A 123,900-nucleotide genomic window follows, 5' to 3' on the forward strand; every position below is an offset into this window, starting at 1 on the left:
AGCAGCTGTAAACAAACAGGCTGTCTTCCTGTTTGGAGTGGAGCTGAGTCAGCCTTTAGCATACAGTAGTGCTGCTAACAACACATTCATTGCATAATCAGTGTGTGTGTGACCAAGACATTAGTGCTTCTGACTGTGGTGAGTTCAGGGTGCATGTGATTCATGCAAAAAAGGAACATATCTTCCGCACTGAGGTCACAACCCTGGGAATTCTGTTTGTTGCATGGGTTATCTGGCAGGCTAATCCGAGTTTAGATCCAGGAGCGTCACTGGTGCACCCATGGCTTTGTTCTGACTCAGCTCAACACCGTCAGCAATAAATTCCACTTTATCCAGATCTGGATATGTCTTTGAAATGCAAAGCGAGTGTGTTGAAAGCTTCATTAAAAGTCATTTTAATGGCATTCATCAGGAATTTCCTGCAGCTAAACTCTAGAAATTATAATCCTGTATACTCGTGTTTCTCATACCTACAGTGCTTCCTTTATCTAGACAGATGTCTCAAATGTTTTAATGTTGTTAATTATAGTTTTCTACAAAATCAGCAAAAAAAAAAAAACTCACATCACTTTTCATCGAAATCTTTATGCCATACTTGGCTGGTTTAGAAGGGATGTGTTGCCTGAAGCTGCACCTGCTTCTGAAAGCTACCAACTGTTCATCCACAGAGAGATCAGTAGGAGGGAGAGAGAGGGGGAGTATTTTGGTAAACGGGCTCCAAACATTGTCTAAAAATCCCTGGAAACAGCAAGTTTGTCCATGGCCTGCCTGTGTGCTCCGGTTACTTGTGTGTTAAACCTGCATGTACTTCAGGATATCTCTAAATCTGCTCTGTCAGCCATGGCTCGCTGCAGAACATTGACAGCATACAGAGATTAGAAGTGGAAACTTACAATGTCCCCTATCCTCGTGGCACAAATAGGCTAATTCCTATAAAAAATGATGAAAAGCTGAAGAAGAATTAGACTGAAACATTCTTCTGAATATTAACACGACTGAAGGTTCGCAGTTAAAGGTTATTATTCTTTTACTACCACATAGTTACCCGAGCTGAACCCTTCACCTCACAGCAATGCTCATATTTAACATATTGACATAAACCTGCAGTAAAGTTTAAAGTCACAACAACAACTCAGCTGTGCAAGCTTTTGTTCCCCCAAGTCTGAGAGCTCTGCATAACATTAGCATCCTAAATGACACCAGAAACTCCGTCATCTCGACCCCTGACCCTCAGATCATTGTTTTCTGGATGCACCCCTCAGCTGCAGGGCATGTGACAGGGGGGCTGCTCAGCTGAGCAGCGGGGTTGGAGGTTGGTTAATCGGCTGGAAATGGCAGCTTGAGTGAGGAACGCTTTCCAACTCTTCCAGCAGCAGATTGCTGCACATGCCTTTGTTTTGGTGCAGGGGGTGGGTCTCCTGTCAGGTACATGCCCGGGCGAACACCCTCTGCCAGCTTTGACACGGGCAGACTTTGCATGACATGTGGTCAACAGTTAGCTTGTAGGGGCGAGATAATGAATGGTAATCTGAGTCAAGACCATCAGGCTGCGTCTGTTACTGGTTTGAATATGAATACGATGAATTATTTTAAATATAATCAACTTTCTAATATTTGTCAGAAGAGTCTGAAATAACTGGATTATCACTGAAGGAGAATTTCCTTCAGCTTTGTCTCCCTCTTTGTTCTTCTTCTGTCGTCTTCGACCTTTCTTCTCAGGAGCAGCACATTCGGATGCACTTCTGCTTTCACACATGCTAATTTTGTAGGAGTTTTACTGTTACACTCATAGCTTGATCACAAACAGGGTTATGAGTGGGGCTGAGGCCTGGATCACATTCAGGAAAACAGATGCTGTTTACAGACTTTCCATGTAGAAATTTATCCCGGTCATTGTTTTGGATTTTTATATTTAAACACTATGTTTGTTGTACACCTGTAGTGCATCTGAAAGCTGTGAACACACCTGTGTGGTTACTTCTCAAGGCAGTGTGATAAGCTGATTAGACTGAGTAAATCTAATCGAAATAAATGTATTTAAACATCCAGACGTTTGCACTTGTGTTTGTTCATGAATGCAAGTCCAATGTTTCCTCTTTTGTGGTCTCTACCAACTCTTGCGGATGATATCAGGCTCTGGCTGTTAAATGTTGTTGGTCTTTCTGTATAAGCAGGTCAACTATCAGAAAATAGTGCACTACTGTAGTTTTAATGGAATAACAGCCTCTCACTGCATAATATCCTTTGAGGTACTGCTGTTGTGTCCTTGACAGGGGGCTTGTGTCTTACATAAACTAGACTTGAGCCTCTGGTAAAGATTTTGTACCTTAACGCAGCATTTTATTTTTTATCCATTTATATATATGTGAAACCCATCTGCACATGTGCAGGAAGAAAAACAGCAGGTTTAAACTTAAATTCGTACTTGCCGTGAGGTGATATTGCTAACCTGTGCAGTTAAAAACCTTTCTGTTTTTTTTCCTCCTGATATCAAACCTTAAATTATAGAAGAAACGGTGCAAGCATGTTCCTTTAACAGCTCGAAAACAAAGACATACCTTTATGTTCCTTGGAAGGTTCACATAGTCACACTGAGGCCGAATAATTAGTCCCAGAAGGTTTGTGGAGATTATACCAGCTGGAAAATAGACTTTTACGACATTCCTGTTTCTAAAAGTGCACAGCCGCTTTTTAGACCTCTTTCTGCTTGAAGCTGCCTACTTTCTCCAAGCATGAGGATGTTAGAGCAGTTAGAATAAAGGAAGTTGGAGGCAAATTGAAGGATAATGCTCTTCTGAGTCTTTATTGCCAGACCTTTGACTGATACATAACCTTTCAGATTCATAAAAAACGACTGGTTATAATATTGAGATTCCTGCAGCAGGAGAACAAGTGCAAACTGCACGGTTCAGACCCAATGCAGGGCTCCCCAAACACCTGCTGATGCCACCTGTGATCGAGTCACCTGCCATGTTTTTGGTTCCAAACTGCATCACCAACCTTGTTTTCTGTCCTGCAAAGCATGTCTCTGTGTTGGAGGTGTTATTCGCTGTAACCCGAGGGCAGTGGTGCAACAGAGAGACGGTATGACGGCACCAGATCAGGTGTACGCACACACACTCTCTTCGCTCTCTCTGACAGGTAATCGATACCTCTGTAGCTGTGATAAGAATGTAAATGAGATCTATCACCTCGAGTCTCATCTCGTTCTTCAGTCCAACTGAAAACCTCAACCTCAACCTTCATAACGTTGCTGAATTTGGTAAGGTTTCATCTAAGGGTTATGCAGCTGATTGATCTGACCTGAAAGTTAAGAGTTTAGCTTAAATGTGTTTATTTTGTTATGTAAGTGCCAAATTTAAATGTGCTTTGTGTTTTAGATTTTAATCAAGAAAACCTTTTTGTTTACCTTTCACCTGGATGCTTTTCAAATTTCATGTAAAACGCTTTGTTTTGTTGAAGTGAGCTGAACAAACAAATCTGCTTCTTTTTCATTGGTTGTACGTTTGTTAGGAGACTGATGAGAGCCTTTAGACAGGTCAGAGGAATCCCCATTGTTGTGTGTGTGTGTGTGTGTGAGTGTGTGTGTGTGTGTGTGTGTGTGCATGCGTGTGTATGTGTGCATGCGTGTGTGTGCATGCGTGTGTGTGTGTGCATGCGTGTGTGTGTGTGTGTGTGTGTGTGGCTGCTGTTTGTCCTGCAGTAACCAAAGCAGAAAGCCTCAGCTTTTGTCCCCACAGCTGAAAGCTGAGCCACTGTTTGGGTTGTTACAATGACATCATCGTTTTAACCCTCACCCACTCCGCCCTTCATCCCACACCTCCTCCTCTTTCCTGCATCCAGGGCTGAGTTTGCACTCGGACACAACATTCAAAGAAAGGACGTGTTTGTAAAATGTAAAAAGACTCGATAGTGATCTTATAGTGAATTATCGGTGAATTATAAGTAAAAGGACTATTTAGATTTAACAGAGAAAGTCATGTGACTGACACTTATTATGACAGCTTACTGTTAATAAAGTTCATCCTGTAGGCAGCAGGAGGTCTGACTTAAATGTTTTGGCAATAATAATTGTTATGGTACGTTTCTAAAAAAATATGTCACCCTGTTATTGACATCATCCACAGAAAAGGTCAGGAAATCACCGCCAGCATCAGAAAAGCCAGTCTGGGTATACTCATATACACATTCATCACAAACATGCACAAAATTTGATGGAAATTCATCCAAAGAGTCAGAAACACATCCATATATACTCAGCCATACCAACACATGAAGCAGGGATTAAACTCTCTGAGGTCATCCTTTCTTTCCTGATCTGCACTTCTTTCAGCTTATTTACTTTACTTTTCCTTAGTCATCCTTCAGCCCTTCCTATGTTTTCATTACCTCTGAGTTTGGGTGACCAGTTGGCAACAAACTAATGTACTTGAACTTCAAGTGTTTCTTACACAGCATGAATGGAGAAACCCAAATGTAGGAGAAAAGCAGACAAGAAGAGTAAAAAAGTATTGAGTTTTTAATTTGAGACAGACATCCGTTAACACTCACATTCACACCTATGGGTAATTTAGAATCCCTGGTTAGCCAAAAAAAATAAAAATAAAATAAAAACATCCATCTACTTTCTGGCTTTACTTACGTAAGTTTTATTTACGTTTTTCAAAATAAATAAATAAAAAATAAAAATCACAATAATGATGCAAAGGGCTCCAAAACCCACAAAAACTCCTGTACCAAATTTGATACTCTTGGAATTTCAAGGTGAACGTTTTAGTTATGCATCGTTATTTTAACTTTTAATTAATCTCCAGCCCCAAAATTAAAGTGATGAACAGATTAAATGTGCATATATGATTTTGCACAGTGACTACTTAAGTAGGCTCATTTCAACTTGTGCCAGCATGTTCTGTCAAGTCTGTGTGCAGCAGGGGTTAATGGTGGACCCAAAGTGCAGACTCACGGAGATGAAAAAACACACTCAACACAGCTTTATTGCTAAACACGACAAATCACCTAAGCAGGATGGCGGACAGCCCACACAGTGTTGCATGAGGGCGATCGTGACACAGACCAAGGAAAACACACGGCTTAAACACACAGAGGAGCAATCAGGGAATGCGAGACAGAAGGGAAACACAGCTGGGAAAAATCAGACCTAACGAGACAAGGAAAGCAAAATTAGAAACACTGAAGTGAGACACGGACTTTCAAAGTAAAACTGGAAACATAACACAGAGACACGGACTAGAAAAGGGGATACAGCTCTAACATATAAACCAAAAGACTAGAAATTATAAATAATGACAAAATCAAAGTTTAATAAAAATGCAAAACTCAAAACACTGGGTTAACGACCCAGGCACCCTAACAGGTTTAAATAATGCTTGAAATCATGGTATATTGTACATGTTTACTTCCGTTTTAATACCACAATCACTGTTAAAACTGTTAACCAGAATTCCCGATGTTCTCCTGTCTGGCAATCACCCTTTCAAATGTTTATTTTGAGGCTCCCATTGCTAACTTTTGTAAATTTGACCAGTCAAATAATCTCAAAACAATCTCAAAATGTGGAATGATGCTGTGGTCCTGCTCACAGTACTTACAGAAGGTGCAGGTTTTGAATTTTCTGTTATTCAAAACCAGGTTCTTATCTCAGTCCCCCTTATACTGTCCTATATTATCTTCTACTCCCTTCATCTCTTTTCTTCATTTAACAAATTAGCCCTCATTGCTGTGGTGACTATCAGCTAAAGAGCCAGCAGCAGCGGGAGAAGCAGGGACCTCATCAGGTGAGCTGCAGAAAGCTACCTGTTAACAGGTAAATGTAAAGCTATCTGAACGCAGTGTGGCAGACCAGAGCTCGCTGTTATCAGATGTGCGTTGTAATGTTAGCAGAGTGTGGATGGCATGATAACGATGCTTTGTGCCGGGTGTTAGCAACTGTAGATAAAATGAAAAGAAGCTCTGCCGGACGGATCGACTCAGTGACTGCAAAGTGCCCAGGTCCTGTGGCTGCAAAACAACCCAAATCATCACTCCTCCACCACTGTGCTGACAGTTGGTATGAGATCTTTGTGCTGATGTGCTGTGTTTGTTTTTTCCAAACGGTGCATTATCTTCAAACATCTCCACTTTGGTCTCATCTGTTGCTGCCAGGCTGTCTCCTGGCAACCCTTCCTTGTTTGGAAGAGCATTGCATGAGCATTGCATAGTCCGACCTTGGGGTGGATTTACTGAAACGTCTCCCCTGAGAAGATCGTGACATTAACACACATCTGAATGCTCCAGAATGCAAACTGTCAAAACATCTGCTTTTACAGAGATGTTCACAGTTACTGATCATCAGTTAATCTTGATTATCAGCAGCCTAACTCCTATATATGGACCACATAAAGTTAATTCAGTTTCACATGACTTGTAAAACCTTAGAGAGGGATATGGTAAATGTCCTCTTCTGTCCCTGCAGCTACATTCTGCATAAATTGACCCATTATTGCAGATGACATGACATGATGACTGCTTAATGGCTCTGCCTCATGATGGAGCAAAACATTACCTGTTTGTCCAACGACTACCTTAACTCAGTCGACTCAGGTGCGACGTCACTCGTGGCTCCACCATCAGACTGCTCGACAGCAGTCAGTAAAATTAGGAAGACAACATTACATCATTACAAGTATAATTAAAACAGACTCAAACTGAAAAGATTAGCTCTTAGTTGAGATTTGAAAACTGTTTGTGAGGCACATGAACCAGAGGGTGAGGCTGCCTCAGAGCTGCGACAGACCAATCAGCAGGAAGAGCCTGTCTGGTGTCTTAAAGTACTAACAGCTGCCAGTCAACCGCCCCAAGCATTCAGCGTGGGGTATAAAACTATAACCCGTCTAATAGAGCCTTAGTGGCAAGCCAATACAAGAACTTATAAGTGAATAAACAAATCATGAACTGTACAGGTAGCCAGTGTAATGATGCCAGCATGGGTGAAATGTTTCCATCCACTCGTCAGGAGTCTGTTTACAAGCAGCATTTTGGAGCGAGTGCATAAAAGGGATAAAAGTGCCTCGCCCAGTCTGATGTATAAAGAACTGCAGTAATCTAATCTGGAGGTGATAAAAGCATGAATCACCTTCTCAAGGTTATTTAAAAAAGCTAAAAGTGAAAAGCTTTTCTTTTTCCAAGCTAAACTCTGCAAATCCAATTTCAGAGAGTAAACCTGAGGTTCTTCACAATATGAAACCAGAGATCTGACAAATATCTCCCTCGGGATGAGTACTGCACCTGATACACCTGTGTACACATACATGTTTCATATTTCATACATATTTTATCATTTTTGTACATTTTAGGATTAATATCAGGACCGAGTATAATATAAGTAAAATAGAAAAATGCATTTTGTAAAATTTAAATCTTACATTTTTAGGTTTATTGATTATAAAAGCCAAATAAACAGCATCTGATACATTTTGACAAGTTTCAGTCTGTATCTGTCTTTAGCGTGGTGGTGCACAGCATCTGACTTCAAACCTTCCTTTGTTCTCGAGGTCCACCTAGATTTAAACCACATCTGTGAAAACAAGGATCCCTATTAAAGGTCCTACAGCAGTGTGTTAGAACTGCCACCGTGACAAGCTGTGGTACCATAAAGGTAGAATAAAGCACCTTATTTTCTCAAAGTGTGCACAATCAAATACCTCAAACTAAATTTGTAACCTCTCTTAACATATTATTGTCTTCTTCTTCAGTTTGGTTTTGTTTGTTCAGATTAACAAAAAGCTCCATTAAGAACTTTTCCAGATTGCATCCATGCACAGTAAATCAGAAATATGTGTTTATGTGTCGAAACAACGGACACCCAGTGTTGTGCTTTAGGTTGTTTTTGTCCAGGGGCTGGTTTCACAAAGATACTTTAAACGGGTCTGCAGGCTTAAACCAGGCTTTGCTCATACATTCATCTAATGGAAGTTAGATTGTTTGCTACCAATGTTATGGAGAGAGTAATGAGGAGGGAAAGAGCTGTTAGAGACTGCAGTAACAGCAGGCAGGACATCGTCAGCCACTATCCAGAGGAATTCACAGAATTCATACAGGCTGAACAGGAAGTTTCCTGCACATTTTATTACCATCTTTGCGCCCTTGACTGACCTTTCCAAGTAAAATCTCTTTATAACTGATGAATTTCTGCAAAAGAGAACCATTTTTTTTCTTTTGGATCTAAATGGCGGGCTATTTTTTTTCTTTGAAAAATTAGTCTTCTGCGTTTAAGTAGATAATTGATGCAGGAGGACAGGCGGCTGCTCAGATCAGCTTTTGTCACGTCTATAAGTTTTTTCTGACGTCTGAATAACTGTGAAGTTGTAACTGGGCAAGAAGGAAACTGCTCCCGTGCACTGACATGTCAAACCACTGTTTGATTTTGACAAAGACACGCGTCGTTAGCAGTAGCGGTTTCTGCATTAACAGGTAGTGACACCTACCTGTTAATGTCGTTGGTTGCATTAACAGGTAGGTGTCACTGTGTCTGAAATGCTTGTTTAAAACAGGTGTTTTAAACATGGACATTTTTTACTTTGCATGTGTTGATAAGGGAGAGGATTCCTTGTAGATTGAGAGAAATACAACCCCTTTCAGCTGAGCAGCACGGTCTGATGCCAACATGGTGTAAGTTTACAGAGATTACAGAAGGAAACAAAGAAAACAATACAGAGAGAAAAAAAGTGCTGCTGCGTATCAGGAAGAAATCTGAGAAATCTGACAGGTTTATGAAACAAGAGAGCAGGAGGGGGGTGTCAGGCTTCTGAAGAGCAACAGCATTACATCATCCGTTTCACCTCAAACAGAGTCGGACAGATGGACCTGGTGTGTGTGCATAAGCACGTAAATGTGTGCCTGCGAGTGTCAGCCAACCAAATCCTTGTTATAATAAGTCGAACCAACACAGTGTGGAGGAATGTGCATCTGCAGCACATCATGTCTGTTCACTCATGGATTTATTTCTCCCGAAGCAACGAGGCAGAATATGAGGTTGGGGGAGATTTGAAATCATTTAAATAATGACAGACTTAAATTCAGCAAGGTCCAAAAAAGGCATCAAAAATCCGTCGTATTTTCACGTAAACCTGGAAATAATCAAAACATTTAGAAGCTGAGAATTAAAAAAACAAAACAGGGACAGTATGAATGACAAAGAAATGCTCCTGCATTGTTTTCAGGTCAGAAATCAAATGTAGGTTGATTATTGCCACTCGCTGAGTTAATGTGTTTATACAGGAGGTCAGATTTCCTTCATTTGTATCCCGTCCACTGAAGCAGGTGTTGATTGTCTGGCTCATGGCAGGTCGTGTCAAGTCGAGCTTATTAATAGAGCGCAAAACAACAAATGTCAGTTAATGTGCTGTACAACTGTTAGGGAAACACCGCGAGGTTAAAAGCAGAAAATAGACACATATGTACACACAGCAGACACATGTTAAATGTAATAATAAGAAACCCATTGTGGCGTAGTTTTGAATCGTATTAATTTTGTTTCTTGTTTTGTTTCCCTTTATTTAGACTCAGACTTTGTTTTTGGTTTCAGATTATATTGTATATCCTCAGTTTCTTTGTAGTCCCGCTTCTCTTTCTGTCTGGTTGTCTGGTTTTCCTATTTGGTTGCGTCAAGTTAGTCTTGTTTTCCCAGTCAGTCATGTCCCATTGTTTAACTTTTTGTCTGTGTCAGCTTCATGTGTCTAATTCCTGGTCTTGGTGTTTGTTACTCCCAGTCTTATTTTGATAGTATCTCGTCTCGTGTACACGTTTGCATTTGGTTCCCCTCTCTCATTAGATTCTGTTTCACCAGGTGTGTCTGCTAGTGTCCTTTGTCAAGTCCTCTCTCTCGGTTGTGTGTTTTCCTGTTCTGTGGTTTTGCCTCTAGAGTGATAGTTTCCCCCACTTATTTTTTATTTTTACTTTCACTTCCACCCACTGGTTAGAGTTACACACCTAAGACTACTATGGCTAAAAGAAGCACAGCTCTTTCACAAACTGAGTGACCAATCATCCTCAGTTAGACCCTAACCCGGTGCATCAGGGCACGCACGCCAATGGACACCTTGCTTGTAAATTAGCCACACTCAGCGACTTTGGCAAAGCGGTACTAACTCATGCACTGGGGTGAAAACAGGTTGACGAACTACATGCAGCACTTTGCCCTAAAAAGCATTTCAAAAGACATTTATTATGCACGTATGAAAATTCTGCAATGCGTGTGCAGAATTTCGCAACATTAGAGCGTCATTAACAGAATAATCCAAAGTGCTGACGTTACCTCACACATCTGACACGGTGGTTAACTTCTACTGTATGCGTGCATCAGAGCAACCTGGTTGGCTAATGTATGACATGTATTTTGTTGGACTTTACCACAGTCTTTAGGGAGTCTGTTAAGGACTCTTTAAGTGCTCATTACATAATGTCCATACTGAAAGTGAACACACTATCAGACTGCAAAGACTGCAATCTGTCACAAGACGGGCTGAGGTGTCTGTTGAACCAGGACTGACTTCCAAACTCACAGCTACAAGAGTTAATACTGACACACACGCGCACACACACACACACACACACACCTGGTCATCGACATCAGCAAGTTTCAAGGATACACCAGAGTTCATCAGATTAGCACGCGAGCTGCTTGAAGCCCTCACGTCTCATAAAACCATGTTATCCCATCTGATCTGATAATGTTCCACAGAGCTCCATCTGATATCAGGCTGTTTGTGTTTCTCTGCGTTTTGGTGCACTTCTAAACAATGGAGAAGTACACTTCATTGGCAAGATGGAGCCGTGGCGGTGCAGGTGTCCAACTCCATCACTGTGGGTTTGATACACCACAGTCTCTCTGTCTCTTTCCAGTTCTTCTCCTTACGTTCACCCATCTGTTACTGCCAGAAATCTCAGATCAGCTGATAAACGCTGGCCTTTTTTTTCCACCCTGAGAAGTCGTTTGGAGACACTGTTCTCGTTCTCTGACACCACATCCAGTAAGTAATCCATTCTTTCTCACACAAAGCTTTAACAGTTTTCTACATGGGGAACATTACGAAATAGATTTTTATTAAAAACTTGTTAAAAATTTTAACTTTAAACAAGATGTTCGAACTCTCAGTTCTTCTGACTTTAAAATCTGATGTTGAAATATAAATGAAACTATTATAAAATGGGTATATTAATGAGTATTTCGAGCCATCACCCCAGCTCACACCCAGCATAGAGTCCAGCATAGTAGTTGATAAACTGTTTGAGTCTAAGATCATTTTCATTTTCATCCCGTCTCAGGATGTCATGCAGTATCAGTAACTTCCTTCCAAGGACTTTTAAACACACATCCTTATCAGTTTGGTTTTTTTATGTTGTAGCATGTTTTATTGTCATTTTTTATTGTTTTTTAATAGTTTGTGCATCATTTTCAGTGTTCTTGTAATTTGTATTTTGCATTTTTGGGAAAAAAACACAACTTTAACTTTGTCTTGTTTTGTTTTCAGTGCCTGGCCTACTGTTTGCATTTAGGTCCCTGTTTTTGTTTCTTTGTCAAAACCTTTTCAAAACAGCTATATCAATTACATTTGTACTATTATCATCATTATGGTGAACCAGTGTCAGGCTAATTTGAGATAGTAAAGACCTCTTGTGTCATTTTGAGGTCTTTTTGACAGGGTGAGGTTTCAGTGCAAAGAGAACGAGACAAATATTATGTTTAGTGTTGCATTGCTCTGAGGACAACTGCAGGCATTTTCTAAATTTCCCAGAGGAAAGTTAACGACGTCTCCCCGAACAAACTTCAGCAGTAACCTCTGCTTGAGTCACTGACATTGCCGTGTAAACCCCCGAGTGCCGGGTGTTTATATCAACACTAGAAACCGTCGTCACTTTCCTCTGTCCGTGATCAGAGCCTCGAGGGAGCTCGTGTTATCCCCGGGGAGGCTGTTGTTTGGCTCTCACAACAATGAGCTCATCGCTGACATCCCCCCTCCCCTCACTTCATCCATGCTCAAAGTGAAAGGGGATCCACGTCTCTGCACCGGGCCACCAGTTCAAAGATGGAGCACTTTTTAAGCTTAGATGGGTTGACACTGACCTATATGACAGGGAAATATAGCATAATGATTCCAGTTAATCAGCCAGGAACAATCAAGACTGTGTAGCATGTGTGAGCATGTGAGGTCTGATCTCCCCGGGTTATTTGGTAACACTATGGTAACACTTTAAAATACAAACAGCTGATAAATGTTGATCTGAGCTATTAAAGTTTAAACTCATATTAGTTGCAATAATAAAATAATTATCCTGACATCAGCAGACATAACACTTTCTATATTGAGTTATAGCTTAGCTATTCTTGTTTTGTAATAACACCAGCAAGCCTGTCCTCGGTCTCGGGGCCTCAGTGTTGTGAAGCATACAACCCGACTTGTGTCAGGTGGGCAGGACCAGTAAAACCATTGCACAATAACCTATAATTCATAATTGCATAACAACCTGGAAAAAACACCTCCACCTTTTCCACTTCTGTTTAATGTAAGGAAGAAGTCTATTTTGAAAGTGTTCACATCTAATGAGCAATATATTCATTAAACAGATGCTAAACAACAAGTTGAAATGGCTTTAAAATTTAAATTTCTGCAATATTTCCCCGTTTTTTTAACATTTAGTCAGTTTGCTGAAGGTACAAGGAAGCATTAGTGCCATGAAGCAAAGACAAGCGTCAGTATGATGTTATAGCAGGCCATAGAAAAATTGCTGTCAGTCACCTGGACCAGACAAAATTAGAGATTTGGATTTAACTCCTCTGATGATCTGATGACTTGCAGCACAATGTTTCATGGAGCAAAACACAGCACAAACACCAGAAATGGTGCCCTCCTTCTCTGCATGCGTTCAGCCTTTAAATAGCCATCCAGTGTGCCAGCTTTGGACCTTTTAACAGCTTTGGCATGAAACAGTGCAGCACAATTTCCTTTACTGCTCAAGCTGTGACATATGCTTTGGAACACTTCTGACTTAAACTTCCAACTTTAACCACAGTCTTTTCCCAAACCTCAACCAAGTATTTCTGGTGACTAAAGCGAGCCAAAGAGCTGGTAAAATACAGTAAAAATCCAGAGCAAACAAAACTAAAGAGTTCCCGGTCTTATGATTCACGCCGCCACCACTCGACCTGCCTGTTTATACCTTTTTTAAAACAATCAGATACAATTTTACAGAAGCGATCCAAAATGTTTCCAGATCATCAGCTGTTTTCTGTTTCTGTCGCAACTTTCAGATAATCACAACGCTCATAAATGTTTTACCAAACAATTATTAACCAATTTGTAAACAGGTTTAATGATTTTATTGTAAAGGAGCCTCCAGATTAGATTATGTCACCTGTCAAACGACATATTTCCATACTGTATGTGCTGTCATGTGACATCATGTTACATAAAAATTTATTACACCACATCACATTGAGCTCTATCACAGGTTTGTCACAGCACATTATGTTCCATCATAACCATGATTATATAACCTGATGTTGTGTTACAGTCTCTGCTCCTCTGGGCACTTATTTATGTACCTAATGTGAAGTACTATCTAAATTAACTCCGTGGGCACTGGGTCATAAAAACTGTGCAGCGTCAGAAATTAGATATAATAAAAGCAGCTTAAAATCTTTTGTGACTTTAGTTTTGTTGGAAGGTTTTGTTGAGGCAGACTTCTTTGACTGCTCTCATAATATCTCATCTTACAGTCCACGAAGACCACTGATTCTTCTGGGGCTCTTATTGTGTAACTGATGCTGCTTGTCTGGTGTTTCCCTCCACCTGTCTCTTAGTTTGGCAGCAGGTCTCATCTGTATGTGTTCCAGGGATGGCTAGATACACTTGGTCTGGTTGCAAGATCTTATCAGGTGATTAACAAATCCTGTGTGGTCATTACTCACTCAGCCTTCTGCCTAACAACAGAGGAGCTGTTTGTTTTGACTTCATGCGCTGAAACTGGGCCACGGCAGGATACTCTGTCATATTTGTGCTCGCTAGACAGAGCGTGTGAGACGGCACATGCTTTAAACGTGTACTGCTCATATTAAATGATCTCTTTTCAAAATCCTTGAAAAATAAAGCACATAAACATGCCTGTGGTCTCCTGGGGAAACATTAAACGTAACCAACTCAGCCTTATCTCACCTGCGTTATTCTGCCCAGACTAACGAGACACAAAACAGTACGTCATCCGGGCTGGAGATCTCTGAATGTGCTTAGTCACTGTAAAGCTGGTTGATCCCATTACCTTGTGTATTATATCCAGTTGCATGTTACAGCAACTACATTGAAAATCCTGCTTTAAAAGCTCAACAAAATTTACAACATTAGAAAGGACAGTTAACCCCAAATTCAGATCCTCTGGATTTTTGCATCAGAAAATCCTAACCTTTGATAAACTGCAGGAGTGTCTCTTTAAGAAATTATGTAACTACAAAAAGTAAATAGATAAATAAATCCACAAAGCTTGTTTTGGGAAGCTTTATGGAGGAACTATTTTCTGTCTACTTTCTCCATCCACCAACCAAAACAAGGGTGCAGGTAGCCAACATCAGGGTCCTGACATCAGCTCATCAAAGGGTTAACTCTTTCATTCTCCTTCATATTCCCCACGGGTGAGAGGAAGAGCTTCTGTAGGGGTTGTCTACAGAAAAGAGTGTATTCCTGTTTAAACATTATTAATAGTTTTGGTAAATAGGTTCTTGTAGTTGGTGTCAACACATAAAATCATTAATGGGCAAAGTCAAAAAGTACTGTCCGGGTACATTCTGTAGAATTACAGGAAGTGAAAAAAACATTTCCCCGAGACTCCACATACACTTGCAGCTCCGCTGAGGGTGGATGGTATTAATGTTTACACCCTCATCACAGGTCCATGTGATGTTCTTTTGGTGGGTGTTGTTCATTATAAAGAAAACTGTTTTTACAAAAAGCTGTTTTTAAAGTAGCCTTGCAGTCACGGCTTCATGAATAAGAAGTGGCTGTTGAGTTATTTTTTCTTCAAGATATTTTTTTGGCACTTTGAGGACCACGAGATGATTTCATTCTATTATATTCAAGAGAAAAGCTGGGCCTTTTCTACAGCTGATATTTCCAAATGTGGGCAAAGCGGACCAAAATAAAACTATATGTTTAAATAGAGCTGTGGGAGAGAGGAAGAGGAGGTCAACTTGATTTTGGGGTGTACTGTCCCTTTAAGAGCTACACCTTTATCAGGACCTGTAAAGCAAATTTAAAAGGCAGATAAAGGGTGTCATTAATTTAATGTGCTTGCTGTCTGACATATTCTTGCTGATAACTGTTGTGAATGTGTGACACTGGGCTGAAACATATACCAGATGTTTAAAAAATAAATAAATAAAAATAAAAGTGTAAAATATAAATCTTGTATCCTTTTTGTTTCACGTGATGTAATTCTATTCTCTAAGTGGTATTTGGAGATGATTAGAGTGACCATAAACTTGTGTTTTTATATTTAAAACTGCGTCTAAAATGTGTTTATTGTAGTTCTTTTAGCTCACTTCTTTTACTTTTTTTTCATATTCAGTTAAGCTTTTAGTTTTCTATTTTTTTTACAACAGTAGTTTTGTTTGATATATCTATCTGATTTTTCTGTAACGCAGAAAAATAAAGGAGATCTTATCTATTTCATCTAATTATATTTAAGAGAAATCTGAATCTGTGAAAAATAATTAGTAAGTAGAAAAAGAGTAAATGTGTAATCTTTTCTGTACAGCTGTGAGGAAAGAGCAGTCACCTTTATGCTTGAAGTAGGCAGTGCACTTTGTTCTCGGTTATTTTCCATGGATAGATCTCCTCAGGTTCAAGGTTTAATGACAAATTTTTGTGTGTTCAGGTCAGCTTACCGCTGGTTTATCAGGTCATGTTAGCTGGCTGGCTGCTGGTGCCATCTCATGGCCGGTTTATGAATTACATTTGCCACAATTTAAGAAGGAATTACATATATATATTGTACTTTGGAGTATGGATCAACAACAGAGAATATATTTTAAGATTATTATTGGAAAAACTAAACTGATGGTCGAGTCAGGTTTGATATAACAGAAGATTAATTCATTATTGCCCACAGTAGTCATATGTGATGAGTAATTATAATGAGTAATTATTTACACATATTAGTAAGATTGATAGTTATGCTTAACAGACTATTCACTTTAATATATGGCTCAAAAATCTTTGATTGGTCCATTTATTTATTTATTTATTGTCTATAATATAATAGATTAGGGCTGGGCCATATTATACCGTTCACGGTAATACCGGTATAATGTTAGGCAACGATAGGAAAATTAAATATCGCGATAGAATATGAGTAAAACGCGCATGCGCAGTGCCTTTGTTTTCATACGCACATGGCCGATTGTTGAGTGAAACAGATGAACCAGAATTGGTTTGTAAAAATGGTGCAACTTCAGTGATGTGGAACTGGTTTGGTGTTTGTCCGTCAGATACACGACAAAGCACATTTTTTTGCAGAACATGCAAGCGGCCGTCGTTATTGTCGTATTTGTCGGACTAAGATGCTCTTAAATCTGGGAGTAATCTGGGTCCTAAACTCCGTATGCTTCAGGTCAAACGAACACTGCAGCATCACTGAGCGTTAAAAACTGTCTAAATTCTTTCATCTTTAATAAAACGATCAGCATTGCTGCTTTACCAGGTGTAACTATGAAGTTTAACTTCCAGGCATCCATGAAAACAAAATTTATTACATTTAACGGAGTTAGAAGTTAGCAGGAAGCTAGCGGAAGTTAGCTCGCTAGTTTCGCTAGTTACCTAAGCATGATATTGCATGTTCTGACTGAGAGATTTCTGAAAAAAATCAAACGTACAGCTCTGCTATCACTTCCAACATAAATGAAGACAGGAAACTAAACAGCAGTGACGTTTGTAGGGTTACTGAAGTTGGGCTAGCTGGTATATAATGATGTGCTACGTGATCGCTAGCGACACAGCTATGTTAGCATAACATAAACAGTGAAGCTGGAGGACGAACACTAACACTTTTCCACTTATAAAAGTTAACGTGAAGGTTCTTCATGGTTAGAGACAAATGCAATCGCATGGCAGGATGCTGTAAACGGACCAAACTTCAGTCAGGAGAACAACTGAGATAATCCATCCACAATACGAGGTTAGTCATTAATATACTGCAACAACATGGGAATAGAGCAGCTGCCAGAGAATTCAACATTAATGAATCAATGGTACAGAAGTGGAGGAAGCAAGAAGAATGAGTTTAATAAAGTTTGATTTATCTGACTGCTTTGTTTCGCTTAATGTGCCTTATAATCCCGTGCACCTTATGGTCCGAAAAATACGTACTGCACACTGCAGTTTAATGTTGCAAAGCACCTCTTTTTAACTTCAGTGGATATTATACATGGTTATGCTCAGGATATGTCAGCCCATTTCTACTGGAAATGCCTTTTGGTTAAACTTTCAGCAAGGAATTTGCATTTGCACTGTTACATTTTTATAAAGCTTTAATGTACATAAAAACCAGCTTCTTGTTTAAGTGAAAATAAATGGAAGGTTGTCTTTTTGCGCTAGTAATGTTGTGGAGTTGTATTTTGTCTCGCATCAATTATATCGTCAGTTATATCGTTATCGCAAATTTTCAAATATATATCGTGATAAATATTTTTGGCCATATCGCCCTGCTCTATAAATAGATTCCAGAGATGGGCAGTAACGCGTTACTGTAATCTGATTACTTTTTTCAAGTAACGAGTAAAGTAAGGGATTACTATTGCAAAAACGGTAATTAGATTACCGTTACTTTCCCGTAGGAACGCTGCGTTACTGCGTTACTAAAACCGTGATTTTTTGCGAGAATGTCTCATGACAGTGACAAGCGAGTGCGCCGTTAGTGACAACAGCTGTGTGCAGATCAACAATGGATCACATATCGATTGTGGGAGAGAGTATGAGCGTGCAGCGTTTAAAGCGTGGAAGTACTGACCTTACTTTGAGTTTGATTCCATAAAAAGTGACAAAAACATTAGCGTCCATCGTGCGTGGGAAGAAAACTTCTTTTTACAGCGAAAAAAACCCCTAAACTTCCAAGCAAGCACCGAGTGCGCAACGACGTAATGGGAAATTCACAGAGAAACTCGCGGATTCTTCAACTGACCGCGGCACACCTGCACCAGGGTAAACCTCCGCCTACCTAGTCCTGCTTTACAGGTGAAAATAGAGCAACAGGACCGCTGAGTCTTTGACTTTATTTATTTTCTGCTGTGTTTTACTTGCATCTATTTGAAAGAGTGAGTGTAAACACAAAAAATATTTTATTTTATGTGCTGGAATGTGCAGAAAATAGGTTTAAATGTTAAACTAATTTATTCAACTCAGAGAATGTTGCATATAATTAAATTTTTGCTTGATGCATAAAGTTAAAAGATTAAAACTGATAAAACAAGTTAAAAAAAGAGACTTTTCCATTTGATTACATTTTGTATGATGGATTATGCAGAAAAAGTAGAATTGGGCTGAAAGATCTATCGCTTTATCACCTACTTCAGGTTGTAAATCGTGTTTTTAAAAAGTAACTAAGTAACTAAGTAATTAATTACTTTTGAAAATAAGTAATCAGTAAAGTAACGGGATTACTTTTTGGGGGAAGTAATCAGTAATTAGTTACTGATTACTTTTTTTCAAGTAACTTGACCAACACTGATAGATACTAAAGGTTGCAGATTCCTGATATGCCTGGTTCAGAACGAACAATTAGATTATGGATCTAATTGTTCGTTCTGAACCAATACAACATAAGTATTGCACTTTTGGTTCTGAAGACCACCACCACAGTGGATTATGCGGGACTTACAGTCATTTTTAAATATAATTCTTCATTTTCGGAAGCTCAATAATAATAACTGGACTGTGACATAATTTTATTTTATGAAAAGCCTTTGCAGTGACCGCCTGATTGCAGTCTGGAATCTATGGACAAAATACCGTTTCCTCCATTTAGATGCTCTGCCAGGCGTTTTGTATCTAATAGCTGAAAAGCTGTTCTGTTGCGGTGACATCAGTGCCATGGAATCTATTTGCCTTAAAAAAGCCCTCTTGTGTTGCTTTTTGTCCACTTCAGAAATCATCACACAACCATTAAACACTGGTGACCTGGCAGCTATGTGTGCCCATGCTGTTCAATTGGCTCCATGTTTGACATATAATGTGGCCTGCTTCGGACCATGTTTCTCTCCTTCTCCATACTTTTGTCTTCTGCCTCCCTGAGAGTGTTCTCATCTTGGTTAGATGTTGTCAAATTGTTTTCCTTAGCCATGAAAATAAATCTGTGATCATGCACTTTTTCAGTCTTCTGTAGTCTTTTAGACCTTTTATTCATTTTTTAAATGTCTGATTGCTGATTTGGCCACTCCTACAGTTTTTGCTCCCTCTCTCTATGCTGAGAGTTTTTATTTATGTTATTGCTTTGTTGTTGTTGGTTTTTTTGTTTGTTTGTTTTTTAGCTTAATGGCAGCCTTCCTCACTTACACTGCCATCTCTTCTTCTCTCACATTTAAAAATGCAGCGAAAAGCCATAAAATACAAGTTGAACTTCAGAATATTAGGTGTGCTTAATTTCTCATGAAATAATAAATGGACAGGTGTCACAAATTAATTTTCAGTCAATTGTCCAATTATCTTTAAGCCTCTAAGTTTGAGGGCTCTGTATAAAACATGTCTAGTTCCCAGACATTTTTTTTGTAAAGCCCGCTAAGCTATAACTGGAAGTCTGTACTTCAGTCACATCCTGATGGTTTGGTTTAAAATCCACTGTGGTGGTGCGCAGAGGCAGACTTTTCCAGCGAAAATCTGCTGGGATCGTTTTGAGCCGTCAGAAAGTGTACTGTCTCTTTAAGAACCGGGAGGCGGGATTTATTTGGCAGGAAGTTAGCCGCTGCTAACAGGAAGTGGAATAATGAGGACGGATTGAGGCGCAGGAATTGGCGAACAGCAGCGAGTTCAAACATTGACCCTTATTGCCGTTGCAACAGTTCCCTCTGAAACAGGTAACGTGAACGGACTGTAACTTTAGTGCGTGTGAACGTTCATCCAGGTGTTCTTCTGCACGTCGTCTCTGTTTGCGGTGGTCTGTTTCCACGTCTCGTGGGCTCCTCGCGGCTTTGTATCGCCTCAGACAGCTCAGACATGGCTCAGTGTGCTTACGTTACTGAACAGCATACCAGGGACAGACAAAAACACCAAAGCAGTACTTTATTGCAGCTCAGGTGAGGCTGGATGTGCTAAAATAGCCTCAGGTATGTGTGCTGTGGTACTGTTCCTCGGGTGTCATATATACGTCTTGTCTGCAGCTCTGAGACTTTTACAGAAGCTTTTGAAATGGGTTTCATCACACACCTGGCTGTAAACTCACCTGCGTTTACCTTCAATAGTGTAATCAATAGTGAGGAAGGGTGAAACAGCAGAAGGGAAAAGAGGGCGGTACCCAGTCACCGCTCTATTTCTGTTACTGTGTAATCTAGGGTTTCTATTCATCCTTCTTGTTCCTGTGCTCACGGGTTAACGCAAAGAAACTCTCCTTACTGAAGGTGTAGTATCTGTATAGTGGAGGTAAAGAAACAGTAGGATGCTCCTCATCCTCCTAATCTTCTTTACAGGTGGAACAAGCAGCCAGCCACCAGTGTATGAAGAAGAGCCGAAGGCAGCTATGGTGAGTAAAAACACTGCAGACAGTGTCTTGATCTTCTGTGTAGGTTACCCAAAACTTTCAGGAGGACCAAAGTCTGTCTAGAAGGAAGTCTAATCATCTCACAGCCACCCTGGTAACGGTTTCAGGCTCGTATTTTGGAGAGTCATATCAATTGCTGTTATTTTTAAGGCTGTTCTTGGTTCCTAACATCCTATATTTAAATTAAATTCATCCGAAAAGTACGCAAAGTTGTTGCCTTCTGTCTGTTGTTAAACTTGGACAGAGGGCGTTCATATTTGCATCTCCCGCCTCCCGGAGAAGTCACTAAATGTTTCCCTTACCTTTAAACTATCGTTTATCGTTACGACAGAAACAATTCATGAGCATTTAAAAACATAAAGTTGAATAATAAAGTGGTAACATGAGACAGAAGTACAAAGACGAGACAAGTGTATAAAAGTATGTTCTGCTACTTCTACTGCCATCTTTATTCTCGTTGATTTCAGTTTTGCATTCTTTGAGCGCAATCTCTCGCTCTTTCTCTCTCATAGAATATTTGTATATGGGTGTCTTATTTCTTTCTCCTCTTTAATAAAAGCAAAACAATTATTTCATTAAGCTGGGACAGCTGATGTATCTTCATTGTGCTTAGTTTAGCGCTGCACATTAAAGTATTACAGGCCAAACCGGTCTTGTCACTTCCGCTTTCCTCCTCTTTGCTTCAGTCTTCAACGGTGGATCTCAAGACAAAGGAGGAGAAGGATGCAGAGCTGGACAAGCGAATTGAAGCTCTGAGGAAGAAGAATGAAGCTCTGATGAAGAGGTACCAGGTATGGAAATATTTTACACGCTAAATGTATCTTTAATACTACCATCTTGATGTTGATAACTGTCCTCACCGAAGAATGATGACATCCCCAGAATGTCTCAAAACACAACGATTCACTTCTACATAAAAGCAGCTTGTTTTACCACATTAGTCAAAGATTATACTGCATACTTGAGACAAAAGCCAAGACAAATTAGGACTGTGGTTAAAAGATATTTCAACAACTTCTTTTTTTTTTTTTAAGTTTGCTTTAATGAATTCAAGTTTGAAATACCTTAAAATCTTAAGTGGCCTTTATAAACATTCAGTGGAGCCAATCATGCTGTGTGCGCCCCCAAAAGACCTGTTTTGAATCAGGAAACCCCAAATAACAGTTTTTGTTTGTTTGTTTCAAACCATTTGTCTCTTCTGAATTTATTCACGGCAAGCAGCCAACACTTTCAAGTTGAATTTGAGCTCACTGCGTTTTGATCTTATTTGTTGGGATGTTGAGGCGATTTTTTTCAGGATTTACTGCTACTCGTTTCTATTTTTTAAGGAATTCTTCACTTCATGAAGCTGAATGAGCAACATGGTCTCATCAAAAGATTTGGGAGCTGTTTAATAAGTTAAATAGTTGTCGTCATCTTATTTCATTAGATTTGTAGCCACTGAAATATGATGAGAAACCTTTAGAAAACCAAATTTTTCTTTTCAGGTCTCAGATAAGATACAACCGCAGCTTCTCTTGAGCTTCACATGTACAGACTGAGAAATTAAAAAAAAAAAAGTGTCTGAAGGATGAAACACAATATCATCAGTTCAGAGCGATTAAAATAATTTTCTTTTTAATTGGGAAATAGACACTCTTTTCCCATAAACAAACAGTTTTTGGTTTTCCCGATATTAGTGGCTGTCCTATTCCCTTTGCGCATTGCATTGTGGGAGAAAAGTGTCCATCAGCTGCACACGGATGACTACTTGACTTAATCTTCTTACTTTTGTCGTATGAACACAGAACACACCCCAGACCTGTTTGTCTTTGGTGCGTTTCTTATTAAGCATTAGTCTCACTGGGCTCCTGCATTTATTTATTTTTTAACAGGAAATAGAGGAAGATAAGAAGAAAGCAGAGCAAGAGGGCATTGCGGTGACTACACCTCGTAAGCCCCGCCCCCATGAGCCGAAGACGGAGAAAGAAAACTTCACTGTCACAGTCGACCTTTCTAAAGCAACAGGGGTGAGAAATCAAGTCGAACTGAACATCCTTTGTGTGGTGGTGCCGGTTCAGATTATGTTGTACTTCCATCACTGTCATTTATTCACTTAATTTATGAAGCATTTTTAACCTACAACAACAGGGCCGACCAAAGTGCTGTACAGTCAAACCGAGTAAGAGATAAAAGCATCTGAAACAGGATATGTGCGTGAAGCATTTCAGACAGATAAAATGGAAAATAAAGGATTTTAAAATTAATCCGTAAACTGGAAGCCAGCAAAGAGAAGCGAGCTGCTTTCGCCCGCTCGCACTAGATAAAAATCAAAACAAAGTGTACTGGTGCAGATCTGGCGTCAGAACAGAAGTGTTGTGGGCAGGTGCCAGACTCTAACTGGGCCACATATGTGGAAACTTCAGTCACCATTGCACACAGCTATTTTTCTTTTTTATTGGATTTTCTGGGATTAAAAATGATTAAATATATATTTCACTTCTTTGACACAAAGTAGTGATGGGAGACGTTTATCTGTTTTTACAAATCGTGGCAGGGATTCCTACTGATTACAAATCTGTAAAGGTAATTGTCCTCTAACACTCTTCTGCTGGCACTTTGCTTTCAAAGGCCTGAAGTACTAAGCCTAGGATGGCTGGAGGGAACAGTGAAGCAGCGGGCATAAAATTAGAGCACAGCACACACTACAAATACCCAAAGTTACCCTGTGAGAGTTCATGAGATGAGTTTTCTCTTTAACGTGTTTATCCATTCATGCAGCTCTGCTGGGCAAAAATGGGATTTTAAAAAGGCATGTTGGGTAATTGTCTTGAAACAGAGCTGAGATGATTGTACCTGCTGTACTAACATAATGTTGTTAACTGCAGATGTTTGTGCAGAATGCACTTTAGCCAGCTCATTAAAGTACCCGACCATGCTGGAGAACTATCTGTGTAATCGGTTTATCCAGCTCTTTCTGCTCGGTATGCAGATCATCTGTTTGTTAGATCTATCCTTTTCTCCTGCAGACAAACAGGATTTAAGCGTGCCTTGTGAACACAAATTGGACAAATGCCGTGGACACATTTGTCTGAAAAGGAGAAAAAACATGGATTGCATATAATGGATGGATGTAGCCATAGCGACATTGACTCTGATTTTTCTGAAGCCTGCATTTTGGCTGCCAGGATGTTGGGGGGGTTGTTGTTTGTTTGTTTTTTGCTTGTTTTTGCACCAAAGGTGTCCTCCTTTGGGGTGAAAACAGTGCAGTTCTAAATGATCGGCTAAGCCTGCCAAGCTGATCATGCACCAGAAAAATGCCCAATAATTAGTAACAGAGTAATAATACTTGAATTGGCCTCATGGACACATGGGCGGTGAACTATCCAGAGACTAGATTTCATACCGGTCTGCAAACATGTTTGCTTTTCCTGTAAAGGCTCATTTTAACACAGGGACTCACTTTAGGGTGCAGCCTCAAGTGGTCAGTAGAGGAACTGCAGGGAACTGGCAAACCACAACAACATCATGATTCCTTTAGAGCTGCATTCATGGCCCATTGGTGAAAATCAGGGTTTTTAACGCTCTGTTTTTTGGCACAACCAGTCCCCCCCCCCATTAGTCGTTTAGTTTGCCACGTTTCTAATTAGTCTCCTGTGGGCTGAAGAAGCTGCTGGTAAGCAGATCCAGGGGGGATACAGGTGTAAGAGTGGAGTGAGCGCCTGCTGAGATCCAGATTGCCTCAGAAAAGACTACCGATCACTGCCGGCACCTAGATTTCAAACTGAAAAGGTCATAAGACAAAAGAAAGGCCTGGAGAACAGCAGGGGGCTGCCTGCTCCACACGAGCGCCTGTCTGACTGGTTAAAGGGTTGATCTGGGCCCATTAGTCTGTTGGACCTTTTCTGAAGAGGCCTTTGAAAACCTGATGAACGACGATGGCCTCTTTCTGTCTCATAACTCAGCCTCTCAGAGTTCATCATGTTGTAGCTCTTTGCATAATCCATAGCGCAGATTAGTCTTTAGTTCATGTGACATTCATTAGATTGACGAGTTTGTAACTGTAAGAGTTGAGCTGTTCCATTTCCTGGGTTGAAGATGATGTGTTGTTATAATCTTCACCCTGTTAGTCCCTTTATATCCTAAAAGTTACGGCGTGCTATTGCTTGCAATTTTTTGAAACTGTCTTGAAATATTAACATTCCTGACAATACTGAAAAAAGTAATTGCATAATAATAATATAATGTATTATGAATTACCATTATTACATAATATTAATAATGTAATAATGGTGTTTGAAGGCAATGAAGGTCATTCTCCTTCTTTTCCAATGAGCTGCTGTCAAGCTATCTAATTTAAAGTGTGAATAAAATACGGCTTTATCTGACTTCTTATGAGCTCTACTGCTGATAAGTACCTTTTTAACTCAGATTTTTTTGACAAAAATCTAAATGAAAAACTTCAATTTTACACCATAAATCAACCAAACCTTTATTTTCTTTTGCCATGCGCTGTAACTCTTCTAGCACCACAAAAAAATCCAAAATGTATCCAAAACAGATTTTTCCCTCACTTATAATTTATTGGTAGCCAAATATAACTAATATGATCTATAAGTTGTTATTGATCCACATTATAACAGGCTAAAATGGACACTTAGGTGTTTTGATTAGTCAAAGAATCAGGAATAAGGATGGTGTTTTTAAACTACCACATATGTCATGTTGAGCCTCCTCCAGCAGCTGACTGAAATAGTAACTAAGGTGCTGTTAAAAACACTCCGTCCACAGTGAAAGTCTGTGTGTGTGCTGCTTACAGGAGAAGAGAGTTGTGAACGAATGGAGACCGGGAACTCCTCGCGGCCGGAAGACATCAGAGGAGAGCGACAGCCACAGAGGGCAGAGTGATGGCCGCAGCCCCCCCAGGAGGACCGGGTCTGGGCGAATGGGTCGGGGAGGTCAGAGAGGAGGAGGTGGTGGAGGAGGTGGTGGTGGAGGAGGAGGAGGAGGAGGTGGTGGTGGTGGAGGAGGACAAGTAGGACAAGGAGTAGGAGGTGGGGGCGGAGGTCGCCAAGACAGGAGAGACTGGGAACCGAGAACACCCAGAGATGGAGAGCCTGGTGAGGCAGGAGGCCATGGACGCAGAGGAGGAAGGAGAGGAGGAGGAGGAGGAAGAGGAGGGGGAGGAGGAGGAGGAGGAGAAGGGACACCAGGAGGAATAGACAGGAAATCCAAGGTGGGTGAGGATGAGCTGTTTGAGGGAGGTTTTCACACAGGATGCAGCTGCATGATGCAAGACACTGAAGATAATACATTTAGAGTGTGACTGTGTGGTATACATGGTAGTGCGATTACTTGAAGTCATGTATCAATGAAGTCTCATGGGGCTTAGCTTAATTTATTAACTGTTAAAGTCCATTCAGAGGTATGAGAATATGTCACATTTGTTGTCATATATTAAAAAATTCATATTAAAGTGAAATAATAAACGAAAGATGACTATCTATAATCTATAAATGATCTATAAACCGAGCTAATCCATATCCAGTTGTGTGTCTTGTTTAAATTCGAGTGCACGACCTGTGAATGTTCAAAGCTGCTTCTGTTCTTGTGCTTTTAAGCACCGAATGTTGAGTTTGTTTAAAACAGGAGCTGGGATGATTTCAGTGTGTAGAAAAAACATGATACAAAGAATTTACATGTGTATGTAACATTTACAAAAGTATTGCTGTAGCCACGGCACGTGTTCTAACTTTGGTCCCAGCCATTTTAATCTTTTAACACAGAAGTACTAAAACTGGGATTTTTGGGAAAATACTGCAGAATTTTTTTTTTATTTTGGCTCAAAAATCTGCTGCAGTTACCTCCTGGTGGAGGACTTTGTAACATGGACGATGCAGTCATTTTCCAGTATTGTTAAAACGGTTGTAACACTAACATCCTGTTCAATAATAACTCAAATGTCACAAACTTCCTGACAGGAATGGGAGGAGAAGAGACGACAGAACATTGAGAAGATGAATGAAGAAATGGAGAGGATAGCAGAGTATGAGAGAGGACAGCGGGTATGGAAGTCATTGGTTTTTTTCAGCTGCCATGTGTCGTAGCAGGTTTGATTTCCAGATATGGATTTTACAGACAAGGCTCTGAAAGACAAACATTATAATAAAACTTTTCTAACCACTTATTTTTATTTTTATTTGCTTAATATAGCAGAGATGTGTGTAAATGCATAAATTGTTGTCCGGTGAGACGGCACAGATGGATTGTTATGACTGTACACACACCAGATGTGTTTTTTTTATCCTCTTAAATTACTATAACATAAATTTCCCATAAGATCAAGTGTTATGAAGCTAACCGTCTCTGCTTCGGTCTCGCATTTAAACAGTGTGGTTCTTCTGCGCAGTATTTTTGTTTGTTTTGCTTTTTTAAAATCATTTAAAATCAGCGAGGAACTAGCCTGAGCTGAACAGAGTCGTTCCGTTTCACAGCAGGATGGAGACAAACCGACCCGTAACTTCCTGGATGACCCGAGACGTTCAGGTCCAGCCCCGGACACGGACCGCAAGGAGGGCAGCCGGAGACATGTACGAAACTGGGGGGGACTGGACTTTGACAATGTGAAGACAGGGTCTGAGCTGGAAAAAGAGTGGACCGTGAGTACTTCTTTAAAAATGGGTTTCGGGTGGTTCTGTTTATGAGCATTACCTTTGTCTTTATTTAAACTCCTGTGGCTGAATTATTTACTCTGACTTCTCTGCAGAGCCGGAGACCTGGTCCCAAAGGCTCTATGGATATGACGATGTCTATGACCGGCCGGGAAAGAGCAGAGTACCTGCGCTGGAAGAAGGAGCGTGAGCAGATAGATGAGGAGAGATTAGCACGCCATCGTAACGCCACAGGCCAGTGGAGACGAGAGTGGGACGCACAGAAGACGGACAACATGTAAGAGTCTTTCTTTTAAAAGTAAACTAAGATCCCGTAATTCAAACTGCAGAACAAAAAGATGCCAGGAAGTCTTAAGGCAGCCTCTGCACATCAATTCATCCATCGAGTCACTTTGATAGAGCATTGAGGGGGCCTCCTTCTCCCCAGCCACCTCCTCGAGCTTATCGGAGGCCTCTGCAGAGCTCTTAGATGAAACTGTGGCAAAGAAATGGATCAAAAACCGTTCAGAGTCTGAGAGTCGGCACAGTATTGAAGTGGAAGATGCTAACAATCTCAAGGAGAGGTGACCACAAACCTGACAGTGACTTTGATGGAGCTTCAGAAGTCATCTGCAGAGTTTAGAGACTGAGCCGGAGGGACGATCATCTCAGCAGGACTCCAGCAGAGCAGCTGGACAACCTGCTTGGACTTTATCAGATGGAATTGAAAGGAGATGCTTCTCAGTGGCAGGGGCGCAGTTCAAGGGAGAATAAATGCAGCAAAGTAGGATAGAGTGTAGTGAGCCACAGCATTCATGAGGCTTCAGGACCGGTCTGTGACTGTCTTTGGTTGGTCCCGCAAAAGTCCAGACTTAGAAACCCTCATTGAATATCTGTGTTGTGTAGTAGTAGTCTGTAGTGTCTGAAATAGTGCCGCTTATGTTGGGTTTACTAAAGCTGTGCTACAGAACTTTAGTGACTTTACAAAGATGGAGGGGGAGGCGATAGAAGGCGTCTGCTGGGATAAAGATGGCGACAGACTGACGTGGCAGAGAGGACGCTAACGTTTGATGTGTGTGTAACCCTGTGGCTGTTTTCACAGGTTCAAAGAGGACCCATATGCGGCCACTGAGGGTATCCCATCGGAGGGCGGCAGGAGAGGCAAGTACACACAGACGCACGCACACCCATCGCATGCTGTTGCACAACACAGCAGCTGACCCTCGATCCACCTCCATGCCACGCCTTCGCTCGTCTGACACGATGTCTCTCTGCTGTGTTGATGTATACACGTCAAACACCCCACTCTGTATGAGAGGCAACACAGTCGCCCTCCTGAGTAATTAAGCTCGTTATGTAAATGCTCGCCGTGTTTCCCCAGAGTCCAGATTAAGCTTGGAGTTAAGCCGCGGTCGTTCTGTTCGGAGGAGTCCGGATTTCCTTTATTGTGCTAACTGACTTTGACCAACCCGACCGAAGCTCCTGCATGTTTATTTTATTTTTCAAAGGACTGAAGACTTTATTTGACTAGGCAGAGATTTTAATGGTCTTTACTTAGTAGCAAGATAAACGATGTTTACAGAGTTGCAGTGAGTGTTTATGTCAAAACCTTATTTCACAGATAATGTTTTTGGTGTGTGTGTGGCAGACGTAGTGTAACGTGTTTGTGTGTCCTCTCTGCAGCGCGGGGGCATAACTCTCGTACAGAGCCTCGGGGCAGGGCCTCAGGTTAGACCACAGCATGGGCCTGAGTCTGAGTGTGTCTGTGTGAAGCAGCTGCACCCAAAACCAGCCTCACCCCTAACTCACATGCCCGACTCACCCTCATGATGGCGCAGCCCTTAATGGTGTTATTATGACAATCAGCTTAGTCCACTATTGATACCAGCGTTTAATTCCACTTCTTTTTAGCTCATGTTAAGACCCGGGGCCTGTAGCATTCATCTTTTCTTATCAGGCTTCACTCCTTAAGACAAGGGAAGAGCTGACTGTAGTTACAGCTGCAGTATGCAGGGTCCAGTTATGTGAACAGGTCGTTGAATACAGGCATTCCTGCAGAAAGGTCGAGGCTTAGGTGCCTTGTTTAAAGATTATAGGACTGTTATAGTTGTATGTCATCGTTCAATGAACGTTAAGAAGCATTACAGTTGGATCTTAAGGATCTCTCTGTTATTGATTCACCAAGGAAAGATTATTATTGTTATTATTATTATTATTTTAAACTAAAGTCTCTCATACTGCCTGAAATGGAAAAGCACAGGATCCCCTTTGGGAATGTTATTTTTCCAGAGAACTGATTGGTCAGTACAGTAGTTTCCGTGTCCCACCTCCTTAACCTGGAGTTAAACCTGAAGTAAACATGCTTCATGTTACAGGCCCCAGAAAGTCCAAACCAAAGGCAAACTGTCTTCATTCAAGGCACTGAAATTAGGAAACTTGTGTCTAACTGTGAGAATTAAGCAACAGTAGCAAATCATGTTTTTAATTTTAAATGCAGGTTAATCTTGAGTCTTTGGAAATATCCAAATACTCTGAATCTGTCTCAATTAAACCTTCAGAGACCCTGATGTAAATTCTGACTGCTCTCATCTCTAAAATCACAGACGTTGTGACAGCTCGGAGAGGTTTGCCTTTGTGTGAGCAGCTCTAATCTCTCTGTGGCTGGAAACGCTTCAGATGCTGCCGCCTGCACACACAGCGACCTCAGGATGTCCACCAGTGTTTGTGGATGGTCCTCAGTTTTTGAGCCTTGGCTTTGGCTGCGTTCATGTCTTCACCGTTGTTTATCCTTCAGTCCTCTTCAGTCTTTCATCCTTTGTCTCCTCACTGATCCCTTCTTTTCGTTTGTACTTGTATCTGTCTCTTTCTGACCTTTTAATGACATCCTCTCCTCTCTCCCTGTTGAGCTCTTATCCTCCTCCCTCGTCTGAGCTTTTGGTCTCTGACCTTCTCCTCGTGTCCTCTGCTCTTCTTCCCTCTCTGACTCTTTTTTTCAAATTTCCACATTTCTTTTTTCTATTGAGGTCATTCCATAAAAAAATCAGCCACATCTTAAAAATAGGGAACATGTGACCACCCCAAAAATCAGCCTTTTTTCTTTTTTTCTTCTTTCCTTTGTCTTTTAATATGCAACACATTAAAAAATTTGCCTTTAAATTGACTTTGAACATCAGTATGTGTTAATGTGCCGCTGGCCAAAACAAGTTAAAGCATGTGGAAAGTCTCCTTGATACTTGGTTGATCTTCTAACTGTGAGTCTTTGTGTCAAACCCGAGTCATCAGATTGGTCCCATGATGCTGAAAGTTGGTCATAAAAAATGTTATAAAACAAACATTTTGGCTTCAGTTTGTGACACTGAAAACTCGATGTGGATTTCTCCTGAGACAAAATACTGGAAAAAATATTTTTTTCCTCCTTCGTCTCCATTAGCTGCTCACCTAATCAACACCTTTCTTTCACCCTCTGTACAACATCTCTTTTTTCTTTCGCTCAAATTTCCAGTTGTAACTCTAAAGGAGTCCAAACGAGGTGGCTTTAAAATTTGGAGGTTCTCAGTTTTACTCGTAGTATTTCCTCATGCCTCTTCTCGTCTTTATCTTAAAAACCTTTTCTTTCTCTCTTGATATGATTGATGGCTTTCTCAGAGCCATCAATAATAATCATAATACACATCTGCCGTCGTCCCAGAGCTCAGACGCACTCTGCAGCTGACCCAGCGGGACGGCTGCTGTCACGCAAGTTATGACGTTAACTCGCAGACCGCAGCGGAGGCGGAAGAATCGGTGGAGGCAGTTTTTATTGAAATGTTTTATTTTTAACATTATTAGATGGACTTTCACATGCCTGGATACTTTCCAACAGACAGCCAGTGGCATAAAGACATGTTAATGACACAACGTGTGCCCCCTCTCCGTTTTGAATTTTTATTTCTTACTTTAAAAAAACACTCCTGTGCCTCACTTTTGAGCAGTGACGATGAAACATCCATCACCTGCTTTCTGCTTTTTTAGATTAAACATCACAGCAGTTCATAGTTTGATGTATACTCACCATCGATGTCTCCTTAGATGACAGTAAGCGACCTCCGAAAGCGCCGACATTCGGCGACTTCCTGTCCCAGGGCAGGACCCAGGGGCCGAGGGGCGACCGGAGCAGAGGGAGGGGCCGAGGACAGAAGCAGAGCTACAGGTAAAACTTTTCTCACCATCAGCTGACAGATCCATTTACTTTACTTTTTAATGTAATTCTTCATCACAAAGCTGTTCTGCAGTGAAGAAACTGAAGTCTGAAACACTAAAATGACTTTTAAACTAGTTGTAATGTTCCTCATTTTCCTTTATAATAAACATTTTAACAGCTCTTGTTGAGAATTGCGATGGTTTTCGGTGTATTTCTCACGCTAATGCGATGTCCACTGAACCTTTTATTCTGAAACTTTTCACAGCATGCATGACAACCGCTGGGAGGGAGAGAAGGAAGAGGAGGAGAAGGAAAAGGAGGAGAAGGAAAAGGAGGAGAAGGAAAAGGAGGACAAGACGAAGAAGGAAGAGAAGAGTAAAAAGAAAGATAAGGAAGAAGAGAAATCTAAACCTCCCACAGTACAGAAGGTAACGGGTGCATCTGGACTTCTATGAATAATAAAGTATCTGTCATGCTGAGCTTTACTTCAGAGAAATGGATCCTTTTTCTTTTTGTGAGGTGTGAATTTTTTTTTAGTTTCTGAAATGGGACACGAGAGCCGGTGCCTTAAATGCTCCTGCCACTTCAATCAAACATCCAAAATAAAGCATTTGTTGCAGGATTTTAAATAAATAAATCGCTAACTCTTTGTTTCTTTGTTTCCATCTTTCCTTAGGTGCAGGAGAAGAGTGGAGGAGGAGAGGATGATGATGAATGGGAGGATGCCAGTGACGATGGGGAATATGAGGAGTTGAGCGACTCGGAGCAAGACTCCAAAGGCGACGAGAAGAAGGACATCGGAAAGGAGAAGCAAGCAAAGAGCAAAGAGTCCTCCCCAAAAACTCCCAAACCTCGTTCTCGTCAGGCATCAGCAGGAAGCCCCAAAGATCAGCGGACTCCCAGGCCAAAGGTCCACATCCCGCCCCCAGCGGCCGCTCAGGAGTCCCCCGAGGGAGGCAAACCCCTCAGCCCCTTCTCCCCGCTGGACGGCCACAAGCCTGTGTCAGACTGGGGGGAGGAAATGGAGTTGCTGTCACCCAGGAGCAGCATGGGAGGCGAGAGCCCGCCGAAACCCTCCAGCGTTGATTCCAGCCCCCCACAGAAGAAGGAGGAGGAGGAGCAGCAGCAGCAGGAGGAAGAGATCAAGAGCCAAGCTGCCAGCTCCAGTGAACCTGCCGAGTCACAGAGCGAGGAGCATGCAGGTAGAATAGTTACCCCACACTGAGACCATAACAGGGAATTATTGTAGCAATTTTCTGAAGCTGCTGCACATGTGCTATACCAGTGTTAACATCAAATAATATCCCAGGTGGCTTAAACTCAATAAATCTGATAAATAACGTGGATTTATCAGCTAATGATGCAATAACATTTTTTTGAAAACCATTTGTTAAAGTTAGCATTTGTGCAGGGCTATAAAGGGAAGAATCATTGATGCAATTTTACGTGTGTTAATGAGAAATCGCAGAGGAGCAATGTAGGATGAAGAGCTGTGTTAGACCCTTAGCGGAGGAGAGAAACAGCACTCCAACAATCCTGAATGTAAAGCTTACGGAGCGTTTTGCATGTCCAGAAGGAGGCCCGGGACATGCTGGAGAGATCACATTTCACGGCTGGTTTAGGAACGCCTCTGGTCGACTATATAAGCGGCAGAAAATGAAGCATTTTTACTGTGTTCACAGAAGAGCCGTTGAGACACTTCAGTTAATGCAAATATTAACTTAGCGCGCTTAAACTGGGGGCTTGTAAAGCTTCAAATGCTGCAGAAGCGATTGACATTGTGTCTTTATTTCTTTGCTTCGGGCACCTTTAATGTTGTTCTGAAGGCTGAACTTTTACTTTTGTGTCAAGTTGGTGAACATTTCTCCCAGTAAGTCGGCAGAAGTGTCTCAACATAGGACTTTGTGCCCATTTAAGCTCTCTGTTCTCCTACAGGAAGCCCTGCAGCATGTCTCCCTCCTGCACAGGGAGGATGCTGCTGCACCTGTGACCTGTAGTGATCAGCGTTTCTCAGAGACCTTTAGGGATGGTTACATAACTTTATGTTATTCATGGAAAAAAACGGCTCGTTAGAAATAATTTTGACATTAAGGAAGGTCACTTTCTGGTTTTAATCTGTTAAATGGACAGCCTTCATATTTTCCCTTTGTTTCTGTCAAAGATTCAGTCAGTGAGGGGAAAATATTCACACCTCGCTCTTATTTTCTTACCTTGTCTCTTCTGATTTCTCTTTTTCTACCTCCGCCCCAACACCTCTCTGTTCTCTCCTTTTTGTTTCCTCCCCTCATCTTCACCTCTTCTCTCCATCCTCGGTGCTCAGCCGTTGATGTTTCGTCTCCTCCGGAAAAAGCTGAAATCCAGGAGATCCAGGTGATGGTGTCAGAACCTGACTCGGCTCCTAAAGACTCACCTACTGCACTGCCATCTGACCCCGCCCCCTGTGAGGTGAAGGTGGATGAGGATACGCCTCCAGCCCCGTCACAAGGTAATAAAAAAAGATTAACCCCTCAACATAAAACGCACCAGGCTGTTTTCATCCACTGCACCCTGAACTTCTCTAGGACTCGCCCAACAGGCGTGTGTGAGAGTGTAATATCTGGACGCTGTATTAGGGCGTTAGCTGGACTTTTAGGACCTCCTACATGTTCTGTCCACGCAGCCACTTCACCAAAACTACACAGAGCTTTTCCGATGGTGTAAACACGTGTGAGAAATGACGGCTATGGAAAGTTGAGTCCTCTGTTGCAGATGAGCCCAGACTGATTCAGAAGAGTTTGCAAACCTTCACCAGTCTGTATGAGAGTGACTGCAGCTGTCTGCAGACGGGTTTCCTCCTGTCAGCCGACCCGTGCAGTCACCTTTTGATTGAAGCTGGTCACCCAGAGGTTGAGGATGCAACATCAGTGCATCAACCAGGCTACAGTTTTTCCCTGGCACATAAAAGTTGCAGTCTTATGTCTTAAGTTTCTAGGATAATATAGAGCGACTAGAAAGACGAAGTCAATTATTAATAGTTCAGTCTTAATAAATGTCAAAGAAATGTCCTTCACATGCTGGGTGTATTGGTTTATTTAGTTAATACAACATATAATTTCAGTCATTTTACATGTTTTCTCTAAAGCTTAGTTTCTACTATATTTAACTAAAAAGTACTTTCTTTAGAGAGTAGAAACATTACACGCTGACAGTCCTGTGGTATAGTGAGGATCAGCAAACCAGCAGCAGCTCTAATCCAGCTGCATCAGGAGGATTAATCCAGGTGCTTCTAATCTCCCGCTTGAACTAACCCAGCATCTGAAATCCTCCCGCGCCGCTTTGCAGTTCAGCTCATTTTGAGCTAAATTTTAACTGATGTTAATCTCGATTCAAGTAACGCCTCCAAAACCTGCAGAATTTTTGGGTTCTCACCCAACAACAGCTGATTAGATGCAAGCTGGGTCCTGCAGTTTATTTATCTCTAATTGACGAGACTCCACATGCTGTAAGGATTTAAAGGCTGAGTCGAGAGCACTACAGGGCAGGATTTTTACTTCATCATAGCTGCAGTTATTTTCTTTCTTGTGACAATAAAATGGAGGAATTAATGTTGTGGATGCAATGATAGTATAGGAAACAGGAAACCGTGCACACATCAAAGGAGAACGTAGCACCACGCTGAATGACACTGTGTTGCTTTTTTCTCAAGTTGCTCTGCACTTGAACATCTTTATTTCCCTCCAGGTTGCCTTTGAGCATAAGCTTTTATTTCATTCTGAATCGAGCCTTGTTGCCTTTTTCTCTCCGACAGCAGACAAACCCGACTCCCCGCCCGCCCCCTCCGTCCTGGAAGCTGAACCGAGCTCGCCTGAACCTTCAGTAGAAAAAGAAGATGACGCGCCGCCTGCCGAGAGCGACGCTGCTCCGACAGCAGAAACGCAGCCGTCCTCAGGTGCGGTCCTTATCACTGACTTTGAGACGGTGGCTTACTGTAAATCCCCTGCGCACCTCTAACGCCTCCTCACGCTGTGCTCCTGCTTCTTCTTTTTTTTTGTGCTTTTTTTTTGTGATTGTGCTGGTTTTCATTTCCCTCGTGGTGTGGCTCTCTCACTCTTTTTGTCTTCATTCCCTTATAAATAAATCATGACCGAGCTGTTTGGTGGCCTGACAAACCCAAAGATAGCTTTAGACGCTGCTTTTTAAAAAATCTGACCTGCAATGCTACCGCCTCCTTCCACCGATCAGGACCCACTTCCTGTTTTGAAACTCCTCCCGGCTGTCTTCCTGCTCCTCCTCTGATGGACTGAAACTTTTAACTCCACCTCCTTTGTTGGATGCACTCCCCGTGTGCTGTTCCTCCTCCTCTTCCTGTTCTTCTCCAGCATGTAAAACCTTTTGTTTTCGTTGTTTTTATGGCTGTAATGAAATTCCTGCTGCTTGATGCTCTGCCTGCATTACCAAACCTTTTACTCTGTCTCCTCCTCTTATTTTTTTGTATTGATGTGAGCTGTTAATCATGTGATATGATCAGAGTGCATTTGCCGTCTTGCCTGTTTTGCAGTTACACTCATGGCATCTGTGGAACCAGATCATTTCAGTTAAAAACACATTTTATAAGCAATCGAATTCAAAACATTCAGACTCATAAGTATCCGTTAACGTGCTGCTCTACCCATCAGCAATCTCAGGAGGGAAATCTGAATAATTCAGGCCTCAGGCGCTGAGTTGTTGGTGAACGCTGGGAACAAATCTGGACTATAGATGGTGCACAAACTAAGAGGACATCTTGTATGTGAGCAGAGCCAAATGAGCTCCATTAAACTCTTTGAGGGTCTTCTTTGGGTAGTTTTTAGTGTAATGGCTTCGTCTGATCAGGTTTGCTCCGCGGTTTTATTTTAGACTAAAATATTGTGATAATTATTAGATTATTAGAAGAATTATGTGCAAACATGCAGCTAAATCGTGCCTCTGAGAAAGATCCACGTTTAATGAATTAGTTAAATAGCTTCCACCTGTCATACACCATCAGGTCAGGGTTTTATCTTGATTCTTGCAGTACTGTAGGCTCTGTGCTGATGCTCATTTGTCTGCAGCTCCATATTTGTTTCTTAAGCGATCTCCAAGGGTCTGTTTAATCTCTGTAAATAGGCAAGGGGCAAGAGTTTTGTACCTTTCTTGTTTCCGTATACAATCCATTTGCAGTATGTTGGACAATAATATTTTGCAGCCTTTGGTCACGTGCAGGCAAACGTTCAGATATATTTTTATGTATTTGCATTTGTAAACGATGCTGAAATCTTGATATTTGCTTCAAAACTCGTGGAAATTGGTGTTTTTAAAATGCTTGAAGGATGAAGAAAACAGTGGGTGTATTGACAACTGAGCAGTAATATTATAAACCACAGACATATTTAAATCTGAGATGTCAGCAAAGGCAAAGATGATGATGTAAGAGGGGGAAAGTGGGGTAACAAGTTTTTTTTAAATCTTATTTTAGGGCAAAGTCATCGAACGTTTTAACCAGTTTTCATCTGATTGGTCAGGTGATTCTATACATATGTTTTTGTTTTATTTTTTTAAGTCCAAGTGTTCCCTGGAGTTAAAGTTAGGTTAGATATTGCTCTGAAATGAAAGTCCCTGGAGGCGTTTTAATTTTGAAATGAATAAACAGCCACATTTGTATTCATTTACTTTTTAAAACATCTGCATAAGCCCAGAATTACACAATCCGTGCATCCATACAACAAAGTTCCCATCAGCCTTACTTATAATTTGTTGGTCCTAATTAATCTCCATGAATATACATGAGACAAACTCAAGTATTCTGCTGATGGGTCATGTTTGAGATGGCACAGAGTAAATACTCCCAGTCTGGGATCCAATCAGCTATTTTCTGATGCCAATAAAACCTGATTAAAAAGCTGTTGTTATTAGTTTTTCTTTTTAATAATCTGCATCCATAAACCTGCCCCGAGGACAGAAATGGAAATCTTTCCCCAGATATCAGCCGGCTGCACTGGAAGCCCAGAAAAATTGGCCACTAACTCCAGAGGCCCGATCATCAGACTATCTGGGTTCTCAGATTATATCCTAATTACCACATGCTTAGCAAGTCTAATCTGCCCAACACAGATTGGAAACTGCAGAGTCGGTGTGACTCTGGGGTGCAAATGTGGCTTTGAGCTCTGATGGTTCCTTTTTGCCATGAGTGTAGCTGAGTGCCTGCTTCAGAACTGGTTTCTGTTTATGTTGCTCATCTCTGTTTAAACCAGCAGTTCTCAGACTGTGAGGCCGACCTTTTAATTTACTAAAACTGAATCGTGGATCTCTTTTTTTCTGGTGTTGGACGTTGAAGAAAAAAGAGAACAACTGGTTTAAACTTGTTTTTCTTTTGTATGTGTCTCTGAACAACACTGTGCTCCTTTATGCCCCTTTCCTTCATTCGTTGTGACACCCCTCATTACTGCTGGGGTTGATGGGAGCACTGAATTATAAGGCCAACCAGCCCTTATATAGGTGATAGCCCATAATATTACCACTTCATGGTGCCGTGAGTCATGCACCGCTGGGAAGAGGAGTCACTCACCGTGGTCTGAATCAATGTTTTTCACATTTCCGTCCGTTCGTCTGTTTTTCTGCACGCTGTGGTTTAAAAGTGAGCTAAGTGGATAAACCACAGGCTGGAGGAAGTCCAGTCATTAGCACTCTCCCTGTACCCATTTATCATGTGACTGGGGTGTTATCACTTTGGCAAATGGCAAAGCTTTAAATAATAAATATTTCCTTTTCTCTGGAACTGTCATAATATGGAAACAGAGTTGGAAGTCAGCGTGAGTCGGGCTTAAATTCAGATGGCGTGATAAAAGCTAGAAAGGCGATCTGTGGGCAGTTAATTGATTAATCTCATAAAGTAAAACCAGAGGAGAACCGAATAAAATGGTTCAAACTGAAGGAGGCCTGTTATGCTTTTCCTGCCGCATGTATCCTGATACGATCCGTTAATCTTAAAAATGGTCAAAGTTTCAAAAATTGAGTTGATTTTTCAGGTGTCATGTGACACCATAGAAAGTATATGATCATGCTAGTCACAGAAGCTCCACCCATTTTTCTTATGCAGGTCGGCCAATCAGAAGAAAATTTCTTTAAAGGTGGTAGAAGCTAAACAGGTAAAATTAAAGCGCGAGTCATACTAAGCTTCTTTATTAAAGTCCAGAAATAAACACGGAGCTGCAAATGAGAATAGTTCCACTTGATGGAACCAAGATACCAAGGCTTTAAAATAATAATATGTGAACACACATATTCAACAACTTTTAATTAATCTACTCTTAATGTATAAATTAGGTTGTTGCCGCAAAGGATGATAAAAACGGCGGCCATAAAAAAAACAAAGGTGAACTGAGGTTGTTTGGACTTTTGCTGGAGCAAATTTTGACTTTTATTCTTTTATTTTCATAATTTTCTTTTTTCAAGTGAAGATTTGTTGCTTTTCTCTGTCATTTAATACGAATAAACCATACGTTTTTGGCATTTGCAACAATTTTGACATTTTAATTTGAATTCCTCGATTCTTTTAAAATTAAATCGAAATGATTAACACAGAATATTAGTTGATAACAGCTGCTTGTGTGTTATCTTTATCCAATTAGATCTGGGCCGTTTAAAAACAGACTCCAGTAAAATTTTTACCATTTGGACTGAGTACAGCAGTTTTAAAGGATCGCTGCTTTCCTTTTGTTCTGATATAAAAATCCACAGTAGCTGCATTTACACCTCTGATGACTCATTCGTGATAAACGGCACAAGTCAGATGAGCTCGTGTGTGTGTGTGTGTGTGTGTGTGTGTTGGCGTTAGGGTGGAGATCAGGAAACCAGGGAAATTAGAGGCACAATTAAGCTTTTAAAGGCTTTTCAGAGGAAATGAGCTACAGCCTGCTGGACAGATGATAGGGCTGATACAGTGGAGTCCGTTTAAAGTCTGATTGAATTAAATCGTGTGATGTTTCTGAGGCTCCAGTGTGGAGAGGCTGAATTGCGTGAATCACTCAAGTATTGGCAAACGCCAACATTAAAACACAAAGATATTGTTATAGCAATGTTTGCAGAACAAGTCACGGACACAACATTAAGAGGCTGTTTTGCACTCTTGGTAATGTTTATGGGTTGTTGGAAAGAGTCACGTGGCCGAGTGAAACCTCCTGTCTTCTAAAATTCTCCATCCTTTAAAACCTTTTTATCTATTAATGTTATTAAAAGGTAAAACAGTCTAATGTCAGGAGGTTTTAAAGTTCTGAACCAAATGTGAAGAAACATCTGTGTGTATTGTGTTGAAGAGATATCAACTGAAGTCGAGCTGTGTTTGAGCTGTACTTTTGTGCAGTGCCATCGTGCACCACAAGGTGACGCAGTAGGTCAGTGTAGCCTTTTTATTAAATTAAAATTTTAATATTTAAAGTTTAATAAAACCTCGTTAGGGAATGAAAAGATATACCAGAAGTTCAACCTGCAGCCTTCAAACCTCGCTGCTCATGAGAGGAAACTATAGCAAAAATAAATATTGGCTCTTTAGCTTGCAGATACTTTAGCTGCCTTTACATTAGTACCAACTTGGATCGACTCGACTTGGATCGACTGGTTTTCCATTGCAATTGAGTACCTCCTAATATGCTTGGCCATTGTCATAGCAACGCGTCAAAGCGTCCCACAATGTAATTAATATGTGACGCGAATGCTACAGCAACGCTGGACGTCCAGGCAAGTATATACCTGCTGCTCAGTCTGGCTGTTCGTTTGACTCGGGGACCACGGCGTTGTTTTTTTTGTAGCCGTTTCCCTCGTTGCCCGGTTTTAAAAATGGCGGTTTTGATTTTCGTGAACGAGACGCTTTCATGACTCATCGAGCGACGCTGCTGACCAGACAATCAGTAGCATGCAGTCTGATGACGTCACATTTTAGCACCTGCTCGGATTGTTTGGTACCCGGGAGTAGGTACTAAATTGTACCAGGTGCTATGACCTAATGGAAAACCCTGAAAAGCGTGAACCATGGCGAGTCGTGCTGAGTAGGTACTAATGGAAAAGGGGCTTTTGTGTGGTTCAAAATTTGTGTTAGATGATATATGTTGATATCTTTAAAGCTAGTTTCCATTGTGACCACAACTTTATTGGCATCTGCAGCATGGGAGGGTGGTGCAGGACAGGGGCGAGGTGTGTGGTGGGAGTGACAGGTGGGCAATCATTCTCTCCGAGCCCCTCTTTGTTTGCAGTGGCAATGGATAGGCTGACAGGTGGGAGTCTCTGCAGAGTATGATGTTTGCAGATGACTTTATGACAGTAGGGAGCAGGTGGCGGTATGCACAGGAGAGAAGAGGAATCAAAGTCAGAGGCAGGACAGAATAAATGTGTGCAGATGACAGTGAGACAGGTGCAACGAGGAGAACACGTAGTGAAGGTAGGTTAGTTTAAATACCTGTGGTCAATCATCCACATCACAGGAGAAGTGAAAAAGAGTGCTGGCCAGGTGGAGTGGGTGGAGATGCTTTGGATATGTGCAGAGGAGGGATGGGAGCTGCCAGGCTGGAGGAAGAGCTCAGAGAAGACTAATGGCTGTAGTGAAGGAGGTCATGCAGAGGGTTGGTGTGACAGGAGGATGGTAGAGAGCGATGATCTGCTGTGGTGACCCTGAAAGAAGATGAGGAGCATGTACTCATGACAGGAATGAGAAACGAGGAGGAAAAAGAGGTTTTACCGACTGTGTGTCTGTGCGGTGACATCATTTCCCGAGTGGTCGTTCCTCCATGGCATCAGCTGGAAGCAACATGAAAAATGAACTCGCTCGATATTAAAATGTATTAAACTGCCTCTCAGATTTAATTACACATTAACTGAAAGCACCGGGACGCCGTTCCGGATCTTTCCAGGCTACTTTAACCCCTTCCCTTATCTTTCCATCTTAGTGGGAAAGTGCCACGCCGGGGACGTGAAATACAACTGCTGTTTGTGACTCAGGGATCAGGATGCGTTCTGTTCTGCTCTGAGAGGCTTTCTGCAGCTGCGAGAGTTCATATTGATCACCAGCTTCTGTGCATGTGATACTTCTCTCATTGAGCTGCAGAGTGGCTGAATGCGCTCAGTGATGGCTGCAAATGTTCAGCCTTTATGGTAGTCTGAAGTGCGCTGGGTGAAAGGCACATTCTCTAGGCCACACACTTTTAAACATCCTCCTTTTGTTTGTATCAACAGACTGAAGCTGCAGCACGTCTGAGGATGGATGGATGGAGGAGGAGTTGGATGCATCACACTACTCATCCGTGACCACTGCATATCTAAATTTGTTTTAAAAAACAGGGAAAAAATGACTTCATCCATGATGAGGAGGTGGAGGAGGAGGAAGTGTGCATTGCCTCCACGGACCAACCTCTCCTTAGCGCTCTGAGCTGTGATCAAACACCCCCTCCCTTTGCTTCACCTCCTCTCTCTGTAGTACTGAGACATCAAAAGTAAAATGTCCATCAGTGTCTTGGTTTAAAAATGGCGATTTCTCTCTACAGACTCGTTGTCTCTGCTCCGAGAGAACATCTGTGTTTGTGTGCAAAAGTCATTCTAACACTGCCCTGAGAGCCTCACAGAGGTCGTTTCTGCCTCAGAGATGCTGCTGAAGTTACAGACAGTAACCTGGATTACTTCACTGCCTGGATTACTTCACTGCATCCTTTTTGTCCAGCAGGCTCTCATCCCCATTGATCGCCCAGCCTGTATAAGGTCGATGTGGTCTCTCCTTTCAGGACCAGGAACCGGAATTTCTCCACGGGAAAAAGACAATCATTAACTTCCAACTTCCCCAGTGATTGATTGGATTCATCTTATTAGCCGATCGTCTGCAAAATGAGGCGATCGCCGTCCTGTTCTAACATAGTTACAGGAAACAAGAAAATGATGATTGACACAGATATTGACCACGCTTAAACTGATATCCTGTAAGAGGATCTCAAGCACATTAATCAATGAAAAACAAATCTGCCTTTTCCTCAATTTTATTTTCTTGATGCTGTTGAAATTAAAAAGGCAGGATTACAGCTGCCAGACCCAGTTAATGTTGAGCTTTAAGCAGAGGTGACAGCTGTTTGCTAAGCTCGCTTCTTTCCGATCAGTTTCCGTCTTTTCCATCAGGTCACGCTGTAGTTTCACCGCTTCATTTTTTTTAAGGTGGCGGCACAGATGACGCAGATTTAATTAAATTTTAATTGATCATGTGATTCTAATTCAGCTCAGATTCAAACTCTGCTGTTCATCGGCTCATTTTGTGTCGAACAATATCGAACGTAATAATATCATGTAATGAGTTATTGTTTGTAGTAGATGGTGGCAGTAAAACGGCGCCCTTTTTACTCCGAGGACAGCAACTGTTTAGGTGTCAGGCACACCGGCTCGATCTGAATGGTGACGGCTTTTTAACTCGACTGCACACATAGTTACACCGTTTGGGCGAAATGTTGGCGTTTTCCATCCATCCGTCCGTTTTCTGCCACTTATCTGGGTTCGGGTCACAGGGGCAGCAGTCTGAGTAGACTTCCCTCATCCCGACCATCTTCTCCAACTCATCCATGTTGACACAGTCATTCCCAAGCCAGCCAGTAGATTTTATCAAGTTTTTATCACTAAATATAACTTTTAATCAACACTTAAGCAAAGATTTGTTCTTTGAACTGCACAGACTCGCTGTGCAACAACATAAACTGTGTCTTTGAATTATTTGGGAAGTGCAGCATGAAATTCAGACACTTTTCATAAAGATTAATTTATTATGTGGATTCATTTTTGATCAAATCTGAAAACACAAAAATATTGCTTCAGAATTCTGTGAAAATCACATTTTTGTGATATTTTTATCCTAAAGCTGAAGTTTGCTTGTCCTCAGAGGCAGCAGCCATCAGCAGTCTCTCTTCAGTCGTGTCACTATGTTGAGCCTAACACAGTGCATTTGATCTGATCTGAGTTACAAAGAGATTCACATATTTGCAACACAGGAATCCACCGACTGCATAGTTGCGGTGTTGGTGCAGGCGTAAAGCAGAGGGGTGTTTCAAAAGGCACGGCATCGAGCCGCCACGTCTTCATCTGCATTAAGCAGGAGTTTAGGGTTCTTTGTGCAAATCAGGAGCGTTCGCTCCAACAGGAAGTCTCTGGGAAGTCGTGGAAAATTGTGAAATTAACCCCTGTGAGTCTGTAATGAAGACCGATTCAGCAGGCATCGTCCTCCCAGACGACTCGCTGTGCTGATTTTGGTTTTAATCCATTGAAAGGCCGTCGGTGAGTTTAAATATCAGGAGGTAAGGCGTGCAGTAGAGGGTTAAAGAAGAAACTCCCAACAAGTCCTCAAACCTCAGTTTCACCCATTTCTGAACTCGTCAGCGAGCTGCAGCACGTTTGACGTGTCCAGATTAAAATCAGTGAAACTGAGGTTTGTCCGCGTGTTCCTGACGTTTTCTTCCTTTTTAATCAGCTGCTGCTCACCTGCTTTACCTGAAAGAATCATGTGACCTACTCGAGTCTTCTCTTTATTTCAAATCTATCAAAATCAATTATGTACACAGGAAAAAGTCACTCCAGTTGATGATTTGATTATGTAATTCTCTCTGATGTTGCTTTACATTTAGGCGACTACACTTTCCCGGCCCTCTTAGGACTCGCTGCCTCCATCATATGAAGTTTGTTTTGTTTTTTGGGATTAAATGCAAATGTTTTAAACTGTCGTTTGTGAATGAAACTCTCTTTTTTTTCTTTTTTTTTTTTTGTTCTGATGGTTTATTTTGGAGTGAAACCGCTCTCTCATACCTCAGCGGGCCAAGAGCTTCAGAGTGAGTCTGTTTTCTCAGCTCGCATCAGCCGGAGCGTTGAACCGGTGGCGTTTAAACACACGTGGATGAGTGGGGATGCTTTGGTTTTTGTATTCTGTATCCAAGGAATAAAAGTGATGCCTCTGGGCTGAAAGAAAACTGCAGTATGTACAGTTTTATAAAAGGAATTGAAGTTTTTGTTCCAGAATTGAATGTCTGTGCGAAATGCAGCCTGTGATCTCTGAAGTTTCCTCATCTTCCTCTTCTCTCCGGTTTGAGCAGGGCGTGGTTGTGTGTGTTAGTCCGGTCTCCATCACAGTCCAGTCCTTTTATCGGTTGTTCAGATTCAGCTTGCTGCATCCTAGCACGCATGTTTAGGTGAAGCCACTCTGATTGGTTCACCTCCTGAGCCCAGCAGGCAGCTGATATCTAATCAAGTTTTACTGTCCAGCGTTCTCGGTCTTCGCCCACCTGCTGATTCTCCTCCAGCAGCCTGTGCAGCAGGGGCGTCTCCGGGCAGGTTTTCTCCTTCTCCAGGACGACCGACAGGAAATCAGAATGATCAGAGACGCTGTAGGGAACTAATGGAGAGTAAGCTGCATGTTCCTCGGCTCAGGATCTGCTTTGGCAGAGGAGGTGATTGCCTCTTCCATCCAAAATCTGAGTGTGACTCTGAGGGCAAGTTTCACCTCATTTCTCTGACCCCAAGTTCATCAAGTTTCTCTGAAAACACAAATGTAGAAGGCATACAAAGAGATGTAGCTTCTGTTTTTTTTATGTTATGAAAGACCTCGATGAGAAATGTCCACGTCAGAGAGGGAAGGAGCATCCAGACGCTTGTACAGCTTTTAAAAAATATATTAAATGAAATGAAAAGCAAACTTTTGCTTTATCTGTTTGTGTTTTATTCATTCAGCCAATAAATGTTTTCTCTCTCTCTCTCTGAAGTCTAACGTGTTTGTTCTCCACGTGAGGAAATGATTTAAAATGCTGGTAATATTTCCTACATAACAGAATCTGGATCACCGACACCGTCTCTGCTCCTTTTGTCCGCCACCAAGACGCGTGAATTCAGGTCCTGCTCGCAGACACAGTCCCGGACTGAGAAGCCGATCTGCGTCTGCACACACGAGCTCCTGTTTGAACATTGTGACCTTGCTCGCTGCAGGACAGGAAGACAAACGGTTCCTCCTCATCCTCAGTTAACACTACATAACGGGAGCTAGTAATCCCCCCTCCTTCCGCTGCCTGTGACTCATCTGTGCAGAGAGGGTTTATTTATTTATTTTTATTTTATTTTGAGGTTTCTGATGTCTCGGTGGGGTTTTTTTTTACAGTCTCTGTACAGATTTGTTTAGGCTGGAGGAGAAAATCTGAGGCGGTGATGATTTGTGGATGGAGATGGCTCTGCGCCTTCTGCTGCGGGACGTTTCTCCCAAACTATGACCCAATCGTCAGGTGTTGCGTACTTTGAGCTCCTCCTCGTCCACAGTTTCGTAAAGACTGTCAGGAAAAACTCGGAAGGCCGCCGGAAACGTGGCAAAAATTCCTTCACAATAAGAGGATTTCTGTTTTCTTTTGGCCTTGAGAGTAACTGACGACAAAGGAGCATCTCAACATCTCGGCTTCGAGATGATTGTGATGGGTCAACACTGAAGGACGCAGAGATAAGACACCAGAGTTAGGTTAGGGTACCAAAGCTTACAAATAACTCAGCAGGGACTCCAGTACAGCCAGTAGTTTGGCTGTACTGGAGCAGTCCGTGCGCAAGTGTGCCATGAATGAAGGAAGAAGTAAGTCCCGTGTTAACTGGTGTGTTAGCTTCAGGTTGTTTATCTATTTACTTACAGTTTTTCAGACTTTGTTTCCATTTTAGAGCCGCTTCCTTTAATCCGTTACATTTATCATTTTGCTCTTCAAATCCGAGAGGAATTATTCCCACTTTTCCAAACTCAACATTTTTACTTCCCCAAAAGTTGATTTTGTAGATCTGGAAACGCTACGTCCAGATTCAGATGAACAGAATCAACTTTTGGGGATTTACTTACCTGGATGATTGAGCATGCATCAAGACTTTGTTTGGATATTTAATGTTCATTATTTTCTTCTCTGTTTTTGCCTGGGAGAAAAATATATTTTAGTCGTTCTAAATTCATCATGTAACTTTCTTCTAATTATTTTAGTTAGCAAAAATGTTTTTTCACATCTAGTTTTATTTTTATTTTTAGTTCACTATAATAACCTTGATTCTCGAGCTATGTACGTTTATCACTCGTTTTACTTTGAAAAGACACGCCGGAAATGACTTCTTTAATTCAGAGCAGATTACTAGCGGTCCCATCCAGCTGATAGCGGAGCAAATCTTCCTGAGTTCAGTTTGCCCTGTGCGCACGGAGGGCTCAGGGAGCTCCAGCATCCCGCGGAGACGCACCAGAGAACCTGAAGCGTCTGCGTCCTGATCCGGGCCCGGAGGAGCGCAGCGGGGCGGCAGCGTCTGCAGACTCCGATGAACGCACAACAGTCAGCAGGGGAGCAATCTTTGAGTAAGACTTCAGCGCTGATACCGAGATGAAGGCGGCCAGCAGACAGGGCAACATGACCGTGGAGAAGCTGAACGGGGACATGAACCGGAGGCCGAGCTACCCCGGAGAGCTGCGGGCCAAACACGCCAACATGTCAACTAAGATCTGGGTGAAAGTGGCGATGGCGATCGCCTATTTCCTCTGCGTGTCCGTGGCCGCGTTCATCCTGGTCATTTACTACGTGTTCTTCTGGACGCCGGGCAAAGCGGACAACATCACCGCGACACCGAACCAGAACCCGAACCAGAACGTGTGCCTGGCGAAGCCTTGATGACTTTTACAGCACGCACGCACGCACGCACGCATTAAATAAGTGACTGCACACACCTGACACAAGGATGCGGCGGCGGCGGATGGATGGATGAGAGATGACGGCACACAGACAGACATGACTGCATCCAGAGTTTGGGATGCTGACTGAGGACCTGAGGGAGGACAGAGGGGGGCAGGTGCTGCCGGGATGCATCAGTGTTCCGCATGCAGGATGCAGGTGGAGAGGAGGAGGAGGGGATTTTTCTTTCCAGCTTCACCCCAACACCCAGTCCTGAGGGGGTTTATGGTTTTTTGTTTTTCATTTCACTGAACTCGTCTGTCCAATGAGAGCAAGCCTTAGGAACACACACCTGGCATCTTTTAGGGCTGCTTCCCTCTGATTTGTGGCTGTGTGCCTGTAAATGTTGGTTATTCTGAGAGTCACGCTTACATCCTTTAAATCATGGATGGATTAGGTGAAGCAGGACTCCTGGGTGCAGACATGCAAAAGGTCCCGCACTCCTCTGGGACTCCCCGTGAGGTGTCGCAGGTAAATGAGTGCTGCAGTTAAATTTCAGTAATCACTTCTCAGGCTGAGTCCTGACCACTGAGAGCAGATATCGCACTACAAAATGACAGATTGAAGAAGGTCCTGCATCTGAATGCCACATCCTCAGCAGAGGTCACATTATTTCTTTATCGAACGCTGTCTGCTGAAGCTTTTAATGTTCCAGGACCTGGTGATTTTTCTCTCTTATGTGACTCTTCATTGAATGTGTTTGAGTTTTAGGTGGATGACAGGAAAAACCCTCTGGGTTCTGAGAGCATACAGTATGTTGCATGCTTTCATTTCTTCCATCATATTCTAAGCAAAACAAATAACAGAAAAATTAAGTCTCTAGATCACTCGTTATGATGTGCAGCTAACCAGAAACAGGGATTATTTTTCTGCTGCTCCTTCTATAAGTGAGATCACAGATGCTACTTCTTTAAATTACCCACCATACATTCAGACCATTCAGTCTGAGATTTCGGTGTCTTTTTCACACTTGTCCTAGCCTCTTAGTGTAAATCTAACCAATGTCTGTGCCCAGTTGGTCGCCCATGAGTCCATCCGTGCTTTAACTCTTTCACGTTCCTGTGAAAATTGGACCTCTCCTGTTCACTTCCAGCTCTGTATTTTACACTCTGGCAACCTGCTAGAGTAGCTTTGCATGATCAGCAGTTCAAAATAATCTTTATTTTTCCCACATGGCCTTGTTGAAGCCCCTCAGCTCATCAATTCTCTTCTAATTGGCTGCCCAATGCAAACAGCAGGTGGATGGGACCTGTACCTGAGAGCTCTCTCTCACTCTCTATGACATCACAGAGAGCTGAGGGGGAAAAAACCGCCTGAACATGCACTGACCTCCTTATTTGAAACTTTGTCCGTGTTGAATATGAGCATCCAGCACTGGGACAGGAGATATATGCCAAAAAAACCAGGAAAACCATAAGAGGTCCCCTTTGAAAATTCACTTTATACACCAATGCTCCACCTTATGGAAGCTTAGAAATCATGAGTGTGCCCTGATCCTTTAAACATCCTGGAGAACATCCCAGCAGACCCCTCAACCCCCGAAGCTGATCCCAGAGAAACCTCATTAGAAAACCCCACCAAAGAACTCTCAAACCCCCCACAAGAGTGCTTGAGCCCTAAACCCCAGCCTACAAACCCCTTCAGGAACCCCTGCAACTCCTCAAGGACCCTGCTCTGCACTAATGGAGACTTCTTTTTTTCATGCCTATAGAGGACTTTCTGGTTTTTCTCTTTTTTCACAGCAGAATGCTGTTTTTATTCAGGTATCTAGAGGAACTTAAAGCGATACTGTACTGTAGCAGAAGTAGCCTAAATTGTGATCTTCGGTAGCTTGTAGCCGTATGAAATGCAAGGTGATCACTCTCAGTAGTTGCAGCAGTTTTACCTTTTTAGAGCCATCTTTGTTGTCTTGCACAGAATGACCGTTAATTCTCAATGCAGTGTCACATTTGTACCTCTTCTTCTCGATGACACGCTTTGTTCACCTCACTTCCTTCTTCAGAATTTAGGCTAAATCTACTAGACTGTTTTATTAACAATGTAGCCTTGAGAATTTATTGTTATGATATGATAAACTATGCATTTATTCCAGTGTGGGTGTGTTGTCTTTCTGTCAGCAGTTGAGCAAAAACAGGCGACGGGGCGGGCAGCTTGGTGTCGTCCTGTGCTGAAATAACGCAGGGACATTTTACTGAAAAGGCCAAGCTGACGTCAGGGGAGTGCTGGCCTGCATCTGAAACAACACAGCCTCCACTTTCACTATAAATCAGAGCCGTTAGATACTCCAGATTACCTGGAAATAACACTTGTGTGAGGACATCTGGCCTCTTCAGTGTGAAAGCTGCTTGGCCCTCTCCTCACTGACCTTTCTCATGTTTATCTAAGTAGAGTGCTTTGGTAACCGAAGACTGTCGGTGGATGCTTCTCTGATGATTAAAAAGGTTGTCAGAGAACAGGAGCAGGATGCAGTGACACGTCCTGTTTAATGTGCATCGTTTTTTTCTTTTTGGATAAACAGCATGTAGAGATCAGTAGGAGTAGGCCGTGCCGACATCAACCTGTGCTTTAACCTGTCAGACTTATAGACTGTATGTAAAAGTTGGATATAAACCACCGTGAGGTCATCCACCGATTTAGGATTCCATGTTTGGAAGCCTAAAAATGTTATATTTTCCTAACCATGTGCAGAAACAGATACCTGCTGATTATTTCTAAGCAACAGACTAAAATAAACTATTGACGTTCACTCACTTAAAGTGCAGCCCAAACTTGCCTGGGCTGATTTACACAGTCGACCATATACTTAGTCATATATTTGCATTAAAAATGCTCCATTAGGCATCAGCAGCACAAACACGGTGACGAAGTCCAGTTCAGTGACTGAGTGATTTAGCGAAAGTGAGGCCCAACAGGACAGAGCAACTACAGCGCCCTGTTAATCAAAGTGGCCACACCCCTAATTTTAACCCTTAACAGTTTCCAGATAGAGGAGTTATAGAGTAATTCACCCACTGTACAGATGTTATGAGAGGCCAAAACTCTTTGAACCAGACTATATGTATAATTGTTACCACTTTAAAGCCCGCCTCGAGTGGCCGTTAGAGGAACTGCATTTTTTTTGCACCTCCGCGTTTTGCATTTTTATTATTTTTATTATATTCCCAGAGTTTGCAGAGTTGAAATGATTGCGTACCTTTCAGTTGGATGCTTTGCGGCGCAGGTGGCTCTTATTAATGCTGGAAATGTTCCCTCAGCGTTCTCTCCCACTATAACAGCTAGTAGAGTAGTAACAGCCAAAAAGATCACAGGTTGGATTTTCTATGGAAAACGAACTGTCCAGGAGTTAATGTGGACAGATTTTTCTGCCTAATAATGCCAAAATAATATTATTTATCACAGCTTTTCAAATAAAAATGGTTCAAATCGATATGGAGGAAAGCAGGAAGAGCACAGAGGAGATTTGTGGAAGCAGAGGATTGGCGTGACAGATGCTAAGAATAGATGTGGTGACCTCTAGAGCGAGCAGCCAGAAGGACAAGAAGAACTACCGAGCTATTATGCTGTGCTGTTTGAGATCACAGTGACTTCCAGCCATGATGCACCATTATGCACGCACATTAAAGAGAGATGGTTGCCATTCTAAAACATTAACATCTTTCTGCAGCTATTACCGTAAAATGTTAGTTATGACAGTTGTAAATCACATTTTACTGCAAAGCTGTAGAGAAACGGTGGCAAAGTTTTTAATGCTGAGGCAGCAGGATCAGTCAGGGTCGCAGCTCCTTTCCCTCCTCCTGTCACGTGCCCCTGAGAAACGGGACTGAACTGCAGGCTGCTGCTGCAGTGTGACTGCACAATGGGCTGCGCTTAAACACTAAAACTTTACTGAGCACCTAGCAGAGCCATCCTCTGAAACCATCAACCCCCTAAATAAAAGTAAAACTGCAATTAATGGGAGTCGCAGAGCTAGACTTGTTTCTTTCTTTCGGGAAAATAATAAGCTCTGCTGTGTGGTGCAGACCGTTAGAGTTAGTTCTGGAGTGTTTTTCCAGTGTGATGAGCATCAGCAAACCTCTTTCTAACAAAAGCCTTTATTGGCTGATCAATAGTCCAAATAAACAAAATCACACGGTAGCACAAAGTAGAATCCGATGGAAACGCATATAATTCAGACAGGGATAAAGGCCAGTTGAAGGCAATCAGGGAACAGAAGAAGCACAAAGACAGGAATTAAAAACAAAAACACAACACAGCAGAAAACCAACCTAAAATAACCTCAAGACAAATAACTGACAGCATGATAACAGAGACAGGAGAGGCACTGAAACGCTGACAGACTGGGACACAGTGGGCAAACTGGGGACTGCAGGACAAACCGAAAATATCAACAAAGTCAAAGCAGGAAATAAAAATCAATTAAGCGTGAAACCTGCACAGCTGTCATGGTGGTCAGAGGACGTTTTTTTTTCTTTTTTCCTGCAACTGTGTGTCAATAAAAGCTAAAGTGTGACATTTTTCTGATGCTACAAAGCATCTTTTTATATTTACGGTCTCACGCTGAATTATAATCAGCTGAAACACAGGATGGGCTCTCAGAACTAAAAAATGTCAGCGTGCGCTTCATCCCACCCATACAGCTCTTGTTAACCCGCGTTTTCCCCTGGATTAGGAATAAAAGAGAAACACATGAGGCCAATAAGCAGCTGTGCTCGAGCCAGCTCGCTCTCATCACCGTTTACGCACACACAAAATCTCATCAGAGTGGGCTCCAGGGAGTTTCCTCTATCTATTATTTGTAGCGGCTCAGGGCAGAGCGTGTGACAGTGCGCGGGTCGCCGTGCCTCCCTCGATCAATAATTAAATTAACAGCTGAGGTTGTCAGCGCTTGTTCCTTCTCACAAGCTGCAGACGAGCCTCGCATGACTCAGCAGAGCTCGCCATCCTGTCCGAACCGCAGCAGCAACAAGCAGCAAAGGCCGTGCTGCATGCAGCCTGAGCCAGCTGTTCGCACATCTGCATCAGCCTCTGGGTTCAGTGATTCCTCCCTTTCTCTTGTCATCTTTGCTCTCCATGCTCCCGAAACAGCAGCCCACATGGAAAAATGTAAGAGTCGACATTCATCATTCATTTATGGCAGTTTTAATCCGCAGGAACTGTGCACTTCATAATATTCTCCAAAATAGACTCAAAGCAGTTGGCTGATCAGTTTCTGTCATCGTTCTTAAACTTTCTAAGTGCAGAAAAGGCCGTTTGAGGAAGTGAAACATGAGATAACAGAATAGTTTTCATCATTACACTGATAAACACATAGGTCAGCTACTTCACTTCAACAGTATTTCACAGGATACAGCAAACATCACACTCTTTTCGTGTTATTTCTAAATCCGGAGCTTCTAACTACACTTTATTACCAAAAGTATTCACTCATCCATCCAAACCACTGACTTCAGGTGTTCCAACCACTCCCAGGGCCACAAGTGTATAAAATCAAGCACCGAGGCATGCAGACTGCTTCTACAAACATTTGAATGAGTTGCTCTCAGGAGCTCGGCGAATTCCACCGTGTGACTGTGAGAAGATCCCACTTGTGGAACAAGTTCAGTCGTGAACTTTCCTCGCTACTAAATATTCCACAGTCAGCTGTTAGTGGTATGAATGCCGACGCTTCACTGGCTGATGAGCTGAACACGTTTTATGCTCGCTGCGCACATGGAGTGCACCAGTGAAGACAATGCCTTCATCATCACAGAGCATGCAGTGAGGAACACCTTCAGGAGGGTGAACACCAGGAGGGCAGCAGGACCAGATGCAATACCTGGCCAGGTTCTGAGAGCCTGCGCTGACCAGCTAGCACCGGTGTTCACAGAGATCTTCAACCTCTCCCTGGCCCAAGCTGTGGTTCCTATGTGCTTCAAAGAGTCCATCATTGTCCCTGTCCCAATGCCACAATGACTACCGTCCAGTAGCACTGACTTCAATTGTGATGAAGTGTTTTGAAAGACTGATGAGAGATCACATCACTTCTTCACTTCCTGCCACCATCGACTCACTTCAGTTTGCTTACCGGACTAATCGTTCCACAGACGACGCCATAGCTCACCTGCTCCACACATCCCTGAGTCACCTGGACACTGGCAGAGGGAATTATGTTAGGATTATGTTTGTGGACGTTCAGCACAATAATTCAATCTAAACTTTTCACGAAGTTGACGGATCTAGGACTCAGCTCATCACTGTGTCAGTGGATCCTCAACTTCCTCACAGACAGACCCCAATCAGTGAGGGTGGGAAAACAAGTCTCCCCCTCCATCTCACTCAGCACTGGAGCGCCTCAGGGCTGTGTTTTAAGCCCCCTGCTGTACTCACTGTACACTTATGACTGTATAGCCACATCAGACACCACCTCCATTGTCAAGTTTGCTGACGACACTGCTGTTGTGGGCCTGATCTCCGACAACATCGAGACGGCCTACCTGGAGGAGATTAGGAACCTGGAGACCTGGTGCCAGGAGAATAACCTCCTCCTAAACATCAGCAAGACTAAGGAGCTGATCGTGGACTTCACTACAAAGCAGGCGAGGAATTACAAACCCCTCATCATCAGTGGCACGCCAGTGGAGAGAGTGGACAGTTTCCGATACCTGGGTGTCCACATCACTCAGGACCTGTCATGGTCCTGTCACATCAACACCCTGGTTAAGAAAGCCCGTCAGCGTCTCTTCTTCCTCAGAAGACTTAGAGACTTCCATCTGCCACTGAGGGTGCTAAAGAACTTGGTGCAAGTCCAAAGCTAGGAAGATTATGATGGACCTCTCCCATCCCAACAATGGACTCTTCTCACTGTTGAGGTCTGGGAAGCGCTTCTGCTCCCTTAAGGCCGAAACAGAGAATGAAGAGGAGCTTCTTCCCCCAGGCTATTCGGGCCCTGAACCAGGTGTAGGACTGGACTCTCCCACACACATCACATCACCACACGCACTCTGGTTTTTCTTCTTGCACACTTCCTATAATATATAATTTCTTTTGACTAATAACATCTTGCGTAAACTGTTATTTGCACATTTTTATTGTAAATTTCTAAGTTGAAGCTGTAAATTTTTGTAGTAACCTGTAAATTTTTTCTGTAAATCTTACTGTAAACCTACTGTCATTTAATGGTCGGGCACTGCACAGCTACAAGCGTTTCACCTCATGTCATACTGTGTATGGTTGTGTGTGTGACAAATACAATTTGAGTTATTATAATACATTGGAAGCAACTGGGAATGACAGCAGCTCAGCCATGAAGTGGGAGGCCACAGAAAATTACAGAGTGGGGTCAGTGGATGCTGGGAGCGCATGGTCCGCAGAGGTCGCCGACTTTCTACAGAGTCAGTCGCTAACGAACTCCAAACTTCATGTGGCTTCAGATCAGCTCAAGAACAGTGCATAGTCATGTGATGAGCAGCTGCATCCAAGCCTTACATCATATGCTGACTGCCACTGGACTCTAGAGCAGTAGAGACGGATTATGGTGTGGAGTCGTTTTGGTTCCATACAACTTCATGCTCCCAGCTTTGTGGCAACAGACTGTGCACCAGTGCACCAAGCAAGGTCCATAAAGACATAGACAAGCGAGTTTGGTGTGGAAGAACTTGCCTGCAAAGTCCTGATCTCAACCTGATAGAAGGCTTTTGGATGAATTAGGGTGAATACTGACAGCCAGGCCTTCTCCTCCAGCATCATTGTCATAAATACGCTTCTGGAAGAATGGTCAGAATTCCCATAAACACTTCTCAACCTTGTGGAAAGACTTCCCAGAAGTGTTAAAGTTGTTATAGCTGTAAATGGTATGCTGATATCATATGAAACCCTGTGGATTAATAATGGGATGTCACTGAAGCTCATGCGCGTGTGTAGGCAAAACATTTAACAAATGCATCCTTCACAGTTTCAGTTGTGTTTTTAATTGTGCTTCATTGGGGCATGCTTTCTATTTATTTAAATATTTAGCAATATCACCTCAAAATATTTCATTAGTGTCAGAAATACAATTTTCTGCTCTTTGTTTTGATATATATGCTGTGGGTACAGTATTGTGTTCATTCATCATTCCTTTATATTTTGCCTCCAAGTAGCCAGACTTTCTTGAGGAACAGATCTCCAGGCCAACAACAACAACAACAACAAAAAACAACAACATTTGAAAAGGTCTCAAGATGCTTTTTGAACTCAATACAAGGTTTGGAGTTTAAAGAAATATTTCAGGAGCATTCTGAATGTTTTATCTTTTGCAGAATTTATTTTGGATGTATGTGGATTAGCATTTTTTTGCCGAGTTTTTGTTCCTTGTTTGCTTTTAGTGCGTGTTTCATGCTATATTTTTCTTTTGATTGTTTCTTTTCTTACCTTGAAAAATCTTTTGAGCTTTTACACCATGACTATTTCTGTTTTACTGCACAGGCATTTTTCACAGTACAAATGACAACAATAAATGTCTGATTTTATGGTTTTGCATTTACAGTCTACAGGCAGCAAAACCTGGAATTTGTGACGTCTTATGAAACAGGCCAGACTACATTTTACATTTCACCTTTGTCCAATATACATTTGACCCCCTGTTAAAGTAATTAGATGCCCAGTGAACACTGGAAGGATTGATGATGAAGTCCTGCTTTGTACCATCCATTCAGGGCTTTCATTACCTCATAAGAGGATGTAAACCAGCGAGGCGGCTCGACAAACTGCTGACCTGTGGATTCATTTAAGAAAGCTGTTTGAGCAGCTTCACATTTTAATCACAGAGTCCAACCTGTAGTCCCTCAGATGTTGGTGCCTTTACTTTCCTCCACACTTCTTTAATGCAGTGAAACATGAGAAAACCATCTGTTCTCAGTTTATAAAACACAGCTGAGATCTGGTTAACTATATCTTTTCCCTAAGAGTTAGAAACCACAATGAGAGGAAAAGCAGGAATTGTAAAGGACAAATGTGATTTCGCTGTATAAAGGAAATTAGTAAATATAGATTTATCTATACATGCAGAAGCAAAGCTGGAAAAGAGGAGCATGCTCAGCAAACACACACGTCTCCCAGGACAAACAAAGCCTGTAAATAAGCTGGAGAGACACCAGAAAATGAGCAAAGTATTGATCCAAATCTGCAATGGGACACAAAAAAGCTGCTACTTAAAATGTAACAAATTTGCTTCCACTGCAGAAATAAATGATCAAACTCTCGCTGAAAGAAACCTCTAGTTATATAAATTTCTGCTAAGGCTGCAAGTGAAGTTATAATCAGCTGATTGTCATTAGAGGTTAGCAGGTTAAGAGATTAATGTAGGTTTTTCCTCAACATATTAATACAGTAAGCAAGACTATCTAAATGGGAAGATGTTTCCACCGAGAGAAACTCTCAAAGGTGACCTTTCCTGCTCATTTCCAGCTCCGTGTGTTTAGGTTTCAGGGACATTTAATATGATCACCGACTACTGTAACAGTAAATATATGACAGAAAATAAGGGTGACGTGATAGTTTCATCTCCAGACAATGAAACCGGGAACAGAAGAGGTGTATGCACTTAGTATTGGCAGAAGAAATCTGGTAAATGCATCATATGAAAATTTGCTGTTCAATAATAAAACATTCACAGAAACGTACGTCTTTGAGAGTAAAATAAAACTTCACATTTTAGTTCACAAATTTCATTATTATTTTTAGCATTTCTGAAACTAATAATGACATGACTCTATTAGCAAAGCTTGACTGCTTGACAGAGCAGTGTGTGCATTTGATCACTAGGGGTCAGTGTTGTGCAGATGAAACTGCAAAGAGACTGAGGTAATATCCTGGCTTTTACAGTGACGAGGGGAATGTGGTTAATGACGTAATGGTGCCGTTTACTTGTTTTTAAACAAGATTACAAATGTTTTTAAAAGTTGCAATTAATTCTCAATGTTAAGTAAAAATTTACATAATTATAGATTTACATTTTTCTTTAGTAGCTAAAGTTGAAAAGTGATACTGCAGAAAAATATGTTCATCCATCCATCCATCCATTCATTCATTCATTCTAATCCAGATCAGCCTGATGCTGCTGGAGCCTGTCACAGGGTGAGAGGCGGAGTACACCCTGGACAGCTGGCCAGTCTATCACAGGATTATTATACATTATTTAATCATTTTTATTGAGTTCTGCTTCACTGATGTTGCTGGTTGAGGTCAAGCTATCATAATGCAATTTACCCTGTTGTGTAGTTTAATCTGTAGCAGCACAGGAAATTCTGATGAGATCATCATATACATGGAAACTAATAACTTGCTGCTGAACCATGAGTTTACATGGTTCATGGAATATTTCACTCTTATCATTTCAACTAAATAGACATGATTTTACGTGGAATCAAATATGATCAATCAGTATATACTAGAAAAGATCTGTAATTGACAGTATGTTGCATTTACATTTTCTGAAGTAAAACCATTAACTTTATGTTTGTATAGTCAAAAATGTTAGATTTTTTTTTATATATAAACCCAGTTACTAGTTTAACAAACTGGTTTATTTGCATAGTAAAAAAAATTTTCACATTATGAATGGACTGAAAATACAAAATATTGCATAAATTACAAAGTAAAATTCAACAGTACTTTTCTCTTATTTTAACTGGATTAATTACTTGGACAGTATTTGAACTTATTATTGGGTGACATTGTTGTTTATACAGATTTAAACATCTTTATTAAATATAAAAAGAAATCTGTAAAAACAGACATTTTTCATGTAACTTAAAAATATCTGTATTTTAATTTACATGATTTTATTTTTTTTAAATACAACAAAAAATTGATTATTATTGTACATTTCGGGGGATTAATTATTCTTTGAGCTTTTTTTGTACCACAGATGTGATATAAAAGCTTAATTTGTTTTTTAAAAGTCTCTGTCTTCAGATGGCAACATAGCAAAATCAGGGCTTTCAGTGGCAGATTAATGAATATGGTTGTTTATACAGTCCTAATTCATCTTAATGCCAAACAGAGACACCTTCTCTGGGTCGTTCTCGCTGCACTGCGGTGCTGCTCGGCATCACTGGGGTGTTTTTTTCTGGACGGTAAGCATACTGTTGCAGTCCCCTTTAACAAACTCGTGAGCAGCTCTGAACCAGCTGTGATGGAAATGGTGAATTCACAGATCCCCAGAGTATGCAGATATGTTATTCTGGGATAAGGTGAGGATGTTCTGTTTCAGACACAGCTTGTCTGGGCTGTTCTCACTGCAATGCGGTGCTGAAGCTCAGCAGAGAAAAACAGTTCTTCTTTGTGAATGTTTAGCAAACATTTGCTTTAGCTGCTCTAAATTACCCTGAACTATCCCTCTGTTGCCCTGAAGCTTCTTATGGATGATCACCTCCACCTGCAGACTGTCACATATCTGCACTCCTCACTGTGCAGCTAGCTCTCTCCTATCTCTCCGCCCACCTTCCTCGCTTTCCTCATCTCCTACAGCAGCAACAGCAGCAACAGCTGCAACGCGATGACTTGTCCCTGAACTTATACTGAGGAATGATGTCGCTCCAACTTTGCCTGGCACAGAAAGTCAAATTGCATCCAAGTATCTGTTCTCAAGGCTGTAGTCCCACCTATCCATCACCACCTCTGCATCACACAGGGCCCAATAGGAGCCTGGCGCTGTATCAGCAAGTTTTGTTCCCGTCTCTCCTGGTGAATCATCAACCAACCCCATTTGCCACAGTTTTATTTACTAAAGTTAAGATAAAACCTACCATATGACCTCATAGTGAGGTTGTTTGTCCCTGTTATTGATTGAATTGTCTCTGTTTTATCAGAATTTACTGCATATTCTACATATTAATGCATGTACGTATGTGTGCCTGCATTGCTTGGACATGGTAGATTAAAAAAACAAAACAAAACTAGCCACCCCCCAAAAATATATTTGACAACAGCATGGTAAAACTGGAATTTCTGTTTTTGGTGTGGGACCCCAGTATTTTTAGTGGCCCTCTATGAAAAAATTCTGGAGGTGCCTCTGCATGAGACTCCATCAGTCCCGCAAATATGACGATTGGCTACATTTGTAAAACAGACTGTTTTATACCACTGTGTTTAGTCACTGTAACATTAAAACACACTCTACTGCCATGAGATCAATACATTTCTTCTAAAAATTGTATTTTTTTGTTCGTTTCTCTTGTTGTAACCTTACATTAACTCTCAAGATATAAACTTAGACAATTCTCTTATGGAAAGCATCTTGAAGTGGTTAGCAAAGGGGTTTACTGAAAGGTTCAAATTCCCAGGTTGGCTGAGACCTTTCTGGAGGTTTGGAGTTTAGATGTTCTCCCTGTGCCCTCGTGGGATCTCTTCTGTTACTCCAGCTTCCTCAAACAGTCCAAAGGCATGCATGTTAGGTTAGCTGGTGATTTTAAAGCAGCTGGATGTAAGGTATATGGAGAGTGCAGAGCAAATCTTTGTCATGCCAAGAAGAAGCCGTATGTGAACATATCATTGTGTTACAGCAGCGGGATAAAGAATAAAAATAGTGCAGTCTACCGGTGGGAGGTAATGTTTACCAACCACAAAGAAGAAGAAAAAAAGCCGAAGAAGAGTCGTCTCCCGGTAGCCCGTCGCTAACTCGGTTTCCATGGAGATTGGTTTCAGTTTCCCGGATGTTCCAGTTTCCTCTGTTCAACATGGCGTCGGGAAAGTAAGACTTCGGCTAATATCACACAGTTTGCCCTGAAGTTAGTCCGCTCCCGCCCTTCTGATTTTTGGAGAGTTTCCAAGTACGTCGCGGGGTCGGCAGAAAAAGTTTTCCTGGGACATCCCTGGTAAGTATCCCCGCGTGGCTCTGACTTCGGTTACCGGACCGTGCTGTGGGTTAGCTTGTGGCGCGTCTCCGCTCCCCGCTGAGCCGCTAACGGAGGCTAGCGTTAGCTGCGCTCTGGTCGGTCCGGCCAGTCCGGGTGTGAGGATACCGGAGCAGCCTCCTTGAGTCTGCTCTCCTTGTGTTTGTGTGTTAGCTGATGAATCACTCAAAGCGTAGACTAAAGCGAATCGTGTCTGAGCTGTGGAAAAAAAAATCTGAGGGCCACTTGTGAAAGTTGTTAAACAATTAAAATGTGAAGCTAACTTTAGGTTCAAACTGTCTTCCTTTGCTAAGATCTCATAAGCTCACAGGATGGTTCATTTTTGCACACCCAGGAGACAAACGGGTTCTGGTAACTCTGAGTCTGCTAGTCTGCTTTCCGATAAGTTCAGCTGGTTCCTGATAATCAGGATCACGGTGAACTTCCGTTTTCACCTGTGAAGGAGGACTGAGTTGTTTGTGTGGGCAGGCTAAAGCAGGAAAATAGGATATTAAGCTGCTCCCTCTCTCTCTCTCTCTCTCTCGTGCATGAATGAATTCTCCTTTTTAGTCTCTTTTCCCCCTCCCGCTTCTTTTCCTCTTGGCTGGCGGATGTCATGTTATGGATTGCATTTGTGTTGTGCTTCATGAGTGTGCAGTAAGAGGAAAGGGGGTTTGTGTTTGTAAGGTCGTGCGGTTGGTGCTGGGCACACCATACATTCCTGGGATGCCAGAGAAGCTGTACGAAAGGGTCATTCCTCTCTCTCACATATGCACCATTCCCAAACAGCAGCGGGAGCATCTACATCATATATGGCAAAATATTCATCAGGAATATTCACGTGTTAAGTTGCGAGATGGGATGCAGCTGCAAGACAGCTGATATCCATCTACTAGTAAGTAAGATAAACAGTTAAGTTTATCTGCTGGAGAGTTCAAAGGCAGTGTAATGAAAAGGTGAAAGTCTTTTAAAAAGATGTTAGTGTTTATAACACAGAAGTGGGAACAGATAACAAGAAAAGTACATTTAAATAAACTGTGGGTACATGAGGATAGGATTTAGGCCAAAGTCTTTTAACAGTATCAGCTCAGAATTTCACAATCAGTACAGCCATATTGAAAAGTTATATTTTTGTTAGATAGTAGCTAACTGACTAATATCTGTAATTACGACAACTACTACAACTATTGTAATTACAACTAATATCTAAATTACAGCATCAACTGAATCTGAAAGAAACAAATGGCAAGTTTACTGGAAAAATTGGACATGTGTGTGTTTTCTTTGAGTGAACAAAAACACAGCATATGTGCTGAATATGAATCTAACAGTGTTGAGATAACATGGTTTTAAAATACCTTGTTAGGTCCCTGATAATTTTAAAATTATACAAACCAAAGCCCAAAGGGACAGGTGAAAGGAAGTAATTAGCTTTTCTAGCAGAAAATGTTTGAGTTGTGTTTACTTTTTCGGGTTTCCAGAACGGCTTTAATAAAAAGCATCTTCTTCTGTCTGCTGCTAGTTGTAGAAACATTGGAATTGTCTGCTCTGTGGTGAAAAACGAGGAGCCAACTGAGGTAATCAAACAGGAAAAACAGGCTGGCAGGTTAAACAGTCATCCTCACTGACATGATATGTGGACCAGATAAACCAAATCCACGCAGGTCATAGAAGCAGCAGACAACCAACAAGTGGAAAAATAAACGACTTTGTGTGGCAGACAAGGGGCATATAGAGAGTCTGTTGGGAAAGGAGCATAAAGTGTATGCTGCTGTTTGGTTTTTGTTTGTTTTTCCTTAAAGTAGGATATCAGTATTATACTTTATTATCATCCTGAAAGGAGGCTCTAGTTGGCTCTCCCTGCAGAGTAAAAGAGGGGGTTTTGTGGTACCCTGGAGGTTTCTCAAAAAGCCTTTATCCCAGTATAAATAATCAAAACTGGTCCCAAAAGATGCCGCTTAGTGTTTATTCTGCTTGCTGGCAGGAAACTTATAATACTACCTGGCAGGATAAATACATTTAACAACACTTTTTTACTTTAATTTTACTACTTCATAATAATTTCCTTTGGCTAACACAACAATAAACTACAATGTCTGCGGGTAGAAGTCTGTTGGGAACCATTGCTACATCCATCTCTCCTTCATTTCCTGCCTTCAGTGCCTGCTGGCACTATGTAACAGGGCCAAACCTAAGAGAGCCCTGCCAGTTTCAGTCACTGACTAGCAGTTTCACTGGCTGAAATGAAACCTGTTCCTGAATTTATTCCCAAGACCATATGATTTATCGAAGTGCTGTGACTCATTACTGATGATGATTGAAATGATGACACAGATCTTTGGGGGGACAAAACAAAACTAGAACTTTTGGCCTATGGGTTAGAAATGTGTCTGGAGAAGGAAGAATAAACCGACGTATAGTAAAGCATGATCATGGCTCAATGATGTCAGAGACTTCTTTGATTCCTCAGGTAATGCAAAAGCCTACAAAGTATAACAGGCAACATGTAGTAAGTAAAATATCAGAAATCCTGGAAGAAAATGTAATGCTGTCAGTGAGGAATCATTGATGGACCTTTCAGTAGTAGTACAGTGACCCAAGCATACCTCAGAATATTAGCTTTGGGTTTCAGAAGAAGATAGATAGTGTCTGTCTGAACCATTAATATGGAGAAGCTGTGGTGGGACTTGACTAAGGTAGTTAGAAAGAAGAGTACTTATAGTTACACACTTTGAGGTGCTGTTTTATGCAAAGTTTACTGGACAAAGCTAGACAAACTTCTTCCATAATAAAGGCCCATTTGGCAGCTATTTCAGTGTGCAATGTAGGCTTTGGTGATAAACCTGCTGGACATTGAATTTATGCCAACAAACCTAATACACAATGGGGCTAAAGAGTTTTTGCTTCTAACTGTATTTAGCAGTAAAGAAGAGGCATTCAAAAATATGTCTGATCACTCACTATATGCTACTTTTTTCAAATTCCTCTGTAGTTTCTGTATTTCCTTTGCTCATATTTATAATGCAAGCTGCAGTACCTAAAATCTACTGAGTTTGAAGGATTCACTCCAAGCAGATTTAAGAGTTTTTCTTGATTCCTGGCCAGTTTTTAGGTGAATCACAGCAGAGGAGTCGAGCCATAAAGGTGGAAATGATCAGAAATCACAGATGACTGTTGACAGATGTGTCCAGCAGGAGACAGAGCTGCTGGCAGGAGGGATGTTGTCATTGCTTTGATGCGAACTGACCAGAAGGGCCCGAATGCAGCTGCTGTTCAGGCTTCTTCTGTGAAGTCCAAACAGCTTTCACAGCGATGTACAAGGTGATGGCTGGAGGCAAAAGGGCAATAACAGGCAGGAGCATGAGGTGTGTGGGGGATTTGTTATTGAGTAAGAAAATGATGGTATTGGGGGGCAAAAAAAATAAAGAAACAATTTTCTGGTGTGGTCTGAGTAAAGGGCAACAGGGTGTCTATTTCAAAAAAGAGATCAGAAAGTTGCAGCCACTATGTTTCCAGGTATGAAACTTTGAAGACATGACGGCTGTCTGGCACATTTGATTACATTTGACTAGTCTGCGATGCCACCACCTATGGCCACGAGCTGTGGGTAGTGACCGAAAGAACGAGATCGCGGATATAAGCGGCAGAAATGAGCTTCCTCCGAAGGGTGGCTGGCCTCTCCCTTAGAGATAGGGTGAGAAGTTCGGCCATCCGGGAGGGGCTCAGAGTAGAGCAGCTGCTGCTCCACATCGAAAGGAGCCAGCTGAGGTGGTTCGGGCATCTGACAAGGATGCCCCCTGGGCGCCTCCTGGGTGAGGTGTTCCAGGCATGTCCCACCGGGAGGAGGCCCCGGGGCAGACCCAGGACACGCTGGAGAGATTATATCTCTCGGCTGGCCTGGGAACGCCTTGGTATTCCCCCGGACAAGCTGGAGGAGGTGGCTGGGGAGAGGGAGGTCTGGGCCTCTTTGCTTAGGCTGCTGCCCCCGCGACCCGACCCCGGACAAAGCGGATGACGATGGATGGATGGATGGATGGATGGATAGTCTGCAATGCACGGTTTTCCTTTTTCACTTAGTTGTGATGACTTGAGGTGGAAAAATGAACTTCTGAGCCTTTGAATAGTTGAATTGTAATCAATTCAAATTTTTAAAATGTAGGAAATTAATTTCCTTCATTTATAAATAACCGTGAAGTTCATTAGTCACCACCACCAACAGCAATTAAAGCCTCTACAACCCCACATTTTAGTTTGTAATATATAAAATAATGTGTTAATAAAAAACAACAGTTTTGACCTTTAGTCAACAGAGATAAAAAATAGGATACACTCCTCTTATCTTATAACTAATACTATGGCTCAAGCTCAAATTAGCAGAAGAAATGGTTGCCTAAATGTTTAATTGGGTTAAAATCTTTACCCGATGAAATGTACCATTATAGGCTGAGCTTTATAAGGCCATTGCGGAATATAGTAAGTGGAGTAAGTTCCCCCTGTGAAACCAGAAGCCTATGAGAGTGGGAGGTCTTGACTATTTAGAAGTTCTTTGTTTGTATCCACATGTGAAGTTCCAATTACCTCCATTTTCTTTCTGTCCTGTTTGTGTCGTTGCTTGTTGAGTTGATGCTGTAGTGGAAACATTAAAATCTGACTTTTCTCATGGGGCCTGATCGCACAGATAAAACTGTGTGTGAGAGAGGAATCAGAGTTTAGTGAGTAAAAAGAGGGAGAAAAGGGGGGGGGGGTGTTTGTGGAGAGGTGAGCTGCAGAGGTTACGGTAAAACAGATTTAGCTGCAGGCTAACAGCCAAAGATCTGCCCATACTGAGAAAAAAAACCCAAGACTTTAAAACAAGATCGTTTTAATTCATTAATTTCTCCTTTATAAGCTCTGTTTTTTTGCAAGTATATTTTATAGATCAGTGTTTAACAACCACATGTAAAATTTCTGAAACCAAGCTTGAAATCGTGACATCAAGCTGCCAAAAAAAAGCTTTGGAACAAAAACCTACTTGTCTTACTTTTTCTCCCTAAACATAAGTTAATTTTTTATTAAAAATCTGCTCTGTGTATAGGGCTGCCACGATTAGTCGACTAGTCACGATTATGTCAACTATCAAAATCGTCGACGATTAATTTAATAGTCGACGCGTCGTTTGAAGCTTTGTAAGATCACAAAAGACGCAGGAATAAGTAGCAGGATTTAAGAGTGTAATAACGGACTGAAACAGAAGATGGCAGCACATATTTTTAAAAGCGCTCCGACGTTTTCAGAGACGTCTGTTACCCACTAGCTCGATAGCTAGCCGGGGGCAAGGCTCACTAGAGCCGTGAGAACACCGGACTCCCGGCAAATCGTTTTCAAACCCACCGCCGTCTTTCGCTACTCAGGTTAAACATATATAAGTCACTTAGATAACTTAAAAATGTTATTGTTTGGCTTTTTTTTAGTATTTTATTTGTTCCTGAGTAAATCGGTTTGGCTGAGATTAAAGTTACAGTTTTTACACAGCTGAATAAACGTCAAGCAGACAGCTGATTATCAGAAGTGTGAGATGCTCGAGAATATACTCCGGTGTCCTGTTATATTTTAGATAGCAAGGAGTTTATTAAACTTCACCGAAACAATCTGCAAATTTCATTAAAATGTAATAAACTATCATCTTGTCTTTATTTTTAGTTAGCACTTACCTTAAACACTTAAAGCTGTAAGCTAATGATAGTTATATAAGAGCAGATGCTGCTGGTGCAATAAGCTGTACGTTTTACGTCCAATGGATGATGATCTGATTAGTTGACTAATCGCAAAATTAATCGGTGACTAGTCGACTATCAAAATAATCGTGTGTGGCAGCCCTATCTGTGTAGGACTCGATCAGCTGTTTGTGGTGTGCTCCACATCCAACTCCAACCACCAAATGCAAATTATCATCTTTAAAAGTGGAAGATGTGGACATTATCAGTACATATGACAAGATTTAGGTGAAAAATCATGTTCGGGGGTGGAAAAAAAGGAAGGGAAGATGAGGGATAGGGGAAAAACAGAAATGATACACTTACATCAGATATTGTGATTCTCGCTGTAACAGGGAAAGAGGTCCAGGCTTATTGCATTAGAGGGGGGAAAATCCTCTGTGGAATGACTGAAGGAGCCAAGATCAACAGAGCCCTGTAAGTGCTCAGGAACAGAGGCAAGAACACACGAATAACATGAATAATAACAATTGTCATCATCATAATAATAACGCAAAAAAATCAGTATTTAAAAAAAAAGGGGCTCATTTTTGACAGTTTTTGGTGTTCTGTGTCTGGAAAAATTGAAATACTTTACAGTGAGTTTATTTTGCAATTGATATCATCATTTTTTATCTTTTACACTGAGTGAAGCTTGAAATCTGCATTCTTAGCCACAGTTGAAGACAAAACAGGACTTTAGAGCTTCTTATATCGAGTCTTTTAACGATGGTCAAGCAAAGCAAGTCAGTTTCAGCACCATCTGGCATCATTTTCTGACATTTTGTTGATTAAATTGAATTGAATCCCAGCATGCACTTATGTTTGCTCGCACAGTTGTCCTACTTTAAGCTGATAAGGCAAGCTTGCTCATATAGAGATTTTACAAACGATACCGATATTTGTGGATTTTGGCTGTTTTTTTGTTGTTGTTTTTTTACCTGAGTTGTGCTGGTGTATGGCAGAAGTGCGAGGGCAGACACAAGGGAAAAGCAGATTTTTTTTGTTTTTTGTTTTTTCACTTGCATAACTTTAGATACTTGGGTGTGTAACATGTTACCTTTGCCATATATGTGATGAAAAATAAGGATAAGCCTGTTAAATCCCATCAAGATGAGAAAACTACATTAGAAATTTAAAATTTGATCTTTTTTAATACAAAGTTTTGAGTTTTTCATAATCCCTTCAGTGGGATTTCTGAGGAAACCACTGAATGTAACTGGAATGCTTTTTTGGCATGGAAATGTCCAAGCTGTCCAAACGTATTAATGTGAGCCTTTGCTTGATTACGGACTACACAGTGGTAACTGCCTGTATTTTCACAGCTAGCGTTAGAAGGATATTTGCCAGCTTCTGATTGCAGTTTCTTACCTCTGCTGAGTTTGGCGGGCGGCTCTCTCCGGTAGACCGTAATTCTTGGATCAGATGAAAGCCGGCCTCGCTAAAGAAAGAGCAGACTGGCATGAAGTTTGGCTTCTTCAGCACACCATCATCTCATTGCCTCTGTTTTCCACAACATGTCGTCATTATGTAATGATGGTGCTGTTCTGAGTCACATGCTTTACACTATACCTCAATGTTTAACACAGCTCTAACACTGAAACAACGCTTTTGTTGATAGGACTGTAGCAAATTATGATGAGAGTAGTTGAAGCAGAACTATCGTGCTTGCTGAGTCTCAAAGAAAAACACAGCGTTCTTAAAAAACTTAAGAAGCCACTCCAGGTTGTCAGACTAGTTGTTAGTAAGCAGTGTTTTTGTGTGGCGATCTCTTATCTCTCAGCTAGTCCTGCAGCTTAAGTCAACAAACATCAGTGCTGTCTGTACTGCAGGTGCTCGATAGTTTGGGCTCTCAGGAGTTTGCAGCGTGGTTCAACCCTGCAGGCTCTTTGTCACGTCCTGCTGCAATTGGGGAGAAGAGTTAGTGTAAGGCCCTCTGCAACAAAGTTTTAGGCAGCTGGTACATAATCAGGATTGACCTGTTGGGGGACGACTACAAACATGAGCATGATTGGTGCAGTAAAGGCAATAAGTCTTTAACTTAATTTACATCATTCATTTAATTTTTCTGTTATTTCTGATAATTCGATAAGGATCCTGGATTCATTTTTTCTTTTCTTTTTTTTTATCTGGTGGTCTTAATGAAAAATTTTCATGACGTTGGAACGAGGTAAAATTTTCCTAAACTAAGCTTTCATAAACCTCAGTACTTCTGCATTTGTCAGTATGTGCTTAATGAGCAAAGGTCCTTCAGGTGAGTTCACAGCCAAACTAGCTCGTGTTCACAGTGTGTGTGCTGGGAGCTAGCTGGTGTGCTCCATGTAGCGCTCTCTATCTCTTTATCATTGACCTTTCCACATTCCACAACCTGCCTCTGGAAGTCAGCCCTCATTGGCTGCCACACTGCATGCTTTGTTTGAAGTTGCCGTCGGGATTGGCAGGTTTGTATGTTCCTGGATCTGATACGTTGAGTGGACTAGTTCCTGCTGTATTTTTACTCTCTGAGGAATGTGCCTTATCCTTATGGAGGCTGACACTTTGTAGTCTGTTGGAAAGCTGATAAAGCGTTGGCTTCACAGCACTCTGAGAAACTCCTGATATAAACTGATCTTGTCTTCTGATGGATAAATGGGTCATGTTATTATGAACCAGCCAACGGACTATTGTCTTGATGCATGCTAAATCATCCAGGTAAGTAAATCCCAAAAGGTTGATTGTGTTGATCTGGACATAGTGTGTTCAGTGGGAGAAACGCTTCGTCACTCATCCAAGTGACTTCTTCAGTCTCAGCTGACTGCAGGTTTCCCTGTGATCAGTGGTTGTTGATCAATGGTCATGACAATTTGCATGTTAATGATCAAGGAACTGACCTCACAGCCCGTTGTTCCTTCAGTGGGCTAGTTTCAGTTACTGTGCAAATGTACTGTTTATAAGACTGGGGAAACCTGCAGTCAGCTGAGACTGAAGAAGTCACTTGGATGAGTGACGAAGCGTTTCTCCCACTGAACACGCTGCGTCCAGATCAATGGAATCAACCTTTTGGCAATCGAGTATTTATTAAACTACACACCTTATAATTTCATGATTTAATTGTTCTTAGCTCTGCACTGATACTACAGAATGCACAAAATAATCTACTTCCAAACTATCTAAATTAGAGTTACATTGTGAAGTCATGGAGGAAAAAACTGTTTAAAAAAGTAAACTGTGTACCTGTCAAGGGCATAAACCTGTAGAGTAGTTGTGACTAGAAACTCCAAAAACATATACATAAAAGAAATAACATGATAAACAATGAGGTGTGCCTCTCAGTGTTCATGACAAACTTGTCTTTATCTTTTTACTCTTTCAATGTCAAAGATTTGCCCATTTATGTTCTCGCCCTGAAATCTGTTTATTTCCCTCTTTTGAAACTAAGCAACCATATCACAATTTTTCTATGAGCAGCTTTTAAACGTGTTTTTAAGCAGCGATGTTAACACAATACATTGGCAAGATTTTTGAGTCTAAGATAATGTGTTTCATCATGTAGTCTTGACATACTCGGCCTCCGCGAGTCCTCCATGTGTTGATGGTTCTGTTGACATTAGCAGGCAGGCGTGGTATTTCATAGCAGGCTGGACAGCACTAATTTGAGCCGTACTGGCAGGTCCTGCCATGCCAGAGTGACTCATATTGTCATGTGACAACAAACAACAACAGAAAGACCTAAAAATGTTTCAACCAGGAAATAGCTCATCATTCATCCTTTGTTTTAACTTTACTTGGTATTTCAGAGTAAATGAATCCATTTTAGGGCTCAAACATCATTCAAACTATAGATTTACAATAAACACAACTAATACCTTATTGATTAGTTGAGTAAATAAACAGATTAGTTGTGACTGTATGTGACTGTATGTTGTGTTGACACCAAACACAAGGCCAAGTTTTCACACAGCACATCTGCACACAGTAGCTTTGCAATGAGGCAGACTGAGGTGGACTTCAGCTTCATGTGATGTGATGCCTGAGTTAAAAATATAATGCTAAAAAACAGTTAGAGGAACACTTGAACAATTTTAACCCTGAGGGCTGGACTCAAAATCCCACCAAAAGGATTGATGATTTTGGTTTCTTGGTGGCTGTTTTTTTTTTTAATTGAATAGTTCATTCATCAAATCCAATCTGAGATTTAAACGTTTCCTTTTTTTCCACAAGTATAGTTCAGCTTTGAATATTTTACTTCATTTTGATTCTTTTTGAACCACTTTTGTGGGCAGATGGAGCTGTGTAGTTCAACCTCACTTTTAAATAGAGAGGATGAGAAAGGAGAGGGCCTGGAGAAAAGTAAGTGAAATTGTAGAACTTCATGATAAGGTCTTCAAATTATGTTACTGTAACTTGATTCCAGCTCTTCTTCGTCCCATTAACTGTTAGGGGGTTTTATGATTTGATTTTATGGAGCCAAACAGTAGTTCATTTTAATCCATTATACTCAGAAAGGCTGGCAAAAGCAGGTAATACTCACTGACCAATGATTTGTGATTTTACAGGTCCTTAGCATAAAGATATGGCACACAAAGTATCCTCAATAGAAATCCTGTCATCCTTTCTGTCACACTTCAGGAATCTCCCGCCACAGGCATATCGTTACCTGTGCTGTCACATGATGTCACTCTGATTATGACAGCACTTGCCCAGTTTCAGCTCTAACCGGTATGACTGCAGTTAAAGGAATCCAGTAATAAAGGCAAACCAATTACCAACATTTAATCTATGGTTTCACTAATAAATACCACATAGTTTACTATTTGAAACTGTTGGTATTTTAAGTGATGAACAATAAAGGTGGACAAAAGAAGATATTTGTTACAGATTAAACTTTGAAGTGTTTATGGGTAAAAAACAAAATACTTAAAGTTGAGAAAAAAACCCTCGATGTTTGAGTTCAGGGTTCCTTGAGTGACAGGGCTTCTGCATCACGTGACAACTCAGGTAACAACACCTGTGACAGCAGATTCCGTGTGTGTGACAGGAAGGAAAGCGTGGGAGTGGAAGAAAAAAAGGGGGCATTAACGGCTTTTATTTAAAAGCAGGCAGGACATAAAGTTGTGAATAGATTCGAGCTTACCCGTGCTAATCTCGCTCTCCCTCTCTCCGTCTCTCTCCCCGTGACGTCATGATACTGGGCCGGGTTTGCTGAAACCATAGGAATGCGACGCATTTTGAGTTTTTACGGCCGGGAGCTACAGCGTTCCTGTGTTTGTCTGTGTTTTCACGCTGGCGCTGAGTGTCTTCACTCGTGTCCACTTCGCTGTGTCTTTAAGTAAAGACACAGAGGCGCTTCCTCCGCGGAGCTGAGCTGGATTTCTCCGCGGAAGTAACTTTGCGGCTGCTGCAGGGATCCTCTCCGTGTGCTTTCCCTTCGTCCTCCGCTGCGTTTCCGACATGAGATCAGGTGGATAGTGTGTCCTGCTGGATAAACGGAGTACCTGTGCTTTAAAGTGAGTATCCTCTGCTCTGAACGGCGTGTGAAATTTTACGTTTATCGCGTGGAAAGCCACTGAATAAGCGCGCAGCTCCTCGCTGGGTTGTTTGCGCTGGAAAGTTAATCCGAACAACGAAACTCTGTTGTTGAAATCTCCCCGCGTGGATTAACTGTGAGTCAGGAAAAAAGCATAATAACTTTATTGTTTGCCTAGTGAGGAGGGGAGGGGGGCAGTGAGAAAGCAAGCAGCAAGGGATGATTCCCCCCACACACACACCACCCGCTGCTCCCATTCAAACCTGTTGCTCACCGCTCATGTTTGCGGCTGTCAGGACAGCTGCTGGACCCCGCTGTCCCGCTCATGTGTCTTTCTCTGCACAAGTGTTGGTGACACATGGAGATAAGAGGGGGAGGATGGCGATTCATTGTGAACCTGTGTTTGTGGTAAGAGTTGTGAGGAAGCTTGGTTTAGCGGGACCTGAACACAAAACGTGAGGTGCAAGTATAATTTTAGCACTGTTTTATTTTTATTAAAAAAAATATTAGGCTCCTTCACAAGGGGTAAAATAATGAGTAATAAAACTGTAACTGTAATAAAATTTAGGTTGAAGGTTCAGGATAAGCAGTTTTTCCCACATCTAAACCATTTAGGCCTTCCACTGCAGGAAGCTCAGTGGGGCTGTGATTTTTAAGGCTTTTTTTCAAGTGGGGTTTATATTTAAGATTAAAATGCTTCTTTCTCTATCACATAGCCAAAAATATCAGGGAAGTGCGGGATTTCTGGTGAGAAAGGTAACCCAGCTGCCTATGCATTTTTCAACTGGAATTATAATTTATTTATTTTCTTTCTTTCTTTTTAAAATTTGTCCAGGACTCAGAGCCTGATCTTACTTCTCTGAAAGAGAAGCATGAAAAGCCTTAATAATAGTTGTATTAACCTGTTTCAGTCATGGTCTCAGGGTTGTATGGAGTTTTGTGCATTTCAGCCACTTTTGTGCATTTCAGCCACTTATTCTGCTTTCTGGAGGGCAAAAAGTGCTACAATAATAGGTGCATGTTCAACACCTCTGTTGGCCCTGCGGTGATGCTGAAGTTTAGACTGTCGTATATAAACTCCGTGTTATGAACAGACTGACGCTGTGAGAGCAGTCAGGAGCTCCAAGGTCACAGAGTGTGCTGTGTCTCTGCACTGCATTTGTAAATCTGAGAAACTTTGGCAGAGAAGTACTGTCCTCTCTCTATCTGTGTGCGTGTGTGTGTGCCGTAGTGAGAGTACAGGCTATTAGTTATCAGCCCTGATTCTGCAGAAGAAAGCTAATGAAAGCACACAACAACAGTGACAACTACCAGCAAACAGCAGAGGTAATCAGAACCCTGCAGTTCGCTTTCTGGTGCTTCACTCTTTAAACCCCCCTCTGTTTTCCATCTCACTCCAGAGTTGTTACCTGTGTATTCAGCTTTGGTGATACAAGGCGTGAGAAATTACCGCCTGACAAACATTCGGGTGAGTTTTTTGTTCTTGCCTGGCAACTCTGTACTCCACCATTTGCATTGGCAGGTTACCAGGTATCATTTAGAGATCATTTAATACCTCAGCCCTAGAAAATGTGCCTGGCTGTTAAATTTAAAGCGTTTATCAGTCATTGTGGCTTCATGTAAACATGAGAGTTCCTGTGCTTTAATTAAACATATTCCCACGGTCCAACAGCTTTAAGATAGGTCAGCAATATTTGAAGGGGCCTTCAAACTTGTGAAAACCAAATAAAAATGTACAGAACTGATCTGATATCTAATTATTTGTAAGGTTTTTTTTGTTTGAGGGTTGTTGTTTTTTTATAGATTGAGAGACTTTTTTTACTCCACATTAGCAAAACTGGATGGTCTTACTTGCAAATGTAACTTTCATATTTTCAGAATTTATTAACTGCGGCACTTTTTCCTTCTTTGGTAAAGCCAGCGAGATTGTGACATTGTTATACATCATTATATCTGCATTTCTGCTTATTTTTAAGTGTTTTATTAATGAAAATAGATATTAGTCTTTAGTTGGTGAAAATGACAATACTGGTTTCTTTGCAGGAAGGTCACTGACTAACAAGTTACTACATGGGGTGATGAACATCTGTGCTACTTGGCATAATAGTCTAATTTATAACGCTGCCTTAAAGATATAGTTTGACTTTCTGAAGTTTATCAACACCTGAGTGCCGTAAGTGCATCCTTAGAAAGTTAGCTATGTGAGGTATGTCTGAATGGAGAAAAACAATTAGCTTGGAGGGGGGAAAAAACTGTAATGCATGCAGAGCAGGTGTCCTTAACTAATTATGCCAATAAAATATAACATTCACTGGCGGGTGGCAGTGTTTTACCTGTAGTTCTGGTGATGTTTCCAGATATGTGTTGCTGGGTTGTTGTTGTTGTTTTTTTATATACTTCTGTTTTCATCTCAGGGAGGCTTTGCATTTTCTTAAATAGAATGAGGTGTTAATGATTTGACTGCTTAAATAATGATGGCATTACCTTGTTTCACTATCTTGTGGTGCAAATCGGTATTGCAGCAAAGTGCTAGTGCGTGGTTGTACTTGATATCTGTTCTTGATATCTCCTCAAGTCATAGTGGCTGTTTCTTCACACCCTGTTGATAGCTTTAGTTAAATTTAGAGAGGAAAAGAATAATACTAATAAAAATTAACTTTATAGTATCTTTCCAACTGAAAATGGTACGAATGTTTCACATATAGGCAAAGCAAAGAGTCGCTGCTACCTGATTTAAAAGGAAAATAGACATTTTTGTGTTATTTATGATGAAAAGAAATGCATTTTATACTCAGTAACTTCTTAAAAATCAAAGTCCTGGTGATTTTCCTTTGATCAGGAAGACTTGAACCTAAAATCTGTTTCAGGTGCTATTTAAGATTTTGCTTTATCTTAAATAGCCACTGAAAAATCAGGCTTTTCATACTGCTCCATCATAAATGGACTGTGACTGCCATTTAGCCAACTGATGCTGTTTATAGAAAGAGAGAAGAAGAGAGACATTTGTAAGTTAAATAGAGCCACATCAAACGTATGTCTGCAGTACAATCAGAGGGATCATTCCTAACAAATCCCTCTGTGTACTGTATATTTGGATCTGGTGCCAGTTCAGAAGCAGCCTTTCATAGTGCGGTCCCTGTCATTACACCGCCTCTCGATGCCTCTCAGAGTGCAGACCACCCATAATGTACAATACGTGAAACAGGCCGGAGGACAGCAGCTTCGTCCAGAGCTCATCAGCCCGGCTCTGCCCCACTGACCAGACAGGCTTTCTCACGGTTCAGCCAGGCATACAGCAGAGGAGGTTAAATTAAGGAGGGGGAGGAGATGGAAAACGCTTAAAGGGAAAAGGAGAACAGGAAGATGGAGATATTGAAGGGAATTTTGGGAGCAGATTGAGAGCTAAATGGCGGGTGGTGGGGCGAGAGGATGGTGAGAGATGGATTTTTTTTTTTTTGTTTGCAGTAGGAGGGAGGGGAAAATACAGGGGAGCTGTAACTACACTGATTGTTGTGTTTAGGGAGGGATGTGCTTGTTTTGCTCAGAGAGGACAAATTATAGATGTTTGAGGGGGTGATGCAGTGCAGTCCTGTCCCATTTTGCCTATTTGTGACAACCAAACAATCAAGAGCTCAACCAAGCAGGACACTTCCTGTCCAGCCCAGCTGTGCCAGCCACAGTCAGGTCCAGAAATACTGGGCCTGTGTAATTCCTAAACAGTTGATGCAGAAAGTCTGGACTTTGTTTTAAAGTCAACTGTGGTGGTGGACAAATATTTATGACCACACCATGTGCTGCCTAGATGTTAGTTGTCCAGTTTATTTAATCCATTTGCACATGTGAGATTGTTTTGGAGTGATTCAGATCTCTGATCCAATAGGGCTGTGCGATTTGACCAAAATCTCATATCCCGATATAAGACATCGATAACGATATAAATCACAAAAATTTAACATTTTCTGTAAATTCTGTGAATCTCGGGCAGCTCCACTTGCGTGAAGTGTTTCCAGCTGGGCGTCGTGTACCTGGAGTCGAATGTTTTAACCGATGCATGAAACGATACATGCCGTTTTCTTTGTGAGTATTTATTACACGGCGTGCTGCGGGGAAAAGCCTGTTCCAACGTTTGAGTGTATGGTTTATTTTTTTAGCACCTGGCGGCTCTTTTTGGCTTCTCATCTGTAAACACCCTTCATACTCTTTCACGTGATTCAGTTTATTTTGAAAAGTCTCAAAAGGATCTTGAACTTTATTGTGAAAGGTTTATGTGTAAACTAAACCAGCGGACACGCGATGGTTTTACCGTCGTTGTTGCTAATGACAATGCATAAAAACAGGCGCTTGTCTGTCAGTAGTGTGGTTATATTAAATATAAGAGAAAGAGAGAACTTTAAGAAATTAATATAGCCACTACAGTGACCATCAAAACAATGAAAAAATATTGCCGTAAACGTTTATTTTGCGACACCACGAAACAAGCGATAGCGTAAAATGAAACGATAGATGTTTTTATATCATCATCCGATATATATCGTTATATCGAACAGCTTGTTAGGCAGATTTTACTTGCATACAATGAAATTGCTTTTCAAACAAAGCTCAGTTAAAACTTTTACTCACTTCTGCAAAAAAAACCCCGCTTGGCTGCTAAATTATGCAGAGCATTCAGGCACTTAGTTACGTTAACCTCTGGTTGAAGTTCATATCTGTTATATATTTTCTGTATTCTCTATTTCAACTTTTTTTTAAACAGTAAAAGCTAGAAGAGTGGTGTCTGGTTTGGTCTCCAAACACATTAATTTATGTGTTTGTTTTGAGATCAGTGGGCTTTTCTAGGCCAAGATGTTAAAGAAATATGCAACTTCAGCAAAATGTTTTTTTTTACTAACAAGCATATTTATTTTTGTGCCAATAGTTTGAGACCTTTTATGAATAGTATAACGAAAAATTTTAATTGTCACTTATGACTTTGTCTTCCAGCATTCATGAAAAAAGGATAAACAGTCTTTTTTTTCATTAATTATATTTATGTTCGTGTTGTTGTTGTTGTTGTTGTTGTTATTTTGACCCCTTTCTTAAAGCTGAAACTTGCAGTTTAATTCAGATCGTGTCTCTGTGTCAGGAGGAGATCCTTCCATCAACAAAATCTGTCAAGAGGAAGTTAAAGATTTCAAAAGGTGAACATGAGGAACAATCTTTCATGGTTTCACCTTTGTCTTTGGAGTTTTCTCCTTTGGTCTGATTTTGGCAGCGCGTAGCTAAGGTGTTGGCAGGCTGTCAGCTGTCTGTCTTGTAATTTAGTTTAAGTTCAGATCCAGTCAAATCAGCTGTTCACTGATCATATATAACAGAAAGTGTGGGTTAAGGCAGTGAGCCTGTATCCCCTTACATAACAGTAGTAGTATTTTTCCATCAATTTTGGCTGTTTGATAAACAAAAATGTACCTGGTTATTCTTCAGGTTAGTGCACTTGAATGGACCGTTTTTAACACGCTCATTCTGTGTTGTGTGCTGGGATGAATGAGTTACTGACTCATCTCTGTTGTTATTTTGTCCTGACAGGCTTGTGCAGTTATCATCTCCTGATTGAACTGCATGCCTGGACTCACTTGTCCTTTCATGTAAACTTTGTCTTTGCGCCCACACACTTAGGTTTGTTCATGCAACAGTGAAGCAACCTGTGAGAGAAGAAGGTTTGCTCTCAAATCAAACGGGATCTCTGAGGTCAGAGCTCCATAATCTGTTTACTGTTTGCCACTCGGCCTTTGTTACTTATGAATCTTATCATTTCTTGGCTCTTGAAGGCCGCAGTAAAATCTTGTTTTTTACCCACAGCCATTTGGCTCAGAGCTCCGCATATTTCCAAATGCAAGAGAAAGAAAAAGCAGAGGATTTGAAAGCCGCAGGGCTCTTTGATTCAAGGCCAGACCGCCACAAATATGAGATGCTCAATGTCATTATCAGCCCTCACATGTGTTTTTTGTACTGATTTCCTGTATGTAACAGGCCCCTGTGTTTTGTTGTATATTACAACTTAATCCGTCAGATAACTGTTTGTATTTAAATGTAGGAGTATAAGGTTTGTGTTACTGTAGTGTAGTAATCCTCCTCAGTCTTTTGTCATAACTTTTTATCCTTCCTTTAGGCAGTGCTTTCTTTCAGTTCCTTTCAGTTCAGATGCATTGACTGACTGTTTTGGTGTCTCAGCCCAAACACTAATGATAGGCCTCTGTGGTGATTTATTCTCCTCTCCCTGTTGTCACCAGACTCATTATAACTGGAAAGAGGCATTTATCATCCATGTTGTAACTGTGCTGTTGCAAGTCAGCTGCGAGTCAGTTCTGCTAATGGGAATTAAATCCAGAGTTGGGAGCTGGGTGGGGATTCCAGGGAAAAAACTGAATATGTGTTCAAGTGTGAAGCTAAATTTTTGATCTGGTCAAAAAAAGTCTGCATGCTTCAGCTTTGCTCACTAAACCTAAAGCAATAAGAGTGGCTGTTGTCACACATGACTTCCAGATGCTGTTGTTTGTTTTTTAGCATTATTAGCATTAGCACCAGTGTTAGCTTTCCCTGTCTGCTTGTGAAATGCCGACTTGTTGACTCTGTTTCTCGTATTTTAAGGTTCTGCAGTTCTTCATGTCGTGTTATTTGAACAGAGGCGAGCTCCCAAAAACTGTTTACTCGGCCCCTCAAAAGTTTTGTGATCAATATTCATGCGTAGTAGGTCTCACAGTTTTCAGTGTGGACAATAAGCTTCCGAGTAAAACAAACCACACAGCAACATATTAATGACAGCATTTGTCCATCAGGGACCCTCAACAGGAACTTTTATTGAGAACAGTTTAACCCTCATCCCACTTTCCTGTTCTGATGTGTTGATATTAGCCTAACCACAGCTCTGTAGTTAGCTAGTCCAACATCACTAACTCCTGAAGTGATCATTTTATTGGAGCTGAAGAAATTTGGACCATTTTGTATTTGTTTACTTTTAGGAACTGAATCAGCGTTTGGAAATGGTGATAGCGACAGACTTCTAATCTAATTCCTCCTGACCTTCTCCAGTCATTCATACAGAGACATAAACATAACAAGCGCTTCTTGTACAGATGTCACTAAAATTCGTAGAAGAGAATAAAAAAAATAGGTTAATGACCTTTGAAAATGGATCTCTCTTTACAGTTTACATTTTTATAGTTGTCCTGTAACTTCAATGGTTGTTGATATAAGAGATGATGAAGGAAAAATACTTGAATTTAAAGCAAGGAAATATTGACTAAATATAGAAAAACTTAAATTATTTGATTATTTGTGAGATTTCACTGAGCACTGAAAATTATTTCATAGAAATACAGAACAGAGTTTAATTTAAAAAAAATTTTTTTTTACTTTTCTCTAAGGCTTGGTTCTTATTTACAGTATGAACTGGTAATGAGTCTGTATCTCTTTCTGTTTTCATCTTAGTTCATCTCTTTTCCAATGGAATCTGTCTTTGATAATCCTGTTGAGAAAACTGAGAGAACAGCTTTGCATATATAAATCACAGCTGATCTGTCTACCATTCATTTCATTAGATTTTTTATCCTATCAAGAGGAAATAGCCTTTTTCAGACACGTTCATATTACTGGAAATACTTGGTTTGTTTTAAGGGGAAGCTTCCTGGATAGAGTGCAAGGGAGGCAAAACACATGACGCTCGTTTACTAACCGTTCTCATATGCACCACATGTCAGGAGCTGTCGGCTTTAAGATCTGCTGCATCCCATCTGACTGTGTTGGGAATTCACCTACCTCAACCTCTCTTAAATAACTGCATACTTGTCATAGACTTGTGACTTAATAATAATGATAGTAATGGATTGCATTTATATAGCACTTTTCGGGGCCCTCAAAGCGCTTTACAATTCCACTATTCATTCACTCTCACATTCACACACTGGTGGAGGCAAGCTTGCTCGGAGTTCCCACTCAAATTCATTGAAGTTTATATTTGTCATGAGTTGCATACATGGCTTTTTGATGGTTGTAATCATCTCTTGTCTTTCATGTTTCTCTTGTTTCCTGCTTCACTTGTCTGACCTCTGGTAGCTAGTATCATGCTGTTCTTGACAGATATCCTAGAGGTTATTCTGCAGGTGTCGAAGGGAGGGGGAAACGGACAATAGTTTCCAGTTCCTTTATAGCTGTGCTTCTAGTCCAGATGATATATAATCTCTTCAGCAAGTTTGGGATTTACCTCAGGGTCTCTCCTAGTTAGACCTCCCCGGGACCTCGTTAGCTTGTTTCTTCTGACACAAAGGAGCAGTGTCTCTACTGCGAGCTCCTCACTCGATCTCTGAGGATTAACCCAGCAGACTCGTTTTTGGGTAACTAAATGGAGCTCATGACTTTTTCCAGTTGAAATGTGATACCAATACCTTGGTTTTGATTATCTGCTGGTACTGACTTCTGATCCAGTGTTAATGTTGAATTAATAAACTTTCTTCCTCACTAGGAGGAAGAGACTGTGAGTCTTTCCCTAGGGTGTAAGGAAGCATCAAGCTAAGGTTAAAATTTATTTTCGTAAGTAGGTAAAATAAAAAGTATTTATTAATAAAATATTGTAGTAACAACAGGACCAAGAGGAAGCTGCACCGGTTTCTCACACTCCATCTTCCCATCAGTTGTGAATATGATGCTGAGATACCTGAACCTCCTGTGTTTACAGCACCCGCTCATCCCCGGCACACAGGGAACCGTCAACAAGAAATAAATGTTCAATCAACTAATGATTGAACATTTGAAGATCATGAGCATTTCTACTTTGATCCATCATTTAACATTTGCCTGCGCCATTCATCGGCTGCTTTCGCACATCTGGCAAATCGAGTGAGGTTTTAAGATTTGACTGGAATACTTTTTTTTTAGTCCTTGGGTTTTCCTTTAGTTCTTGATTATTTCTATTTTCATTTTGTGTGCTCATTAAACTGCTTAGAGTACTTTGTAGGTACAGTTAGTTTTTTCTTTGCCGACGTTGATCCTGATTTATTTTTCTGTACTGATGTCCTCTGTCTGTGCTGCGTCGTTGGCTCTGAACCTCTCATTTCTCAGTGTGTTTCTAGGCGGGTCTCACTTCACTTCAAACGCTCCTGCTGTGAAAGACTTTATTACCACAGCAGCCTGTGAGCTCAGCAACATGACTCATGCTCTGTTAACTTGTGACCCGCCCAGATCGCCCTCTGAATTGCCTCATCACGCCCTCTATCCCAGCATCTTTTTCATCACTTTGTTTTCGACTTTCTCCTGTTTTTTGTTCTTTTCATGAGCAAATGGAGCGAATGAGCACAGTATTTTGTAGAAAGCAGCTGTTTTTAATAAGCCAGCTCAGAATCCTTCTTGTGCAATGAAGCCGTGTAAGATTTTACTGTCCTACTATAAATATACTACAACTGAATTTTTTCTTAGTCATAGACTCTCGGAGTGGTGATGGTACACAAACCAGCCACACAATGATGATGTTGGATTCAGACTTTTCCCTATCACTTAAACTGTTCAACTAAACTAATAATGAACACGACTAATAATGAATAACCAGAACTGCAAAAGACAGTGAGGAGTAATGCCAGTGCTGAGAGGGACCCATCAGGCTCTACCTTTTGTCTTTATATGCAAGCAGAGGATCGTTTGCAGCAAATCACAACGACTGATGCTGAATGTTGTTCGCAGAAACAAAAATCACACAGAAGAAAATAAGATTTAGCCTTTTAGATTGTGATATTTGGAGTGGGTATAAAATTGATTTGGTTCAGCACATCTGTGTAGTTCAGAAAACATTTACTGTGATTTTAACATTTTTTGCACCGCTTCATTAAGTACATCAAAAAAAATCATCAGGTGATTTCGCTGAGGTGGGAACTTTTCAGATTTGACTTTTTTAAATATGTAATGAGCACGCCCCTCCACCTCACCTGTCAGTCACCTGCTTTACCTGATTCCCCTGCTTGACTACAGGGAGTGGCTCTTTTCATACTGGATCCAGACTGCTGTTTTCTAACATATGCTGGTTTTTGTTTCAGTCAACCACAACAGCAGGTGATTTTATTAAGGTCACTAGCTAAGTGTGGACATCTGTCAAACATGAGAAAACATCATTGGCGGGACAGACTGCCAGTTTATTACATGGCTTTTTTTCCACTTGCACGATCTGTTGAGCCTCACGTGGGCCTGTGCTCATGTTGTCAAGTATCAGGGACACGTGGAGGCTTTTTCTGGGAGCAGGATGGCAGAACCCTCAGCTGAAGTAAAAAGCGAGTGTCAATCCTGAGTCGTGCCTCACAGTCCTTCCAACAAGTTAAATATCGAAAATATTAAAACCACTTCTTTATTTCGTCGTCTTATGGCCATCTAATATGAGTCCTCAAAGGAAAATGTTGCAGGATGAGATAAAGGGCGTTCTGAGACATCCTCCCACTTGCACACGGTGATAAGTTGAAATCACAATTATTTTTAAGTGATAAGTGCAGAATCGTGTATTTGTCTGTTTTATCTGGCAAAATGTGAGCTGTTAATGACTCACTACAGAGTATGTACGTGACACGCCGCGAGTGCTGCCAAAACTGGCCAAAACTCACATTTGATTAATGGTTAAAAAGAAACAGGATTTTGAATCATTTGACTCTCGATTAACGTCTGCAAGAGGCCAAAGCAGTACAACAAAAGATGACTCGATTAGTATGTTTGTTTCAGCCTAATCATGTTTTTAAAAACGAATTGAGTCTGTCTCTCCAAAAACACACAAATTTACACTGACACGCAAAGCAAAGATTTAAATACTTTTTTACGAATAAAAATATCTGCTAAGAAAAAAGCTCTCAGAGTTGACTGAAAGTACTTTTGCTTTGTCTTAATAGTAACGTTTGGTAGGAAACACCCGGTTATCACCTGCAGATTTCTTGAAACTGTTTGATATTTGAGTTTACTTCTGCCGAGCTTGAAGCTCCAGCAATTCTTACTGTGTAGAACACCTTTATTTGACTGACCGGTTTCAGTTTGTGGACTTCATCAGGTTCATCATAAAACAGAGAGCCACATGGGGGAGAGAGAGAAGCGCTTTAAATATGATAAATGAAAAAAGAAAACTTAAAATAAACAAATGGTATAACTGAGTGTTTAAAGAACAGGTAAAACAGAACACATGATAAAAGGAGCTTAATCAAACATACGATGCAAATTAAACCCGAGGCATTTTAAAACCATGACAAGAAAATGGAGACTTTTAGAAAGTGATTCATTGAGAAGACTTCATCCACAGCCTCTAAAACCCTTAAATGAGATGTGACTTTCAAAGCTTGACAGCAGTTGTTTTCGAGCGTCGCTGCCTGTGAGCATGCATGTGTGTTTTACATATTTTACTTGGGAGTTTTACATTTGCATTTTCTCCTTACTGTTACTTTCTGTTAGCCTTCATCCCTTTCCACCTTCCTCCACACAGGTCTGATGCTCGGCCACAGCTGCCATCATGTTTGCCAAAAAGAAGAAGTCTCGTATCCAGATCTCAGCTCCGTCCAACTTTGAGCACCGTGTGCACACGGACTTTGACGAGCAGGAGCAGAAGTTTGTCGGGCTGCCGCGGCAATGGCAGTCACTCATCGAAGACACGGCGCAGAGGCCCAAACCCTTTATCGACGCGACTATCATCACTACCGTAGAACCGCGAAAGGTGAGCGAAAATCAGAGATTGAGTTTATCATACTGATTCTTTAGTGATAGACGATCTAAAATATTCTCGTGATTGTAGTTTTCAGTCATTTTTATACAAAAACAACACACGCTGCCAGCCCTGTAACCTGCTAACTTTGCATCCTCCTTTTTTTTTCTTTCTTTTTTTAAATCTCCAGACCATCGTACGCGGCAGCAGGATGGGAACAGAGTCTCTAACATGGCTGCTGGATGAGTTCGATACCATGTCCGTTACTCGCTCCAACTCCCTGCGGCGCGGGAGTCCTCCAACACACCCTCGCAGGGACTCGAGCTCTTCAGGAGGAGGTGGAGGGCAGGAGAACGGAGATCCTCAACACAGACACTACTCAGACAGACAAGACAGGTGAGACGATGAACTACAGCTCCCCGTGGAGTGATAATCGTGCACATTTGCCTCGTTCCAGCTTCCTCGGAAGTTGGATGCCGGAACTGTTGAGTGCGTTCTCGTAAAGTCGAAAAAACGGAAAAGCAGGGTTTGTTTTGCTTCTTAGCAAGGTAGAGCAATTCATCCATTACTACCAATACAGCATAAAACAAAACACCACTGCAGCACGTTCATGGATGCATCCTAATCTCTGGACTATCCATAGCTTATTTAGTGAGTCACAAATGCACAACAGTGGCAGTACAGATTACAAGTTTTACATATTTTAATACTGTTTACGTTCACTGCCACCATTTTGGATTGTTAACTCGGGTTGATGAGGCTGAGATAAGGGCGTGTTCCAATTCTGACTTCCTCTGGAAGGCACCATTACCCCCTACACACCAAATGTTTTCAGGACCAGCTAAAGAAAGCTTACTCATGAGTATTGGATTACTTAAGTAGGAGTGAAGAAACTTAGTAAATTGTCATGAAATCTAAACTATACTGAAATGATATTGTGTACTTACTAGAGATGGACCGATCCGATATTACGTATCGGTATCGGTCCGATACTGACCTAAATTACTGGATCGGATATCGGAGAAAAATAAAAAATGTAATCCGATCCATTAAATATCACGAAAGCACCTCACAAAACTTGCAACACGCCGTAACTCACCTCAGAACGTTAGCACGTCGGAGCAGTATGCATCACGTGATAGAGCGGCTGTGGCATGCGGGACCTGTCGGTGGTCTGGATAGCATGTGGAGCTTCGCTAGCAACCCGGCATTTCATCTCCGACAAAGTTATCCCCGAGAGAAGTAAAGCAAGTGTGTAAGTCCATCTCTGAATGTTTGTAAAGCATTCCTGCGTTAAGCTTAACGAGCGACTGCCTCTCGCTCTCCGGCTGCTACTTCAATCATGAAACTGCTTAACGATCAGCTGATCGGCTTTTCTGTCGCGAGTCTCTCTGGTTTGTTTTTGGCCCACTTTGCACCAGAAAGAGGAAACCAGCGGATAAACAACAGCAGCACGTTTAAGCTTGATCAGCTGTTGTTAGAATTTATTTAATATTACTTTCTACTCGAGGATCTTTTTCTACGTAGCTGACGGCTGGTAACTGTGCAGGGGCGGATCTAGCAAAGTTTAGCCAGGGGGGCCGATAGGGCATTAACAGAGAAAAGGGGGCACAAAGACATACTTTTCTTTCTTATTCTCATTTAAAATGTCGAGCTTTTAATAAATAATTATCTGACACCCAAAGTTTTAATTTGCTGTAAAATGAATAGAAGTCAATTACTGTATATAGTGACTATTAAGTCTAATATATATACCCTAGTAAGCTATAGTACTTTTTCCTTTGGGAAAGTACCATCTGTGCAGTCTGCAATTTTGTTGAAGAAAGATGTTGAATCTATTTAATATTTCTTGAAAAATAATTGATTTCTGTGCATTTTTTTTCACACTGCATCAAATTAAGGTTGATTACGTCGATTAAGCATCATGAGGTGGAGCGTGAGGGGTGGTTCCCTATTTTTTATTTATTTATTTTTGTTGTTGCTGGGAGTTGGAACCCTATTAGTTAGGTTGCTTAATATTTACGCTAAGTACTCTTTAAAATACCAGAATAGGGAGGATGGTGTAGGTCTAAGTTTATTAGATTGATCAGTATTGCTGAACTATGAAATTTTTTTTTTTGCATACAGGTATAGAATAGCTTTAGTGTAGTTGTTTTAAACTTGAGTATGAACTTATACAAAATGCAGCAAGATATTTAAAAAAAACAGTTTTGTTGATTAAAAAACACTATATCGGATTCATATCGGTATCGGCAGATATCCAAATTTATGATATCGGCATCGGACATAAAAAAGTGGTATCGTGCCATCTCTAGTACTTACCATAAATGTTCTTTTATATTTTAAGTAGTTTTTGTGTTAAGTTTCAGTTTTTGATTACTCTGTTTGTTTATCTTTTGTTTTGTTTTATTACGTGGCATTTTTTCAGGTTGTCAGCACAGTCATGTGGACATCCCAGTCTCAATAAACATCTGCAGCAAAGGAAAAAAATAAAGATATTGTCTGTGTTTTTTTATTTTGTGTTATTTTATTTTTGTATTTTATTTAAGTGCAAGATCTTCTTTCGGATAATTGCTTTTCCATCTTTGTTGGTGGGATGACTAAAATGTATACCACACCCCTTTATAGTTTTTTCACTTAACTGAAATGACCTCCGTTTACAAAAAATAATTAAACAGAAAGAAAACTGTACAGGAAATGTCTTTGCTTTCGTTCTTCTTGACACAACCTGCCTAATGAGGCTTCAGTCCTTTTGTTCATTCAGATTTGGCATGTCAACATGACTGTGAGTCTTCTGTCTTCACTGCAAGCTATGTTTATATCATAAAGTCTATTTTGAACTGACAAACACCCTCTGTAATAAACTGTAGTAAGTAAAAATACTAAAACTCAACATTTTCAAACAGTAAAAACTCAACTGGAAACAACTTGAAAATAAATAAAATGCAAAATAAAGGAGAAATGCAAATTAATGAAATAATATTATAAATCTGTTCTGTATTTACATTTGTGTCGATGTGATTTTCAGAGACCGACTCAGACAAGACCAGCAGAGCGGGGGTGACCCCCGCCACCAAGGTCAGCGCGGAGTCCGTCCTCCTCAGACAGATGAGGTGATCCAGGGCCGCCCCCAACAGCAGCCCCGGGGTCAAGAGCCCAACAGAGCCCAGAGGGACAGACAAGGCCCCCCTCCTCCCCCTCACAGAGACAGACAGCCTCGGGACAGAGACCAGGTAGACACGGAAGAACCTGGATTCACATTCACAGCTGTATTATTATTTTTAAGGCTGTTTGATGCTCAGTTCTTGCCCAGTTTCCTTCTGATTGACTCCCCCCTCACAAACAGAAGGCGTCATCACATTTATCCAAAATTAGGGGGGAAAAATGTTGAAACTGAGTAATCTGAAGCCTTTTGCTTCACACTGATATCATGATTGGAAATTTGGGCATGTTTGACATGAACATTATAACAAAAGGTCGGTTGTGGTTCAGTTTGACCCCTTGCTCCTTTAGCCCACATATTCTCGCAAAATAGTGATTCTTATAGAAGTTGCTTAGCCACAGAATTAAACGCTGTATGAATGTGTGTGAGTGGGTGAATGAGGCTTGTAGTACAAAGTGCTTTAAGTGCTCAGAGTAGAGAAGCACTATGTAAGTGCAATTCCATTCACCATTTATATTAAATATTACAGAAAATAAAAGCGTAACAGGCAGTACAAGCACCTCCTCTCTGTCGGTCTCTCCGTGAGTACTTCGCATTAATTTACTTTCTCTGGATTTTTGCCGCTCCTCAGGATCATGGGGCTCAGCGGGATCAGCCTGGTGACCACAGGCCAAAGTCCAGCTATGTGGCACGGGACAGCAGTCCTCAGTCTCCCAGAGACAAGAGGCCTCTCTCAGGACCCAACATACGCACCCCAAATCTGCCAATGTCTGAGGGAGTGATGAAAACTGCTCAACAAGCCACACGGCCGTTTAACACATACCCGCGGACAGAGAGCGATGGCGGGCGCAGCCCCACTGGACAGGTAGGGGTGGGAACCCTCAGGGAACCAGTGATAAAATCACAGACGTGTCTAAACTGAGCCTGCTGGCAGATCTCCAGATCAGATTTAGCTGCTTTCTTTGTGACGGTTACCATAGCTCCATAATAATCCTGACACTCGTGCACCTCACGAGATGTTGGAAGATGTTGTGACAGAAAAGCTTCATTTAGATTTAAGTTTGTGCTAAAGTTTGGCTCTCTTTTCCAGGTGAGTCGACACCATGAGTCCTCACCTCAGAACGGCCCCTCTAGCGGCTCCGTCCGAGGTTCCTCTGGCTCCAAACCCCCTATAAGCCACCCACACCCTCATCACTCTTCGCACCCCATCCTGGCCCCCGAGTCCTCCCAGCTCCCGCACACCCCTCACCCCAACGTTCCAGCCCCACGACCCCCTGTACCCTCTGGGCCCGCTGCATCGGGTGCTCCTCCTCAGGGCCGCTCACCACAGAGGGAACCCCAGAGAGTTTCCCATGAGCAGTTCAGGGCGGCACTGCAGATGGTGGTCGATCCGGGCGATCCGCGGACCTACTTGGATCACTACATTAAGATTGGTGAGGGCTCCACAGGGATTGTGTGTATCGCTACGATGAAAACCACAGGAAAACTGGTCGCCGTGAAGAAGATGGACCTGAGGAAACAACAGCGCAGAGAACTCCTCTTCAACGAGGTAAAAGATCTGTTTGGCAACTTAAAAAGGTCAGAGTTAACATGCCAGATTATGGCAAAAAGTACACAGAAGTAGGGAATGTAGAGCGTTTGGTTATTCCAGTTGGCTCGTTTGCTCTGCACTTTTTACTGCACTGATGGCCATTGCCTTAACCAGCTGTGAGGTCACTGATCTCTGGAGATCTGTAATTTATATACTTTTGAAAATTTACACAAGGCAGTGTATGAGGTTTTAGGTGGCTTTTATTTTGAAAAGGGTCCATGGTAAACGTACAAACCCAGAAAAGTTAGGACACTGTGTTAAATCTAAATAAAACCAAAATGCATCCTCAGTCAGATTCAATTGTTTTTGTATATTTAAAATTTATGAAGTTTGATACGTTTTTAACACAATAAACAATCAAAATTTAACCCAGTTTAATCGGCACGGTAAAACATTGTCAATACAAATGTTGCGTTTGTATTTCAGAGGCATTCAGAAAGCTGGCTGAACCAGAGAGGAGATGAGATCTTTCTCTGTTCATACAGATCTGGTTTTTTTAATAGTCTCAAATCTAAAAATAATATTTGATGCTTTCCAAACATAGATTTTTATGTTAATACATCAGAGTGGTAGGAAATGCGTGAAATCTCTCCCCACACTCGAGTCAAGATAAAACCAATACAGAAAGTAAGAAGTCGCCTTTAGACACATCTCAGGAGCCTGCGCTGCCGCCTGAAGCGTTGTGGGGTTCACGCTCCATCTCGTCTTCACCTCAGTTGCAGATTTCCGCCTTGGATTTTAAACACTGGACTCCCTTCATGAGTGACGAGGCAGGGCTTCAGTGCGATCAAAGTAATGTGATGATCCTACCTCTCTGTGTGGTAACTGCAGGTGGTGATCATGCGGGACTATCACCATGAGAACGTGGTGGAGATGTATAACAGCTACCTGGTGGGGGATGAGCTCTGGGTCGTCATGGAGTTCATGGAGGGAGGAGCGCTCACTGACATCGTGACACATACAAGGTGAGAGAGAAACTTTATACATCAGTCATTTATGCAGCACCTCGCAGTATTAAATGGCTATAATAATAACAATAATAAGAGTAAAAATCCACCTGTCTATTCATTTTCTTAATCACTGAGACATTTCAGGGTTTACTGAGTTCTCCCAGCTGCAATAGTGATATTAATTACCAATATATACACACACTAAACCTTAATTTATGCATATGCAGTGAATAAACATAGAGCCTATCGAAGTATCTGACACTGATGCAAGCATGTGTGCACATGTTGATCTCCATGTTTGCTGTATGACCAGTAGCGAGGCCGTTCAAGGCTTTATGAGTGATTTAATAAAGTCTCAAAATGAATACAAACTTTAGCTGTAAGGTGGTGAAGTAAAGCAAGAAAAAAGGTGATGTCAGCTAGTTTCTGTTAGCTTAGCTCCAGTGTTCAAGCTAATGAGGACTGAATGCTGGAATTTAAGGAGGAGAAAATTAGTTCCAATTTTTTTACTGTATAGATTTGTTTTTTTGCAATGTTTGCTAGTTGAAGGAAACCAAAATACTTTAGGCATTGTACCCATTATATTCCTTTTTCATATGCTTTAAGCCATTTAAGTCTGCCCCTTATTAAGCTGTTTGTTCACCAGATATGATTTCCGCCATAAGGGGGCGCTGTCTCCTATCTATTCAGCACAGAATCTATGTCATTTTACATTGTTTTCCACGCAACAGGAGTGAGAGTGTTTGGCAGACTGAATCATCTAAGTCTAAAACACGCATAGGGGCTTTTTTTTCTATAAATGTCATAAAGTAAATTTGGATTGGTGTGATGGGAATATTTTAGTCATGTCACGTAATAATTTCTGTCCCTCTGAAAACATTTAGGTAATACATCATGATGGATGTGCTAGTTTCACCACCCTCATCTTGCTGTTTTTATATACGGAAATGTTTAACAGTAAAAGACCGATAACCTGCATGAGCTAATGAAACAGTTCTAGGTCTTATTAACCAAAGTCACTGAAATCTTGCCCAGGCAGGTGGTTATTTTAGGCCTGGAGACTTGCAGTACACTGATAGAAATGATGACGATGAAGAGGAAGCCAATTTGCTTGTTAGTTTACAGAAGTAGGAACATTCAAATTTATTAACATATGACCAGAGAATAGGGTTTAAGCCCCGCTTGTGAAAATGCTAACAAACTGTGCTGATTGTTGTAGGTCAGAAAATGTGATGTTGTTTAAGTAAACAATGATTTGTTTGCTAATTTTGTCAATTTTCTTAAATTTTAATCAGATAATTTAATTTCATGTTATTTGGAACTGACTGTGTTTTAGCTTTAATATCTTAAGTTTGTACTAAAAGAGGTCTTGAAGTCTTAAATTGCACTTGTGTTTACATGTAGACACCCTGTGTGATGCGTATTATTGTAGCTCAAGAACTTTTCACTCCTGACTGTGAACTGAATCACAAAAACTGGTGTCTCTATTCGTCTGCAGGATGAATGAGGAGCAGATCGCCACAGTGTGTCTGTCCGTCCTGAAGGCGTTGTCTGTCCTTCACACACAGGGTGTGATCCATAGAGACATAAAGAGCGACTCCATCCTCCTCACTCATGACGGACGGGTATGTACTACACTTCTGTAAGAATCAGTTTAAGTTCCTGTTTTGCAGCGTAACACTCAATAAAACTTCTCCGGAAGGAACAAGCGTTCAGATGTTGTCAACATCCACAGAATTAAGTTGTATTTCTCTGCCATTGCTCTGGCATGTGCATCTGTAAATGCAAAAAGACAAAGTCATAGTACTGCATATCAGCAATAATCAGCTGACTTTCATGTCAGTTCCTCTCATGAAAAGAACTTTACAATGATAACCTCGCCCAGCCCTGCAGCCTCAGTGAGCTCCGCACATCAGCATGTGAACGGATTCTCCAAATGCTCTGGTTTCTGGTTAGAGCGACCCTCAGCTCACAGCGGATTTCCAGAGCAGAACAAAAACTGTCTTCTGAAGGAATGTGGGATTTGAGTCACTGAATAAGAGAGCAGCTAAATGCCACTTGGTCATCCTGCCGGTGGGGTCGCGATTGGCAATTGTTAGCTGGTTTGCAGGGACTCGCCTTTCAAAATAATTTTGAGGGAATTAAAACCTAAACAACGAAGAACTGCTTTAAATTATGTATGAATGTCTGACATGTTTTTTCCATAGAACCGAACAGTTTTTTTTAATGTTGGAGCAACACAAGAGAAACCCCAGCCAGCTGATCGGTCAAAGTTTCACAGGAAGGTGAATCATATAGTTCTGTTTTTAAAACAACGGCCTCACGCTTGTGGTTTTATGTCAGACCACAACGTAGTTGCTGAGAAAGCACTTTTTTAGCAAAAGACTGTAACAGACCTTTTATCACCGAGCGTCTTCTATTAGTCATACGAAGAAGAGCACAAATATCATAAATCGCAATGTTGTGCATGTCTAAATATAGACTTGCACATGACCGTTGAAGTATCACCAAAGGAGATTCGTTTCCCCTCAGACCCTCGTATGCCTCGGCGGTGCTTGCAGAGGGCAGGAGAGCCCGTCGATAGACAGAACTCGCTGACCTCCTGAGCGTTACTGGGGCTGGGACGGCTTGAATTAAAACTTGTCCTCCACTCGATTATGTGGGTCACAGTGACAGAGCCTTCTATGACAGGGGTGTTGTTTCTCTGGTCCTATGATCACTGAGCTCTCCACCCCCACCCTCAGTTCCCTTACTGGAGTTTGCACAGTGTTTTTGTTTTTTTGTTTTTTTTATAATGTGGTGCACTTTCAGTTTAGCAAGTGTAACCCTGGTTTTTTTTTTTTTACTATTCAGAAAAGAGCTCACAGCTGCTGAATGTGCTTGTGTAAATGTGTCTGGTCAGTATGGGGCTGTACATAATGGGCAACTTGTGGGCTGCAGTTTTTTGGGGGGAGTTTTTTTGTTTACTCATTTGCATGTTGAGTGTCGGATTAATCTGTCACAGGAAACCATTTTAAACTAAATAAAACACGTTAAGCGTGAGACTGTCAATTGATGAGGTAGAGCTTTGTGGCCGGCTCACCTCTCCATAGGTCTCTTTAAGGATTAAGACTTATAGGACTTTGGGCTTATGCTTGACGTTGAGGTGAAGGCGTTTGGTACTTACTCATGATGGTTAAACTTCATGATTAAGAGATGTGAAAAAGCCTTGATGTCAAAGCTAGCCAAATAAACATGCCCGCGTATGTACTGCACACGGAGTGGAGCAGGCAGCAGTCACTCAAACGGAGAAAAAAGGGTTTTGGTAAAATATAAGAAAACATTCATCCAAATACTGTCAAACTTGTCACTGCCTTTAATCCAGCCTGCACCAGTATACCTGCCACGTTGAAAGTGTACTAGATATAGAGAAAGGGCAGAACAGTCAGATGTAGAGACATTCAGATAGAGATGAGCCTGAAATGTCAAATACGAGGAGTTTTCAAACACTTCAAACAAGGGAAGAGAAGAAATTTCAACCCAGGCCTGTGTTCATATCCATGTAAAACACTTTTACATAAAAGTGTTTTACATGGTGTTTTACATGGAGAGACAGCCTTTAACAAAAAGGCTGTCTCTCCTATCTTTTTATTCTTAGTTTTAATTTTAAAATTATTAATTATTAGCTAGTTATATAGTGAGCACAGTTGAAGTATGACTCTTTTCTATTTAAATGTGAGGGTGGGGGTTTCCCAGTAAACCATTACTTAAGCAGAATGCACTAACCACTAATATTAATAGCATTATCAGAGTTGTTTTCTGCTGTAGCGCATCACGCTGTCTGCTGTGAGAAAGGACTATGGCATGCACCCGTAGTGGTGCAGCTTTATCCCTTCTAGTTAAATTTAGTCTCTTGAGGTGCACAAACTCTGCAGGATGCACTGCAGCCACTGACAAAACCAAGCCCACTTCTTGCATGAGTTAAAATAAAATGGCAGCTAGAAAAAGGAACCAGATGCCTCTTAACCACTACTGCATCTGAGACAGATGCCCAATCGCTTCCTGCCTGGTGACAAGCAAGTTTCTACTTTCTACAGAAAATAAAACCACAGTTAAACCAATAAAAAAAGGAACTCATCCTCTGGTGTGTCATAGTGTGTGTGCGTGCGCGCGCACACACACGCACACACACACACACACACACACACACGAACTGTGCCTCTAAACCTGAAGAACTCTGCAGGTCTTGCTGACTTAATGTTTTAATATCACTGCTGCCAGAATTTTCTCACATAGGATAAGTTGATGTAACCGTGACGCTGAATGCGTTCACTGTGTGTGTTGTAGCTCTCTCATCACATCATGAAATCAAAATTCTGCAGAAATCCACACACATTTCTTCATAGAAGACGAGGCTCTATATTGTGTACAATGAAATGCCCAAAAATCAGTTCCTCATTAGAAAAGTTTTTTGTGCTGTTCCTGTAGAGAAGCGGCTGCCGTGTATTTCTGGCGTCGTTACACCTGCAGTTTCTCCTGGCATTGTGATCATCGTCGTTTGGTGGTTTTGTTTGTAATTCTGTTCACATCTCAGTTAATAGCTCATCAGCACAGAACAACCATTTGCCTTATTATACAGTAAATTATTAAACTGGAGCTCAGCAGTTTGCCACCTTTCTTTTTTTTCATAACCTCATAATCATCTTTGATCTGGATTCACACCCCTTTAGTCAGAAAGTGCAGATTCAGATCACGGATGCTAGGCTGTCTGTAACAGCTGTTAAAGCTGCAATCAAGACCACACGTTTCACTGTAACTCTTCAGCCCTGCAGGGCCGAGTTGGCCCACCACTTCTTAATTCACGTTTAATAATTCGAATAAATTCCAATGAGAGGAAACCTGCTTATACAGTGTAGTGCGTATATATTATACACAGACTGAGGTCTTTGCTGAGCCTCTTCTGAGAGCGCACTTGCTGTGCAAGTCACACATTTCATGCTTCTGCATAAACCACTTTGCGCTTGATCACATCTGATGAATGCTTGTGGGTTGATGTCTTTATGAGCTGTGGTTTCGCCATCCCCTCGGCCTCCAGATCTATGCATGACCAAGCGTTTGTCTGCAGTGACACCAAAGCGCTTTGTCTACTCTGTCGTGAGACAGATAAAGCACCTGCCAGCTGTGTTTAATCTTCCTGTGAGACTCTGTGTCCACAGTTTGCTGCAGTAGAATAACATGAGTAAACGAGCGTTAACATGGCAGAAATGTTTCTATTGTAATGTCTCCAGTAGTGCTTTGGTAGCTCTAATGACCTTCAGATTGTTTCTTTTATTTATTGTATGATGTGTTGGCTAGTTTTTCAAACACTGCAGATTCTACAAACACAAAGTGTTAGCTTATTATTATTATTATTATTATTATTTAAATTTCATCTTTGGAGGGAAAAAGGCTCTAAGGGAGGGATTATATTTGCTTACTGACACAGATGGACACCACAGATGAGTCATTCCTGTTCTCCTTTTTTCCAAGTAGACTTGGAGTCCATCTGTAGGGTTTGTGTTGAAGTCCTCATGCTCCCAAAAAACTGGTGGGCACGCAGATGTTTGCATGCAGCCTTGTGCTCAATGTCTGATGAGGAAATTTACATCGCTTGAATGCAAAACTTTTAACACCCACACAAATCATCATCACCATCTGACAAATCTTATTAGTCTAAATACTGAATGCTGTTGAAACTCAACTATATAAAATACTCACCCATACAGCACTAAAACTGAAAGCGCAACTTCCATACATGTCTAAAGACTGCAAATGTATGAAGGGTGGCAGGTCCTCTAAATGATTTTCTAAGAATATTTTTCTTTATCAGTGTAATAATAAACAGTATAAACCCCCACAACCTTCTTAGAGGAAACAAGTTTAAGAGTATAACCAAAAAATAAATAAATTCTCACCGTTTTATTGCCTGTAAACCAGCCTCATAGTTAAAACATGGCTCGGTTAACATGAGTCTAAAGTGGCATGTCTAAGGAGTACACTTCCCAGAATAAATTGTTTCCCCGTTGTAAGCAGAGGATGTCTTGCTCCATCCTAGTGATTAGCTATGCAGTCATTTTATTTCCAGTATCTGTATTAGTAGTTAAAGTTTCAGTAAATTAAAAAAATCAAGTCAGAGTGTCATCTGTTAGCACCCTGAATGAACCTAAACGGGTTACAATAAAACATGAAGCACTGACGTGAATGCAGGCTCTGGGGGAAGTAGCGGTCTGCTTATTTGAAAACCGTAGTTTGAAGTTCTCTGGGTGGTCTCGTTCTCTCACGGAGCGCTTCCTGTTGGCAGCTGTGGTGTTTTGGTGCTGGGCTGGGTTTTACTTGCTGCTTGTGGTTTGGCCTGGCAGGGGAAGCAGAATCAGCCAAGCAAGAAGCGTTTCTCGGCAGAGGGGCGAGAGTGTTCGTTGCGTCTGAATGCACCTGCGTGCTGAGCGCTGCATTTGTGTGATGGTTTCATCCTCCTACGGTAAGGTCAGGCAGTGGGTTTTTGTTCTGGGTTGTGCTGTATCGTCTGCTGGACGTGGAGCTCAGTGACCATCGTGTTCATGTTTGTGTATGGTGGTGTTCACACATGTGCAGTGTGAACCACTTCTCCTAACAGGCCGTTTCATTTCTCTTTGTGAGTAATCTGAACCCAGCAGCCAGCACTGTGGCAGACACTCAGCACAAGGCTCAGTGTCTGAGTGTGCAGCCATGCAAAAACTTTCTCAGAAAGAGGTGTGGATGGCAGCGATGCCTGACTGACATGAGGTCATGTGTGGTTCATCAGATAAACTGTGTGAATATTTATTTTTATGCGGCTGAAACAGTAAACTGATAACCATTCTGGCTCTGTTACCAGGAGTCTATTATCTAGTATCCAAGTGGCGTTTTACACAGAATCAGATTGTATATGTGTGCATCATGCAGGCAGGAAAGTACACCCACACTTATCTAAACAAATGAATGAATAATTGCACACACACACTTGGGGAACTTCAGATCAGCTGAGCTTAAAGTCACTTCCAAATTCAGTCCACTAACTCCACCATCTTAATCTGAAAGTAGCTGCAGTCTTACCCAAAACATGCCTCAGCTCTCTGTCTCCGTAAACTCTTATTTGTTAGTTTTTATTGAACTGAGTGAACATGAGGGATGAACCAGGGCATCACCATTGGCTCAGTATCATCCCTTCTTTGGTCAGATTGTGTGGAGAACATCAGACTTCATTCATCTTTTATATACAGTTTACACTCTGACTGTAGGGTGAGTGAATGATATCAAGTCACTAGGTGGGGAAACATGACACAGGAAGTGCTGGAACCAGCTGTTTAGCAACAACAGAGCGTTCAAGATAAGAGCTATGGGGACTGCCCACAAATGAGACTCAAAATGAGCACGAGCTGCTCGCTCAAGTAAAGTCTGTTTGAGAAAAGCTGTTTGATGTTAACAATAATGTTCCTGTTTCTTCTTGTCTTCTTCTCCTCCTTCCTCTCCATCTGCAGGTGAAGCTGTCCGACTTTGGTTTCTGTGCACAGGTGTCTAAGGAAGTGCAGAGAAGGAAGTCTCTGGTTGGAACTCCATACTGGATGGCACCAGAGCTCATATCCAGATTACCTTACGGACCAGAGGTAACACTCTGGCTGTGTTGTCTGTCAGGATAAACCTGTATTTTTGTCTCCACCCCTCACTGGTGGTCTCTCCTCTCTGTGTCCAGGTGGATATCTGGTCTCTGGGTATCATGGTCATAGAGATGGTGGATGGGGAGCCACCGTACTTCAATGAGCCGCCACTCAAAGCCATGAAAATGATTCGAGACAACCTGCCACCCAAACTGAAGAATCTGCACAAGGTAGAGCAACAGAAGAAAGGGCAATAAGCTGAAAACACCAGAAATAAACCAGACAGATCAGCTTTTATTAAAACCAGCCTTTGTATGAAACACAGTTGAGTTGGCAGAATTTAGTGTTGCAGTTTCCCCTTAGTGACAGAAACACAATCAAAAGCACAGAAATTTTAGTTTTATATGAAAGCAGAACTTCTGCTTCCACAAGAGGAAGAATGGAGTGGTGGTGTTTATGGCCACTGCTAGCACAGGTGTGATTATAATTTGTCCTTATTTTAATGTTGCATGAGCGAAATGACATGCAAGGTGAAAGGAGTGTTCAGTAATCTGCAACTTTGATTTCTACTTTGTGTCATCAAGCAACAATGACAGAAGTTATCTGTGGCCTGGCTCAGGTCCTGGTGCTGATGCCACCTGAACTAAAGAGTCCCCAAAAGTTGCTTCTGTTCGTCTGGATGTAGCGTTTTCAGTGGGAGAAACGTTTCATCACTCATCCAAGTGACTTCTTCAGTTGGATGAGTGATGAAACGTTTCTCCCACTGAAAACACGACTCACCAGATGAACAGAAGCAACTTCTGGAGATTTACCTACCTGGATGATTGAGAATGCATCAAAACGAGCTAAAGAGTATGACATCCATCAGGGCAGTACGCTTTCAGATTAAAAGCAGTGTTCAAAGGGAGCTAAGACTCTCATTTCCTTCTTGATATTTTTAATCCTGGGCATTCCCAGAGTAACTCTACATGATTCACAATTCAAAATAATACTACTTTTATTTATTCTGGATCCCTCGGTGCACACGGTCTGAAAAAAGCTGCTTCTGTGCAGCTTCCATGTGCCTGAGATGACCGTATCAAGCATGTCTGCTCTCAGGGACATAAAAACTGTTTGAGACTGTTTTTGAACTAAAATATTTGAGTCTTTGGCTTGTAACAGTGTTTTTCCTGCCTTTGGGGCTTGTAACTTCATCGGCATCTAAACACAATCGGTAAACATTAAAGTACAAGCTTCAACTTTTATTCATGTTTTAACAAAACAAGTAAACTGTGAGTAACTAACCAATGTGGTTAAATGAAGCATCTGATTGGTTGTTAGATTAACAGCTGGGTGTTTTGGCATCAAGCAATTAAAATCTTAACTCTAGCATCAGTAACACCTGGATGTCTCTTTTCTCCCAGGTCTCCCCTCTGCTCAAAAGCTTCCTGGACCGGATGTTAGTGCGAGACCCGGCTCAGAGGGCCACCGCCAGCGAGCTTCTCAAGCACCCGTTCCTGTCGAAGGGGGGGCCGCCGTCCTGCATCGTGCCTTTGATGCGGCAGAACAGGATGAAGTGAGATAATACGCGCCACTAAGACGCCTGGACTCTGGAGATGGTGTTACAGGATACTCCTGCACACACAGGAGTGACCCTCAGAGGTCACAGACAGGAGACGTGAAAACAGGGTGTGCAGGAGTATCCTCTGAGTCACTGAACTGCGAGAGTGAATTCCATAAAACAAACAGAGGCAATAAGGTGGAGTGTTTGTGTGTTTCATACATGTGTGTGTGAGCAGCAGAGGAGCCTCCTGTAAACACTTTTACCTGAAGAGCCTCAATTGGAAAGATTAAGAACTGTGGATCTTTTTTTCCTCCTATCTGTGGCCCTTACCTGGATTCGAGGTGTGAAGGTGAGGTTTTGCACACCAGTCTGATGCTTTGAAGGAGCTGAGAGCCCATTGGCTGATTTTTAACATCACTATTGGACAATCTGTAAGCCGATTTTCGTTCTTTCGTTTTTTTTTCCCTGCATTCGGAGACTGTCCTCATCACAGCCAGAACTTACTACTGAGAGAGGAGATCTTGTGGCTCCGACTTTATTCTGTAGCCTTAAAAACACTAATTTCCTGTCGTAAACAAGCAAACGTACACTAAGTGAAAAAGTAAACACTGGAGTCGTGGTTTCAGATGAATTTTCTTCTTCTTTTTCTCCTGAAGTACAATGAACATAGAGAGCTATATCACTTGTGATGTTATACTATCTGTTTTGTGATTGTTTTATTGTTGTTGTAAAGTGTTTCCTGGTTTATTTTAGAGTGAGATGTGGTGATTTTGTTTCTTAAGCACTGTTGATGAGAGATAGAAGCTGCACTCCCAGTTTGATTTTGTTTTGTAGAGAAAGACCACATACAGCACACACAGCCCCTTAAACCTGGGTCTGAGTGTCTGAGTCACCCCCTGGGTTTGGTTGATTTTCACTCGTGTTTTTAGAACAGTAGGGTTTAAACACTCAACGCTCACTCGACAAACTAGAAAACGAGCCTGACTTGCTGCTCGTTGGCCCGTCACTGAGCTGTTTTTATTCTGTGGTCCTTTCATGTCTTTGTCCAAAGTTTCCAGCTGCTGACATTGTTCCTCTGCTCGTTTCGTGTTTGATTGCCACTTTGAGTCCACTCTGAAATAAGACAATACCAGGTCTCTGTCACGCAGAGGCTTTTATTTATAGGACGATGTTAACACTACTCCACCTCACAAACAGAAGTGTCAGCCATGATTAAGAAAAGCAGCTTCGTTGTCGATGAGCTGTGCTGCTCACGCTCCAGCGGAGAGTGTGTCTGTTGGAGATGTAACACTTGTGTGAAAATCTGCGTCCAGCTGCTAATAATGTAGAGATGGTTAAAAACTAAAGGAAGCACGAGACCTGAGGCACAGATCTACCCTTTAAGGGACAGGTTACCAAAATCAGGCTTGTTCATTTTTTCCTCTGGACTTTTGGTGCGAGTTGTGCTGTTTTGGAGATATCAGCCTTTGCTTTAATATAATTCAACTAAATGGTTATTAAAGTGCTGCAGAGCTTGCCATCATTTTACCCGGTTACTCAAACGAACAGTTTGTTTCATGGGGGAACTGTTTTTTTTCCAGTGAATAGAAGCATGTGGCCTGCTATCGTTACAGCTCAGCCGAGAGGGAGGACATTAATGTTGTGGTGCAGCGTCTGTTTATTCAGCTCTTTGGCTGCACAGAGAGAGGAACTGTGCAAATTCAACCAGCACACATGCTTTGGAGTGTTTGCGGCCCTCTAAAAAGCCAACGGGGTTGGGTCAGATGCTGATTGGTTGATAATCTGACACAGTAAGAGAAGAGAACAGCAATAAAGTTCCTCGCAAAGAGGAAGAAATGCAACCAAAAGAAACTGACGAAAGTGGAAAGTTTTCATTCTTTTTAACACTCAGTTTAGCGACAGAGAAGAAAGAGAGAGGGTGTGTATTTTGACTTCTGTCACCTAAAAACAGTCAGCTGCTGGAGCAACAACAGCACTGAGTTTACCATATTTTTTGGCACCACTCCCTGGTAACAGTACAAGTTTCAATATGTAAATGTGGACCTGCAAGCTCTGCTGGTGCACGACCATTAGCCTCTCGACACGGGCCGCTTACACTTCCTCCTGGAGAATGATACGCTTTCAGATGTGGTTTGGTTGAGAGAAAATAGTTCCTGCATGAAAATTCTTGGTTTTTGTATAAGGGCACTTTTGTTGAGCTTATCGTGCTTTCAGGACTATTTAGTTCCACAATTTTCTAAATCCATGTTCTCCAAACCTGCACAACTCGCACCAAAACAATCTAAGTGGGTAAAGAGCTCTGATGGGTAGAAGAAGAATATGGAAATGTGATTTTTTTTTTTTTTTTCCGGCCTGCCCTTCCTCTTTTAATTTTCTTGCAGCTCATAGAAATCATAACCGTTACCAAATGATGACGACTCAAGTCCCAAATTCCTCCTTAGGCGGCTGAAATCGACTGACAGTATCACAGTTTGGTAAAAACAAACTAAAACCTAAATATGAAAAAAAAATCGCGATCTCTTTAGTTTCAGTGAAATATCAAAGTAACCCGAGGATTGGGCTGTCTACACAACCACATTACAGCAAACTGAAACATGCAGACCACTCAGGAAACTGATTTTAAATGAAGAATTTTTAAATAAATAAAGATATAAACTAATAAATGAAAACTACTTATAATAGTTCAGTTTGATTTTTCTTTTTTTTTTTTTTTTCCTTTTTTTGGGGGGGGGGTATGCTTCTGCCCTGGCAATCCTAAGATCAGTAAACAGAAGTCATTCCATGAAAACTTCCGTTCTTCCCGCCTGACCTGCTCAGAATCAGCTGGTTTTTCTTCATGTACAATAACTTTAGTATATTTCATGAAGCCGTGCATAATTTTGCCTTCATGCTGTGAAAGCTTTTTCGTCGCAGACCATCAAGAGTACAAAACTTTGCACTTTTAATGAAGAGCAAGCCTCTGTTAGGGGCTGTAACTCTGAAAGTATGAAGGTAAAATGTTGCACAGCTTCATTCCATAAACTGAAGTTGGTGTAAAAAAAAGCAGTCAGCTGATTCTGAGGGGGTCAGGCTGACATTTTCAGACTTAACTACCCGTCTGAGATCTGTGCAGTGTGTGACTGTGAGCAGTCGTTCTTAGAACGATGGAAGGAAAGCTGCTTCTGCTGTGATCCAGCGCCCTGCAGGGAGACGGATAAACAACCTGCAGACGCATTCCTATCTCGGCCTGTTTCCATTCCTTCTTTGTCTTCCAGTTCAGCCTCCACATCCGACCAGAACTCGGTCAGGTGGCTTTTTATAAACTGCCAACCCAGAATACTTCCAATCGATGGACACAGGGAAACATGTAGCACACTTACAGGTGCCTTCTGCTTTTTGGAAACACTCCTGGAGGTGTATGACTGGGTGGCCTTTAGCACATTTACTGTACTTGACATAAATGTATTGTTAACCATGCTGACGCAGCAGCTCTCTAACTGATATATTTGAAGCTTTGTACAAAGAGCAGCAGCACAGAGTAGAAGCACGTCAAAGCAGGAAGTAGGTTTTAGTTCAAGCTCATTGTTTCCTAACATTGTTTATCATTTCTGCAAAGCACAGCTAGCTGCGGTTTGAAGATGGTTAAAATGACACCCTCTTTTCCAGCTGCGCAGGACTGCTGGAGTATTTTGCAAGTCCAAAATAACACAGGGTGCAGTTCATCCTCCATCTGAGAAGAGCTGTTTTAGCTCCACCCCCTGTAACCCAACTAACTTCTGATTAAGAATAATTTTTTAACCAATCATTTCATTCACTATCCAGCTCAGTGTTCGAGGCTGTCCCACTTTAATAGGACGAGAAACGGGGAACAGATGTGACAGTTTGGATGACTATTTGACTGCTCAGTGAAAAAATAGTTTTAAATTATACACGCCTTCCCTTTTTTTTAGCAATAGACTGTATATAAAAGATGTCTGACTGTGCATAAACTGGATAATCGGCATCTGACTCTAAAAATGAAATCTTTACAAAAAAGACCTCTATACAGAGTAGCTGCCCCCTTTTGGACATTTAGAAGAACGCAGGTGTAAAGCTTTGTTTTTGACACTGGATCGCTTCTGTGGTTTTTATCAGATGTGACATCAGTGAGCCTTTATTCTGTTTGCCAATAACAACAATAAAAGAAGACAACCTGCTCCTGGTGTCCAGGCGGCAGACCAGTAGAGCCTCCGCACTGATGCTGACGTGTCCAACTCCTTATGAGGTCCTCTAATCTTTAACAAACCCCAGCTTTAAAAACAAACAAACAAAAACAACAGCTTATACAACCCTGGTGATTTTCCTTTGGTTGGAGGCCAAAACGTGTTTGGAAGCAGCTGCTCGATATTTGAAACTTTGGCCTTGTTTTCAGGGATTTTTCCAGTCTTAAAACGAGCGTTTACGCACGTGAGAACATGTCAGCAGGGTCTGCGTTACCTTCACTGGTAGAAATGTGTGATTTCAGCTTACTTAAGACCATTTCATTAACAAAAACAGTACGCCTGTGTTAACTACGCCCTGGTTTTCTTTGGCACAGGCTAAAACCTGGAATTTCTGCAGGTTTAATATCAAGTAAAGCAGAACCGACCCTGCTTTCGTGAAGCAGGCTGAAGGATTTCTCAGTGAGAGCAGCATCACCCCGCACAGTTTCACGGTTTTTCTTCTGTGGTTACATTGAAGATGCAGACTCCGTTAGGCGGCACCTTAACCTCGGGGAAAAGCTTTCTTTCAGCCGCTTTAACCTCTGATCGTGTAATAATGTGTTGAATTTTTAGCTTCAGGCGCTCAGCACTGATGTGCCCATGCCTTCCTGCAGTTTTTCATAAAAGTGGAGGCGGAAAAAGAATAATTTCCACCCCATGAAAACGTGCGTTACGATATTTTCCATGCCCGGGTTTCAATCTGCATGTTTTTGTGCCACCACAGGATGAACGTAGGTTAATTGTAAACCTCGTCCCTGCCGCTCTTTTTTTTTTTCCTTCCTCTTCAGAAGCATCCGCTCAGTTGAAACGTCTCGCAGGCGTTTTGTACTTTGTCTTCTTGGCAGCTTCCCAGGCTGTAAATTATCATCTGGATGTTCTGTGGTGAAAAGTGGAGCAGGCTGGTAATGAGTCACCGAGCGCAAAAGGCGAATGAAATGCCGGACTGGATGACAATCTTTATTTAGTGATTGAAACACTCTGAACTTCGCTGTTCTCTGTTTTGTGTATCGATCCCAGATCAGCCTCTAAATTCAGCTTTAAACTGCACGTTTTCACACTGATTAACACGAAGACTGGCCTCCTGCTAATGCCGCTGATTCTTGTTGGGTTTTTATTGGCTGTGTTTCCTGCTGAACTTTGTTAATCTGTTATAAGTTGCTGGTTAAAATGACTGGATCATACTGGGGGCACTGGAAAAGCAGAATAAGAGTCCAACTCTTAATTGTTTGTTTTGAAGCCACATCAGCCCCAATATTAAAACCACTTAAACCTCGTCCCTCATCCTGGGCAGCTCTGGTCTGTCTGGGCAGGAGGCTTTTTTTTCAGATAGCCAGTGGAAATAGAACCTTTTATATCGATTTAGAGTAGGACTGCATGTCTGGCAGCAGTTCTTTGGGGTCTCTGTGGATCAGGCACCGGGCCGGCTCAGCTTTTAACACATCAGAAGGTCATGGGTTTAAACCCTGGCTGTTTGCTTGCTCTTCCAATGCCTCCTAGGGTTTCTCTGGAAGAACAGTGTAGGCTTTCATCTTCCACATAGAGACAGGGGAGGACATCCAGGAGGCTTCCCCAGCAGGAGAGCCTCGTTCACCTGTTCAGCCAAAACCCGTGACCAAGCGTGGATCCGCTGAACCACAAAAGCTGCACACGGTCGTAGCTTCTGCCCTCATTTCTCTTTCTCCTTCTCCTTAACTCCTCCAGTCTGTTTTTCTGTGTAAAATGTCTCACCTGCCTGTCCTCCACGCTTCATCGTGCCTTTCACACACTTTCATCAATGATAAAAAACTGAAAAACAATAGCAGCAGTCAGAATCGCTCTCGTTTCATGGATGAGTCGCTGCTCCACACGTGCACTCATTCCAGCGAGTGCAGGAGGCGACATCAGCATCAAATTGTAGTGAAGAAGATTAAATGTAAATATTAATTTAAAAATATTGATTGAATGAATTGATGCAAAAACAAGATTCTCCCAACACTGAGAAACCTGTGAGAGACGGCAGCTGTCGGGGAGCAGGACGTGTTCAGGTCACCTGTGAGAGGTTTGAATTTTGTGGCTCGTTGACACCTTAACCTAGATTTACTTTAATTCGTGCTTTCCGGATTAATCGGTCACTTCACTGCCCTCAAAACTGCGATGCACAGAGAAACTGGCACGCACGAGACCAACGGCTTCAGTCTCGTAATTTTTAACTTTGTTCTGCAAACGTTTCACGTGTTTTTCTTGCAGTAGAAACGTCTGGTTCGTGAGTCGAACAGAACACGTCCACGATGAAGGTCTAATATGAAACATTGCAAGTAAATTAAATATGTTTTTGGATGTTAGTGCGCAGGAGTCTGTTCATAGCTGTTTTTAAGTTTTTCTTTCTGTTGTGTGTGGAGTTTCTTTTGTTTTTTGTTTTTTTAATTGTCCCAAACAGCGGCCCTGATCCCGGGTCAGATCGAGTCTCTTTTAGTCTGGTGACAGTTTTTTGTCATGTTGTAAAGACGCTCTGTTTTTTGTGTCACCCCCGTTTGATCAGCTGTCCTTTATCAATGTGAATCTTGTTCATCTGGTGTGCCAGATGTTGCTTAAGTAGCCGTAACTACGTGTCCGTGGACCAGATTGTACTGCTGTGTGTGCAGACACGTCGCGATTTCATGCCTTAACATTTACAGCCACTACTTGACAGACAACTAACTGACTCTGACGCTGGGACCGCTGGTGATGGGGGAGAAGGACACTTCCATGATGCTTTATCCTCTTCTCATCTCACATATCTGAGGGGTCTTCATCATTTAAACATGCTTAAAGTGACAGCTCTCACTGACATTCCTCACAGACATCTGATTGATTGATGGGGCCAGGGAAGAGGTCCGGTCCAAAAGGATTTTTTTTTCAGGAAGCAGGGCTGCTAACTTTCAATTTTCCTACAGATCTGTCAGAGGCGTCCTGTGGATCATTTTGTTAACAGGGTTCAGGGTTCAGTGCCTTTCTTTGAGGCATCGTTTTTAAAAGTTTTCCTGCTTCTTGGGAAAACTCCTGCAGGACCTTCCTCTGGTTTCCACAGCGAACGAGTAACTGACTGGAATACAACAAACGGCCTGTTCAGATTTCCACTGACTTGTTGAATATCTGATTTTGTTGATGTGTTGTTTTGTCAGACATGCGAGCGACTACCTGCACCGTTTTTGTAAATGTCACTGGTGTTGTAAAAACATAGATTTTACTCTGCAAATTTTACTTTTTTGCAAATACAGTTTTTGTAAAAGATCCACAGAGTCTGTGTGTTTCTTATTTCCTTTCTTCGTGTGCCTGGTGTGTTTGAAATGTTGGTCGTGCATAAATGTGTTTACATGGTGGAAAACAAACACGACTCAAAGAGCTTGGCCCAGTTACAGATCAGAGGTTATTACAGAGACACGGACCAGAATTCATTTTAAAGATGGCGTCTTCATGCTTTGGTATGTGGCTCAGTGCAGCTTAACCCGTCCTCTATGACAGCAGCTTGCGGCTCTTCTGGCCACGTCTGAGGTCTCGATGACTTAAATAAGCAAACATGACAGTAAAAAAGTTACATTCTCATTTCTAAACATATGTTACCTGAAAACTGAATTTGAAACATTTAAATTAGTGTGTCAAGCTGGCTCCTCATTCTCGTGCCTAACCTCTGTGGTGGCAGTTAAACAATAACAAACGTACGCGTCTGTTCCTGAGTCGTCCTTCACTCCACTTGAGTTTAAGATGCGAAGAGGAGTAGTTCAAAGGCCTGATAGGATCTCATTATCCTAACGCAGCTCTTCACTCTCAGACTCCAGGCTTAATTATAGGTTCATAGTTTGTAAACATATGTTACAAGTGGCCATGGCTGTGCAGAGATGTTTGAAGGGGCGGGTGCTCAAAGTTAAACAGGGACACATAGAACCAAGCTGAAGAACAACAACCCAGAATCACATCATACTACATCACTGTCTTCAGGTGGGGGACAATGCAAAGCAAATGTAGCCCATGTTTTACCTGATGGGTATAGTGTTGCTGCTGATCGTGCTGGAGGGCAGGCCTGTGTTGATCTCGACATGATGTAGACATTAAAAAGTCCACAGGAGAGATGGTAGCTGATTAAACAGGTGTTAGGAGATAATAATGAAATGCAAAGATTGGTGACAGCGCTTGGAACCGTGATCCAGAATTCTTCCCTTATTATTTATTCGTAGTGCGATATTAATAAAGTAATAAGAATTAAAAAATAAAATAAAATCATAAATATAAAAATGTGTTTATTGACAAAATAATGTATTTATGATGTTGATTTGTTTGACTATCCACTCTGTGCAGGCAGAATGCTTATTAAATGTTTAAACTGTAGAGATGTAATAATTCTGCTGCTGTAAAATCAGCATTTTGAGATATTTGGGGCATTGGTTAATCGTAATCATGTGACTGATGCAAGCCAGATCCTTTTATTTAGCAAAAATGGGATTACTAGTTAAATGTTATTGTTGAAGGGCACAGGCAGGAGTCCACATGCACACACAAATTTAAAAAACACAGTAAAAAAGGGAAAGGAGCTGGTGCCAAAGCCCCCTGCACGTGCCTGCAAGTGACTTTAGCTTGCAACTAAAGGGGAAGTCCACACAAGGAAGATATGCATTAACTGTTTTATTGACAGGCGGTGGAAAGGATCAGTGAATCAGTGGTGACGTATATGAGCAGAAAGTCTGAAGTCCATCAGGCAGGAAGCGAGAAAAACCAGGTCAGCTCAGATACAAACACATCTGCTCCGCCCACAATTTAAGCAGTAACTGTAACTGAATACAGTTACTCATATTTTGTATTTTAAATATGTAACACGTGTATTCCGTTACTCCCCAACACTGTCTATAGCAGTGGTGTCAAACATAAGGTGCAGGGTTCACAATCAGTCCAACTAAGACTTCAATCCAAACAACTTCCTGTGAAAAGGGAGTTCTTCCTCCCTGCTGTCAAGTGTGGGATTTTCTCCTAGTATTTAAAAAGCAGTTTTATTTTCCTGATTTCTGCCTTCAGAGCTGCTGAGTGTGTCACAGTCATTAGTTTATAAGCAGGAAGTCGTACATGGATGATATGCAATTAGTGCAGAGATGTTGGCACAGTGAGGCCAAAATCTGACACCTGATAAACTTGTGAGTTTGCTGATGAGCTGATACAGCCACCAGAGGAAACCTTGATAAATAAATAAAAAAATCACTTGTGCAGCATGCAGGGAGCCAGTGCCGTTTTATTTTTAGTATTTCCGTCAACTCGCCCCGCCGGCACCGTGTTCTGCAGGCTGCGGCTCGTCGCTTTTACTGTCAACAGTGAGACTGAAGGGTGGGTTCCTCCAAACAATGACAGCTGTGTTTGTGGTCCCTGTGGGCGTGTGAACCTCAGACAGATGGGAAAGAAGAAGTGAGGGGTTTGCTTGTTTGTATGTTTAGATCTTGTGCTATATTCAAGATGAGTGTCCACCTGTGCCTGTTGGGATGGGTTACCTAAAACTTGGAACCAGGTTGTTTTTGAAATATGTAAAAAGAAAAACTGAATTTGGATACTTTTTCTACTTGTTTTTCTTCCTGTATTCATTCTGCTCCTCTCTTCAGTTGAAATGGTTGTTCACACACACACATTTGTGTGCAAGAAGGTCCATTTTATAAAAGATGAGGCCTGAAAAATTAAGTTACTTTAACCTGCAGGGGGCGACTCCTCTGATTAGCTTCTGCTTTTGTAATCTGTGACCCCAGTAAACAGTTTCCTGGTGGGTTTACAACCTCAGTCATTAGCTTGAAGCCCTCCTTAGAGCAACCTGATGGTGGATTTGTAAAGTGTGGTCTAATTTGGTCATTAAAGAGCCCCGCTTTACCCGTGCAGGAGAAATCATGGCTAAACTGTCTGTTTCTGATCATCATGAAAACATCTGGTTTCAAATAAGTTCCAGCACTTCACCTGCGGTTTGCTTGTTTTGACCCTGCGCCCTTGTCTTACTAATGTTACTCACAGTTTCACTAATAGATGACTGTATGAGTGTTGATGTCACATAGTGGTTAGTGAAGCTCCGTCATAAAGACTCAATTTGAAAGTCATCGTTTCCATCTTGATGTTTTAAAACACTAGAAATAGGTCGATCTAACTGCGACACCTAGGCCCATGTTCATGAGGCAGACACTCGTGAATCACCCGCCCTGAAGAATCCCTCCGTGCTGAAGCAAACAGGGACATTTGTAAATGTGGATATCATGTTTGATGAAATAACACCTGAAACTAAAGAAGGAGACACCAAATTCATGAAAGTACTCACCAAAGTCATAGACCAAAGAACAGGTAGAGTTGTCAATTTTCAACCAGAAAAGTCGCCCTCTGCTGGACATTTGAAAGAAAAAAAGGTTTAAGTCTTTACTTACAAAACCCGAATGCTACGTCCATCTTTTAAATACAGTCTGTGCGTGCAGCTTTCTAGCCTCCAGCAGGGGGCGACTCCTCTAGTAGCTAACAGAAAAAACACATCTATAGAAGAATAGTGGGAATTTTCCTGCTTGTTACATGTAGATTATTCAATTCTTGTGAAACACAGCATGATTTACAGTTTTTGCCTAAATTCATGGGTATCTTGTGTAACATCACTACCATAACACCCATGATCTGTGGCCATCACTGACATGATTCCCAGGGTGTAGTAACACGGCTTTTGACTTACCTGACTATGAGCTGTAGTCTGCTTTGTGTTTAACAAACATGTTAAACAGGCTCAGCTCATTATGACTGCGAGCAGCTCAGCCCACTGCTTAATTAAATGTGCTTCCAGGAAGTCACTTCATCGGCTTTTCAGCTCATTTTAATGTTTCTTTGTATATGTTTATTTTTATTTTGGAACCGGCCACAGTTTCCTTTTCCTAATTGTGCTAAGAGGAACTAAAGCGTTAAAGGGTGTGTGTGTGTTTGTGGCTTAAAGAGAGCGTTTCCAGAATATGACGGCAGGCGCGCAGGTGGGCGGTGTTTGGAGGCAGCAGCAACCAATGGGAGGCCTATGTGTCGCTGTCAAACACAGCTGATCGATGAGTGAGGGGAGAACAGCCCAAAAGGTCCCACTTGTTGCTGTGCAGGAGCAGCGATCGTCAGCTGGTCGCGGAGGTCTGATCGACCCTCGGTTCGCGCCCTGAAACCGGTGAGCAAGCACACCAGGAGTCCTCGACAGCCCTGCAGCCGCTCCGGTGCACGATCACCCCGCCGTGCCTCGCTCTCAGCCCTCAGGTGAGCTTTTTTCATATTATTTCTGACATTTTCACTCCCTTCCATTGCTCCATTCACACCGAGGAGGTGTCGGGCTTTGCGCTTACCTGCCCGGTGACGGCGGGATAACGCAGGTGTAAAGACGAACAGCGAGGACTTCCCACTGTGATCTGGTGTGTGGGTGTTTTTCTGATGTCGCTGGATCCACGCACAGTAAACATCGGCGGTCACAGCAGATCGCGCAGGGGCGCTCGGTTTCTGTAATTGAATTATTGTTGCGGTGACAGAAGAGCGGCTCCTTCACAAACGACTGAAGGGCCTAAAAATAACAGGTCCGTCATGCTGATGATGATGCGGTGGAACGGGGGGATTTTTACATAACAAACAGTGTTTGTGCGCAGAAATCTGTAATCCGACAGGAGCTGTGCAGCTTTTAAGGACAGGCTTTTAGTTTCAAGGCTTTCCAGGAGTCCTTGAAGCCTCTTCAAGGGTTAATTTGAATGGGTTTAAGCTGTCAGGGCTCTGCACTGTAAGAGTGTAGGTCTACAGATGAAATATGACTTTAAGCACTTTCCTGCTTTTCTCTGCCACATTTCGTGAACATTGGAAATGATGCGAGCTTCAGATGTAGCAAAAAACGCCTTTGAGTAATGAGGTTATCACCCTCAAGCGCACTTGTGATGTTACTGATGTATTGTTTGATTGTGAGGTGAGGAAAGTGCTCTTTGAGTCACGTTCATTAACACCAAGACCGTCAGATGTGGACTTGTGATGGGGGACGTACTTTTCAGTCAGTTTTATTTATATATTGCATTCATATTTATTTTTATGTGAGAGTATTTATGCTAAGGTTTTTTGCAGTCCGGCAGTAATGCCATAATTTCTTTATGCTTGCGTGAACGAGGAGTCTTGACTCTTGAGGGACTGAGGAGGCAGGATGAAGGAAAACCAGTGTATGAGTTGTTCTGAGTTATTTTCTGCTTTCCTTTGTTTTTATGCTGCTTGTTGAATGATAAAAGAAGCAATCTGAAGGCGTAGCTGGGCCGATTTCCACATTCTTCAACATTAATCAACTAAAAATCATAGCAAAATGAGAGAAAGTATGAGTCAAAACATGTTAATTGTAAAAACCTGAAGGAAGGATCTGGACTGTGGTGGATGAGCTAATATGAAAGTTCCTGTCAGATCTGGCTGATTGAGCGGTTAAATGAACCTGTAATATCAGACCAAAGCGGTTTTACTGCCATAATATTAGTGCGTGGCTAATTTCTGGCAGATTTTATGACCTTTAGTATCTTACATCTGACTCACTGAACAGGAAACACTTTATGGATAAAATCATTTCCACAAAGAGATCTGAGATCATCAGCAAGGATCTCCAGTGCTAATTTAGCTTTGAACTTTCACCACATTTCAGTCTCGATCTGCAGCTCCCTTAGCCGCGGCACACACGATTAGACCAGTAAAAAATATAGAGCGATACAACATACATGCAAAACACGACACACTGTAAAACCTGCATCTAGAAACCAGGCAGCACTTCTGACGGTGCTTTTAAGCGTGAAATGATCCTGCTTTCCGTGTTTTTCTCTATTAATTTATGTCTCAGTTAAGTGAAGCACACATGATATTCCTGTTTCCCTCCTGCACTGAGATGCGTTCGTGTGTCTCAAATAAATATTGGTGCACACGGGAGCAGCAGCTGCAGGGTGGCATGCTTGCTGCATCCCTGCCATCGGCTCAGTAATGCAGCATCAGCACTTCCACAGAGTGCTGCTGTGCATTGTGTACACAGAGGCCAGGTTTCTGTTTCTTTGTTTGTTGTTTCATCACTGATGGGGTTTTTTCTTTCTTTCTTTTTTTGTTGTTGTCTCAAAACATAAGTGAGGAATAATTTCCTACCGCGTGGTCAGCTGAAAAGACGGATTTTGGAGCCTGACCCCAAACACAGGTTTAATCACATGCTATCTTATGATATCTGAGATGGAGCTCACATGTTGACTCTAACTTGTGGTTAAAAACTGGAGTCAGTTCTTAATTAAAAGCGGTAATAATCATACCCTGACATTAAGTGTTATATCCTCCATCTGCCTGCTCGTTTCTCACGTTCACACTGGAGCAAAAAGAGCAAAGTTCAGGCTTTCACAGGAGGACTCTTCTTCACGGCTACTCATCCACCACGCTCTCAGATGTGGCTTAGCACCAGCTTCTACAAACTACTGTTGATAACTTCCATAACTCACGCTTTTGTTTCCCCCCTTATCTTTACTGTCTGCGTCATGTTGTACGAGACCGCGAGGCTCCCTCAAGGTTGCAGTCCCCTTCTCACCTGTGCTCACGCCAGCTGCTTCCTCTGTTTGTGCCAAACAGCTCGATGTTGTGGCTGCAAACATGGGGGGAAAAAACATCAGGTCCTGTGCGCCAGAAAATATTTCCAAGAAAGAGCGAGCTAAACAAGAGCAAATGCTACTCTAATATGAGATAAAGAAGGTGAAATGTGTACACACAGGCGTGGCCACCCTGAGTTACGGTGAAATCATTTCACCTCAGTCATGAAGGGGAGGTGTAGGTGATGGGGGAGGACAGTCCAGCTCCAGGAACTATTTTCTCTGTGAAATTATTCTGCTTTTGTCTTATTCTCACTGTGCAGCTGCATTTTTTTGTTGCACCTGCAGTGTGGAGTCACCTGTAGCATCTGCCAGTCATATCACCAGTCCTCAGCACCCAGACTGCACCGGCGCAGCCTGAAGTCGGCAGGAAATCTGACATTTAAGCCTCTCCAGAACGATTCTGATCGAGTCTGCGTTGGTGCTTCACATCTTCAAACGCAAAGTTTGCCAAACCGAGCGAAGCCTGGCTGTCGTTTCAGGGCTTTGTAGCGAGACAGGAAGGCCTGATGAGGCTGGTTTTATTTTATCACTCTGTTGTCACGGCAGCCTTGTTGCCTCCAGGCTTTTTCTAACTTCACAAACATTACAGCACAAGTTCTAATATCACACAGATCCATGATGACTAAGATGCAGACCTCCCACACAGGTTGTGGTCACAGAAGATGGAGATGATGTGAATGTGTGTGTGTGTGTGTGTTTCAGTGTGTTAATCTGTTGTGTGTGTGTGTGTGTGTGCGCGCGCATCTAAGCCTGGCTGGCTCGCTGAGGCAGTGGGTCCTCCCCCGGCTGCTCTAGAGATGACTGGCATCTCTGTCGACATGAAAGCACCGAACACAAATGAAAGAGGGCAAAGTACACCTACACGCACCTTTTCACACATGCTGGCATTTGGGCTCCGGCTCCGGCAGAGGTCTGGAACCAGTTTATCTCAGGAAGTGTGTGCGTGCAATGTTAGTGATTTGGAGATAAAGGTTTGGTTGCTGTGGCGATTGCTTTCGGTTTCGGCGTGAAGAAAGTTTTGTATCGGCGCCGTCAGACGGCGGCGGTGGTCGATATGGCCACTTTTGAAACCGTAAACAGTGGGAGGTGGTAGTTTCAGAATGGATCACCTGAAAGGTTGAAGTCAGGCCGTGCTGTCTTGGTTAAAGGTTTGATGGGAAGATGGTGAAATAAAGTAGGGTGTGTGTCTCTTTTAGAGTAGCTCTGCATGATTCTGAGTCCAAAATAATCTTTATTTGAACTGTTCTGAGCATCAGTGCAGATCCTCAGTTCCTCCTCTGACTGAAACAAGCAGTCAAACTTTCTTCTGATTGGCTGTACCTCACAAACAGAAGGTCTGAAAAGCTGGTGGGCGAATTTTTATCTGATTATTTTTGCAGAAAACTTCTGCTCAGCCATCATCAGCAAAATCCACGTTTCACTGTTACTTTGCTGCATTTCCAGTAGAAGCAAATAAAAGTGTGTGACTGTTTGGCATTTTAACACAGAGCTGTGATATAACGTGTGGCTGACGCTGCTTTGTGACAAAGTGACAAACAGATGCTACACGATTATTCAGTTACTCCGTTGGCTCTCAAACCTCCTTCAGAGGCTGGAGAAACTCCCCAGTACTTCCAAACATTAGACAAAGATCCTGGTGGGTTATAATCTTAAACATCTTCATCATTGTTGCTTCTCTGCATTTTAAAAGCAGCTTTCTGAGTTAAATGTGGCTGAAAATGGCAGGTTTTATGCTGCAGACAGAGGGGAGGACGTGGGGCTTTAAATCTGATGTTTTGTGTTTAAAAATCAGAGTGAGGTTCTTTGTCGCTGCAGCTGCAGCTACTTGGTGAGCAGAGGGTGTGGTGGTGCTCAGCAGCTGACAGGTGTGGATGAAGACAACAGCTGGCTCGCTCTGTAGGTGTTCTCTGAAAAATAAGGCGGACAGGCTGGTTCACAGCTGACAAAAGCAGGGTGAAGGTGTTTGCGTTCACAGCTGGGGTGTCGTTTTAATCAGAAAGGTTTTGGCAGGTGGGGGGACTTCTTCCTGGTGACCGTCCGTTACCCCCGTGTGTGTGTGTGTGTGTGTGTGTGTGTGTGTGTGTGTGTGAGAGAGTGTGAAGATGGCCGCTGGCATGTTTGTGTGTGCTTTCTCCTCCTCTGACTCTCTGTTGTGTCACCAGGAAGTCCGGTTTGATGTCGGCCTCAGTCCTCTCTCCATGGCCGTGTGGACCCGTCAGTCTGGTCTGTGGACTCTTCCTGCTGGCCTCCTCACCACTCCTCATTGCAGGTACGACCTCTGACCCCAACAGGGTCGCTTTTAAAACACGCAGCAATCTCCACTCAACCTTTTTGAAAGAACTCAAGCAAAAACTCTGAGCTGATGGCAGAGAAATGACGCACACTTTGATTCAGTGTTTGAATATTAGAGAACTAACAAAGTGCTCATTCATCTCATCGTGGTGGTTTTACATTTTGGACTGAAAGAAGAAGTAGGGAAAAAGATTGCCAGTGTCAGCTCTGCCACTTCCTCTTAACCCCTTTATGACAGAAATTGCTCTCAGATGATCCAAAAGATACGAGGGGTGAAGAACCTAAACAGAAAGTGATTATTTCTGCCTGCTTCACACATCAGAGTTTAGTTTTCACAACTGTTATGAGTAGTGTGCATGCAGGCCAGTTCACTTTGCACATAAACGTTCATCTAAAGCAGTGGTGTCAAACATACGGCCCAGGGACCAGAATTGGACATTGAAACATGTAATGACTTAACTTTTTTTCAGATTTTTTATTTTTGGCTTGTCCTACTGATAAACACCTCCCCCCCAACATTCATACTACACCAAAGTAATGAAGTGATAGATCAACATTTAAATGACAGAAAATTCCCATTATGTTTCTTTCAAAAGTCTTTTTATTAGACAAAGGTTCCAATACAATGTATACAATAACACAAAATGCTTCAGAGTATTCCAAAATTTCAATCTTGTTCCCACCCCAACCCTTAAAACAACAAATAATTGGCAGCCTGCTGCCCAACTAAACAAAAAAACAAACAAAAAAAACAGGAAAAAAACAAACAAAAGCAAAAAACAGCAAACAAATTCCCATTATTTTTATTTGAATTAACAAATTTATAATTAAAAGCAATGAGAAACCAGAACTTTTGCACATTTCTTATGCTGAGATAAATGTGCAGTTAAACCACTTTACCGTGACCGAAAGGGAATTTTTACTGCCCACTTAAGATCAAAGTGGGTATGTGTGTGGCCTTTGATGTAAAGTGAGTTTGACATCCTTGATCTAAAGCGTGCTGATTGGTCAGTTTGAAGACGGTGCTGTGATGTCCCTGAAATTCACAGACATGTAAATCTGTTGCCTCAATAAATTTGATTTAAAAATGTGGAAGAAGCCAGAGCTCCACCGAGCCCCATTTATTCTGGACTGTTTCAAAGCGCTCTATGAACCAGGGAGCCCTCAGCCTGACACATCATAATGCAGCTTTGTCAGGCGCCTCTTGTGTTTCCCCTTCATGCAAAAGGCATCATTGAGCGTCAGTTGTTCCAGCCGCAGCTCTATCGGTACCTGACAGGTCACAGTCCTGTTTTTGCAGGACTTTTTTTGTTTTGCCCAAAGACTGGGCTTGGTTTAAAGCTTGTCTCTTCACAACAGGAACCCTGGTATTTGAGAAATGACGAGTTGGGAGTTGCCGATTATTCTCACGAGTGTCGTAAAACCCTGTGTCTTTGTATTGCTTCAATTCCCACAATCCTTCTGCAACCAAAGAGCTCCAAACACAGACGCATGGCAACCCCAGCTTGAGTTGCATAAGCGGTTAAAGAAACTGATATAATCTTATTTTATTCAGCTCACCTTATGTGTACCAGCAGGAGTGAAACTGGAAACCACTTTTTAGTGAAAGTTTTGAAAAGATAACTTTATTTGGAAATTCAGATTTCCACCTGATCTTACCTGAAGAGAAATTTAACATGAGATTTATTAAAGCCACACAAACACTAAAAGATCAAAAAGTCACCCTTATTTTTTTATTTTTTTTTTTAATTCACTGAAAAGGCCACATAAAGCCTCTGCAGCAGTTTGGACTGAAACACACTTATATGACACCTTTACCATGACTGATTTTGAAACGCTACATGAACTTTAGGCAGGATGTCTGCAGTTTCTCTTCAGGTCACTGTGTTCAGTCTGTTTTGGAGGTTTGAAACTAGCTGTCTGGCTCCTCCTGTCCTAATAAGAACCTAATGTCACGCTCTTTAGCTCGTATAGGAACCAGCTGCGTTTCGTAACGCTGCAGTGCAACTTTGTGGCTCAGATGCGTCTAAATATCTGTTTCTTTGATTTTAGAAGGCGAGTGAAATCCCTTGAAAGTGTCTTACTTTATTCATTCAGGTGTCATTTTGCGCTCTCAGCTTCACACTTGCCCTACTCTCAGCACGTTAACGCTGAAGAGGTGGAGGAAACCATAATTCTGCAGACATACGTTTTTAAGGTGAAAGATGAAGAAATAGAGGAAGTTGGGAACACAGCTGGGTTTCTGGTAAAGCTGCCTGCTGTGGGCGAGTAAATAAAGATCATAAAAAAAAAAAAAACGGAACCACATCTCTGTGGAGCCTTTTGGCCACATATCAGCTCTTGTTTGCTGTAATAATATCCCCTCGCTGTGCTTTCATGTGGACACAGCTTGTGTTGCACTCTTCATCCATCACCCCTCACCATGAAACCTCGCCTGCATGCTTTTCTTCTTCGAGTGTGTTGGAATAGCAACTTGCACTCCAGGCCGACTTGTTGCCCTTTGGTTTCTTTTTTGTTTAGTTATTTAAAATCCAGACAAAGGATGCATGCAGGTCCTCTTTCATTATCCATTCATTCAGTGAACCATACAAGTGTTTGCACAATGACACATTTAAGAACAGTGCAAATACAAAGGGGGCAGAAACTTGCAAAATCATTGGCTAGCACTGTGAAACCAAAGGACACTGTGGACATAACTCTAAAGCAATGCAAGCCTACAGGAGATATAAAACCCCCCCTGAATATTTATGTAATGGGGGGGGGGGGGGGGGGGGGAACCCTCAATCCAAACAGAGCTAAATCTCTTAGTTTCAGCTGATGGCAGTTGGTGGAAGGAAGGAGTGAGAAAAACACCTCCACAATGTTTATCCTGTTCTTTAAAGCCAAAAGCAAACAAACGCACATGGAGCAGTGCTGCAAAAATGTAGGAGGGCCGAGGGAGAACATAAACAATATCCAGCAACAGTGATGGATCCTGAACAAATGTCTAGGGCCACAGGACCGTAGTCTAACAATGGATGTCCAGAGCTTCCTCTCAGGACCCACCTCCTTCAGCTCTTCTGGAGCTGCACTGAGATGCTCCCAAGTGGCCATCTACTCTCAGCTGGATATGGCCGAATGTCTAACTTAGGAGGTGTCGAGGAGGTCTGGTGCTTGGAGAAACATGGCCCCTTCTCATCACTGTTTTGTTTTTCTGCAGGCAAAATGAACTGCACTCACCCTCTGGTGCCAGAATATGGAGGTTTTCGCTGCGATCCCTCCCCGTGCCAAGGCTTCCCTCACAAGACCACCATCCGCCTCTTCTGTGAATCAGGATACCAGATGAGGACCCCACTGTCCAGGTGCCGCAACGGGAAGTGGGGTCCTCCCATATCTGCCTGCATCCCCATGAAAGGTGAGAGTTTGACGGCCTCCAGTCAGAGTTATAGCGTGTTGTGTTTTTGTTTGCGCTCCAGCAAAGTGATCAGGGCATGGTGTTGATGTTTGTGTGTTTTGTTAAGTGCAAAGAGCAGTGGTACATTAAACTCACACTCTTAGATGTGTTTAATGGAGCTGATAAGCCAGTTTCAGTTTCCATGCTTATGAGTTTTGCTCATGCATATTGTCAGCAGGTTGTTAGTTTCGATTCGAGCCATCCAATCGCCTCTGAGGCTTCTGGAGTTACTCAGTTTAGAAGTCGTATGATATGAAACTTTCCTTCTTTAATAATAAGATTTTCTTAGACAACTCTTAACATTTCCCAGCAGTAGCGAGCATCACAGCGTTGCTTAGAGATTATTACTTAAGTTTATAATCTACCTGTGACTCATCTCCCCGTCAGCCCAGCCGGTCTAAAGGCTGGTTAGTCATTTTAGTCACCGCTCATTTCTTGTTTTAAGCATTCAGGAAGTAGATAGCGTGTGTACCAAGTACTTGTCGACAGGATACAAATATGTGTTAATGCTAATTTCCGATATGAAGAAAGTAATATGAAGCTTCATCTCATCATCTTCATCTAATTTCCATCTCATCATTAATACTAATGAGTATCAGCCACTGTTACATTTTTTTTCTTTTACAGCCGCTGACTTTATGGCACTATTGAAAATAATTAAGGAAACAAATTGTACTTGCGTGGCTTTTTAAAGTGTGCAGTACTCAAAGAGCTTGAGTCACATGAAATCAATACAGCATACCACGCGTTCAGCAAATTATGAACTCAAATTTCCCAGATTTTACAATATTTAAAACAGATAGCCGAGATCACGTGCCCCATACACCGCACAGTTTCAGAAACACTGGTTTCATGAGGAACTGGATGACAGCCTGATAACAACCCTGGACACAAGCACGGACTAGGACTCAGTAACCACTCCAAGAGTTAAAGCTAAACCAGCGCTCTTGGTCAATGAAACACTGACAGCAGCATCACACGGCCGCAAGACTCAAAGTCTCAGCAGAAAACTATGATCATAACACACTAAGTTAAGCATTAACAATCTAGTGAGACTGTGCATGTGCCACTGCAGATGTATCCCTTAAAAATAATTAAATAACACACTTGTGGATGACTGTGCTTCTCAATATTCACGAATAGGTAGTTATAACTAGACTAATATAAATGTATTAAATTCAACATCTTTTTAAAAGATAATATTATAATGGAAAGCTCATAAAATGGAACCAACGAGCGTAGATTTCTTTTAGAAAATGTACAGTATTTACATTATGTGTTAAGAGACAGATCTCAGTTATGGCCACATGTTGGTGCCCCATACACCACACACTTACCAAAACACCCATTTCATTAACTTCTGAAACAACAACAAGGGGGGGGGGGGAAACGAGTCTCTGTCGTAGTTTTCTGTTAATGTGTAAACTTTCATGTTTGTGGCTACATTATTGCTGGAAACCACATTATTCATTCACAAGAATCAACACCCACCAGCAGTGCCACTGAACTGTTGTACTCTTAGTCTCACAATGCCACCAGTGCTGCAGTGTGACCCGATATATTTACTCTTAGATTCTGCTGAAGTACACTTTTATTGGGCTTGTATTGAAACTTCAAATCTCTACTTCCTTTTCCTTTTTTTTATTTTTTATATTATTTCACATTTCAATGATGTGTGATTCTGCACAATGACTGTTTTATTTTAAGTACTTTTTAACTATATTTTGATGCTCAGAATCTTAACTTTACCGCAGTAAAGAGTCTGAATACACATTTCACTGCTTTGCTGAATAGCTATGCAAAACAAAAGGACTTTTAGTTTTGTTTTTGTGCACAGGGCTGCGCATGAACCTGAAAATCATCCCCAATGTTTTCTACACTGACACAAAATGTAGATAATTCAGTACCGATGTAAGTTAAATGCATCAATTATGCAGAAACAGCAGACGCAGCAGCTTTATCGTCTTTATCTTATGACCTACTTAAGAGGTGAACACAGACACACTCTACAGAGGAAGTAGCAGCTTTACTTTCCTCAGACCAGTTCCAACTTCCTCTGTCGCCATTCAGTCGAATGTGCTGCAACAGGAAGTCAAAGTGCAGAAAGAGGAAGCGGGCAAAGCCACCATAATAACCATTAAACATTTCCTCTCTGATGCTGTCAGTCTCATGGAAAGCTGCTGCCGTGTTGTCACGGGCACAAACAAACCACACAGCTTGAAAATCTCTCCTCTCGCAAAGATCTTGAGATAGATAATTAATTTCTGCTCAGAGCTTCTACTCAGAACACACAACCTTTCCCAGGGTTATGCATTTAGGTTCAGTTTACCTGTCTTATTGTGGTGACAAAAACACCAAATGCACATCTGGCATTCAGGCACAATTTTGGAAATAATCAGATCTCCTCAAAGAACCTGGATTTTAGTTTTGGAAGCCTGTTCTGCTGAAAACAATCCTGTTAAGTTCAAACCTGCTGCAGAATGTTCTGGTGGCTCTGCTGCATATGCATGGTCTCATGCATAAATGCGACCACACCCAAAATGGCCCAAGATGTTCAGTGTGCACACACACAAAGTCAGGAAAAGGCAACAAAATGTGAAGGTTTTGGTATTTTCAGCATCTGTAATGTCTGTCTTTTTCTTCCTCAGGCAATCCTATCCCCAAACCCGACGACTCAATGCCCAGCATGGCCACGACTGCAGTGGGTGTGTCCATCTTCCTGCTCACCACCACCGCCTGCCTGGTCCTCAAGTCCCGGCTCTACCCCTGTCAATCACAAAGGTAAGAAGAAACGTCTATTGACTTTTTATCCATGTATTTGTTTCTGAGCACCTATTTTTACAGGTGTGACATCTTATGTGTATTTATATGCACATGATATCTTATTCTACCTTTATAGTCAGTACCTTTACCTTTTTTTGACTTTTGTTGCCATGATGCCAGGTCTCTCTTGGAAATGAGATTTTTAATCTCAATTAGATTTTTTTTTTTTTTTTTTTTTACCTGGATAAATAAAATAATAAAAATACAGTAATAAATAAACTAATAGCTGTACAGGACAGACACCACTTCAAACACTCTGAGTGTTATCAGCCTATCAAAGCTGTTGCCACATGTTCTTATTATTATAATAAATAACTTCTTAATTAGGTCAATAACTTCTTAATTGTAGTAAGGCAAGAGGGTTCGTAGTATCCATTCTGGTTACTGATAAATACTGATACTGAAATGCGTGTTAGCATCACGTGCTGCCTTGTCTGAGTGTGGGGAGCTGGAAACACAGGCTGAACTTTAGTTACTTTATATTCAGTGCTGTAGTTTCAGGTCAGAGGTCAGGAGCACTTCATTTGTCATCTGAGCATTAACCTCTTACTTTTCCTTCCTCCCTGCAGCCGTCGCTCCTCAGACCAGCTGGACCTGATGGTGGACGGGCTTCCAGTTTCCCTTCCCTCCTATGAGGAGGCGGTGTACGGCAGCTGGGGGCAGCGCATCCCTGCCTGCTCAGCTCCCGGGCCCACGCAGCTCCTCCTGGCTCAGGAGGCTCCGGGCTGTCAGCAGTCTTCCCCGAGCAGCCAGTCAGATGGCAGCCACTGCCCGCTCCTATTGGGCCAAAGCCCTGACAACCCTCCACCGCCTTACGAAGAGGTCCAGTCGCCACATGCCAGAGACAGGATGAATGACGGGGACGTCCTGCAGCTCCGCGTTGCACTTTCAGACGATAAGGACACATGATGACGGACGGAGAGACTCAGAAGTAGTTTATGATTTTGACAGGTGCAGTGTTCACTCTGCAGATAACTGCTCAAAAAACATAAAAACAGGGGCTCACGGCAGACTCCTGTACTGCCCGCACTTTTCCTGGTTGGCTCACCAGCATCAGGACCTATCACATGGTATTTTAGACGATAAGCTCTGATTGGCCAGTTGTTGGGTCAAAAAAGACCCGAATGAAGAGGACTGAAGTGCATTTATAGCTGAAACGTTGATTGTATAGTGTGTTTGTATAAACGTTGATTGTATAGCAAATGTATGTGACACAGGGAGGGGGTGTGTTGTGCGGTATCATCGCTGTCTTGTGAAATCCTGAGAGTGTGAAAACAGGAAGGCTTTTACCAGACGGTGGTGACATGAAGGTGTGTGTGTGTGTGTGTGTGTGTGTGTGTGTGTGTGTTTTCAGTGTGTTTCTGGAGACGTCGTCTACCTTTCCCCTCAGTGACGGGGCTCATTAAGGCTTCGTTTGTGAAGTCAGTGGCGTGTTGTTTCTTTTCACTTCTGCATTTGTGTCTGAGACTTTTGCACAGTGTTTCTATTAAAGTCCAAACGGGCCGAGACGCACGGGCTGCTGATTTAAAATCACACACACTCGGGTCGTGGATGGTGATTTTGTTTTGTTTTTTTTGTTTTTTTAAATAAAATGTTAATTTCATGTACAGCAAAGTGCTTGGAAACCAAATGTTCTCTTAAAGTGTTTCTGCTGTGTTCATTCAATGCTGATGGAGGAAAAACTATTTAATATTTAATCGCTTTCAATCTACAGTTATGAGTCGATTGGTTTACTAAATGAAATCAATATATTTAGTAAATCACTGGAGATTTATGTAGGCACTTTTTAAAAAAAAAAATCAATTTAAAAAAAATAAAATAAAAAGATTTTAGGTGCAAATCTCTGAGATGACCCGGATGCCTTTGAGGATCATCTTCATGTCCTTACTGGGTTCCTCGAGTGACTGACGCCTTCAGACCTTGAATGTATTTAATGTTTTTGTTTTGTGCAGACAGATCTGAACTAATATATATATATATATAAAAATATGTGTATATAAATTGTAATATTTACAAAATGATTATTTCTATATTGTGTTATTGCACAGAACTATATGATTAATAAATGTTGAGGTGTTTCTTTATTTGCACGTCTCCGTCTCATTTGTTGTTGCTGTTGTAAACACAGCTGATATTTTGTGCAGCATTTGTCTTTAGCTGCTAGTTTTTACATAAGTCTGAAAGTTTTCACACAACTGTTTGAGATGCTCTGCTAAAAACAGCAGGAACTCTTTAAGGGGTTGCAGGGTTTTAAATTCCTGGTGGTGAACCTTTTTTCTTCTTGCTGAACAGTTTTTCCTGGCTGGATGAACCTTTTACCCCCTACATGCTGCAGGTTAGCCCACAACAACTGCTGTCAGCAGTAAAGTTGATGATTGTGTTCCCAGAAAGTGACTGAGAAACAGTGTAACTCAAGCACGGTGAAGAAACAGCACAGCGAGTTGTACTGTTTGAAGTTGTGAAAAAAAAAATGACACGAAATCTGGTCTTTCCCTTTTAGGAGACTGCAGGTTAGCTGGCATGAGAACTTTGCCCATGATGCAACACAACAATCAGACATCTGATGTCACGTCGCACAGTCAAATCAGGTCAATTTGTTTACAAGGATGGTTAAAAGAAAAAGCTAGACATTGATCATGCACAGCTAATAAAACAATAAATGCATTAAAACATAAAAGTACTATGACCTAAAAAGTAAACAATACAAAACAAAGCAGTCTAGTTTAACCTGTTTTCTAGGCTTCCTGCTCGAAAATGACATCCCCAAAATGAATGGAGTATTTCTCTGCAATCACAAACTGTGTAAACAATCTTGGTATCAAAATAAAGCTTACACTTGTTCATCAGAGGTGTAAAAATTGCAGCAGATGTTACTGTGTCAAAGTTACTCAGGCTGGAACACAGAAAAAGGTTTTAGTAGAAAACCCTTTTAAAAATATGCTTTAGATCTCATTTTAATCCAGAAATTCAGTAATCAACATATAAACATCATCTGTGCAAAGATTTGTGCTTCTAAAGTAAAACAGTGAAAAATTGCAGCACATTTAATAAATAAATATTCAGACATTGTACAACAAGTCCAATCCTGACACACTCTGGACACCATATATGAGTAAAAGTTTTAGGTATTAAACAGCAGAGATTATTTAATTTCATTAACATGCCTAAAAATGCTTGTTTTTTGAATATTTTTGAAGAATGAACTACACATTCACAGACTCTTAATTGGGACACAGCCAATGGGCCCTTTCTGAGGGGTTGCCGCTTCCGGCTTCTTTTGGCCTCTTTTAGCGGATTTGCATGATTGACACTTCTTTTTAACTGTTTGAGCCAATAGAACCGTGGTAACGATGCCACTTCATCTAATCAGAAGTTGCAAAGCCAGACCCCACCTGGGCCCAATTTATGTCTGTAGCTAGGTCTAAAATGACGGAAGTGGCTCTGATGCGCTAGTTAGCCGCGCTAGCTGCTGATAACCAGGGTGCTATCGGCTACCTGCGAAAATAACGGAGGAAACTGGGAGGTAAGCCAATTTTGCGCTGCTACG

The 123,900-nt window shown here is 41.7% G+C and overlaps 4 protein-coding genes and 1 long non-coding RNA gene across 13 annotated transcripts in view; all 5 read left to right on the top strand.

The window, feature by feature from the left end:
• The first annotated feature begins 19,973 nt into the window (after positions 1-19,973).
• On the top strand, positions 19,974-44,570 carry ccdc9 (coiled-coil domain containing 9). Of its 3 annotated transcripts, none has more exons than XM_042224841.1 (16): positions 19,974-20,110; positions 20,720-20,772; positions 21,477-21,581; positions 22,665-22,799; positions 25,589-26,005; positions 26,751-26,834; positions 27,264-27,428; positions 27,536-27,717; positions 28,522-28,580; positions 29,103-29,147; positions 31,488-31,608; positions 31,865-32,027; positions 32,276-32,801; positions 33,920-34,084; positions 35,390-35,527; positions 41,818-44,570. In XM_042224841.1, the coding sequence occupies exons 2-16, from the start codon at positions 20,770-20,772 to the stop codon at positions 41,820-41,822; spliced, it is 2,313 nt and encodes a 770-aa protein (XP_042080775.1). In that variant the 5' UTR covers positions 19,974-20,110; positions 20,720-20,769; the 3' UTR covers positions 41,823-44,570. The 3 variants fall into 3 exon arrangements, with proteins under 3 accessions (XP_042080775.1, XP_005932690.1, XP_005932691.1); XM_005932628.2 differs by having other exon boundaries at positions 19,975-20,110; positions 35,387-35,527; XM_005932629.3 differs by lacking the exon at positions 29,103-29,147 and having other exon boundaries at positions 19,976-20,110; positions 35,387-35,527.
• Positions 44,571-46,631: 2,061 nt separating this feature from the next.
• On the top strand, positions 46,632-49,410 carry LOC102306325 (putative transmembrane protein INAFM1). The gene has a single exon (XM_005932630.2). It carries the CDS (start codon positions 46,980-46,982, stop codon positions 47,262-47,264), a length of 285 nt encoding a protein of 94 aa, XP_005932692.1. The 5' UTR covers positions 46,632-46,979; the 3' UTR covers positions 47,265-49,410.
• A 10,529-nt stretch (positions 49,411-59,939) lies between these two features.
• pak4 (p21 protein (Cdc42/Rac)-activated kinase 4) lies at positions 59,940-105,446 on the top strand. Of its 6 annotated transcripts, XM_042224833.1 has the most exons (12): positions 71,161-71,393; positions 72,816-72,881; positions 82,884-83,111; positions 83,290-83,495; positions 86,128-86,332; positions 86,894-87,127; positions 87,353-87,811; positions 88,685-88,818; positions 90,302-90,428; positions 96,318-96,443; positions 96,530-96,664; positions 97,838-105,446. In XM_042224833.1, exons 3-12 carry the CDS (start codon positions 82,911-82,913, stop codon positions 97,991-97,993), a joined length of 1,983 nt encoding a protein of 660 aa, XP_042080767.1. In that variant the 5' UTR covers positions 71,161-71,393; positions 72,816-72,881; positions 82,884-82,910; the 3' UTR covers positions 97,994-105,446. The 6 variants fall into 6 exon arrangements, with proteins under 6 accessions (XP_005932693.1, XP_005932695.1, XP_042080769.1 ...); XM_005932631.3 differs by lacking the exons at positions 71,161-71,393; positions 72,816-72,881 and adding an exon at positions 59,940-60,157; XM_005932633.3 differs by lacking the exons at positions 71,161-71,393; positions 72,816-72,881 and adding an exon at positions 65,935-66,345.
• A 3,858-nt stretch (positions 105,447-109,304) lies between these two features.
• On the top strand, positions 109,305-121,929 carry zgc:152863 (uncharacterized protein LOC562658 homolog). Of its 2 annotated transcripts, XM_005932634.3 has the most exons (5): positions 109,305-109,436; positions 113,968-114,074; positions 117,297-117,491; positions 120,179-120,311; positions 120,923-121,929. In XM_005932634.3, exons 2-5 carry the CDS (start codon positions 113,981-113,983, stop codon positions 121,260-121,262), a joined length of 762 nt encoding a protein of 253 aa, XP_005932696.1. In that variant the 5' UTR covers positions 109,305-109,436; positions 113,968-113,980; the 3' UTR covers positions 121,263-121,929. The 2 variants fall into 2 exon arrangements, with proteins under 2 accessions (XP_005932696.1, XP_042080765.1); XM_042224831.1 differs by lacking the exons at positions 109,305-109,436; positions 113,968-114,074 and having other exon boundaries at positions 116,867-117,491.
• LOC121815201 overlaps positions 109,436-123,900 on the top strand; it is a 21,828-nt gene continuing 7,363 nt past the window's right edge. The window contains exons 1-2 of the long non-coding RNA XR_006054874.1: positions 109,436-112,500; positions 121,664-123,876. This is a non-coding gene — a long non-coding RNA (uncharacterized LOC121815201). The remainder of the gene's footprint in view (positions 112,501-121,663; positions 123,877-123,900) is intronic.

The sequence above is a fragment of the Haplochromis burtoni genome, unplaced genomic scaffold (assembly GCF_018398535.1).
Source record: "Haplochromis burtoni strain Fernald_Lab_line unplaced genomic scaffold, NCSU_Asbu1 Contig_153, whole genome shotgun sequence".
Classification (NCBI taxonomy): domain Eukaryota; kingdom Metazoa; phylum Chordata; class Actinopteri; order Cichliformes; family Cichlidae; genus Haplochromis; species Haplochromis burtoni.

What these genes read in the sequence shown, in the direction of transcription:
- LOC102306325 (XM_005932630.2), top strand. Translation starts at nt 46,980, where the DNA reads ATGAAGGCGGCCAGCAGACAGGGCAACATGACCGTGGAGAAGCTGAAC.
- pak4 (XM_005932631.3), top strand. Translation starts at nt 82,911, where the DNA reads ATGTTTGCCAAAAAGAAGAAGTCTCGTATCCAGATCTCAGCTCCGTCC. An exon ending in AGCCTCGGGACAGAGACCAG is followed by an intron (nt 86,333 to 86,893) that starts GTAGACACGGAA and finishes GCCGCTCCTCAG; the next exon opens with GATCATGGGGCTCAGCGGGA. An exon ending in AACTGAAGAATCTGCACAAG is followed by an intron (nt 96,665 to 97,837) that starts GTAGAGCAACAG and finishes CTTTTCTCCCAG; the next exon opens with GTCTCCCCTCTGCTCAAAAG.
- ccdc9 (XM_005932628.2), top strand. An exon ending in AGTATGAGAGAGGACAGCGG is followed by an intron (nt 26,835 to 27,263) that starts GTATGGAAGTCA and finishes TCCGTTTCACAG; the next exon opens with CAGGATGGAGACAAACCGAC. An exon ending in AACCTCCCACAGTACAGAAG is followed by an intron (nt 32,028 to 32,275) that starts GTAACGGGTGCA and finishes ATCTTTCCTTAG; the next exon opens with GTGCAGGAGAAGAGTGGAGG.
- zgc:152863 (XM_042224831.1), top strand. Translation starts at nt 117,173, where the DNA reads ATGCTCCCAAGTGGCCATCTACTCTCAGCTGGATATGGCCGAATGTCT. An exon ending in TGCCTGCATCCCCATGAAAG is followed by an intron (nt 117,492 to 120,178) that starts GTGAGAGTTTGA and finishes TTTCTTCCTCAG; the next exon opens with GCAATCCTATCCCCAAACCC. An exon ending in TACCCCTGTCAATCACAAAG is followed by an intron (nt 120,312 to 120,922) that starts GTAAGAAGAAAC and finishes TCCTCCCTGCAG; the next exon opens with CCGTCGCTCCTCAGACCAGC.